This window comes from Macrosteles quadrilineatus, unplaced genomic scaffold, assembly GCF_028750875.1.
Source record: "Macrosteles quadrilineatus isolate MER2022 unplaced genomic scaffold, UCM_ALF_1.0 Scaffold_9__3_contigs__length_116548681, whole genome shotgun sequence".
In the NCBI taxonomy this organism is placed as follows: Eukaryota; Metazoa; Arthropoda; class Insecta; order Hemiptera; family Cicadellidae; genus Macrosteles; species Macrosteles quadrilineatus.
In genome coordinates this window covers 83458377-83579373 of record NW_026542602.1, presented here as the reverse complement: position 1 = coordinate 83579373, position 120997 = coordinate 83458377, and the positions used below count along the sequence as shown (strand labels likewise).

Here is a 120997-nt window from a genome sequence, read left to right as displayed (position 1 = left end):
AAAATTTCCAGTCACTTTAATCATTAAAATTGATCCAAAATTAAGGCGAGGGCGAGGTAACAAAATGTCGAGTTTTGGTGTTATTTTATTGGAAATATAAAAAAAAACCTTAAATCATCCCATTTTTAAACGCTCACCCTCGCTTTAATTTTTGACAAAATTTCATGATTAAAGTGTCAAATTACTGGAAATTTTGTCAAGATTTCCAGAATATCAGTTATATTTCCTTTGGGCGGATAGGATTCGCCCCATTTCGCATACTAATTTACATGTATTTCTTATGGAAGGAGTATTTTAATAAGATATCAATTAAATAAGTTATAACTCGTAATCTGTTGAACCAAAATAAACACATTATATACTTTTCTTGTAGAAAATTTAATCTTCTTCAATTTTATAATTTACTATAGTATACAAAAAGTTGATAGTTTTCGAGATATAATCAAAAAACCCAAAATGCGTACCTTTTTCCCCCCTTTTTCCCCCCTCCACCCCCTGGCTCAGGAGTCAGGACTTTTGGTATGTTAACACCCTAAGCCCCCTGAACAAGTTTCTGAAGGAATCGCTTAGTTACCTGCTCACGCACTCTACACCTACTTTTGGATCATACATTGACTGGACTATATCGGTGCGTGTGCTTCTGGGACAATAGACAGTATGTAGAAAGAATAAAATATCTAACTAAAACTTTGTCAAACATAAAAGTCATATAATTTGTCAATAACTAATTCTTTTATATTTTCAACTGATTTTCTTTTCTTGTAAATTTAACGTTGTAAATTAATTTATCTTATTATTGTTGGTTTTTGCCTTTTCAAAGTTTTCTTTTGCTGTTGTAACACTTTGTTGCTTTTGTTGTTTTTCTAAATTTAATTTTTGTTCATTACACGTTGAGTAACACCCTCAGGCAGTCTTATGTCTCTAACCTAACACCTCTTCACTAAGCTAAGCGAGTGTGAAACTTTTAGGAAACTTAAAGTTAAAGTGAGACATGGGACTCGCAACTGGTAAGCCAATAAGAAAAAACCTAAAACAGTGTTTATTATTTTTGATGGTCTTGTAATGAATATTATAACTCACTGTTTATATGGTGAGTCGGTGGATCAGTCTGTAGCGTCACGGACTTAAGGCCCAAGGCACCGATGTCGGCTCACCCCTTGCTTTGCTGTTTATGATCCACGCCACGGCCGCCTTTAACTCCAGGCCACGGCCTTCGAAGTGGCTTCGGTTTTGTTTGGAAGCAGCTAAAAAATGGTATTTGTATATTTACGAAAGATTGGTTACTGGACTATGACAATATTGACTCCACTTAAAATGTACAGATATAGATTTTTAATTCATATTGTTTCGGTTTTCAATTCTGTATGTTTTATTAAAATATGTTCATACCTTTAAATTTAAATCAATATAAAGTGCGAATTAATGAGCTGATGTCACCTGTCTGCCATGTTATCTTATGGGACTTCTGTCGCTAAACAACACCATCTGCGACGTTGCCAATTCTACTAGGCCGCGGCCTGTAGTTAAAGGTGGCCGTGTCCACGCACGGGCAGTTAGTATGTGGACGGGCAAATGCAAGAATAGGCCGCCAACCTCTGTGATGATGAGAGAGTCAAAATCATAAATAAGAGAAGCAAATGGTAAGTAAAGAATAAAGATATGGTAAGACTTAAATTGTGATTAACGTTCGCACGAGTGAGTACTATGACTATCCGCAGTACTATCCTGAAAATTAGACCAATTCATATATACAAAGGCGATAATATGGTTCGGATTCCAATATAAACTGTAGGTCCCTTAGTTGCCATTTGCTGTATGGGCTATTAATTAACAGCTGTGTTTACGGAATAAGTCGGCCTTAGTCGCTAACAAGACTAAAAGATCGCGCCACTCATCATACACTTATTATCTCCACTCTACATTCATACTCGGCTTAAAATACCTACTTTGTATGGTCACCATTTCATTGAAAAATATTAAAAGTATCAATTAGATATTTACTCATGTTTTTATGTTGTAATCTATTACCATATTTTTTTAATAAAAACTTATATTTGTTAATAAGGTTATTTGTTTATATCCATGCTCACTCCGCTCAATTGGCAGACGAGCCACCCTAGTAGATTTGTGAACGATGTTAATATTCGAAGTATCAGATTCGCCGCTTGTCTGTCCAAAAGGTGTTATTGTATTGGCTCCAATGGCCAAGCTGACAAGCAGACAAGACAATAATGTTTTTGAGATCATGATCATGTCATGTCGTCGCGTCGATGTTATGTTATGTCTCATTCTCAATTTTAATTTCATGTTTGTGCTTTCATTTTATTAGGGCTTAAAACATTGAACTCGTATAAAATTTGTATTATGTGACAAGATTTTAGTAGTCGTATCTTATAAACAAAGTGTTTGCTAATATTGTTAGTTTGAAAGTGCGTATATGATGGCGGAGCTAAACGAATATAAGATGAATTTTGCTGCACTTAAAAGAGTTGATCCCTATGCAAAAGGTTTGGTAGAAACTGCAGCTCATGTAGCGTTGTACACTTTTGAAAATGAATGGGAGAAAACTGACATAGAAGGTGCCCTTTTTGTTTACAGTCGTACAGGTGAACCTTTTCACAACATATTGATCATGAACAGACTTAACATGAAAAATTTAGTTGAACCTGTTACTGAAGGTTTAGATTTGCAGCTTCAAGATCCTTTTCTTCTGTATAGAAATTCACAGAAGAAAATATATGGGATTTGGTTTTATGACAGAGATGAGTGTATAAAAATTGCAGGAGTTCTCTCAAAAATTATTCAAGAAACCCTTGAAAGTAAACCAGGAAAGGTAGGCCGACAGCCAGCATCAGGTTCAGGAAGTAATGTTGACATATTTTCAATGTTAACAAAAGCCCAAGAAGAATTTAATTCTAAATCTCCAAGGAAGACGAACGCAGACTTTTTGGGCAACTCTCATGACATGAATTTTAATCCAAAAGAAACAGATTTAACACCTAAGAGTGTAATGGATTTTTTCGCAAAAGCAAGCAATGGGTCTAAGTTTGCTCAAGACACAAACATCAATCAGCCCCCAGTTGTTTTTATAAATAACTCAAGATCAGGCCCACCACCAGGATTATCACGTATGCCATCTCTCCCGATAGCCATTCCTCCTCCTCAAAATGATGTTAAACCGTTACTGCAGCGTTTGATGTCTAATCCAGTTCATAGTGTTGAACACATTGAAAAGCAACAAAGAGCAATCACTCCTCAACAAGGAGACTTTGCTGGTTTCTTGAAGAATGGTGGTAACCACATGATCCCAACCAGTAACAGTATTGAAATACGAAATAATTTTTCGTTCACCACAAAACAAGGCCTGCCAATAATTGAAAATGGCCCTGTCAATATTCCAGGAATAAATAAAGTGGAAAACAGTTTAGGTTTTTTAAGAATCTCTGACTCGCCCCCGAGTGTTGTGCACTCTCAGCAGTTTTTTAACTCTAAATTGACCCAAAATTCTTCCCCAGTTGTAACTGAAGGACTGACAGAGTCAACTTCAATTCTTACAGAAAACCGTCCTCTGTCTGCACCAATGGACTTAAAACCAGCTCTTATGCCTCCTGTAATGTTTACTTCATCTGCAAAAAAGGAAGGAAGTGTGGAGGCAATAACACCAGCTTCATCCAAGATTGGCAATTCTGCACAAGCTAATCCTCAGAATATCCCAGAACCTCTGACTAAGAAACAGTTTGTTCAAGCATTCAGTTACTTGATGAAAAATGATCAGGAATTCACAAATAAATTACATGAAGCATATTTGAAGTCATTTGCGGAACTACTGTCTTAATCATCTTCAGGCTATCTCCAGTTGCTGTTTAACGTTTACAGTATTTGGTAAGTGTTATACAGTTTTAGTAAGTTACCTGGTAGGCCTCAAAATTGTGAGACCTGTAGCCTAACCTACTAAAAATAAGCATCAATATAATTTGTTTGTCCAATGAAGTGAGACACAGCTGGGTGGTCTTAACTTATTTAGGCCTATTTGTTCTACACATAGATAGGGGCTGTTTTAACTTACATAAGCATATAAAACACCCTTTGACTTGCCAACTTAACTTAATAACCGAGTAGCCTACAGTTCCACACATCTTTTTGCCAGAGCTAAAATTTTACGATCAAGGCAAAAGTTATTAGGTATCGGATAAAATATTAGTTTAATAACGTGTCGAACGAAAAACACAATCGAAGTTGTGACTTATGATTTTTATGAAGTTTTTTTTTACACTGTTTTGTGGCGGTTAAGTTAGGTTAACTTATATTAGCTTAGTTCAGTTTGGCTTGGTTTAGTTTATAATAAAAAGGGTTAACTTATATTCATAAAAACAAAAGTTAGGCTGTAAACTTAAGTGTAATATTTAAAAGAGATACATGTACTAAGACGTGAATTTATATTGATACTAACTTATCCTCTTTTTCATGAGTTTCATAAACTTTTAACAAACATATCCTAACTTATATGCCGCAGCAGCATATTCTACTGTAAAAGAATGGCGGACAGTACCTTAAGAAAATCCCTTTTAAAGACCAATAGGCCTATCGTTACAGAAAATCAATATTTATATTCAATAGTTGGACTATTCAATTGAAATATTTAATTCAATAGGTAGGTAGGTACCTATATCGAACTAATAAGGTACCTACGGTAGGCTATTTGATCCAATCTTCTTGTAGGTTTTCTGTGAAACTGTACGTAAATAATCGTACATAGCCTACTGTAACTTAGGCCTAATTTTAAACGGTGCCAAATTGACCTATGCTTGTTGCTCCCAAATAAAAGTAGGCCTATTCTGTAGGCTATAAATTAAATTTCATGTTTGATAAAACAAAAATTTCAACTAAGAGAGAGAGAGAGGGGGAGAGAGGGAGAGAGAGAGGGGGAGAGAGAGAGAGAGAGAGAGAGAGGGGGAGAGAGAGAGAGAGAATAACTTTTAATCAAAATCGTTAAGATTTGACAGGCGTCAGATTAATGTTATTGTTATAGGCTAATAGGTGAGATTGTGTAGTGAGTGTACTTCAGGTAATAGGTTCTCTCCAGTTCATGAATTCTTTAACAGAATAGAAGGGACGTTGGGAAAGCCACTGCTTCAGGTGAGATTTTACTTGGTTGGGACACACAGACTTCAGTTCTTCTGGTAGAATATTGTAGAATCTGGCTCCGGCGTAGGAAGGTTTCATCTCGAAAAACTTCCTGAGATGAAAGGGCAGGTTGAAATCTCCAGCATGTCTGGTGTTGTAGGAGTGAAGATGGCCATTTCTTTTGAGGCTTCTGGAGCATGCGGAGTCCACAGCTTCTAAGATGTATATGGCTACAACAGTGAGTATTCCCCAATCCCTGAAAGTCGTCTGCAGCTATCTCGCCAACCCAACTTTGCCATTGTTCGTATGGCTCTCTTCTGGAGAAGTAGGACTCTTTCCAGATTGGCGCAGGATGATCCTCCCCAGAGGGATACTCCATAGTTCATGTTGCTCTCGAAGAGAGCGTGGTAAGCGACTCTTGCTGTTTCCAATGTACTGGAGGCCATGACTCTTCTGATTGCGAATAATGCGCTACTTAACTTCATGCAGAGGATATCTACATGGGGTATCCATGTAAAAGTGGAATCGATGGTCATCCCTAGATGTGTTGTAGAGCTCACAGTGTCAAGGTTCGGCAAGCCAGGAAAGGGTTTTTTACCGAAAGTCAGTTGCTTGGTCTTGTCTTCGTTAAACACATGGTTGTTATTTTGACAGTAGTCTAATGCAACATTCAGAGCAATGTAGGATTTGACTTCGAGATTTTCCAAGGACTTGCTGGAGGATACGATTACAGAATCATCTGCGTACATAAAGCACTGTCCATAAGCGTTGACACATTCTGGTAGGTCGTTGGTGAAGAGAATGAACATCACTGGCCCCAAGACAGAACCTTGAGGGACGCCTCTTGTGACAGGAAGTGGGCTGGATCTAATCATCTTCGATACTTTTCCGTCTGTCGGGTGGATTTCAACTACTTGCTGTCTGTCTGAAAGGTAGCTAGAAAACCACTTCAGGGCAATATTTTGAATTCCCAAGGCTTCTAGTTTTGACAGGATCAGATCATGGCCTAAGCAGTCAAATGCCTTGCTTAGGTCAATGAAAATTCCGGCGACGGTCTCCTCCTCTTCTAGGCAGTCTATCACATGTTCACAAAGGTCCACCAGAGCTGTCATAGTTGAGCGGCCTTTGATGAAGCCGTGTTGTCTTTTAGTCAGGAGATCATTTGCAATCATGTATTCAAGTAGCCTGGATAATACAACCTTCTCCACTATCTTAGATACTGTCGGCACCAGTGATATTGGCCTGAAATTGCCAACTTCATCCCTTTTCCCTCGTTTATGTAAAGGGTATATCTTTGATTGTTTCATTTTTAAGGGGAAGACGCCTTGGGCCAGGGATAGATTTGATATATGAAGAATGGGCTGAAGTAATTCGTTTTTACAATGCTTGACCATTCTTGATGATATGTCATCCAAGCCAGTTAAAGACTTAGACTTCAAGGAGTCTATGACAGTTTTAATTCCAGTTTGTGAGTTGGCATGAAGAACTCTAGTTTTGAATTAACAGCTTCTTCCTTGGGCAGTTGAAGTGATTGAGGCGCAGAGTTGTCCAAGCCTAGGGTTTTGTCTGCGATCGTTGCAAAATAATCGTTAAAGTGTTGAGCAATTTTTTGAGGGTCCTCCTGGCGGGTATCATCTATTAGAAGGGATGTAATTTCGGCCTTTGTAGGTTTTGTGGATTTCCGCTCTTCATTTATAACATCCCATACAGCTTTGCTCTTGTTGTCAGAGTTCCGAATGCGCTCCGCATTAAAATCTCGTCGAAGTGAATTCAACTTCAAGTCATATGATTTTTTCAAGTTATTGGCTATTAACTTGTCTTCTGCACGCCCAGTTAAAATATAACAGTTGTTTGCCGCCAAGAATCTTTGTCTAAGCTCTTTAGCACCTTCATCATTTATTATTTTTGTTTTTCTTGGCTCTTGATTTTCTGTATGGACAGGCAAGATTAAGGTTTGTGGTAACGATGTGCATGAACTCGTTGTAGGCCTCATCAACGTCGTGTTTGTTGAGTACACTTTCCCAAGTTTCTTGAGAGAGCTGAACCTTCAGCTGGTCAAGATTACGCGCGGTCACCATCCGTCTGGTGTGACTTGATTGCTTGGGGATAGTCGTAGATAGGCGTATGGAGCATAATTGTCCGGTATGATCGGAGATGCCGGTGTTGATCACTTCGACATTGATCAGGTCCAGATCAAGGTTTGTGCAGACCGCGTCAATGGATGTAGAAGAAAAAGTCGAGATGCGAGTTGCAGGTAAATCAATTCTCTTGCAGTCGTATGATGTCAAGATTTCTGTCAGCAGCCTCTTCTCGGTCGAAGGCTTGAGTCCGTCGATATTGAGGTCTCCAATGACCAGGGTGGATGAGTTGAATACAGGAAAGGTGTCAATAATTTCAGCAAGAAGGTTTAGGGCTTGTTTAGTTTGATCCAGAGTGTCTGCGGGTGGTCGGTAAACTCCCAGTATGTACAGATATTTTGAACCACAAAGGCGCATCTTTACGGCTGCTACTTCACAGATAAGTGGTATGCTGTGACCCTCTACTTCCAGGTCAAAAACTTCGTTAGATAGCTTGTCATTTTTGTAGATGGCTACCCCACCTTTGTTGAGGTTGTTTCTTCCAAAGGAGGCTATCAAAGTGTAGTTTAATAGTCTTGTGTTCATTATTTCCTCGGGTGAGTTACCATGTTCAGTAAATACTGCTATATCTGGATTTAGCATGTGAAGAAGATGGTTGATTCTATTTATTTTATTGTTGATCCTGTCTGTGTTTTGATGCAAAATCTTTAGAGGCTTCTGTGTGGAATCTCTGAAATTTGTTTTGGTTGGGATACTCCTAAAAAAGAACTGTCACTTTTTATTTCATCAGGTGGAGATACAATGGTCCCATCATAAGTCTGTCTATTGTTGTTTGATGAGGAAATTGAAGCAACATGTACAGCTTTAGCAAGTGGTGAATGTTTGTTAGTACATGTGGTAGTTTGCAGATCATTGGTATCGGACATTTTAAAAGTAGTGTAGAATTGAATGTATTTTGAGTAGAACTCTTCTATAGATTCATTGGGTGGTCGTATAATCGTGTTCAATGGTGGAAGCCTAGCTCGAGATTCTGATGTTGCGTCATCTTTGGATAAAGAAATGTTTAAATTTATTCTATCTGGTGCTACGTTTTCAGTATTGAAGGTGTCAGTTGCGATGGTATCTTGATGGGAAAGAAGGGATTCATGTGGTGTTCTGATGATGAGATCAAATTTGTCTTCGAGCTTCGCTAATGATTTGCAGTCTAACTTACTAGTAACAAACATAAACACACACAAACATATAAACAATAAACATATTGGGCTTTTTCTTAAGTTACCTTCCTAGACTTGTTACAGCCGTAACGGCTGTAGTTAACACAGATATCCCTATTCAGCATCTAGCGACCAACGATGTAAAGAACTACTAGATTGCGCTCTCAGTGGCGTAGCGGGCGCTGTTTTCAGTCTAGCTCCCCCCACTAGGCAGACCCCTCCGCAGCCCATACACTCACCATTATAAAACACTCCTTTTTAGTCGCTGGTCTGTTGAAATATATACCTAGAGATAAAATATTGCTAACACATGTCAAACTCTTTTTAAACTGTTCTAAACTTAAGTTCTGTTTAGTTTCTTGCAGAAAATAACACATGTGAACTCTTTTAAACTACACTATTTACATTTGATTTTAGATGTTTTTAGTCAACTGATATTGCTAGTTCCAAATTATGTATGGTAGATATGGTAAATTAATAATCAGTAATGTCAAATAAAGGATAGAAAATAGGCTACAATATTTGTAACTTCAAATCCATTACTAATCGAAAACATATTACACATGAACATTTCTGAATAGAATAAATCTGCTTAGTTTTGGCTGCATACCTATGTTTGTTGTGAACAAAATACATTTTTTCTTTAGCTTTTTTGTGATCTATTTTGTAAGATTACATTCTCATCACTCCGTGAAAGAAAAACGTACTGTAGGTATTGTGTTTAAGTCAAACATAGGTCTGCAGCACAAACCCAACAAAATCGTTTTATCCAGAAATGTTTTAATGTTTTTGTTTGATAAAATACGTTTGAAATTAAAAATATTGTATTTTTTATAAGTATATTGTAGGCATTCTTTGCAATTAGCCTACAGTTAGGGGGACTTATTAACTTATTACCTACCATGTAAAATTTGGAACTAGCAATAAGTTATCAGTTGCCTTTAAAAATTTCTAAAACCAAGATTAGTGAATGTTAGTTAGGCTATACAGAATTCAAAAGGGTTGTTTTCTGCAAGAAACAAAACCGACATAGGCTAAAGCTTTGAATAGTAAAAAAAAGTAAAATATGCATTAGCAATAATATTATCTCTATATAGCCTATTTCAACAGACTGGTGACTAAGAAGGTGCATTTAATAATGGTGAGTGTATAGGCTGCAGCGGTGTCTGCCAGTAGGGAGTGGGGGAAGCAGGACCGCGCGGCCACCACTGAGCCAGCGTTCCATATGTGTTGGTTATATCGTTGCTGGCAACTAGGGGAGTTCAGTAGTGGACAACATGGTAGATGGGTTTCCTATCTCAATTTTTAATAGCAACAAAATTATAATGATGCATTAGTGTTGCACTAAACCTATCTGCCTAGCTTAACACATTATTCAGAGATACACTACCTCCACAGGGGGACGGCCCGTCGGAAGAAAATCTTAAATGTAGGCCTAAGAGCATATGTTGATGTGCACATCAAATTAAAGGCCTTTACTAGTAGAATACAATGCCGCAAATTTAAACTCAAAATGGACAACGGAGCTCAAAGATGGCAGCTGTTCAAAGATTTCTTGAATCTGCCATTTTGAATCTTTGAACGGCTACCATTTTTTACTTAGTTCTCCTTTTGAGCTCAAATTTTTGCCATTGTATATTCTACTAGGCTACTAAAGCCCTTTAATTTTATTTGCATAATCGACCTATGCATACGCTTATGATTTTCTTCCGTTTTCTAGCGCACCTGAGGTGGTAGCGTATAATAATAGTAGCCTATTGCAAATTCAATGCATCTTTGAATAGTTGTCATTTTGGACTAGATTGTCCGTTTGAATTTGGGTTTGCGGCGTTGTATTTTACTAACAAAGACCTTTAATTTGATGTGCATACTAACCTACGCTTACATTTAAGATTTTCTTCTGACTCCTATCGAGTCGTCCGCATGAAGAGGTAGCGCACCACTGAATAATGTGTTAAAATGATTATAATGCTCAATAACTGTGTATCACGTTTTAAAGCTACTCTTAAAACGGCTACTTTTAAATTACTCTTTTAAAATATTTAAAACCGTCCTGTGACTATTTTCCACCCTATTCATTATGAATGCCTCCTGGACTGATGTTTTAAGAATAAGTACCAAGAGACCGAGCTTTGCTCGGATTGAATAAAGCATTTCTTAAATGTGAACCCATTGTGAACACAGTGATTCATCTACACTCCTGCTCAAGATGGCCGGCCTGTTGTTTATCATATTGCTCAGCCATCATATCTGAAATTATTTCCCTACTGTTCTTATTGGATGCAAGATTTGGTCGACGTTCTTAAACCTTGGTGAGATGTACTGTATGTGCTGGTTGGAACTGGCTCGGTTGTAGACAAAGTTGTAAAATTGTTTACCTGATGATCGATTATATAGCTCTTTTTCCCTTGCAGACTCTGTATATATTTTCGGTTTGGAGGTCTTCCGTGTTTCATTCTAAATATTGAAAATTTATCTTGAAAACATTTAACACTAATATGTATACTTAATAAACCATGAAGTAATTATAACTATTCTTTAAAACATCTAGTTTAAACTAACCAATCCAGTTATTTTTGTTTATACGTCAAATCAAATGATGACAAAAAATACCCCCACCGCAGCAAACCTGCAGACTAAACGAATTTCCATTTGCCTGTTTTCTCACTTAGCCCTAACTCTATTATTTAATATTAGGTTTAACGAGGACCTATGTTTGCAGCTACAGGAAGGGTAATAAAGTGTGTTTTTAGTAAAATCTTACTAGGTTAGTATAAAATAAATAAATTTGCTAAGTTTAATACATAAACAAGTAAAATACAAAAGTTTATTTATTCTCTTAAGACTCCAAAATGAGTACCGGTAGGCAATAGTCATCTATGAGTTACGATTGAACTGAGGAGACGGAAACATCAGTAATCTAGATTATATAGCCTAGTCATAATCATGAAAGAAATGGTTAGATCAGAAACATAACATTGTAAAGCAGACTTCCTTCCATACAGGAATACTGGCATTGGTGCATAGGCCTAAGTTATGGAATTTAATGAAACAATCCTAATTTATTTGTAACAATATAAAATTGGAAAACAAAACATTAAGATAAACCTAACAAAACAGTAGGTTTGCTAGTATTGTATGTTAAAGCAGGCTATTTAATTTAACACCAAGCTCCAGTTGTATTGGGTGTCGCATCTTAACTGCTCATGCTAGCAGTTTTGTCGTACAACTTGACTTGGGACTAGAACCACTTTTGTTGCACGGCACCAGTCGCGTCACAATAATGGGTTTAGTTTATTAACATGCGAAGCAGTATGACTCCTAATCTAGGTGCTACAGCCGTACGATTAGAGTCGCTACCTCAAGGCAAATCTGTGAAACTATAATGAGTCTGTTGTGTTCTAGGTTTCTTAGCATCAGTGCCGAGATCTGAATGGACCCTACCTGAACATAATCTTTCTAATGGAGAAGATAGCGTAGGCCTACACAAGTTGCTAGGATCTGCAAACACTTTTAACATAGAAATCAACAAAGTAAAGAAGTAAGTTACATCATCGTTAAATATCATGATGGACAAAAAATAGCATGACAGGGATATTTGTAAATCAATCTCGTATTATACTGCTAAAATGTGTAGGTAGCCAACTTAACAATTGAAAATTATTTGACATAAAAATTACTTTTTGAAATAATAAATTGAAATTATTATGGATCATTTTCTAGCTAACTAATTTTATTTACTGTTTAGCCTTTTAAAACTAAAAAAAAAAAAATACAGTAACCATTAGTATTTTTAATACCGACAAACTTCCTTTAAATTGATTGGAGAAGGCAAATTTTTGTCTTAAAGTAATACAGAACATACAATAATTTTAAGAGATTGATTTTTCTTTTACGTGATTGAATCGGTGCTTTATAATGTTGTAACCTGATTTATTTATATTCTGGACATTAGCCCAAATAGGCCCTAATTAAAATTTAGCATAAAATACGCTAACGTCAAGTTTTTAAATACATTGTTTTTTTCAAATAACTACATAACTTATATAGGCTACATTTTTATTTTGGTGGGCAAATCAAGGAGTTGTAAAAAATCGTCTGAATGTAATTTCCAGCGTCTTTTAAGTGCAAGTTATTTGTAGGACTAAGTTAATGGAAATTAAGAATATGAAAATGAACCTAAATGTGTATGTGAGGACATCATTTCATGTAACTGTTTATTTATAGTCCTCAATCAATGTTTACTTGCACATTGTTATAGACTTAGACCTCAGTTACATTTCCCATTTCTTAAGAGTAAGACTGATAATTAGGCCCACCATAAAATGACCCTGATTACCAACGAGATACGTAATTTTCTCTTTAAAACTCATTATTAAGAACCTATTTAGTATTTATATTATTTGATGGAGAAGATTTTTTTATTTTTAAAAGATATTTGATTTTTTGTTAAATTTAAAATGTTTGTCTTATGTGTTTTAAGTTGTTTTAAGCTAGACCATAACTCTATTTTTCATAGAAGGAGACATTTTTTTGTTACCGTACCTTTATTTTCAGTTTAATGTCATTAAGACCATATTGAGTTTTAAATAGGTAATCAGAGAAAAACAGGGCTTAACCAACAACAATTTAAAATCATTCTGGTCTTTAATAACCTATGCACATTGGATTTGTAAAAACTTCTAAACTAACTGAATAAGGTCTAATATTTCGCAGAATTGTAACTGAGGCCTTGTTATTGTTTTTATTTAAGTGTCATTTGAGATAGAATCACTCAAAAGCTTTTAAGATTTCTTTGATATTTTAAAAATTAAATAGTTTTTAAAAATGAGTAGAATGGGGCCTGTCAGACCGGCATAAGGATAAAGTTTGCAAGACTTTGTTTCCAAAGGCTGCTATCAGCATAACAAATTAATACAATTTAACGTATGGTGTTGCTTAAAAACTAAAAACATGATCAAAGTTGTACATTTCATCCCCTAATGTTCGACTCTTGTTAAGTTTATACATTGGTTTCAATTCTGCACTCTTTTCACTATTTCATAAAATTGAGTCTACTAAAAGAGACATTTTAATTTCAAGTTTGACTCTGTTTCAGCTTATTTTTCATAGTTACCGGTAGGCCTACCAGATTATGAAAATATGGTCTAGGGGGGAGAGGGGGGGGGGGGCTCGAGCTCCTGCCCTTATAAAACTCCAAGTTAACAATTTTTTTTTTACTATGCAGTAAAAACATAAAAGTATTCACACTTATGACCGATGAGTTATTCATAAGAAGTGCATAAAATAAAACTTTATATCTAAATTTGAAATATTTTCCTGATCCCCCTCTTTCCTGGGTGTTATTCTGTACCCTTTAGACCCTCTGACCCCCATTATGGAAAATTTAAATGGACGTCCATGTTAAAAGGAAATGCATATATATAATAAACATTAAATCGTAAAACAGTAGGCCTATAATTAACTGTTTAGTAAGTGCAGTAATAAATAGTTTAAATGAAATATTAAGATGAATTTTAAATAGAGGAGTTAAAGTCTTTTTGTTAACTCAGTTCAGACAAGCAGATTTAAAGCTAGCATAAACTATCAAAACTGTTGGAGCCTGTCTTTTGAAATTTAAAGAAAAACTGTTTACATTTATTTACAGATTTAATTTGGTTGTTTGCTTGGAGAAGATAACAATTTAGAAATTAATGTGCAGACTCAATGATTCTTGATTTGCTCAGCAATTGTTATCTTACATTAAATGTTTTTGTACAAAATTACTGTGAAACACTGTGAATGTGAATATTTGTAATCTATTTATTAAAAAGTTTGGATTAAGATGTCTTGCTAAGTTGTTATAGAATGTGAAGTAAAGATTATACTTGTTTATGAAAAATAATGAAGTCTATCTCTTACTACACTGAAAATTATGATTCAATTTTTAGAAGTTTTGGTACTGTACTAGAAAACGATGTATTAAACAAGTTTTGTAACATGGAGCTAACGGATATTTGTAGTTCTTGAGAAAACACCTCATTCAATATCTTAGAAAACAACCACCTTAGCCATTCTACACTCCATAATATACACCCTTACAGTACAAGGGCACAAGAGTCTGCAGTTGGCGGCAGCCAATACCATGACCGGGCTAGCGCGTCATTGCAACATCGCCCGTTGACTACCACTCGGCCCCCATTGCGGGCTGTGGTGACACTGATTAAAATATATTAACCAATATTTTTAAATCAGCTGGTATACATTTTCACGAAAATTGGTGAAACTATATATATATATTACAGAAATAAACAGAGCAAAGCTTGATGTAACTGAGTATGGTAACTAGCTGTTATCCACAGGCTTCACCCGTTTGACTTCATAAGTATCAATAAAATTATTGCTGAAATAAACAAAACAGAATACAGTAATACAAACAAATAATCACACCTGATTTTAAGTAAATAAGTAACATATAAATAAGTAAATAAGTACAGTTGAGGTATTTTTAACATTAGGTATATGGAAAGTTCCCTTTAGAAAGGAATTACGACCTTAACACGTTTACTGCTGAAATCCTTTACTATGGTGCTCCCTAAACTGCGGGCGGAGGCGCGCTACTGAATCAGCGATCGCTATTGGCATTGAAATATCTCAGTAAGACAAATCACAAAAGAGCAGTGATGATTGTTCTGCGTTACCCCGAAAGTGGACGTAGTTCACTGAAACACCCAAAGGGAGCAGCACTGCCTGGATCAATAACTAGAGTCTTTGTAATACGGCTCGAACAGAGGATTCCCCGATAACGGGACAAAATCATAGCCAGACGGGATTTTAGGACTAACCTACACCAAAATAAAGCTCGCATTCTAAGCTACAGCCTGGCAACAATCACAACGTTCCCGTCCGTGTGCTGGGTTCATACTGATACAATGTTTGGCAGGCGAGCACACTACTGATATAACAGTAGGCTGCAAGCAGTGCCAGTGCCGCGCTACTGCTATAGCAGTAGGCCGCTGTAAACGTGTAAACGGGCAATTTATGAAATAATGGATAGTTTTGCGCAATGTTTCTCGTCATGACAAACATTTTAAGCATATTGTTTATGGGGGTGTGACTTGTAGTTTTCCCAAAAGTTCATGGGTACTTTATTTATATATGGATTAACAGATATTATTCTTAAAATTTAACAATCAATTAATAGATTTGGCAACAACGCTTGGTCCTCGCCTTTTGAAGTCACATGGTAAATAGGCTCTTCCCTCAACTGCAGACTCTGGTGGTGCATATTGTAAAACATTTTATGCATTTAATGCTATTAATAATCATGACTGTAACATTGTCTAGTCCATAACAGTTTTAAGTACATGATAATTTGTGTCATTTCCAATTTCAATTTTGATAAAATGTCTCTTAGGCCTATTTTATGCTGTCATAGAAGTTGTGGCATTTAAAAGAATTATCTGTGATAAAACGTGGATATTTTGTTCTAAATCCAGATCAGTGACGTTAGGTTTTTATCATTAATTGACATTGTCACATTTAATTAATGACTCTCCTTGGTTATGTCTTATCCTCTAGTTGTAAATAAAGGGATATTATTGTTGCATTTTATTTATTGACGTTACAATAAATGGGTCTAACTGTATAGTAATCAGGCCTATTGCTATTCAGGATGTTTCTTAAAGGCCTTCACAACTATGATAGCTTGTAGAGAGATATTACCATTTTACTTACAGACATATTTTACTGCACATTTTTATTCTATGAAGGTGCAATATGGCATCCACAAACAATGTACAAATGTTTTATATAGCCTACCTTATGTGCATAAAAATTCTTTACCTTGCAGGGGTTTGTCAAAGAAACTTTTCTTTACCATTAATAATATATCTGCTAATAAGCTATAGCTAATAATATATAGCTCAACGATAAGCCTTACCTTGCCAATCAGTGATTGAAATAATTATGTAAAATATAAATACTAGTTTTTTACAAGCTCTCAGGGTAAAAAGTACTTTGAGAAACAACCTACAATTTTGAAATGCATGCAGAGTATTGTAAATAATGGTCTTGGTGTTGATGTAGATTATTGTCTGTTCAAAATCAGAGTTGTTTTTATGTGGTCTATATGTATCCAAATAAAAATAAGTGATCCAAGGCTTTGTAAGATATTTGCAACATTTTATCAGATAAAACTATACTTCCTCTTGTCATTTTAAGTTTCAACTAGATTAGATTGCTCCATAATATCATTGCAGTATTTGAAACAAAAATATATTATCTTGTATATAGTTAATAATTTACTGTAAATGGATCGTCTCCACTAGATGTACAGGGTATGGACTATATATATTGTTTTAGTTGGATATTTTAAAATGAAATCCAACTCATATCTCTTTCTAGATTGTACTTAATGGTTATGGATAAAGCTATACATATGGATCATTATTTTCTAAAGGAAAAATAAAATGCAATATTATTATGATGTGATAAAATGAGACAAAACATTCTGTTTAAAAAGTGTCATTTGAAATATGGTGATTCACCATCAAAAAAGCAGAGGAAAAATTGGTTAAAGTCTAGTTTGGCTGAAAGATTCACAGTAAATGGCATCTATATCTCTTGCTATTGCCGTAAAAAATGTAAAATATTGTTGACTTTCAATATTATTTTTAACGCTTTGTTGATACTTGACAATCGTATAAGAAAAAGATTCATACAAATTATAAGTAGGTAGTTCTGATGCACTATTCTGACTAAGAATTTTTGAAATAGCAAAAAAATCCCCATTTGTAAGTTGGGTTGGTTATTTCTTAGTCCTTAACGGCTTTACGGAATAATTTAAGAATATTTTTTTACAGTTAGTTTTGAATTAATTCTCAATATAACATTGTACAAAAAGCTTATGTGATAGTTATATGAACTTAATTTAGTTTGATTTGTTTTCAAGGTAGATTAGATCTATTGTACAAGACTGAGGCTTGGGATATTCCTCTATTTTTCTTGTGTGATAAAACTCCTGTAAAATGTTTAAATAAAACTTAATTGTTAGATATCCAAACTGAAGTTGTTCTTCTCCTGCCTATTATTTATCATAACAATAGTAAATATGTTTATAAAAGGTTATAGGGAATTTTTTGTGTACAAAAACTTGCTATTCTGAAAAAAATATTAAAATAAGTCCTGCAAAATATTAAAATGTTAACTACTTTAAAAATATATCACCAAGTTGCTGAGGTTTAACCTGTATAAAGTGGAACCTCGTGAACAAGACCCTTGATAACTTGTTTTAAATATAAGTTGCTGAACACATACAAGGGTTGTCCGTAAATTAGGGTCTCCATCGCAACCGCCATAGCAAGCTGTGTTAATTCAAACCTGAGTCCAACATCGTGTCCTCTACCGGTTCCCACCCCTATTGGAAGAATGGTCTCATCATAGTATTAAATAATGTTGAGTTGGAAAATGGACTCTTCTGCCATCTGTGATAATGTTTCCCATCATAGGAAGGGGTAAATTCCTGTTGGTCAGTTTTAGTTGTGTACGCATAAAAGTGTTTTTACGTAAAACTAGGGCTTGGGAGTTTAAAGACCGTACATATTTTCACAATGGGGTTGATTGTGGGAGTTCCATCAGTTTCCATTGAGACAGGATTAGATTTGAGGTAACTTTGCTACTTGGCGTGCTTCAGAATTCCAGGGCTGGCCGTAATCCTTGAAAAATGTATAGAGACGTTTCCCAACAGTTTTGCAATCTATTTTAAACAGACACGCACTATGATCCACATGAAAAATTCTCCTAACTTTGGAAACCGCCCAAACTTGACAAATGAACAGCATCAGTCGGTCTACATGAAAAACATTGTTCACATTTTTACAACCACCTTCAAACTCCCTCCACCCATTACGCACATTTTCTAGGTTTTTATTACATGTTAAACTACCCATTTTATTACATTCACGTCTGTCTGGCCATGGACTTCAATAGCAGTTGATGACTGAGACCACAGAGATCTAATCACAGAAGACGATTTACCATAGTTATAATTTTACCATAGAAAATTATGTTTTTCTACTGCAATTTTTAAACGGTAAGAGATAGAAAGAAAACTTAAATACGTAAAATGTTTGTTAAAAAAGGACCTTTCACGTGGTATGAAATTTGTTATACATTGCTATTTAAGAATTTTGAGTTTTCAGCTTTCTTTTATTCTTAAAATTTGAGATTTTTTTAAAATTAGAAAATAACATGGAAAATGCCCTTACTACAAGTTATCTTAAAGAGTAGCTCAAGAATAAGCTTGGAAAGAAATTTGGCGCTGTTCCGTTAAGTAGTTAGGGTAATACGGTACTTAACTTCAAAGTCCTTTTTTAACAATTTTTGACCCACCCTGTAAATACCTTAAAGATAATTAATCTTTTTTCGACCAAAATGATCGGGGTGATTAGACCTTTAAATTGATGTATCACACAACCCATATGTTTACATTTGAAAATTTCTCAAAAAGCACCCCTACCCCCCCCAAATTGGGCCCTTTTGGGGCATTTTTCAAAATTGAAAATAATTTATTGGATTTGGCATGTCCAAATTAGGGGGAAATGAGAACAAACAAGTGTTAAAAGCCTTACCTTTCCACACAACAGATATGGAAAGTTTTCAAATGAACATCCTGTTTATGTAGTGGTGGGAATCACCGAATGAAAATAACCGAATCAATCGGTTATTGATGCTGAATAGACTAATTCGGTTATTTTATCCTGGTTCGGTTAAATTAGTCTTACCGAGCGATTCGGTGATTTAGTTATTTAGTTGATTTAGTTTGTCACATCATCAGGAAACTAAAATTTATTCGGCTATTCATTCGACTAAAAATCGCCGATTGACGCTAAAAGACTAAAATGCCATTCAGTTTCCCATAAGATAAAAACTATAGTTAGGCCGCTTAGAAAACGACCTGCGCGCTAATGCTAAACCAATGCTGGAGGAGGTCGCTTTCTAAGCGGCCAAACTATAGTTGTGTTTTGTGACAGTGAATAATGACTAAAATTTATTCGGTGATTCATTCAACTAAAAATAACCGATTGACGCAAAAAATAACTGATTGATTATTCGGTCATGGAAACCATTCGGTTATCCCATCACTATGTATATGGGACACAAGAGTAACATAACCAAACATCCACTTACAAACTCCAAGAGTTTAGGTAACAAAATGACTGACAGCTATATCTGAAATAAACTGTGAACTGAACTGGGGGTCATGCCTAGATTTATTATGTTTGGGTTTCAGTTTACCAGGATTGATTGCGCAGGTCTGATCAATGGCTGAGTGGTCTAAGGCCACGTCTTGGTCAGGTCTGCTGTGCTCCAAATGGAATTCACCTGCCTGTGGCCAAGTTTAGTGGCAGAGGAGCAGAGCCAGCTAGAGGGTGGGGCAGGGGGGTGGACATAGAGCCCCAAGGCTCTGAAGGGGGGCCCAGCCTGGTCAAATGTAATATCTTTTCTGTACATCGTACATGTAATCTGCTAAAGTATAAAAGTAATAGTATATTACGTTACTAGTCCTGAAAATAAGTGTTTACCGGACGAGTGTGGTCGTTCCCGTGCGAGACGAAGTCGAGTACGGGATTACCATACGAGTCCGGTACACACATTTTGGACGAGTTACGTACGATAGTTTCCGCCATACTACTAAATCCGTACAAATCCTTATATATTTTCACCAACTAAAGGAATAAAAATCACTAGTCATAACCTCTAAGAGAGGTTATGTTTTTGTTTATAACCACTCACTGCCACCTAAATACAGTATAATCAGCTGATTGGTGTCCGGCAAAACTCATTGCAGCACAGTAGTACGCAATGAAACCCCATTTGAATAAGCTGGCGGCAAACAGCTGTTTTCTGGACTAAATCCTTGCGTGGGAAGTTCGTCAAAATAATGTAGTGTGGCGTAAAAAATTTAACCATGGTTTTCCAGTTCACTAAGTAATTTTTGACTTGAATAAAGTTACAACTGTGAGCTCAAGAATTAATAAAACTATCAAGCATTGTTATGTTATGTTGTTCTCAAGTTCAACTAGATATGTATTGTTATTATTTGAATAAAAAAACCGCACAGAGGCAGCTGGACGCAAAATCAGGAAAATAGGGTGCCCGGGGAACGTACACTCAGCCCAGGGGCCTGTGACGGATCTCCCTGGCCCTGTACAGGAGGCCCACCTAAATTTAACAATATGGCAGATCGTATGGATTCTAAGTTGCACCTCAAATAAGGTATTTTGCTGCTTTAATAGTTGAACCAATTTGGCCGGGTTTGACCCTATAATAAAACCTTATACCTTTTACCTTTTATGGGTTCTTTCTTATTGAGAATAAAGGATGGATGTTTTAGGATGGTTTGGGTATGGCAAAAAAATTAGACAAAACTCTTGTACTGTACTTCAAAGTATATTTTAACAGTTTATTATCAAGTATAGTATTTTAATACAATTAGATTTACTTACCAATAATTGTTTAAAAGACTGGCTGAAATGTTGAGAACAGTATTTGTTTACGACTAAAAATAATTATAATCCACAATATACAAGTTTAGTAACAGTTTACACATTACCGCTGTTAACATATATATGAAACATAAAAAAAGCAAGGTAAAAAGGTCTTGCATACAAAAGTTCCTTAGATTCTAAAGCTAAAAATTAAAAAAAGCAAGCAGTCTCAAAATATAGTTAATACTTATAGACATTTCATTTTAACACTAACATAGTTAGACTTCCATTAAGAAAATTGTACATTAGGACACATAAATATACCTTCTGTGACAGTCACAATTACACAGTCAAAATACTTCACAGTTGATGAAACTTAACTATGATCATGATTATCATGATGGTGGTTATGATTTGTCCGACACCAAACGCAATCGCACGTGCAGGCTGGCGCACAACGTAGATTGCGTACACAAACGTGTGTGCGAAGCGAGCTAGAGTGTAGAGACGGAAAAACATAAGAGCCACGACCACATCTGGGTCTGACATCACAAAGAGAAGTCCTGTCACCAGGAATATCGGGATGTTTTCCAAGTCATTCAGGTGAGCTCTGGAAGCAGAATAAGTAATTAGTTACCTATACTGAATTAGTCATTCCATATGCATTTATTGAAATAGCACAAATGTCAATTACATTAACACTATGATATTAGACATGACCATCATTACTGGACATCCTATCTATATGGACTACCTGTCTCAAATTGAAGGTATGCACGCACAGATTTGCCATCAAGCATCGGCATATAATTATCTATAGTATCACTCGGTTTATACGTAAACGAAATTTACTCCCCATGTATTTTTTATCTTATATATTAAAAAAACTTGGTTTTTATTTTCCAACTACGTTTGGCTCTTCTACCCGACCGATTTTCATGATTGAGGTCTCAAATTGAAGGTATGCACGCACAGATTAGCCATCAAGCATCAGCATGTATTTATCTATAATCCCACTCGGCTTACACGTAAACGATATTTGCTACCCATGTATTTCTTATGGAAGTTAAATTTGGATTTTTTTTGCCGAGTCCGTTTGGCTCTTCTACCCGACCGATTTTCATGTTTGAGGTCTCCAACTGAAGGTATGCACGTACAGATTTGCCATCAAGCATGGGCATATATTTATCTATAATCCCACTCAGTTTATACGTAAACGAAATTCGCTCCCCATGTATTTCTTATGGGAGTTAAATTTGATTTCTCTTTTCCGAGTTTGTTTGGCTCTTCTACCCGACCGATTTTCATGATTGAGGTCTCAAATTGAAGTTATGCACGCACAGATTTATCAACAAGCATCGGCATATATTTATCTATAATCCCACTCGGCTTACACGTAAACGAAATTTGCTACGACATTTTTTTTTGAGTTCGTTCTGCTCTTCTACCCGACCGATTTTTATGATTGAGGTCTCAAATTGAAGGTAAGTTTAAGAAGTCAAGTACCGTAAGGTTTTTGAAGTCAAGGTAAGGTAAGGTGAGGTCTCACGCCTAGTTTTCTCATAAAGCATCAGCAAATATTTACTTAGGTACTGTATTACTCGACCAAAACACATAATTTGATTTATTTTCTAATTCTTACTTCAATTTAAGATTTACCTACACCAGTTATAATTTTATAATCCTATATATTTTAGTCTATAAGAACCTTCAGTGAAATACTGGCTTTCATCTAAGCTATTGTTTATGCAAATCGTACGCGTTTCAAGCAAACGCAAGGTGAAAAACCAACATAAAAATTATTTTTCATAAGGTTTTTATATGATTAAAAATTAATAGCTCCAGTATTGGTAATGTTTTTCTATATGCTATTTTTTCTCATAAATTTGATTATTTCTCGGATATTATATTTATTTTAACGCTGAAGAGCAGCACGGGTCTTAGACTCAAAATAATCAGTAAATTATAGGCTTTAATTTGAGCTATTGATCGGTTGAATCAGTTAAGCTCAAGATACTGTATTACTCAATCAAAAATCATAAATTTAATTATGTCTCGGATATTATATTTATTTTAAAGCTGCAGAGCAGCATGGGTCCTCTAGTTGTTTATTAAAAATGAACATAGTTGAATGAGCCAGTCACAGATTGTGCTAAATATATTTGATATCTTTTTCTCTTACTGAGATAGTTGATGTGACATACAAGATGCTATATATCTTACAATAAGTCATTGTATTAGTTTTACTAGGTTAAAATACCTTAATACCTCCTGTGACGTCGATGATTATCAAAATTTCTCGATTTGCTGTTTCAAAAACTAAAGATACCATTTATACTATTTACAATGTTATTTGGGCAAGATGGCATTGAGACTATACGGTTCATGAAAAGAATCGTTGACCGAATAAAATGGTCCATTTATAAGCCAGAGGCTTTACAGATTCTTGAAAAATGGACGGTTCACACTCTTGAAACTTTGAGGGAGACCGTTGAGCATCTCCAGAGCCCTAATCTTAGTAATCTGGAAACGGTTTTGTGTTTTGGACAGCTTGCAGTAAAGTACGTAGAGCTGGTCCTTGTTAAGAAGGTTGCGGGTGTGGTGGGATTCTCTTATGTGGGACTAAACAGGATATACTGACTGACAATTGGCTAGCAGTGGTCTCTATATCCCGCTGATGCGATGATCCAAACCGCCTTTTTTTAAGGAGAAAAATATCTTCACAACTTGTAGCGTGTTCCCAAAGAAGGAGTCCATATGGGAGAGGTGGGAATGAAATAAGCCACGGTAAACGGTGATCAGGTAATGATTCCTTAACAGAAGTTTAAGTCCGCGGAGCAGATGGAGGACACTAGAGAGTTTTGTACATGTACAGGCAGTCTCCACATGGCCGTTCTAGGTAATCTTAGGGTATATGAAGAATCCCAGGAACTTCACATCGGTCAAGACGTCAGGATTCATGCAGCTGAGACTAGACACACCCTGAACCGGCAGCTGTGCTGTGATCATTAGTTGTATGACCATATAAACAGTATTTCTTCGTAAAAATGTTTGTTTATGTTTGTGTCTTATGTATGTCTTTAGAAAACCTTTTGAAAACCTCCTAGGAGCGACAACTACACTTCTAAGGCTTAACAAGTACTTCTTAAGAAAGTTGCCATTAAGATGACCAAGGATTATGTTGGCAACATAGCGTTTGACTTAGTACAAGTATAGTATAGTATAGTAATTGATTGTTATGTAATCCAGAAGGCAAAAACATCAAAAATAAAATTGCTGGGAGGTTTTTTGTTTTTGGTTTTGGTTGAGGATTAGCTGAAAAAAAGTCTTGGACAACTCAAAAACTTCAGCTGGCTAGGGCTGGGGAGTAGAACCTATGGCAACAGTTATTGTATTGTCAGCAACTACTAGGATCATCATTAATCAATTAATTCAGACAAAAACCAGAAGTACAGTTGGGACTTCTGGCTTAACATATTGTATTCCAGGTTAGAGCTATATGTTAACATACAAAGCGTAAAGCATAAAAAAATTATTAGTCTCGGGGAGTATATCTGTATGGTTATAGTTTCAAAGAATTACTGAGGCAAAGGTTACTGAGCATGTGAAGGTTTTAAGATTTATACATTATTGAATGACTCTTGAATTCATTATTAAGATACAGGGAGTCCATATCACAATCGATTGAAACTCTTACATGATTCATGTCTAAACTTTATCAATTATTGCTTATAGTGCACATCTGTCTGTCATGCAATGTTTAATTATTACGTGTTCTCATTCTATTGGGTAAGGTTGGTACCCTGGGTTGGTTTTCTGAGAAAAGTGAGTAGCTTTTTAATAGATCAAAACTGGACCTATAGCTGTCCTTGATCATTGAGCTTGTATGGTTCTGGCTAATAAACATCAGGTCTAATCAGTAACAAACTCATATTAGGGTCAAAATACACATCTAGATGGCATCCCCATCTCACTGGTAATAGTCATATAGATTTTCAAATTAGGAGTTATTTTTGCTTCATTCAAGTATGATTGGATTTCAAGTACCAGTACTATTAGCAATTGTTAGAAAGTTTAACTGATGATTACAGCAAAATCCTATCTTAATATAAAGCCTCTGAGTAAAAATAAATTATGTCTGATTGAAAGTTGTGTGCTAACTGAAACAAAAATGTTTCTTTGTCTTTGTAAACAAGTAGATATTCCATCTATAGTATAGACCAGCTATCTTCAATCAAATGTTCTGAACCTTACACATTCATTATCTTTCATTAGGTGAATGATCAGCTCTAAACATTAACAAAATCTCCATAACTGAAGGTAAAAAGCAAAAGTCACCTGTGCCTAGGAAAGGAAAGTAATGCTTTTTGGTGATTCGCTTCACTAGCATTGTTGGAACAGTTCCAGGTGGTAAGTAGGTTGGATTGGGTGGATTAGGTGGCTGAGCAGGTGGCTGGGTAATAGGGATGAGCTGAAACCGATGTTTTTCTAATGTTTGATGTTTTTTGCATCGTCGATGGTAGGTTACCAAAACTTTTGTTTCATCGATGTTTTTGTCGAACATCGATGTATTTGGCCAACCGTGGAGATCTCTATGTTTTTCCATAGCTTAATTGTATTTGTATTCGTTTATTTGATTGTAGCTTGAACAAGAAATTGCATTTTCGTATTTATCTCAAATTAAAAAACAACGCTATCTGGAATAGACTTAGACGAGAGAGAGTGCCAAAAAGCCAATTCATTTATAATGAATTTCAGCAGCAGCACTCCTACCCTTGCAAATACAAACAATATTTCAATTCTTGCAAGTGGACCAGCGACTGCCCATTTAGAACACAATCTCTTTGAATACACATATGTTTGTTTTTATTGATTGATAGTTCACAAGAATTTACTGTATTATTGTCATATACCTTTTGTAAATTACTGTGAAATAGTGCTGTGGGGATAATATTTAAAGAACTTATAGCTAAGTTGTTAGTTAGCTGAGGCTGATGCTGAAAGAAGACAAAAAAATGAAAAGGAAATCAATGCTCATTCGGAGTATACAGACTTCTCTACTAAGCAGCCATTACGCAAGGTTAGAACATTGTTATACAGTGGTGAGATGAGGCAAAATGTATGGGAGAAGGCCATTTTAGGACTTCGGAGGGAATAAAATCATGGGAACTCTATACTGTATATAGTCTAGAGCCATTAAGAAACTTGTGATACAAAAAACTATTCTGACCCGCTTTTAAGATTATAGATTTCAAATAGACACATGCTCTGAATGCAAGATTTCAGATTTCCATGAATTCAACATACCTTCTTACTCTCTCCACATCTGGATCCTCGGTTTTCACTTCTCCCTTAAATGCCGCAGCATCTTCTGGACTAATGAAAGCCTGCAACGATGAATTATTTTGTTAATTTAAAATGCAATATTTTATTTAATTAGGTACTACAGGCATGATAACACATAAAATATAACTGACTAAATACCAGGATATACATAGAGTATTCTCTGTAGTATAGCTCCAATCTTAATAACCCTTTTTGAGCGGTTTTTTTAGTGGGGCCTTGGCTCGGTCCCCACCACAATATGTAGCTTTCGGCATCCAATTTACATTTGTAAAACTGCTAAAACCATCGTAGTGTGGTGAAAAATAACAAAAGGAACAAATTTTGAAAAGAACTTTTTCATAATAAGATATACTTTGCTTGCACTTTGCTGTCATACATTTTGCAAGTATGAAGCCAAGCGCCAATTATATAGGTTTAAATAATGTATAAAATTTTCAGCAATAATTCTTCTAAAAAGTGGTAATCCCTTTTAAAAAATCCGTACACACCACCATTGAGTGAAAATTTAAAAACGTACGTTTTCATGTCCCTGGCCTTTTACTTCGTAGATACTGGATTTGTAGTTTATTATTATGTGTTTTAATATTTTTTGGGACGGGGGCAACATATTACACACATTTATTTGGTTTTAAATAGGTTTTAGGTATTTTTTTCGTATTTTTAAAGTCTCGAAATTCACGACCATGACGTGTCCCTAGGGCACATTTTCCAACTTTCACGCTGTTTTTAGATTAATTATTCATAGCGAAATATATAAAGCCATATTTTTATGTCATCAATGGTTATTAAACTTACAAAAAAGGAGCATATTATAATTTTATTGTCATTGTAGACTGACTACCATGACAAAATAAGTCTGTCCCTCGATTTGGCATCACGACCATTTGGGAAAAATTTTCAACTTTGGAGCACGACAGTGGCAAGCCTGGCGTCGATGGAGTCAGTTGGTTTTAGAGACTAGTTTGGGGTGTACGTCAGGATTGTAGTGCCGGTCTTTTTGAGTTGAAAGGAGGAGTTGCAAGATTAATAAAGGAAAGATTGTGTTTTTTGTAATTTTGGTGTGTCCATGACCGTACGTAGTCATTCGATGAAGTAGACATGGTGTTAATTTTTGTTTATAAGATATTTCAATTGCTAGATTAACCTAGAAGTCCACTTTGTATCCTCGAACATGAGGTGCAGGGCTACCGCCAGAACAGAGCCAAATAACACGCAATTTCACGACCAAAGTTTTACGACCATCGCGGTTTTTTCACGACCAATCCAGCCTTATGGATTATATTATAGTGTGTTTGGTCGTGACAATAACTTTAATATAATTGTAAATTGGACAGTTTATTTCAATTGAAACACATAGTTTTATTATAACTAACAGGATAATTGAAGGATTGTTTAAAAAGATTTAGATTATTCCAGACAATTCACGACCGTACCGCTTGTCCCTGACCATCACGTTTATGATTTCTATCATACAAATTTCAAAAATTAAAATATCGTCATATTTCAATGTTTTATACACAAAAGAAGCACACCTCTATACAAACATAACGATTTTTTGGGTCTCAGGTAAGTTTTTTCGGAGTTATACAAACTTAAAAAGATTTTTTTGGCTTTTTTTCAATTTTTTGAGTTTTTTATTTTTTTCTAGAAAGACCAAATATACCAAAAGCTCAGTGACCTTTTTATTGTCTAATGGTCATAAAAGTAAATTAGTTTATAGCAAAACATAGTTATAAAAATAATATTAACTATTTTTAATATTCATTTAAACCTCCGTTATGGTCGTGACAGGATTTTGTGTTTTTCTACTAAAGATGCTCTTTAAAAAGAAAACTACCAAAGATATTGCATTACCATGGACATTTTATGAAACTTCAAATGTTAATGAAATAAAAAATAATAAAAGTTTTGAAAAAGGGGGAAAAAAGTGCTTTTCCTGAAAACGTACGTTTTTAAATTTTCACTCCATTACTGATCAGAAGTATAATATATGTCAGATATAGATTAGTCAACGATAATATTATTGAAACAAAAGGAATAGCTGATACAAGCAACTAATGCTGGGAGCGAGCTGTAATGCTGGACATCGAGGTCCTGGGTTTAAATCCGGCAGAGGATACGCGTCCGGTAACCGGACGTGGATTAGACGTCCGGCAATTACTGTCATAACCTAACCTAACCAACCAAACTTGCTGATAGTGAAAAAATCGAATTAAGGTGAAATTCTTTCTCTATAAAAAAAATTATTAATGCCAAAAATTCTAATAAAAGATGTACAGTTAAGAATAAATGGTATTCAATGCAAAACTCTTCGACAAAAAGTTAAAGTCATCAATGGGATTCGAACCCTGGACCTCTTGCATATCAGCCGAGCACCTTATCCACTACACCACGAACACCGATGGCTGGTCATTGTATTGTTGTGGTAAAGGCGTTCCAGGCTCCCGCAACCCCATGACGTCATTGCCGTACGCCTTATCCACGTCCGGTTACCGGACGCGTATCCTCTATGTTAAATCCCACCAATCACCAATTTATTTTATTTCGTGATAGGTAATACGGTGATCCGCTCTAGGCCTACCTTGGTTCGGGGCTAGAACCCAAAAAATTTATAAAGGACCACAGTGCAAAAAAATCTTTAATAAATTAATCGGAAGATGAACTTGAAACGGAGAATGCTGGAGATGGAAGCGGCAATTGATGGGACGCCAAGGAATGTTAGTAATTACATAAAGACCGGTCTGGTCTAGGCCGCTAGTTCAAGGCCAAACAAGTTACTTCCTGTTGATTACTGGGACGGTACGGCGTTAAAAACAAGTGAGGATTACCTAGGTGCTCTATCTGTAAACAATAATAATTGGTCAAAAGTTAAACCGCATAATGAGCCAGCCTAATAACATTCATTACAAAAATAACAACTTTGTATTTTTTGAGATTTTAGTAGGCCTACATTTTTTTAAAGGGGTTGGTGACCTCTTTTAAACTTGCATTTGTCCGTCTACATGGGCCAAAGCTCTCTGCGTTTAGATCTTATAATTTGTAAGTCGGAGAGAATTACACAACTCAACGTTAGCGCGATAACCACCGGTACCTGTACCCCATGTACTATGTATGTAATGTATGTAATGTATGTAATGTATGTAATGTATGTAATGTATGTAATGTATGTAATGTATGTAATGTATGTAATGTATGTAATGTATGTAATGTATGTAATGTATGTAATGTATGTAATGTATGTAATGTATGTATGAAATGAAATGAAATTAAAAAAGTGCTTTATTGTACAAATTACATAATAGTCTACCTCCATATGTACAACATATACAACACTAACGTGAAAATAAAATAAAACACATACTGCTATAATAAAAAAAAACCTAACACTTACTAAACAATGGTTAATGTTGACCGTTTGTTTGGTTGGCAACATAAACCTTCTCCTTAACAAAAAACAATTCCAACTGTACAGTAATATGAAAGAACAAAAAGAAATCATTTACACTTCATTTACAAAAACATTTTTTTATAAGGAAAAAAACAATTAAGTACAGTAACGTCTAACTATACCGCAGAGAGTCCTATTAAAAATTAAATTCTTGGATTAAATTCCATCTATAATACCAAGCCTCCCTTAAAAACTTACAGAAAAAACTCCAATCTTCCCCATTTAAATATGAAATAAACTCAGCTTGAGCAAAAAAAATGTCTACCTAACCATTTAAATCTAATGTTTTTTTAAAATTGGACATTCTGAAACAAAATGAAATACTGTTTCATCTTTATTTGAATTATGAGGGAGCAAAGCCCACTACCATCGTTCCATGGTTTATAATTCAAATGAATCAGCTGAGCTCTAGCCCTAAGCCACGACAAAAGTCCAAAGTCAGCCATATCAGTCAGCAATGTCCTGCTGCCGCGGACAAGGTCAAGGAGTAAGTACGATAACGCGCTGTCATCGCTTGCCCTACACAAAGACCTCGCCATCGCTCTCTCTCGCACTCGACCACTGACGTAAGCTGCGCCCATCGATGTGTATGGGGAGGAAGGAGTATCGTTTACGTAAGTTACCCTTTTATGTTTACATATTTAATAGTGGAGAATTTAAACGTTGTTGACTGCACAGGTGTGCTGCGATTGGGGCTTAATAGTATCCAATAGTCAATGATGTTATTACTTATCCTAAAGTAAAATAGTTTTCTGTGCTGAATTCTGTGGAAACAGTGTGGCATTATTTAAATTCATATCACTAATACAGAATGTTGTGATTATTCAAACCTACAAACCAGTTGGGGAAAGTAAGCATCTACTTTTAAATGATATTTTATTTGTAAACATTGTAGCTCCAAACATCTGACATTGGACCCCATAAAACCCTCTGGGGAAGAGCCCTTTAGACGGATCTGTACCAAACTTCACAAAAACCATCCTTGAATAATGCTTAACAATGCCTGAAAGTTTCATTACAACCTGTCGAGTGGTTTCGGAGGCCATAAGGTACATACATATATACATAGTTCCTCATATACACTATGTTACTAGAATTTAATGGTATATTAAGTTACTAAAGTTTACCAGACGAGTGATACGTACGATATTTGATGCCATACTACCCTAAGCTAACTAACAATAGAAAATCTGTATAAATCCTTTTATTCCAACCGAATAAAGGACTATAACAATCACAACTCATAACCTCTCGATACGAGTAGGTACGGTTATGAGTAGGTTGAGAGGTTTTTGTTTATAACCACTCATGGCCAAATATAATCAGCTGGTTAGTGTCCGGTAAAAACTCATTACAGAACAGTAATACGTAATGAAACCCCATATGATTGCTGGCGGCAAACAGCTGTTTTCTGGACTAAATCCTTGCATGGGAATCTCGTAAAACAGTGTAGTGTGGCGTGAAAATTAAACTGTTCAAAACATACGATAGCTACTTATGAAAATGTGTTCAAACTCAGTCCAAAGAAGCAGGCAAAACTCATACAAATAAGTGAGAAACGTCTCGTCAGGAAAGCAGCGGTCGCGAGGTTAAAAGTAATAATTACCTCAATTGACAAGATTCCTCTCATGCTGAGTCAGTCACGACCAAGGCCCTCGATAACAAGCCAAGGAAGACATTTGAAGTTTGGCAAACATAAAATGTGGATGTAAACAAAACCGTTCTAAGACGCTTTTAACAAAACATTATACAGTAGTAAATTTTAATGTGTATTTCACTTTAAATAACTTCTTGATCAGCATTGTACGTGTTATTAAATTTACGGAAGGTAAACAAAAGAAACATTATAAGCGTAAATATATTTTTTAAGTGTTATAAGGTGTTTCTTTTATTTACTTTCCGTATTTTACTTTGTTAAATACAATAAAATACTAAATTAATTAATTTGTCAGATGAAATTCCACTTACGTACGTAGTTTCCAGAAGGTGTTTAGTACGCACTTTTAAGTAAATTTTCACCATACTACAAATTAACATCAATAGTGTCAAGGCTGTTCGATTTGAACATAATATGAATGCCAGCCTGTTTCAATCCCAATTTCAGTTTCAATAATTAGAATTTGTCTAATATTCTGTTTGTCTTAAACGTTGGAATAGCTTCCCTTTAACAATTTGACTCACTATTACCTATATACTATGACCATTGATTAATTTTAGTCAATGCTATGACTTCTCGTCAGCAATAAACTCAAGGACACGGCAGTAGTATAGATAATAGTGATGATAGTATATTTCTATTTTATTTAACTCAATTTCCAGTTGATTTGCAAATAATTTAAGAACAGAATTCTGTTACAATATAGATGGTTTTTTGTTCTAAAAAGTGGTTGAATGTTTTCGTACCTTAAGATTGAGAAGGTTTTGCAGAGAATATGAGAAAGTATATGAAACTTGTAGTGATAACGTTTTTGTAAAGAGAATGTTTTGTTTCTAGGACGTATAAACAAACAAAATATATAAACTCGAAAAGTAAAAAAAATGTTTACAAGAAGTTATTCAATGCAGTACGTAATTATTTAGCGATAAGAAGCACTGAAAGGGTTTTAAGAGTTTTTATTAGAAATGTTTGTAGAGAAATACAGCTTTATAATGAACACATTTTGAAGACATCACGCAAGCCTGGGGGTTGTGATTTGAGAGCGTTTTGGGTCCGTGGTATTTTAATGGGTCCATTTTTTACACGATTTTTTCTAATGGCGGCGCCCTCACTGGGTGCCCATCCTTAGCACAGCCGTTCAAATAGTCAATATTTGAACATTCGAATGATGCAGAGTGGTCGTACAACTTTCTCAACTCCAGCATTACTGAATAAAAAACTCACATTCACATAGTTATGAATGTAGATAAATTTGCTACAACACCAAGAAACCCAGAAATCGACCAGTGAAATGAGAACAACGGGTGTAGCCAATGTTATGTTGACAGTAGTTAATGTTTTGTTTGTTGGTGAAAGCACGCGACGACACGCACTCAGGTTGATAAACACTTTGTGAATGGACAAGATAATTTCACCATTTACCTCCAATGTACTACATCGATATTGCTGAAAAACGCAGTTGTACCACATAACACAACGTGGCCTGTGTGAGATTATTTGTAATGCAAATACATTTCAACGTAGATTTTTGTAAGGAATTTAAATCCAATAAGTGTTTTTTATCAGGTTAGCAGTAGTTCAGTGTGTAAAATGCATGTATTGTGGAGTTCAGATTATGTTTGTTTAGTCTTTGAAAATGAACTTAAGAAATAAGTTAAACGCAAGGGGGACTAATCCCTTAGGAATTTACATCTTTTTTACCTTTCGGTACTTCGCTGGATAATAAGCTTTATATGACACATCAATCGTGAAAATCGGTTATGTAGGACGACGGAAAAGGGGTGGAGAAACCCCTTACTGTTGTTAGTACAGGATAGATGGGTAATGTTGATTAATAAAGTTTAGCGTATCAAGTCTCCTTTTTCAAATAACTATTTAAAAATTGGACTGTTTAAACTGTCCAATTTATAGGTTTACTTTTTACGCTTTGCAATGAATAGGGGATTTTTTACGTGGTTGGACGATTCTTTGTAGCTTCTATTACAGAAAGTTACAAACATGGTTTTCATTAACATTTTGTCAAGCCTCTCTCCATTTCATAGTGGCGATTTCACTCTGAAATCAATGTAAAGAAGTCGCTAAACAATTATTTAAAACTTGACAAAAATAATTAAAATAATCCCTACGTGGGTAACGAAAAGCCAAAGTTTTTGCAGGTAGCGAAACCTCTCTCAACGAACCTCTGTGTATTATCTATGGTCTCTGAACCATTACATATTATTATTACCATTGATAATCATTATGTTAAAATAGTTATAATTGATTCCTAGGTAAGAAAATGATTGACTCCTAAGTAAAAACTTAAGAGAAATTTTTATAGATTTTAATAATGTAGTATATTAAAAACCCATTTCTCCGAATGAATTGAATGAACAGTAATTGCAAAAAACCCTTGGAAACTTACATCAAGAGTCTTCTAAAGAGTCGCAAATTTGAAAAGTGGCCCTTTCACCCTTAAAGAGTCAGGATCGATCTGCGTTTGGCCATAAAGTATTCAAAACGGGGTGAAAAGGTCATTGACTGGAAACACGCACGACATTCAGTGGAATAATAGTCATGATCCCAAACAAACTGGTGTTAAACGCCTTTGTTCGAACAATGCCCTCATGTCCCATGTGTAGAAGCTTCAGAGCTTGTTGCCTGAGAGTGGATGGAATGATCACCCTAGTTCCCCAAAGTTAATCCTCAATATCTTCAATTGGTTGTTCAAATTTTCTAGCTCAATGGATTATTCATTGATTTTTTTGCCGATTTTACAAATATTTTACTCCGTCTTTAAAATGAAAATCCAAATTCTTTTCAAAAAGTTTTCGGTGAACACGTCAGTAAGGATACGTGAAAAGTACCAACATTTTGATGAGAGATTCGTAAATAATCCTACAATATGAACTTCTATCCTTGCCAAACAACGGTGGGTATAGGTGAATTCGAAGTTATTATGTGCTTGAAATGCACTGTATTTAAGAAATCTATAAATTGTCAATTCCAGACATATAACGAATGAGGACGAAAGGAATCATTCATCAATGATAATGTGTTTATGGGAATTTCATCTTTATGACGACGTATTGGTTATTTTACTTACTTATTACGTGATAGTTAAAATAAAAATATAATATTAAAATTCATCGAAATACATCGATACTGGAATCGAAATAACAATTAAAGAGGCTGTTTGACAATAATGCAACAGATTAGTATGTATAGTTTAGATATCAACAGTAGTAAACCAACTCGCCAACTTAAAAGCAACGAGTAGATAATATCGTTAAGAACAATTGGATTTTTTAATCTACGTATTTGTAGATTAATACAAGAGTAAATTATACCATTGCAACTGTTACGAATATTTAGAGAAAATAACATATTGACATCGTTATGTGAGACGGAAAATTAAATCAGCATACCTAAAACTTGAAAGTAGAATATTATATTCTTATACAACTGTAGTATTTTCTTAATCACCATAGAACTATTCAAAATCTTGAGTTATGTTTTTAAATTTGATCAAACCAATAAATGACGGTGCTCAAAAGAGACGATACAGTAATTAAAGTAAAATTCAACATCTTATCTATTGTGGGTTATCAGTTATTCGTGCAACCAACACTCACGGCTAAGATCAGATTAAGACAGAAGGCTTTGTCAAAATAAGGTCTTTTACCTTTTAGCACTCATATTACTCGTGATACAAAGCATGTAGAATATTAACCAATTGAACAGCTTTACAATTTTCTATATGCACATTCACCTGACTATTATCAAGTGTAATTTTCTAATGCAACTCCAAGAGGACGTGCTTTTAACATGCATGATATATTGATTGTGCGTGGGACTTTTAAAACTAACAACACACCTAAGTGAAACATTGGAATATTAGGTGTACTAAACAAAATATTCAAGTGACTTAAGAGTAAATATATGTTTGAAGTTGTGTTTGAAGTGTTATAGACGCATTTTTATTTACTTTAAGTCATTTTATGAACTTTCCCACATTTCCCTACTGCGTTAAAAGTATAAACACTACGTTATTTTTAAATGCATTTGAGTTAGTACGAAAACGAAACCATACCTTAGTGCGATACCTCTGATAAAATGTGAGTAAAGACATCATCAGCATCTTAAACATGAGGATACAAGCATAAAAGCCAAACCCCTGTAGAACAGCATTGTCCATTCTCACTGTCGACATGTCCATGGTGAACTGACCACTGGATATTAAACACTAGGGGTGACTTAGACAATGGACGGGTGGTTATCGATAGGGAAAATCGATATATCGAGATTATCCGATAGTAGACTTGTGCCATCGAAACGTTGTGGACAGAACTGGACAATGGCTACTGTCGGATTGATGGTGGACAATTAGATAATATAATTAATTACGTGTCGATAAATCGGAAAAAGACCGACCCATTTCGTAAGTGATAATTAATAAAGGACAAATGTATCCATTAGAAAAAAAAATCTTTAATAAAACCTGGTTTGAACATTTAATAAAGATTTTGTGGTAGATTATACCATAGACAAAAAGAATTACTGAGGGTTAGGGTCGATATGAAACTTCGATATATCGCAAAAGTCATCCGATTATGCGGATATTGAAAACGTACGTTTAGCTATCACAAACACGCAATAGCTTCTGTCTCCATTATGAGGGAGGGCACTTTGAAAAATTAATAAATTCTGCCCTTGAATACAGTAGTTGACTTACTAAAATATAAATATGCTAAAATATTATTATTGGGTACAATTTTAAAACTATTGGTGAAGGAGAAATTTTTGAGATATTTTTATCAGCGGAAGTATTTATAAAAGTTCTATTGTATGATTGTAGAATCTGACCCAAAGATAAGATTAGAGACTCGTTGAAAGTCACCCTCTTAAAATAAAGAGGTAACAAAGTTTATCATATGCGCATGTTTAAATGTTTTGCTGGTTGTTTATCATTTAAGATAATATTTAAACCTGTGTCTAAGATTGTTTTTTCTATACCAGCGGAATTTTGATATTTTATCAAAGTTCTGGTTATTTTTACGCCTTTCACATAGGTATTTTTGAAAATATTCTGCTTTCTTACATATACGAAATTGATTGTTTTGGAATATGTAACGAAATAAGAAAAAATATTTTAAACTCTTAAAGCAAACCTTAGAAGAGAAAACTATAACATCTTCCTTCTCACATTAAGGTATAACATTAGTCAAAGTTAGTTGTTTGAATATAAGTTTCAATCGCTACCTTTAACATACTGTACTATACTCTGTTCCCACAATTTAGGGGGTTTAAGGGGAATAAATCTTTCCCCTCCACTTGATCGTACCTTTAAATAGCTCAACAGCTGAGGTTTGCCAAAACGTCAATCAGCTGCATCATGTATATTAAGCAAAAAAGTAGTGGAACCTTAAAACCACCTACATTTTGTGAACGGACTATTGTAGTAAATACTGCTTATACCACCTCACTGGTCTAATATAATTTTGCATAATGAATAATTTTGTTGTTGAAAATATTCCAATTTGTCGATGTTTTGAAAATTAATATTCAATCTGAAGTACTAGAGTAACAAAAGTCTGTCAATAAACCTCCTAGTATAAACAAGCAATATAATTACTAATAAAATTAAACAAGTACCTATACTTGTAGGTAGGTATTGAAAAAGCTTAAATCATTTACAACAACGATCATTAGCTTAGTAGCATAGGTTCAGTTTGACGTGCTACCTTAGCTAGGAAGTCCTGCGGACTCCAATCACGAATACCAATCACCACTCGTCGTTGATGGAGTTGACCTTATTATTATTATTGTTATTATATTCGAGGTCATATAACGTCAGTCCATATACTTACATCTAAATTTAATACTTAACATTAAATTTAAAATCGCAAGGAACGCCACAAAACCGTATGAATTGAACATCAAGTCAAACGAAAGAAGGGTTCGTTGGATTAGGTTTGACGTCAAAACTATGTATTTTGAGTGAAACCTTTGATTTGTTGTGGGAAATCGTGTTAACAATTAGAGTACCTTAATTGTAGGCCTATATTAAAAACAAGGTAATGTCAGCTTACGCATGGTGGTTTGTACAATTTGCTTCAAGTTCTGATTGTGAATAAATCCTTCGTACTGTAGTCGCTAGTAGGTAACATAGTTTTAGATACCCCCGATAAATATTAGTCATTTTTTTATTTGTCCACAATTTAAAATAGAACTTCCATTTTATTCATTAACCAGGTGCATATGAAAATGTAAAAAATGTAAAAAATGTACAGTAGAACCTTGATAAGAAGACCCTCGATAACAAGTCACCCTTGATAAAAAGTGTAATTTTCAAATCCTCTTGAATTTATATTACCCCTAATCACATGTTATTACAAACCTCAATGAGAAGTCAACCTTGATAACAAGTCTAATTTAATAATTCCCATGAGAGTCATGTTATCGAGGTTCTACTGTATATCTATCCCTGTAAATTGCGGTTAAATACTAACGTGGTGTGTAAGGCCGCGAGGGATTTATATTATTAGTGTATATATTAATAGATGTGTTACACGGAATATAGGATTCTAGTCGTAATGTTTCTCCTTGGAATGGAAAATGTAGTATCTTGTGTTGAATCCAGAATGAATACCGTACTCCTAAAGCAATATCACTGGCACACACACATTAATTTGTTGAATGAGACTTTACACACCTTGGTGACTTTATTTAAGATACCAATACGTTTTTAAATATTTAAATATACTACTGTAATATTGTAATCGAAGCATTCAAACAATCTTAAACGAAATCAGTTGAGTTATTCTAATCGCAAGTTAATAATTACTCTAGTTGATAGATGTAGCCTAAAGATGAGTTATAGAAATTTATAATCTAATACGAATCTTCAAATTGCTGTCATTCAACATTATAATTACATGTTAATATGTGACAATATAACATGTGACGTGTTGTGTGAAATTACGGAAAACAGCCAGAACCTTAGTTGAATGATTCTGTTAAAAGCTATAACTTGTCATGCATAAACCTATGTTATTAGACATGCATGTTAAGATTAGATTAGATTTGTTATGACTCTAACTCACAAGGGAGAAGCTGAAGGAGTGTAAAATACAGTTTTGGAGAATGTCAAATACAGTAATGCTCTCGGTAATCAAACAAAATGAAACGTTTTAGGAAAAAGGCATGTATTTAAGTTTTCAGAGATGAAGGACGGAGAAAAGAAAAACATAAATGGTGAATGAGTTTCAGAAGGACGGTCATTACACTTTTGTACCTAAGAAAACCTTGTTTTTAGCGCTCCCTCGAAAGAAACTCGAATTAACTTGTAGGAAAATATTGTATATCCTCGATAACATAAAGTCATCCTTGAAAACACCTGCACATTTTAAATACACCTGATTTTATATCACCCCTAATAACATACTATTGGTAACCTCTATAGAAATTCAATCTTGATAACAGGTCTAGTTTGATTATCCATATACTTTAGAACCATTTTTTGGACGCTTCTACAAAAAAAACTCCATTTACATACAACTAAAAACTAAATCGTACAAGAACAACAGTTCAAAATACAAGAATATACATTAAATTAGTGTAATATTATAATCAAAAACTTATCTTACCTTTTTTCTGAACCTCTGAAAAGCGGTAAGTGGGGCCATAAGTAATGTCTTTAGCATAAGGATCGCAGCGTAGAACGCATACCCTTGCAGAACCTGGTTGTCATAGCTGAAAATCGAGAGAGAGAAATTCATCTTGATAGAACACTACTGAACTGACTGACAAACACAACTGACCAAGACGCGACGAAGGAGACGGACCCGGGAAGGAGTGGTGGTATGGCGGGAAATTAAAAACAGGTGTTGTGTTAGTAAACAAACGCGGCACTGCAGCGCTCGGAGCGGCCGGACGTGGAACTACTGTAATTAGTCTGACAAGCCAACTACTGCTGTGTCACGTTCAGTTGGTGTTTGAAGTAGTTTATTTTTTTTAGAACTTCAAGGCCACAAAATGTAACTGTCGTTTCATGGTTTACAAGATCTATTCAGTCTTTACACAAATGGGCCTCTCTTCATATGTCTCTCTTTCTCATAAGAGAGACACATGTCTCTCAAACAAGACATCGAACCAACAAGAAAACTTTCATTACGTTCTGAATTCTTAACGTTCTGATTTCATTTTCTTCTGAATGGAGCTTCGCCATGCGAAGACATGGATGAAATAATGTGTTAATTGTTATTTCACATAATTAGCTATAGCATGGATAAATAAAATACAATATACAGGGTTAGGAAAAAGTCTGGAACCCCCCAGTTAACTTTTTAACGCGTTGCAATAGGAAAACCAAACTCTGTACATAATTATAACGCAAGAAATTGCACTTTTTCATCAAAGTTACAACTTTGCCCCAGCCCCCAAAATGGGATATTTTGTGGGCAGTCCCAAAATTTCAAATGTAAAAGCCTATCTTGTGGGGTTTATAAAATATAAAATTTTTAAAGTTAACTGGGGGTGTCCAGACTTAATCTTGCTTGCTCATCTAAAATTAAAATGGCTGCCATTTTGATTAGGGGTGCGATATTCACCACCTCTGGTTTGCGCCATTCAATTTCTCTTGATCAGCCCTTTAAAATGAGGGGTCACATGATAGGTGTTTACATTTGAAAATTTGTGGCTGCCCCCAAAATAGCCCATTTTGGGGGCTGGGGCAAAGTTGTAACTTTTATGAAAAAATGCAATTTCTTATGTTGTAAACATGTGCCGAGTTTGGTTTTCCTACTTGCAACGCATTAAAAAAGTTAACTGGGGGGTTCCAGACTTTTACCTAAACCTGTACAAACAATTGCACATTTATGCACATACTCGCTGTTGGCTTGACCTAGGTAATCAAGTAGTCGATTAAAATTGAATACAGGCCTAATTCAGAACAGCTAGTTTACACGCATGTCTCGAACTGTCTGTAGTAATAAGGTCTTAGCCTCTTGGACAGTTGCATGTTGACAGTACAGTGAATACATATTTCCATAGAAACCATTAATTTTATTCATTTTTCGGTTGAATAAATCAATGCAAGACAAAATTTATCCTTATGTCAACATTATGATGAGAAAGAGTCAAGAAAGTTAAGTGTCTTGACTCCATTCCAGAGGGTACTACAGTCAGTAAGTAGATCAGTTCTGGAAGATCAGTGAAAACTTGCAATGATTCGTCTATTCTTGTCATTACTGCTTCAAACGACCTAACTTGCAGGATCACTATCGGAAACAACTAAAATAGGGACTTCTGAGGAAAATGGAAGTTTATAAAGCAATAAGGATCTTCGTAGTTGAAGTGATTGCTCAGGATAAAGTGCCAAAGGATCTAAGAAAATGATTGAAGAACATGATGGAATATGGGAGATTAATGCAGATAGGATGAGGAGCTGCACTATGTGTGAAAACTTCAAGAGGAAGAAACCAAAACGTTCTGCAGCAACACTGTGAGCTGATTGAAGACAATTTGCGATAGAAAAGAAGGATAAAACCTGAAGAAGACGAAAATAATAGTTATAGGCTAACGAACTTGTTAGTATTAAGTATGGTATGTATCTAGTATTAAGTATCTTTTGTACACAGTATTGTATTTTATGTATCTTTTAATAAAGTATCCGTGCGCTTTCGTACTTCAGCGTATACGGAGCGTCCCCTGGGTGGCGGATAGGGGGAGGTCGGTGGATCTGCTTGTCAGTCCTCCCGGCTAGGTCCGATGGACCCGCTGACCAGAAGTAGGTGCGGTCCTCCATTCATATTGGGGGTTGTGGCGATGGGCTAACCATCCTCCCATGTAAAAAACTCTTTTAAGCATGTTGTGTATCTAAGGTTAAGTATGTCGTGTGTATCTAGCTGTATTATTTGTACGTAGCGTTAAGTATCTTATGGATCTAGTATTAAAGAATTTCATGAACTAATTATTATAGTGTTCCATAATGTTTTACCACTGCACATAAACAGTAGGAAAAAGTAAAGTTCTCATGGTGTATCAGAGGTTTTTGTTGCTGCTTGGTTAAAATTAGCTGTTGTCATCAATTCAAAAAAGTTAAAAGTGCTGCACTTGAATATCATCATAGACAAAAAGAATTAAATATTTAATAATATAACAAATATTATTTAATTCTTTTTGTCTATGATATCATAGAACCAACGTGTGTAGTAGAAACAGCTTCTAAATTATTTAATTCCTTTTAAATACAATAATTTTAAGGGAATTTGAAAATGACACTTGTTATCAAGGGCAACTTGTTATCGAGGGTCTTCTTATCAATGTTCCACTGAATACCCATAAAGTTAACATGGAAAACTTCAGAGCCCGAAAAGATTTTTGGGATAAGAATATGTCTATATGTTAATCGGCAACGTGAGCTATAATCATGCCAAATTTCAGCCCAATCTGACCAGTATTTAAAGCATGATTGAACTTCAAACAAATAAACAAACACAAACTTTCACATTTATAATATTAGTAGGATTACTACAGAATAAAGAGAGTCTATCTTGAAGAGTATACACACCTACTACTGTTTATTCTGTGGCTGATCTTAATTTTAGTTCAATACGAAATCAGCAGATATAGGCAAGAGCTGCATAGAGCAGCAGACATCTTAGCTAACCAAATATCAAGAATCAATTATCAATTATTGAGATGGGGACGCCACCTAGGTGTTTATTTAAACCGAAACATGAGTGTAGAATGACGTGGTCTTTGTACCTGTACTGACTAAAACCGGTTGTTTCATTAGTCAGGACCATTTATTAGTAACCCAAAGAATCAGGAACAGCTGGGTCCAGTTTCCAACCTTAAAAAAGCTACACACTTTTCTCAGGATCGAACCGGCGACTTTATATTACTAGGCAAGCACTATAACCAGTTCCCAGCCTAATTAATAGATTTATTTGAATTTAAAAAAGGAACTGTTTCTTTATTACCTGTCACAAGTTTGAGTGAAATGCCGGTGGCGAGGTGACTTTTGGTATGGTTCCTAATATATATAGGTATAAATAAGTGTAGGCCCAATATTAGATTATTAACCCAATACTATTCCAAAGTCGCTACATTCATCTAGTTCACATAAATGGGATGTCTACTTGCAGTATCCAAATTAGAAGGGGCATCTGTTCCTCGTAAAAGTCTACTTGCAGATATGCCAAGTCAAGTCAATAGTGCATCTGGTTTACATAAACGAAATGTCTGCCTGCGGTTTGTCCAAGAATTTAAAATTTTAAATTCCCATGTTATTCTTATGGAGAATAAGTAAACTTTTGTAGTTTGCATGTTTATGAGCATAATTTGATCAAATATGGAAAATATATTTATTTTATTATACTATTAAAGTTTAACTATAAAAACACTTTATTACCTTCCCTGAACCAACTTTAGTACTCATTTAACTAATGTTATTTAAATAGGGAATAAATAGGACATTTCAAAGGAGACGTTTTAGTGAAAATCCAACCAGCCAAATGGAAATTCGCTTAATCTGCAGGTTTGCTCATTAGGGGGTATTTTATTGTTATCTTCCAAATACAGTACTGTCATGATGGTGACCAATCAACCCATAAGGCCCATGTTACATTTCTAAAAGTTAAAATTCACATAGGGTGAAGCCCTGTTGTCCGATTTGTACCGGTTTGGATTTATACCTGACCTGCTCATAGTTATTTACTATGACTGCTAAATTTCATGCGGATCACCTCAGCCGTTCAGGAGTATTTCTAAAACAAAAGCAGGAGTGTAGTATAAGAGATTTGCTCGCTCCGCTCAACAAGTATGTAATACAACTAAAATATATGTTCCAAAAACTTTTTAACTAGAATATCAGTAGTTGGTATAAAGGATTTAATAGTTATATTTATAAATTCCACTGTTAACTAGTAAGCTGAACATGATAATGCTAAAACTGCGAGTGAAATGTTATGCAGAAAAATAAATAACAAACAACTTCATAGTATACCTCTTACATTTGTTTACACGCCAACATGGTTAACATTTTTACTAGAGAAAACACGAATAAAAATTGAAACTAAAGCCCCGTTGGGATTATAGGAGTGTACGTATATGAAGTTATGAACTCCTTGTCATCATTTAATAATAAACTGCACTTCAGTTAAGTACCAGAAAAATATAATAATTGACGCAATTATAAAGAAAAGTTGTTGGAATAGTGTGTTTCGTATGTTTAACTTCGTTCATTAAATGATTCTAAAAAATATCACAACATCAATGATAATGTAAGATGTGGTAGCGAAAAAATCTCTTCCTAATTAATACTAGTTTAACTGTTGGTTATTGATAATGATAAAATAAAATTTCCACTGCAAACCTGAAGCTAAAATAACTAAACAGTTAAAATTTGTATTTTAATGTTAATATAATACGTAATCGTAAAGGTAGAATAGCCTTTTTTATATTTGGTATAAACAACACCATGAAAAACCATATACTTTATTAAATATGAAGTTTATTATCTGAGTATATGAATAACTAATCAAATGTTAATTTAAATAGCTAAGTTGACACTATTCAGATGTACTAACATGCACTCGTCTTATATGAATAAAGATATTTTGATTTGATTTGATTTAATATTAGATTAGAAAGGTGTGAAATGTATTTCCAGTAAATGACTTGAGGGTGTTTGCTATATGTTTATTTCATTAAGTACTTAAAATTAATGATACAATACCATAAAAAAATGCCATTAGAACAAATGTATGGATAAATATATAGATGGATACAGATGATTATATCCATTTATTGATAAACTTAAATAATACAATTCTTAAAAAAAATATTTTCATCAAGATTTTTGATTTCTTAAAATTGGTTTACCTTCACGATCTCATAATTCCATATTTATAAGTAATAAACGTTCAAAGCTATGGGGTTCCAATCCCGCCAATGGAATTGGAGCGCCTATTGACAATATGTATGCAAACACCGAACCTGATGAGATTTAGTATTCAAATCAGATATTTAATAATTTCGTCGTCGAATATTTCGCTGGCTTTATTGAATAGTAAGATAGTGGAGCGAGGTTATGTTTTTCAATGAGTAGAAAACCTTAAAAATAATAAAAATATGTGTTTACTGTACCATCATATGTGACATTATAGACTGTATTTTGTGTGTGGTGACATTTAAAATATTTCTGTAAAACTGGTAGTTTTTTTTTATAAAGTGAGATAGAGAATTTTAGTAATTAAATCATTCAATGGGTATTATTTTCTGCTTAATGAATTAAAAATATTAGCACATACAAAGTAAATTGTATTTAGAATCTATAAATTCAATTTAATACGCATTTTAATATTACTTCTTGATTTAGGTTAGTTAAACAAACTTTATGCAAAATAATATCGTCCGCTTAACTTTTGTAGTTTATATTGTTTACTGTAATATTTTATATAATAAATGATGTGTGTAAACAACCAAATTACAATTTCACGTTGGACTGGTAACTTTTTTTGCTATGAAGTTTTTCATAGGAATTCAAACAAAATTGTAAACATATAACCAATAGAAAACTGATACCATTGGTCGAAACAATATAAATTAAAAATTAGCATCTGAGTTTGGCTCTTGAAAATTTTAGAACATCAAAAGTAATCATAAACAAAGATAATTATTTACGAGCACTAGTGTAAAAAAAAATTTTACTGCATTTTCAACTTGGGAGTGGCAACATATAAACATTAACTATTTACTGTTTGCATTTTGGGGCTATTTGGTAAAGTAATGCACAAAATGAGAAAACACGATCATCTACAGATAAATTGAGAATCGTTATTAAATCATGCGTATTATTATCTCACTTTTCACAAATAATAAGGACAATTTAAATAACTCCCAAGGCAACTCTACAAGTAAATAAGATTCACAAGGTGAGGGAACTGATAAGAAACCAGTGTCAGGCAAATGATAACACTATTCATTTATAAAACAAAGGAAGTCTTCTCTGATGAAAATGCATCTCTTCTCAACAATAGTTGGTGAGTTTAAATGTCTATTTGTGGTTAGATTTTGGTATGATTAATTAGAAATTAAATTTCAATCAAATTTCTATGTGTGATTAAATTATTTATGTTCCGAATATGAACTAACTTCAGAGAGAGAGAGAGAGAGAGTAAGTAGATTAACTGGGTGTCTGTCCTTGAGAATATTATTCTTCGTTTATATGAACACTTAGTATGTTTTACATTGGGGCCACTCACGATGTCCTAAACGTTAACAAAACACAGTTCCTTTTCCTCTTCAAAACTGTGTAAAAATGAGTTAAACAGGTCAAAATAATTACACTTGCCGAGACAACCAACTGACATGTTCGTTGGTATCCCTGATTCCTTTGCTTCATTGCCAATCAGTTTATATTCATTGTTACTTAGATAACTACAAGATTTAATGTTATTGAGAGATTATTGAAAATAAGACACATCATAATGTTTTTGCAAGTTCAAATAGAGTATGTATTCGTAGGCCAAAATATTTTTCTACAGATTCCATTTCTAAGGATTTTTGAGAATTCTGTGAATGATTGATGTTTTAGGCCCTAGAATCACACATTGCAACTTAACTTCAAACATATATTGGCATTTAACCTAATATTTACTTTTAATATACAATACACATTTTTTGAGCTTGCGAAAACACAATTTTGAGTCTAATTTACAATAAATTCCTCATAGACATGACTCATAACTAAAACTCGTAGATATCTATGCAAAAATGCATATTAGCTGATTGGAAATAAAGTAGAAAAAACAGGGATACCAACATAAGGACTTGTTTTGTCGTTAAAAAGTGCCTTACGGTACTTGTAATTTGGGTTGCGTAAAACACCCTGTATTATACATTTACTATGTGGTTAAATACTTTAGGGAGGAAAAAGTTAGCGCAAAGTTAGTTACGTTGCAATGACATGAATAACTGTCATGAATATTTTCCTGCATCCTGTAATTTTTAAAGTCTCATTATGTGTTAAGAATAAACACATTTCACATTGCAGCAGCTGTGGTGGCCGCTACTCTGAGTAGTGTGTATGCTTGGCCCATGGCCGGGGCCACCCCTTACGCATACCCCATCCCCGGACCTTCATGCAACGGACCTGGATCAGGGGTAAGTGGGACCAAATACATTTCTTTGGAAACTCTAAAAGATTTAGTTTGTAGTGTAAACGATTGTGTGTTTAGCTACTTACAGAGAGATTATGATAGCATTGACATGTTCATGCATAGAAACGATGCACTTGAAATTATTCAAGAGAGAGATTTCATTTCTTGAGAGAAAATATTTTGATGCACAATTTGGCTATAAGTAATGTTAAATTATTGTTAATTCTACTATCTATTGAGTTGGGCTTGTTTGATTAATCTAGAAACATTGTGATGGTTTCAAACAGTTTTAGCTGTGATCTTTCGATGCAGTATACTCTCAGACAGAGAAATAACATTCAGCTGTGTAACTACAGGACAGAGTTCTTTGAAAGACCTCTATTGTAAAACAGCATTAGGTTCTTCAACTTGTTCCTGACTCCTTTAAAGTGGAGCAAAGTCACTAAAGGATTTGGAGGAGCAGTAAAATTCCTACTAATAGAACAATGCCCCTATGGTATAACGGATTGTTAAGTTGCAGAGCAAATTGAGACAGACTGATCTGTTGGAATTTAATAACTATTGTTGAGTGTTATTTCCATTTTTAATAACTATTGTGATGTTATTAATTATACAGATTTATTCCGTGCAAACATAAAGATGATTTTACTTGATGTATCATTTCACTACAACACTATTTTTTTAGCTCACTACAAGGTATTGTTTTTTGCACACTTTATTTTCACTTTTTTTACTTTTCAGTGCGGTGACTACTACGGCGGTGAGTGCTGTGGCGGGTACGGCTGTGAGAATGGAGCCTGTTATCCTATCGGTGAGTAATCCTACTTATCTTAAAACCAATTCGTCAAAGTAGTAATGGCCGTGAAGATATTTTTTTTGAAGAAAACAAACTTTAAACTTACATACTAATAAATATTACCTAAAACTAGCTGTTACCCATGGGATTCACCCCGTTTCACTTCATATTAATAAAACTATTGATTGTTAATTTATGCTGAAATAAACAAAACAGAATACAGTAATACAAACAAATAATCACACCTGATTTTAGGTAGTAAATTGAAAGAATAAAATTTCATTTTGTAGCCCCTGAACTGCGTAGTAAGACTAAACTTATTACATAAACTCAGTCAGTGCCGTTGGTGGGGTTATGTGTTGTAGGCCTACATGTTTAAATGTTTTTTTTATTTGTTTATTTATTTTGGTGTCATATGTAAATATTTTTGTATTTGAAGTAACATGTTGACGAGTCCAAATCGGATAAAATGTTTCTGTAACCACTTGAGAATGCCATATATGGTGAAACATATGTAGTAGACTACAAACACTATATTTTGAACTGCAAGACTATAGTTCAGCCACTAGAAAGCGACCTCCTCCAGCATTGGTTTAGCATTAGCGCGCAGGTTGTTTTCTAAGTGGCTGAACTATAGGTATGTAATAAGTTTAGTGAAAGAATAACAAACAAATAAGTACATATGAGGTATTTTTAACATTAGGTATATGGAAAGTTCCCTTTAGAAAGGAATTACGACCTTAAAGGACAATTTATGAAATAATAGATAGTTTTGCACAAGGGTTCTCGTCATGAAGAACATTTTAAGTATATGGTTTATGGGGGGGGGGGGGGTGTGACTTGTAGTTTTCTCAGAAGTTCATGGGTACTTTGTGATTTATATATGGATTGTTGTCCAATATACAATAATTATATAATTAATACGTCATTATTATTTTTATTAGTAAATGAATTAACATACATTTGGAAAATCACGATTTGTGTAAGATATATTCTTTATAGAAATGTTATTAAGAACTAAAATCTAAAATGCTACACTAGGACGTTAAATGCCTCAAATAAAGAGTAGTTATAACGAGATTTTAACTTCATGAATAACAATATTAAGATCTATACTAAATAATGTTATGAGGGATTTAATTTCTGCAAAACAACTACAACTGACCTTGACACAGTTTTCCTGTCTTTACAGGAAATTGTGCGAAGATGCATCTCTATGACAATATTAAACAATCATAACATTTATAGCAATCCCACTGAAGGCATTTATTTAATCTCTAAGTGTAACATGTAAACAAAAGTTTTATATTTAATTTTAACCAACGATTTTGTGTTTATATTTTAAAGCATTTTATGTTGGATTTTCCTAAATTCAAGGTATGGCTGCAATTCAATCAACTGTGTCATATTTGGATGAAATAGTACTGACGGAAATACTCAACTCAATTTTCTAAACAATATCTTAGCGCTGGCAAGTTACAAAAGCATCAGTGTTTCTTTGTTTGCAATATAAGACCGATAGCTTTTCTGTCGTAAGGAATGTTTTTAATATCGATAAAGATATTACATAGCGACGAAGGTTTGTCATTTAATAAGCAGCATTGATTTAATAATATTGTATCGTTATTGAATAACTCAATCTTAAAATTATGTTTTATGTCTTTAGGACAGAAATTTTGCAATCTTCAATATTATTAGAGTTCTGAGATTATATTTCCTAAAGTGACTCAAGAGCTGAAAAGTACTGCACGAGGTACCTTACATAAAGACAGGTCTTTATTCTATTACATGTTATTCGTACGACGGAAAATTACGTTGTTTATGATTGTCTGAACATAAATATTTTAAAGATATTTAAAGACAACATATTTTTACTGGAGAACCGAAATTGTTTTATTTGCAAATGTTAACTCATGAATTATAATTTCTTCGTATAGAGTTATGAAATTGTGTAATAACATAAATTAATTGAGATTGCAACACATTTTTGAAAAATCAGTTTTAATCTTGGGTTTTAGACTAGCTTTCGCTGTTGTGTAATTAAAGTATATCACTACCTACCATAAGCAATTTTATTTCAATTTGTATTGAAAACAGTTTATTGTATTCTTTATATAAATGCAATACTGCAATGTGCAATACTGTTATTATAGTCTATCCCACCCCTGCAATTATATTAGTAATGCCTGTTCATTGGGTAATTTTTCTGTAAACGTCCTTAATAATATACTACTTATGTATTGAGAGTTAAAAGAAGTTACACTAAATAAGGACGAGTTAAGACTCCATGATACTTTTATAGGGCCTTCTACGTAGCTATCCAGTTATAGAATATAATTCGATAAGGTGTTAAAGAATTTATTCATTTAGGAACTACTAAGTATAATTGTTTGAACAAATCCACCTCCATTTCCCATTAAATTTAAATCACTCGTACTTTACAGAGCAAGTTTACCCATAATACGAGTATTATTATACCCCAAAACAAATGGTATATTAAAAATATGTAATATAATATTATGAAAGCAATTTAAATACGATAGATTCTTTTTATATTAGTTGAATAACCTTTACCGCAAACAAGACTCAAGCGCAGAGTGAACCATTGATCGAATTAAATGAAAATGTGGAATTTTACCTGGAGACCTCTCATGTATTGACAAAAACAAACTATAATACCCAAAAACGGTAAAAAACCATACTATAAAAATATTCAATAACTCAATTTAATTACACTCTTAAAACACTGTATACAGGTTTTGCTTGAATGTTTTGGTTGTGTATGGTCGAATTCTTTGTGTAACATCATGATATAAAAATAGCACACGTTAGGTACCAGTTATGACTGTCCCTTGCAGTAATTTTTTAATAAGGTAATCCAAAGAGAAAAAGGATGGTCTCATTGTTTAATTATAATAGTTAATAAAAACACCTACAGCAGGTACAAAGTACTTTTACTCTTTAATAATACTAAGACATTTTAAAAATAAATTGGATGTATTATTTATAATTGGACGATGTGGAAAATGTTACTAATCATTCAATGAGTATTTCGATAATCCTTTCTAGAATTGTATACTTATTGAAGCCATTCTTATTGATATGAAGTAAATATTGAATAAAGTGTTCCTGATTCAGATTTTGAGTATCCAAAACATATCTAGTAAATGTAAATTTTGGAATTAGCTGCACACGACGTAGACGTGTTTTGGCCTTACACTTATACGAGTACTATTTCCTACACCAAATCACATTTTATACCTTTTACACAACAATAGTATTCAGAGGATGTTAATACCTGTATTGTTTACAGTTGAGTACGGTCTGGACTTCTACGGACCTCCTCGCGTTAAAGGAGGCTATGGCAACACATTCGCCTTTGGAAGATGACCTACACCCACGTGAAATTTGTCATTCATTTAGGACTCTCAATAAAAATGTATATATTGTATATGGGTAATCTTATCTTATTTGTTAAAAAGTAAAACGTACTGTTGTTAAAAACGATTAATTTTTCCATTGTAGTTACTAAATAATAAGGTAATTATGAATTTCCGAATTCGTAAAAATTACAGTTTTAAACACATTTCTTATAGAATAAGGTAGGAATATCTTAACTAATTTATCACTAGAGTCAGTTATTTGATACAACTAATTGTTTTAGCAGGCAAAGCTTGGGCCACAAAACAATTTCTTACACTTAACCCTTTAAACATATTTTTCAGACACAGTATTCACTCTTATAATTCAAAACTTAAGATAATAAGTATATTTGTATTTTTTTTTAAACAACACAAATACAATCTTTGAGCAAGATTGTGCCAACCGTATTTATAACCCGTACACAATAATTTTTCTGCTGAATATTTCTATTCATCTATTACACTTGCCTGAAATTGTGATTTAATCTAATCTCTCTTTAGAAAAGTATTAAAAAAAGTAATTTTTGATTAATATAATTAAGAATGGCACACATGTTCATCCATCTGTATAATATAAATTAAAACACTATTCTGTATTTTGTTTCTATTGCGTTGCTATTAAATTACAATAACTTATTAATCTATAACTACAATGTGCTAATTGTTTAACTATAGGCCTACACTGGCTTAATCAATTGCTATCGAATCAATAGCTAAAGCTAAATTAGTACTAGAAGGTACTAGTACACAGAAGCTGTTAGTATACATGACATTTCTCCATAACCATAGTGTAAAAATAATATAGATTTATGAATTAAAGTATAAACACGGTCTCTATGTTTGAATACAACTTGAGAAGAGAAAGATAGAATAGATGGAATGTATCGTGTTTCCATTCTTTGTTGAATGTTTGGCCAAAGAAAGGATTTGAAAGCCTTTTCATACTTTTAAGATAAAGTCTCTTTCTATACAAACGTTAATACACTTTAAAGGAAACTTGGGGAGAAATCCTGTATGTTGCTTATAGATGGTATTAACATAATTTATAAAAAAAATTTGGCAGATTGAATTGGTAAAGTGGACACGTTGAAAATACTAATGGTTGCATAGATTATGATAGAACCATAACTTAACTTAATTCCTCTATGAGGAAGGGGAATGATTTACACAGGGTTTCATAGCACAGAATAACACCATAGGATATTATCACATTTATTAAACAGTTGCTATTATTGCGTTTTTACTTTCACAGTTACTTGTCTTGCAAGCAACTGTGGATTTTCAACACTTATTGACTTGACAAGTAAATCAAGCCAAAATAGGGTAGATAAATATTTTTAAATTATTTAATTTTCAATTATAAATAAAAAAATATTCATAGCTTTGACGAAGATTGAAAAGAATAAAAAAGTACAAGAGGATATTTTTAAGATTGTTCATAGGTCCTCAATATATATTTTATGTAATTTTCGTTTAGTATCAAATATTCAAAGGTCAATGGCGAAGAATCGCTGCCAATTTGAAAATTCGTTTTTAATTTTGCTACAATGTCAATATCCCAAACTTATATAGCACTAGCACGAATCCTGTAAAAAATATTATACACTCTGTGATTCGTGAAAGATCCTGAGACTAATAAAAAACTACTTAATACTCTTTGGAAATCAAGAAACCCCAAAATTGTATCTTTGCTCTCTCGATTGTGTATTGAAAGTAACAATTCCAAATGGAGACTGTTCTACTTCTTGTACTTTATTGACTTATTATTTACGATCAAGGAAGGTGTTGAATAGATAAAACAACAGCGCAGAGCACAAAACAAATACATTCAGGTCTGAAGAAGCACACATTCAGGTGATAAGGAAAGCTCGTATAAAAGTGAATAAACAACTATAAAACTATTTGTGAGCTTTTCAGTTCGAGTTCTCCAGTCCTCAGCTACAGTCATGAAGGTCTTGTTGTCCGTCGGTGAGTAATAGTAATAATAATCTTAAATAATTATAATAACTTTTAGGATATAATTATTAAGATTATCCCATTGAATAATCCACCTTGAAATCTCAAGATTATCACATATTAAAAATAATTATAATCTCATCTATAATAACAAGGTTGAAATTAATCGTGGGATGAAGATAAAATGGATAATACAGAAAATAAAAATAAAAACTGAAACATAATAAGACATACACATTTCCCTTGGCATAAAAAGTATTTGGTTACCTTTAGCTTATGCTCTAAATTAACTGTTTCACAATGATTTTTAATTTTCTGTCACAGTTGATAACTATGTTTTTGATTTTTTTTCTAAGATAATTAAAATTATGTGTAATAACCAAATATTGTCTTCATATTAAGAATACAAATATATCATTCTTCCATCCGCAAAATAAAATGAATATAATTGTGAAGTATAAAATGAATATAAAATATCATGCCCGAGGGATAAAGACTTGACTAAATTATTCGTAGTACGTATCTGAAACCTGATAGGAAGCTATGTATAAAATTGAAATACAATCCGTAGTTCGGAATCTGGAAATATGTTTGCATAAATGTTTTGATAGTATTTAATTTATTAGTATACGTGATATAAAACAAAATTTAATACAAAATAATAATAATATTATGAATATTTTGTACTATTTAAATAATATAATATTTAAGTGGTATCTCTTTTGACGTATTAGAAAAGGAGAATTGTATAGCCCAAAATGGTTAAGTAGGATCTTGTACTTTATTAAATGCAATGAAGTCAAAATTTCAAGAAAGCTCAGTAAATAAAATAATGGGCCGTAAATTGGAAAGCATTTCTTAAACATTTTTCCTCATCATGTTATATAAAATGTAGTAGGAAATGTGAATGAAGTGTCTTCATAAATAATCCAATAAACTACATGTATCAAACATTACACGCATTGCATTAAATCATATTTTTGTTCGAGAACCAGAAAAGTACAGTTTTATAAGTTTATTAGTTTTGCAGTCTGAAAAGATCCTTAGCTATATATTATGACTGCAGTTGTTGCCGTTTATAAATGATAAAATATGGCGAAAGCAGCCTAAAAGTAACCAGAAATATAATGAGAGCATAACTATATAATAAAATAGTGATATACCGTCGAAAATCAAAATTTTAAAATTTGTTCTAATACAGAATCCCTAATACCGGCCAGATGAAGCAGCCAGCTTTAAAAAAGAAAGAAATATTTGATGACTGCTTAACGTAATGAATAGTAAAAAAGTTATATTAAATGTGGATGCATTTTTAAATATGTTGATCAACTTTGTTGTGCCCAAGAAATCGATTGAAGTTAATAATAAAACAGGATAGTACAAAAACCAGTACATACAAAATCTGTGTGTATGATAAATTATTATTTGATATTTATAATGAAAACAAAAGATACATATTTCTTGATCCATGAAAGTCCTACAAGTAAAATTTAACTGTGCAATAAAGTATGACTTTAATTTATTTAATTTTGTAATGACACTCAAAAAAATTTCCATACAAACCTTTCACAGAAAAATAAATTTCGTGGAAAGTACAAGGTATTTTGGTAAGAAAAAGTTGAACTTGCTCAACATTTGAAATGTAAAGTTTTCATTAGATTGATTAGCAAGATTAATACATTATACACCTAAAGACATTACTAACCACTTGGTTTAATCCAACTGAGCAAAAATATCAAATTTTGGAGAAATTTTTCAACAAACTTTGGGCTCTATGACCATATTTAGGTAACTAAGAACATTTTTAGTTGGTAAGATTTATTCATTTTTTATTTGAGTAGAATATAGAGAGAATTTGCCAAAACAGTCTGTTAGAAGGATTGGTCCCAGCGACCACAGTTCGCTGGATTGGTCCATCCTAAGATATAGAAATACGTATCATCACATTAAAATGGCTTAAAAATACAGGTGTGCACCTAGATGTTAATGTTATGTAAAGTAAAATGTAGTTAAAACTTGGTTTGAGTGACATTTTCTATGTTTAGGTCTGGTCTCCGCCATCCTGCTGGTTGCGCAGGCTGTGCCTTACCCATCAGCTGGCCCAGGACCCTACCCCGCGCCTTACCCCGCCCCTGCCCCAGCACCCGCCCCCATGCCATACGCTGGTCCCATGCCATACGCCTTCCCTGAGCCCAGCTGCTGTGCTGTCGGACAGGTAAGCTAACCAACACGTAATGCGAAAATATCTTTTAATATTTGAATAATTTTCTTCAATCTTTAACTTTATTCTTCCTTCCCTAACCTCGTAAAATATTTCGTGTATTCTCTTTAAGCTCTTCCAACTTCAACGTCTTTCCTTCCTTTCTCTCGTAAGAATATTTACATACATTTTCTTCTCTTCGGTTTTATACCTTTAACTTAACACTTCCACCCTTAAAATTGACAGATAATTTCCTCTTTTTATTTTTTGATTCATCTTCCTATCAAAGATTCATTCCTCATTCTTGTAAGATTATCCACATAATTGTTTACTTCCTGTCAGTAATTCCATCCTACTATTCGTTTTCTTCTTCATATCATATTCTCTATCTTATTTTACCCCTCGTTTCGAGGTACAAATTGTACCCTCCACACCACGTTTCCTCTTTACAGCTCTATTTTGTATTTACCTCCTGATGTCAACAGACCTCTTCCCGTTTCCTGTACAAAGCTTCTTGCATTTAAAACTATTTCCTACCACATATCTTTTACTTTTACTCCTTGATTTTTATATAACCAATTTTTCTCTTAACGCGCTCATTTCAAAGGTTCATCTTTGATTCTTATGTTCCCTAGTTAATACCACTACTACAAAATAAACGTATAATTATAATAGTGATTTATTCTAACTAAACAGTTATAAAAGTTAATACGAATAAGCTTAAGGAGAAAAAGGGGCCTCATTAACATAGCTTGATTATTGAGATAGTGTAGACATTTCAAGTTTTTTCGTCATCCGAAGGCGAAAGCTGGGTGGCATTACGGAATGATCTCCCTTCTGTTCAAGTGAGATAAAAGAAGATATCTAATACCTTAATCCCTCGATTAGTAAACAATGTTACAAGTAACAGTATTATCTACCAAATACCTTAGTACTGACGAAATAAATAACAGTGTTTAAAATGTACATCTTTATAAAATACCATGTTTCTTAAAAAGTTTTAACTTTTCCAATTAATGATTTTTAACCTCAACAGAGATGCTCTCAGGAGTCCAAAAATATGGCCACTAACAAGTCAACTTTGGAAATCTAGAATTTTAATGAGGGCTTCCCCAATCTTTCAATTTAAAACTTATGAATAAGGGGATGTTGTTAATAAAAGCTTTAGGAAAATACCCAGATATTGTGAATATCCCATTACATATTTTGTCTGATTTTCAGCCTTGCGGGCTTGGTCTCTGCGGCTGCTGTGGAGATTCTCAGTGCGAGAATGGTGCTTGCAACCCCATCAGTGAGTACAATAAAAATATGTTAAATAAAAATATAAAAAAAATAATCCCACATAGGACCCAAATAACTTTTAATAATTAGTTGGACAATTATTTGAAGTTATTTTCAAATTCCATTAAGCCCTTCTTGAAAAAATATGTACTCAGAAAAACGAAATATTTATCTTACGTTGCAATCTTACAATCCTTAAAATCACATACGTATGTGAAATGTAAATTATTAAAAATACGAATAAGAGATGAAAATAGTAAGATCATTATTTAATTCGGCAATAGAAATAGTTTGGCTTCTTGTTTTTACGTACGTTTTTGAATGCAACAAATACACACAATGTGTTGTTTAACATGACAGAAGAAAGGCAAGACTGCTTATTTGGTCCTAAATAATACATGTAAGATATGGAGATTATCTAGACACTTCTAAAAGCCTTTTATTTTTAAAATATAAATATTAAAATATTATTTGTTTATGAAAGTCATAGCGTTATTTTTGTGCAGATATAAATTTAGAAAAAAATAAAAATATTAGAATTACAAATATTCATATATATAAAGTTGTTTCGAAAATTATTACACAGCTTAAAACAAAATGAACGAATAGTTAGCTATCGTTACTTATTGACTGTTCTCAATTTAAATGTTGTATGCATTAATTGTTGATTAATGAATAGCTCAATTATTGTTATAAATAACACACAAAATACTAAATTTATATTTCTTTAAATTTATGTAACACTTATGTAACTTGTGAAAAGGGTGATTTTCTCTTGTCGAGTAAAAATTTCACTAAAATATACATTTTTGAATTTTCGTAACAAAATGAACTGAAATTTATATGGCTTGTGAATTTTAAAAGATTTAAATTTATAAGGTAACCCAATTTCTTGCTGAACGCCTACTACATTGTTGAGTTAAGTATATTAATTGTGGTTAAAATGCGTTCTATTTTCTACCTACAGTCTACTAAATGTTTGAATATTAATATTTTGTTACAATTTTCAGTTCCCTACGCCGGCGGATTCTACGGTGCCCCCAGGGTCCAGGGAGGATATGGCAACACTTTCCCATACGGACGTTAAGAACCACCTTTCTCTTCTCACAACATTCATCTTTTATACAACTATTAAGTGGAATTAAATTTTTATTTATTTATAGTGAATATTCTTCATGAAACATCTGTTCCTTGACTACTTGCCAGTAAGAAGCTTTAAAATACTCAAGAAAAGTGATACAATATAAGTTAGTTTATGCTATGAAAATAAGACAATCAACAAAAGGAAATAAAACATGTAAAAACTATATGAATATTTGTCATTTCCTTTAATTATTCTTCGTGTTTACAGATGAGAATACATTTTTAAATACGAATTGATGGATTTCTCATTCTTTTGATTAGTCTTGGCTACGTCAGTACTTAAATAAACTGGATTTAGTTTTTAAATGAAGCATTTTCTTTTCATGTTGTACGACGGGAATATATTATAATAGTATAGGCTCAAAATAATCGATTAAATACTGTAGGCTACTATATAATTAAAAGAAAGCTTTAAACCCTAAGAAATAAGGAAGAAGGTTAAATGACTATTTAAAGTTATGTATTTGCAAAGTTATGAAAAATAAAACACAATTTTGGAGGAAAACCCCCTTAATATACCGAACCTTGTAAGAAAACTAAGTATATATCTTAGGTTTTTTGACTTTGATACAAATTTTAGACAAAAAAATGAAGGTTTCAAAATATTTTCTAAGATTTTATATCTAAACCTCAAACTTTAGTCAAACATACATTTTATTCGTCAGAAATTATTAAAATGATAAATAAATAAAACCTTAAAGTAAAGAACTTTTAATTGAAGTGGAAAAATGTAGTTTGAATCAAACATTATTTCAATCACCAACTGATTAAATTTAGAAGTAAAATTCATCTAGTTACGCATTGAATACGATTTTAAGGAAGGAACAAGGAAAATACTTACCACTGTAAAACAGGGTTACTCTATACAATAATCTGTAAAGCTTATTTGCATTAAATCTTTTCTCTTCATTAATTTATTCACCATCTTCAATTGTATTCGAAAAAATATAACGGCATATTATACTACTACTATATCACTGATACAGCAAGCAAAGTTCTATCCCAAAGTTAATTAGAAATGTTTAGCCAACATCTAAGCATTTTGGCTTTACCTAACACTAAATAACAACGATGGAAGAGATGTCTACTTGTGGTATTTGCAGTCAATCATTACATTTTGTGAGTGGCAAGTTGGCTATGCAGTTAAAATATATATTATATAATACGAAATCAGTTTTACATAAACGTTACATGAATAATTAGGAAATAACAATGTAAATGGACCAGAAGTTCTAAAAGGGCTTAACGGATTTTCTAATTTGTGTATGTTATTTTGTGCATAATGATTTTGGATATGCCGATGTTTTGGATACTCCACCACTAATAATTATATTCTTAATTAATCTCTACGCTGCTTCACACCACAAGAACAATTAGGGGATGTTTGATTTTAAAAGAACGTAAAAAAGAACAGTTTGTTTCAAGAAAGGAAATGATTTATTGTTTTACTGAAGAAAACATCTAAAAGTATTTGAATTTGTTCTACGGCATTTATTAGTAGATTATTATGAAAAAAAAAATTGTTTTGTGCTTTGACATATAGTAGTCATTCTTCCCACAACCCCCAGTTGTGTGGTTTAAAATATAAATTTACACACATGATAAGTTAAAACCAACATTTTGAAAAAAAGAAGCAATAACAATGATAAAATTTAACAGCTGATTATTAAAGTAATACGATACATGCAAATTCACTTTCCATTATTATTTTACTGGCAGTTATAATTTAACATATTTAATAGTAAACATTAGCGATACCTAATTAGTTAAACTAATTAGTTTCAAATATAGTCCGTTGAAAAGATTTTGACGGTTTGAGGGGAAGTTTTTCTGGGTCCCCCACAACCTTTTTCTTAATGTATGTTACAGCTGATTGACCTAATTGACAGCTGTCCAACTGTTGTTTGAAAGGTAGGGATAAATCAAGGGGACGTAATTGCTTCTAATACAACCACTAACATGTTGTGAACCGAGTATAGTGTTACAAAAACCTGTACCATTGCCAACATTGTGTAGCGTAATTTTTCTTGTGGACGCTTTCTAGATTTTCCAAGTCATTGCATTTTTGTTAATTCTGTGACTTTTTCTGTTTTTTCAATGTGTTTTGATATGTTTAAAAATTGTGTATTATTAATTACAAAACTCCTTTTGATTATACATTTATGTTTGAATTTGATGGATGTAGGAGTCGAATAGGCTCTTTTCCCCGCATAGATTTGTCGGTCATACGGAAGAAAAATACGTGTTTTACATGTTATATGTTTGTTTGTACTCCACTATACATTTTATTTATTGTATAAAGATATTTTAGAATTTAATAATTTGTAAAATCTACTGAACAGAACTAAAAACACTTTGTTTACCATACCTATCACCCTTTTCTGGTAGTTTTTTCAACCACTCAATTTCAAACCCAGTATTGGCGCGGAACGCTACGTTGATAACGTAACAAACACTGATATCAACATGGAAGTCAGGTTCACGATCCCGCGCCCACGACCAGGCGCACCCATGGAGACAGAGCGAGAAAACATCTGGACGGTCCCCAACCTCTTCAGCACCATCAGACTCCTGTTGTCGCCCTGCATAGCCTACCTCGTCATACAAGAAGAGTTCCCAGCTGCTCTGGTCATCCTGTGCATCGCAGGAGTCACTGACTTCCTGGACGGCTGCATAGCAAGAGCATTCCCTAGTCAGGCGTCGCGACTAGGAAGTATACTAGACCCTGTGGCTGATAAGGTACTGATAACGACTTTGTTCGTGACCTTGAGTATTGTCGGACTCATCCCAGTGGCCTTGACCGCTCTAGTGGTCACCAGAGATGTTCTACTGGTAGTAACCTGCGTTGTTGTGAGAATAACTTCTCTACCGCCACCCAGAACATTCGAGCGACTTCTGGACTTCTCACAGACGGTGCAGCTCTCTCCCACTGTTATCAGCAAGGTCAACACCGCCGTGCAACTGATAACAGCCGTGCTGACCTTGACTGATGCCGTGCTGGAGACTGGATGGGATAAGGACTTCTTGATCGTCATGTGGGCGTTGACGGCAGCAACTACTATAGTGTCCGGAGTGTATTATATTTTCGCCAAGAACACTTTCATGATTGAAAGCAGTACAGGGTGATTTGTTTTCAAGAGTGGTTACTGTTGTGTAGATTTTAATTTTATATATTTTTTTAAAATAAAAGAGAATTGTTTAGCTGGAAAGTATTATTTCCTTATACACTGCCCAATAAGCTATTTGTAGATGATAAAAACAATTATTGCATATGTTCTAAATAATTAAAATATTCATTTACTTTGAATTCGTAAACTTGTATAGCTCTACCCTTGTTTTTATAGATTAGTTGATAGTAAATTTATACACCTTATATAAAACAATATTGAGATTTTTAAATATAATGCATGGCCTTATGCAACTTACCAAAACACAAGTACAAATATTTAGAAACAAAATTATGATATATATTTTGCACATACAACTATTTTTTACCCATATTAATTTATTAAATTACAATCTATATTCCTCTTAAAAAATACATATTCAAGACCATTTCAAAAACATTCAAACATCCATACGTATAAAAGCTCATACATATGTATAATTAGTATGCATAAGATGAGCATTGTGTTGGCTTATCCTTCCATATAAAGTAGACCATACCTTTTGTTTGAACTCATAGTTTTAGAGAATATATTCGGAGTATGTTTGAGATACAATTACACTCATATTCTGTGTATTATAATTTATGTTAAAGCTAAAAAACATGTACAAAATTTATAAACGTATAAAACATAAAATGGAGTTACGTTGGTTCTGTGTTACTCATGATCAAATTCGTTATCTCAAAACAACCTTGTATTAATATAATCCATTAAAAACAAAACTTAAATGTAGAGTTTAATTACTCTTTTTTATCATAAATATGTTGATAATTCACTATACTATGAAATTTCAGAAATGATTAAACCCTGACAACAATTCTCTGCGAATCGAGTTCAATAATGGAGAAAGAGCAAACAGCAAGCCATACAAATGTCATGTCGAAGTTTCTTTTATAAACACATTTTACGATACCCCTCTATATCCTTCAGTGATAAGAGATATCGAACAAAAGAAGAAGGGGAAGGTAGTAAATCTATACTCCTTGTACAACATTGGTGCCGGGAATATCAAAAGAAAATGATCGCCAAGTCGATAGGTATGTCCTTTGTTTTTTATTAATTGTTTTTGGCACATTTCATGCAGTCTTATCAAGATCGATAAGAAATTATGTGATTTAAATAGTGTAAACAGTAATTATAATTAGAATGTTAGAAAAATCAATTTCAATAATGTTAAATAAAACTGAACAGTTAAGTAATTAAACCAAATCATGAGTAAAGATAATTTATGAAGAAAAAATTATATTTGATTGATATTTATAAAAACAATATTTTAGTTCAAATGAATATGTATATAACCTTAACGCCTCAAGGAGTCATAAATGATTATAATGTTAGTTTTTATTTCGTAATGTAGTAATGTAAAACCAAAGTTTGGTTTAAGCTATTGATTTTAAAGCTAAGATTCAATGAACTCATCACTTTTTGTACATTTAATTAAAAAAAAAAACTCGTTTTAGGTAATATATACAGTACTAAGTAACTGAGGCTAGATGAAATTCAAAACGTTTTATCACGCACATTTCTTAAACTGCAATTCTCAAAGCTTAGCAAATTTATGAAAAATTAATACACGAGTTCGTTGATTTTTATGAAAAAGAGAGGAAAATTAAAATTACTATTCTATTTTAGGTATATAAATAACACATAAACTAGGGAACCATTTAGTTAGATAAATTATGTGTGATTTCGTTTGAATATTGAAAAGAATTTTGCAAAAATTGGTTTCCCAATTGTCTTACTTTATTTTTTACAAGCAAGCTATCTTTGTTAGTTGGTGTATACTCTATTTACATGACAATTCTTCTATTAAATTATGTTCTCTCCTAAAAGTTGACGTTCCAACTAATAACAAACAAATTGATGGCAATTTGGAACGGTATTTAAAAAAATCCCCTTTTATAGCCTAAACATGATTATAGCTTAAAACTATTCTTATTTTTTATACAGTATAGGCCTTCTATATGTTCAAATTCAAAATACATTCAGTACACATCATCTGACAGTCGACTCGTACACACAGAAAAATAATTAAAATAAACTTTGTTCAAGATATTTTATTGTAAGATAATACAAATGGATGGATAACATAAATTTGAAAACTAGAACAACAGAAAAACATGTTAATTTCACTGTTTAGTATAATGTTTACGGAACCAAACTTTCAACAAAAAAGTGAATGTAGAAAAAATTTAAATAAACAAAAACTTAAAAAAAGTATTTATTATGAAGTGATTAAATTTATAGCCAATCACTCTTATTTATATTAATACTTGAGTTGTGGTTGCCATTAATTCCCATCCATATCAAAAATTTACTAAATGTCATCATAATTATGACGCTTGGTTGAGCTTAGTGTTAAAAACTGTCTGAATTTCAACAAACAATAATCAACTGTAAATATTTTATTCACAAAGTCCAACATATGTTATCGTTTGATCCGCCAATCAGGCCTACATAAATTCTTTTAATTGTAACTATTTCTGTATATCATTTAAGAACCTTTGTTTCTTTAGGGAATTAAGTTTTTTTCTCCATGCGGGTGTTTTCTTAACATTTACCTACAGCACAACTATAAACCTGTAGTAGCTTTATAAGTTTTATGTTATGCCTTGGTAAGACGAGTCTTTTAAATTATAATTGCTACAGCTGATCATAGTTGATGTTGAAAAAGATGGCACGGAGATCAGCTTGGATTAATATTGAAAATAACGTGAGATTATAAGTAGAATTCAACATTAAAACAATTAATTTACCGAGATCAGAAAATGTTGTGTAAGAAAACAATAATGATTCCTTAAAGCACAAACACTCGTTGACAAATCCTTTAGAAATGTACACGCTACACTTCTGAGAATGATCTTAATAATCTACAAATTAGTTATACCCAAATTTAAATCCCCTGTAAGAATGGGGTTTAAAAAGAATTAAGAATTAAGAATTAGGGAATTAATCACAGTGTAGTAGCTGTAGTATTGCAGCAGCAACGACTTTAATCATAGTTAACTCATAGGTAATTACTATAATATTAATTTCAAGCTATGATTAGTAAAATATATTTTACTCAGATTTAAATGAATTTTGAGCTGATTTTTTAAGTTCAATTATATCATAACCCGAGAATGATATAATTACATTACACTGTTTAATCTATAATAACAAGTAAATAAATAAATAAATAATAAATAAAAAGGCCTTTATTTACGAGCGAGTTTCATAATACATGGTTTTCAAACTAACTCAAGTCACTAAATCTAAACTATCCTAATATATTTACATAAGTATATACAAACAAATTACAACAGAATAATTACAATATACATTTTACATTTGTTTTTTTCATTGTAAAAGTAGTGTGTATTTAGCCAGGACAGAATTTCTTGGCTTATGAGTTATAAATGGTTAAACATTTTTTAATCAAAGAAACAGTGAGAAATGTAAAATAATAGTTATTTGTGCAACTAGTGAGAAAAGTGAGCAATTGACTCACTCGAGAGAAACCCTTACTCACGAGCCGTAGGCGAGTGAGGAATGGTTTCTCGAGTGAGGCAATTGTACTTTGCACTCGAGTTGCACATTATACTTTTCCTACAGTTACCATAAAACAAATAAATTTGTGAAGAAACATAACCTTATTTTTCACAGAAGTGAACTTTTAATATAACATTTAATGTGAAGTTACAAATACAACAGTACAACAGCTGACCAGCTGATTTACAGCCAGTGCTGCCAACGTATTACGCGCGCATACGACGTTGCCTGCATGTTACGCGCTCACTATTCCGTGCCTTCACGTTGCAAATCTGGAGTGAGACAAAGTAATTAGAGTGAGACAATGTTAACATTGTCTCACTGATGAGCGAATTGGCCACTTTGCTTTCTCAAATCAGTGAGAGAACATGTACATTGTTAGGTAACTGTAGGAAAAATAGTTTGGCGTAAGTTGTTTGATACCGAAGGTTTTTATATCAAAATTTATGCAACTGAATTGGGGGGTAACCAAACCAGGATTGATCCAAAAAACCTAATCTTGCTTGGATGTAACTTGTTCTTTGATTATCTTGTCTAACTTAACTCCTATGATCTTAATTCAGCCTACGTTAACGTAACTATGCTATCCTAAATAAGCCTAAGCTTATGATAACTTCCCTAACCTAACTAGCATTCACCTTGGACGACCTAACAATAGGGAACATATATTTCATTATATATTAATATTATTATTCAATATACAGGGTGGCTGAAAAGTAACTTGCACCCCCTCTAAACTTTTCAACCATTTGAGATATTTGAAATCTGTTTGTGGCAACCTTCTTCGATATGAGGGGCTACAATAATTATGGTCAATTTTGAAAATTTTGCCCTTAGGGGTAGTGGGGGTAGGGGGTAGCTCAAAATGTTCAAATGACAAGTATAGTCGAGTTTGGTATCATTTTACAGGTCTTGACAAAACATAACAATTAACATAAAGAAAATAGAAAACGGACCATTAATAACAAAATGGCAGCTAAAAATGTTTAAGACAATGGTTATTAAAAGTAATTTTGAACTGCCATTTTGTTAATTAATGGTCCGATTTCTATTTTCTTTATGTTAATTGTTATGTTTCGTTAAGACCTACAAAATGATACCAAACTCGACTACAGTTGCTATTTGAAAATTTTGAGTTACCCCCTACCCCCGCTACCCCTAAGGGCAAAATTTTCAAAATTGACCATAACTATTGTGGCCTTTTATATCCAAACAAGTTGCAGAAAACCGATTACAAATATCTCAAATAGTTAAAAAGTTGAAGGGGGTGGAAGTAATTTTTTTGCCATCCTCATGGTTATTAGGATTTGAAACGCTTTAGGGCGCCATTTTGTTATTAGTGGCTCGATTTTGGTTTTCTTTATGTCAATTTTTATGTTTTGTCAAGACCTGTAAAATGATAGCCAACTCGACTATACTGTTTATTTGAAAATTTTGAGATACCTACCCCCACTACCCCTAAGGGCAAAATTTACAAAATTGACCATAATTATTGTAGCCCCTCATATCTAAGAAGGTTGCCGCAAACAGATTTCAAATATCTCAAATGGTTGAAAAGTTAAGGGGGGTGCAAGTTACTTTTCAGCCCTAGAATGTATATTTAAATATACATTCTAGTATACGTTTTCAAGTATACTGGCAAACTTTCAAGTATAAATCAGGTAGTAAAATACACTCCTCTTCATTCCTATGCTGCTTAGAGTCGTGATGAGCACATTAACACACGGACACGGGCACATTTAATTTTAATTAAATCATAATATTTTAGAATAATTTTATTTTATAATAATAGTAATTTATAATTTATAAATTATTTTAATTTATAATAATTTTGCCAAACTAAGTTAACAATGATACGAAGACGTGGTGTACCAGGCAGACGCTGTGTTATGACACACTCACAAATGGTACATATTTTCGGGTCCGTGTGTTTGTGTGTGTTCATAACGACTATTTGCAGCTCAAAAATGAATAGGTATATTTTAATTGAAAATGAGCCATTTGGCTCGAAACCTTGATCCCATAATTCACAATCAGGATCAATCAACATTGCTTAACCTTAAATTTACTGACACGTGATCTATAAGCTAAATCGTTAAACTACGACAAAAGATAAAGTAAATCATTGGATGATAAACTGTGAAAACTTTACAAGGACATGTATTTACAGGAGTTCTGCTTCTCTGTGGGGTCGCTCTGGGCTTCCCCTACCCAGGCCCCAAGCCAGGCCCGGCCCCGGGACCCGCTCCCGGTCCTAACCCCGCTCCATTCCACGGCGGCGGCGGCTATGGAGGTTATGGAGGATATGGAGGCTATGGAGGATATGGCATTGGTCTGGTCGAGGAAGTGATCACTCCCCCTGTCATCCCTCCCGTTCTCAACACTGTTGATGTGTACGACATCGCTACCCTGGGAGTCATCCCCGCACCCCCAGTAGAGTACGTCTACCCCGCCGTCGGCTACGAGGCTTTCGGTCTGGGTGGATACCCAGAGTACTTCGGTGGAATCCTGGGAGGTTACGGATACGGTGGCCCTGGATACGGATACGGAGGATACGGAGGATGGTAAATGTTAGTTTAATAAAAAAAATAAAAAACCATATAGTTTTTTTATTTCCCATACAATTTTCTTTCTTGATAATATGTTTGCATACACGAGTGGGTTGGTCAGCAAGTTTCACATTAAAAATTCTATTTTAAGGCGAATCGAAAAATGCAATACCCCTTTACCTTGCAAGATTACTTTACACCTGAAAAATGTGCAATCAAGAAAACACCACCTTATGAAAATACAATAATATATTTTTTTCAGATAATTATTAGATGAATAAAAACTCTGACTTTAAATATGTCAGATCTAAGACATGTGAGATGTGTAGATCCAATCCATAAAGAGTGATTTACTCACCTCAATCAAGTTACGAGTAAAAATAAAAGTAACCAAACTAAATCAATTTTTTCATATGTGGTTTCGTATCATGTTTGCGATCTGACTGTGGTAAAAATTGAACTGAAGGATCAGCTGGCCAATCATAGTTTACATTTTAAAACTTATAAGGTAAAATTTAAAATGAAAACTGCAAAATATATTTTAGAAATTTTTATTTTTGGAGGCCTTTTGCTAGCTAAGCCTTTTGTTCATTTTGAAAATATCAAACATATGGGTATTTAAGTATGAAACATTATTGTCAAGTACATTTAGGTAAATTTAAAAAAATGAAATTATACATGTATATAAATAAAATCTGAAGTAGGTTTAGGTTATAGCTTTGTAAATTTTTGAATTTAGTAACATTAAATATTTACTAAAATTAACTTAAAAATACAAAATTACCGAAAAATGTAACCAAACCCAACGAGCTCAAAGCATGGAAATAATTATTCATAAATAAAATTGGCATATATTAAATGATGATAATGGTCCAATTCAAAATGCAACATTACAAAACTCAATAATTATAAAGTTATAAGTTAAACTTCAGATTTTATTTTCCAACATGTATAATGTTATTGTTTAGTATTTTACCAAATGTCCGTGACAAAATATTTTTTTTATATTTAACTACCGATGTTTGATATTTTTAAAATATATTATTGTAAACATAACCTTCAGTTTTTCTGATGTGTCTGACGATGCATAGCTGGACAAAATAAAAATAAACATTTAAATATTGGTACAGTTTCCATTTTAAATTTTATTGAAACCAATGTTAACAGTTCTTATTGAAGATTCGCATTAAGAGAGTTGGTTGGCAACAAGGAGCCTTTGAAAGTACCATCTAGAAATAAGTTAAAAACTAGTTTGTCAAAGCCTTAAAGAAAAATACCTATTACACTCATACCTGATTTAGAACGTAATCTTTAAAATGAAATCCTGTTCATAAAAAGAGGGTATGTAGATTGTAGGATGTTACAGAGAGTTGTATTAAGTATGTTACTTACCCTCTTACTTTCCGTTTCCGGAAATCAGACTTCGCTTTTCCGTAAATTAGCCACCGATATGGCTTTGTCATTCGCTTGTAAAAGATCATCTAATGTGCAAGACTGGTCTAGGCGTGGACAGATCAGCAGATGGCCAGGATCCTGAACAGCACCACACGCACACAAGATGTTTTACTGGTAAGAGACCCCATTTCTGCATGTTTGTCTTGCATTTTGGTACTTCAACACTGTTTCGATTTAGGGTCTTCCACACCGTGTAATGCACGACACCACTAGGAGCCACATCCTCCCTGGCTGGTATGGGAGGGTTAGTGGCCTCCCACCTTGCCACCCGATTGATTGAGAGTGATCCATCCAGGACTCGTGTCCGTGATAAAAAGCTCTTTCTGGACCGAAGCCGTCGCTCTGCAGGTTGGTGGCCGTGTAATGGGTGACGAGGGTCTGTCTCTTGCTTAGTCCTTTCTGCGTCGGCAGCGACATCACGTCGGATTGATGGAGGGGTGATCCCTATGATAGGATAGGTTTGTGTACTGGGGTTGGTTTCAAACACCCAGTTACAATCCGAGCCATGTCATTGACTGCAGTGTCAACCTTTTTTGCATGTGACGATGCATTCCATACTGGTGCAACGTACTCCGCAGCCGTCACACTGAGCGCTAAAGCTGAGGTTCTGAGGACATTAGGGTTAGCACATGTTGTTGGCAAGTATGTTGATAGAATATAGATGTTTGCGTACAAATTGTTTAAACAATTAAACATTAGATTTTTAGTTGACATTTTATCAACGCAGACAAGAAGGATGGATGTTGCGTGAATAAATTGGAGCCCATGGTTTATCTAGAATCTATAATTTATGATGCCCAAAGATCAAGTTGGGTCTTGTATCAAACTTTAGAAAATCAAACACAAACCTTATAACTGCACAGTTATGTCATACTTGGTGACTGTCATCTCTTATACATTTTCCAAAATAAAAAGAACAACGCTGAGCTTACGCTATACAATGAAAAAAAGTAAAATATATTACCAATATACATTGCAGTAGGATACATTTTTTAAAATTTGTTTGATAAATAACGCAATAGTAGGCTACAGTAGAAAGAATGAAACCATTTGACCTGTATGGCCGGGTTCTAATAATTCTGCCATTTATACAAGGTATTTAGGTTAAATTGATCATAGTGCTGCATTGTTACTTGGAGCTCCCAAAAAAATACAGATTTATAAATATCTTTAAACTTATCTGATTTTAGAACAAGAATTTTAAACTTCGAGGCTTAGAAAGGGAGAGCTTCAACAGTTTTGTATAAAATAAGTGTATTTGTATAATCTAAATCATCTGAGTCAAGCTTTACTTAATTATCTAGTTTATTGTTGTATATCCAAATTACATCCATTTTACAGCACTTTGAATCTTATTTGAAGCAGTTGTTCCTTCCCACGGTATTTCTTCTCGACGTTATATTTTTTCCATAAGATTTATGAAAAAGTGCATAAAAAACTGTATCGATTTACTTGAGCATCAAATTATAAAATTTCGTTCACAATCACTTAAGACAGAGTTAAACACAATAAAAAAAATAAGGAGCGTGTTAAGATAGAGTCTGATCCGGAAGAACAACAAACAGACGCTGTCAAGCTGCACGTTTACTGTTTACAACAATACACTGTCCACAAATATTATTTTTCTTCGTAAAAAATTTTCTGTCTTCTGAAATTAAAATTTAATCACAGAAATGTTTAACTCATATTGCGTTAAAGAAGGCAAAACACAGGGTTTCATTTGTTTCATTTGTTGTACAAAGAAATAAATTGGTTACAGCTTATAAAAAACTCCAAAGGTTTTGACACAGATATACAGAACTGTAAATGTTCGTTATGGGAACCCCTTGTGATACGACAGATGTCAATCATGTAGTCAAGCTCTTGCCATACTTTGAAAAGACTGTCTTGAGCTATTGTTTTGATAGCATTGGTAATCCGTTGCTGGATCTCAGGTATGATATCATTTCTGGTAATGGTGGTGTGTAAACCTTATCTTAGAAAAAAATCACAGGAGGTGATATCCGGAGATCTTGTAGGCCAGTTCATAAGTGTGTCAATATTCGGACCAACGCGCTCGATTTATTTCACAGGCAGCACATTGTTAAGTTCAGCCCTACTACAAGTAACATTCAAATGCAGTCATTTCTCTTAAAATACAAGCACCACTTTCCAATTGAGTGGCTACTAGGAGGATCATTATTAAACGTAGTTCTAAAGTGTAGTTGACCACTAATAACAGATTGGATAATGTGATAATTTAACAGACAAACTTTCCATAAAGCAACGCGTTTTATCAATTGTATTATTTATTTTTATCTATTCTAGGTTAGTCTTATACGCCTAGTCTTATATGTTATGTACATATTTTCTAGACTTAAACTATAATGTATTGATTTATTCAATTATATCTTTATATTATTCATTTCTCTTAGCTCTGTAATTGTCCAAGTATTTGCATGTACTATACTTTATTGTGTTGTTTGTTATTTTAGCTGTGTTTAGTTAGTATTTATTCTTGGTTTTATCATATATTAGGCCACTTAGTCTCGATGAGCGACTCACAATATGTAATTCAACTGTTAAATTGGTGTACATCCTTTGGCAATAAATAAATACATAAGTTGATTCTTTTGATTGCAGCTGATTTTTTTTTTGCCCAGGAATACAAAGAACAACATTGTTACTGCAACTCATGTTTTGTAAAGAACCGTTTTTGCTGAAGTTTAAAGAATAGATAATTTTTTGTGTACATAAGTCTCGTCAACTCCGAGCATCGACTAAAAGTTAGTCAACCCAGTCAAAGAGTAGGGAAAATCAAATATAAAGTAATTTGTATTCAGAATGACTGCCGTAAAAAAACATATAGATATTTCATAGACAGTGTATGGCTAAGATTAGTTTTAAATATATAACTTTAAGTGTTTGCTTTCCTTTTGTAGCTTACTTTAACCGTGTCAAGGCCAAGCATAGTAACATCCTTTTGAAAATAAAATAGTCAACTACTCAAATTTTTTAAATAATGGGTATAGACCACAGAGCAAACCCACTCAAGTCAATGGTTATAGCAAAATAGTGAAAAGGAGGGGCCCCGTGTGCCAATTGCGCATTTTAAGAGGGTTCAAAATTAGTTTTCGATGCACAATGTAGTACCCTTTAACCTTTTATAAACTACATTGTATACGAAAAATAAACAATTAAAAACCTAAATCATTATATAAATAAAATATTTGAGACAGTTATTGTATGAATTATGATTTTCAATACCTAAAATATTTTGATTGTAGATCTATACCATTAAAAGTGATATACTTGATTAATCCAAGTCTAGAGAGTTATCAATACGAGTACCCTGATTTCCCCTGAAGTATTCCGTTTTCATCTGTTTGTCTCTTGTTTACAATCTGCCATCATTTAACAAATAAACAAAAGGTAATCCGCTGTTAAATTTTCACCCATGTTCCAAATAATTTTGAAGAAAGTTCACCAACAGCACCTGGACCTTTGGACGCACACTTTAGAAACAAATGTTAGGGTACGAAGGCATAGAGGATATCACCTTTTTACTCACCATTTGCCCCTCCTGCTACATAAGTTTGAAAAGGGATTCTACTGATAAAACGCTTACAAATTAAGAATACGGTCAATTAGTTTAAAAAAATATTTATTTACATAACTTACAAAACAATTAACTACCATCCACCGTAGCCTCCACCGTAGACACCACCGTAACCGTAGGGTGCGATTCCGTATACCTCAAGAGGGTAGCCGAGACCACCGTAGGCGGGTCCGTAGGTGCCGAAACCCTCGTAGCTGCTGCCGGGGAAGTAGCTGTCGACGTATCCGCGGACATCCACGACTCCGCCGCCCAGGGGGATAACAGGCTCGGCGATCACTTCAGCAACTCCATATCCTCCGTATCCGTAGCCTCCATAGCCTCCCCAGCCTCCTCCATAGTTAGGGCCAGGGTTGGCGGTGGGACCAGCCAAAGCCGCCTGGCAGGCGAGGAGAACTCCTGAAATAAGGGATGAAGAAATTCCAAATCAAATCAAATATATTTTTATCAGAAATATATGTATGTTAAAATGTATGCATATGGTAGTAGTAGTATGCAAACCTAAACCTAATAAAAATTTTACTGTGAAACAACAAATACGCTCTTGTTTATACTAATGCTACTAAACTTAGAAATAACGTTTACAAAAGTTTTCCACATTCATCATAGTTTAAATTTGCATATTTACAATGTATAGATGTAAACAAATGCCTGACGCAGTAGTAGGTTTTTCATAACAAAAAAATTTATACGGGTCTCCAGGTAAGTCCTGGTAGCGCATTGTAGAATTGACCCCGTTGTATCATAATTGACTTTCAAACAAACTATTCTTATGAAAGGGGGTTGGACAAATTTTTTCTACGAAGGATACCAAGGATTTTATTTGTGATTTTTGAGGCATGTTTTTTCAAAATTTTCTTATCTCTGTTTTAAAACTAGAATTTTTTTATATTATCAAAATAGTTTTGATAAAAAACTAGTAGTCAGACTGAAAGTCTCAACTAAGTTTCAATCACATTGAACGTATACAACTAGGCCTACTGGTTTTTACTACACACAGGGACAGTAGAACAAAGGAGAGGGCTTGGGGGGGGGCTTAGCCCTCTAGATATGAGGATTTACATTATTTTTGGTTAAGTTAAAAAATTTTAAGAAATTAATAGGAACCTCAAAGTTTGATTTTTTAAAACAAAACTTATTATTTTTATAGGGTGTCTAGTAGTCGGGAAAAACGGGAGAGTCGGGAATTAGTATTGAATTTCAAATTGGTCTTGAAAAGTCGGGATTTAGTCTTTATTTTGATATGAAAGTCGGGAATTTTTATGATTTTGCCGCGATCATCACAGACGACGCCGATGACGTTTCTTTGGCTGCGGGTGTCAATGGTGATTCTTACGGCCGCTGAAAATGATCATAATTTTGCCGCGATCGCGAACGGCGACGATGACGTCCGAGGCAGTTAATCATGATGTCTACTTGGCCATGATGGAAGATTTTCATTATGCAAAAAATCCAAATTGGCTAGCTAGAATTTTGTATTGCTGCATTTGTTTCTTTACTTGAAAAACACCCCTTTACATATTAATACTTTATGACATAAAGACAGAGTTTGGTGTGGAATTCAAAACTTGGTTAAACTATGAACAATTGGCATTGGTATCAAGAATTGAGAATCGCTACATATTGGTATCAACACATCACTAATTGTTGAAAAATGCAGTCTTGAAAAATTTGGCATTAGTCTTAAAAAGTCTGGAATTAGTCTTGAATTTTTAAATAGAAATAAACTAGAAGCTAAAATTTAGGGTGCACCCTAAATTTTAGCTTTTGATGTGATGAAAAATAACGTCTTACCATTGCCTTTACAGGCCTGCTTTTATAAACAGGCAGACTGGGCATATGCCCAGGGGCGCTGGTGGTCGAGGGGCGCCTGGCGGGCACTGTACGTCCATCAATCGCCCGCACTAGGAAAAAGGGGGGAGCTGCATTTGAGGTTGCCTAGGGCTCTATTGAACCTTAACCCCCCACCCCCCAAAAAAGCCCCCAATAAAAAAAAAATAAAAGCCCCAATGGGGGGGTTAGGTGGCCCTTTTGCCAAAAAGGTTTTGGAGCTCTCAATAGACAAAGTCAAGTTCTTGACTTCGTCTGTGAGAAGATCTGAGTTATATGCTACAAACTAGCAATTCATTTAGGATCCTAGGTCTGTTCCTTTCTTTTACCTTATGTCAGCTTTCCATAATGTGTGTATTTTCCATAATGTGTAAGGGTGAAATTCTTACATGGAATTAGTAAATTAGCGAATACAAGGTGCTTCAAGTATGTTCACCGTGTTCACTGAATCATGTAATTCCTTTTATGTTGATTTCCAAATAGCCTAAAATACGTCTTATTAGCTTATATGTTAACCCCCGGCCCCCCTCCACACTGAGGGGTATTCCATACCCCCAGACCCCCTGGCAGCCTGGCTTAACCCCCCACATTTTAGAGCCTAGATCTGCCTATAGTAGAAGATGTCTTATGAGTGTGCAAATGAATAATTAATATATAACATATGTTATATACAGGGTGTCACAAAAAAGTGTGATGGGCTGTACAGGACTTAATTCTACATGCAAAAATAAGTCAAAAATGAAGAATAATTTTTTTGGATTTCGGCTTAGTTTAGCCGTAATCCGCCATTTTGTTTTTTGGGGAAAATATTTATTATTTCAAAATCCCGTTGAGATATTTTTACGAAACTTGGCAAAATTGTTTACACTATAGTAACATTTATAAAAAAAATATTATTTTAACTTTCCAAATTTCAAAATGGCGGCCGTTTGAATTTTTTAATGCCACATTTCAACCGGTACCTAAATCAAAATTTTGTAAGACACAAAAGTTTTAGTATTTATTATGACAAATCCAACAAAACAAAATGAATAAAATCGGTTCATAAATAAAGAAGCTGTGTTTATTTTAGTAATTTAGACTGAAATTATTAATATTAAAATGTATTAAATGTAATGTAATAGTTTATGTAACGTATTAAGTAATTTCAGTCTAAATTACTAAAATAAACACAGCTTCTTTTTATGAACCGATTTTATTCATTTTTGTTTTGTTGGATTTGTCATAATAAATACTAAAACTTTTGTGTCTTACAAAATTTTGGTTTAGGTACCGGTTTTCATGAAATTTGGCATTAAAAAATTCAAACGGCCGCAATTTTGAAATTTGGAAAGTTAAAATAATAATTTTTTTTATAAATGTTACTATAGTGTAAACAATTTTGCCAAGTTTCGTAAAAATATCTCAACGGGATTTTGAAATAATAAATATTTTCCCCAAAAAACAAAATGGCGGATTACGGCTAAACTAAGCCGAAATCAAAAAAAAATTATTCTTCATTTTTGACTTATTTTTGCATGTAGAATTAGGTCCTGTACAGCCCATCACACTTTTTTGTGACACCCTGTATTGCAACATAAGGTGTCATCTTGCACTGTGAACGTGGCTTTGAATTTCCTACACACAACTGCTGCTGAGATTGTTGCCAAACTGGAAAACTAATGCTGTACGGTATTTAGATTTATGTTTATCTTCTTAAAAACTTTAATTTTTAGATTTAAGATTTTTTTGTTTTGTCCGACGTCATTGCTCTCTGAGGCTTCGTCGATGGGCGACGAATCCAATGTTTCTCCAGTTTTCGTGCACCAGCTTAGTATAGTCACTGATTAGCTACGTGTGTGATATGAATTTAGACGAACTTTTGATTGAAGCAGCTCCCTGCACCCCCCTTCTTTACAAGCATATCCCTTTCTTTACAAAGTAAGTGATAACATTTATCATAGTACCAAGAAGAAGAACAACGCCTGGCAGAAAATAAGTGAAGAATTAGATAATATGACAGGTAAGTTTATTGTCAAAACTAGGCAAAATAACCAGCGAGCACTTAATTTGTATGCTCGCGGTACAACGTACAATAATTAGGAGTCTGGTTAAACACAATAGTTGTTTCGACGTTTTTTTACCACAAAATCAAATACACATATGCAAAAAATAGTTTTTGTGTGTAAGGAAAGTGTGTCCTTACTTACTTCAAAGTTAAGCGCGCCATCTGTGCGTTAGTAAAGTGTATCTTATTAGGAAAGAGTTGTTTGAGAAGGTATAATAAAAAACTTGGTCTTGCAAATTTCGGCATTGGTAACGAGGCAATGACTTAAGTTAAACAATTAAAATTGTAAACATTTTTAACAAAGGGGTATCCACCGTAGCCATTCAGAGTTTTACGGTGCAGTTAAATTAATGTTCATATTTTCTTAATGAAATTGAGCTTTCTAATGCAAGAAACTTACTTAAGAGTGTTGTTGAAATTTTAAATAGTATATGACAAAAATATTTACAAACACCCTTACACATTCACCTTAAGATCATGTTTTTTGAACTATTGCTTTCTAGCGAATATTTTACTTGAAATATTTCATGATGAGTTTGTGTTTCATTACAATCTAGAATTAGGGTTGGAAAAAATACGAATTTTAAATAGCGAATTTCAAAAGTTTAATAAAATCCCCTACAATACTCGATGAAATTTACAATTTTAATATATTTTTCTCCTAAGATGTGATCAAAGGTTCATCGCTCCCTAGAGTCCGCTAAAGGCCACTCAAGGAGAACTGCAATTAACTAACTTTTGAATAAGTTTAGCTTTGATAAATAACGTTAATTTTGTTAAAAATACATTCGTAATATTACTAAAAGACTTGTAGAAAAGTGAGGCTATTATTAATTTTGAACCACGTAATCATATTGTTCAATGCAACAGTTAAAGAACGAATCTATGGCAATCTCCACCGGTTGCCATTAAAAATGTAAGTATTAAAGGTCTACAAAATAAACAGATTGCCAAGAAGATTACTTGACAAATACCTGTTATAAGAAATATTTCGTAAAATTTTCGATTTTCGATATCAACTTAAAGGTAGGCATAAATTAATAATCTAAAAATTGAGTTATTGCAATAGATTCATAAACAGGCATTTCAGTAAATAACTGGCTACGTCCCAGTATCATAATATTTTAAGATGATGGTTCCTAGTCAATCTGTTTAGGATCCTGAAGAATCTTTAAATTCGTTTACTAGGTTTTTAAATGGAAAGTCATCGAATTTTTTTAAAGTCAATCTTACTGTTTTGAAGTTATTTGACCAATCAATGTAAAAAAATAGTAATTTTTAACAGTTTGCAACAACTGTATAGTATGCTCCACGAAGCTATAGCCAGATAAGGACAATAAAACAAATATAGATCTAATGACAACCTGCCAATGGAAAAAATAAGAAAAACAAAGCTAGCTGAAAATTATAGAGTGAAAATAGATAGATTCTGACAAAATGTTGTAGCATTTGAATTGACTTATGTCATACTTTACAAATTGAAGAACTCCCCCCAGTTGACTACATGGTTCCTCAAAATAATAAAAGTCTTATGTGATTCCGCAGCTTCGAATACACAATTATAAAATTTTAGTTACATTTACTTTTACGTCTAAAATTCACTTAGACCACAGTTCAGAAATTTATTTTTCGGCACAGAGCTTAACAAAATATTCAAAACATTGTATGTTCGTTTGATGTTTCAAATTAGTTTTATAAAACCTTTGTATTGTTCAGTGCTAACTATAAAGAACGTTTGATGTTACTGCAGAAAAATTAGGCAGGTAAATTAACTAGTTAGAATCATCAACATGGTTGTATGAATGTGTAATTTCAATCTCTATCATTGTCATGGTTTATTTTACACGAGAAATATTTTTCTTAATAGTAAGAAGTAGATAAGTAAAATATACCTAATGTGTATTTCAAGGATTTAAATAGTATAGATTTGTATGATTTTTAAATGTAATGTTATTACATATTTCATAAAATAATTTACAGTTCGACAAACGTTTAGAAAATACTTTTTGAGAATACATTTTTAAGCTCTTGAAATAACTATGTATACTGAACTCATACGTCCTAAACGTTTACAAATATACTGAAGTTCGTTATGCATTTAGGATTTTATATATTTAGGCTATAAATATTCATAAATGTTGTATTTTGTAGAAAATTAATTCCAAGACATCTATATATAAAGCCAAAAGTACCCATGAACTTTTGAGAAAACTACAAGTCACACCCCTATAAACCATATACTTAAAATGTTCGTCATGATGAGAAACCTTGCGCAAAATTCATACAAATTGGGCAATTTCATAAATTGCCCTATAAGGTCGTAATTGCTTTCCAAAGGGAACTTTCCATTTACCTAATGTTAAAAATACCTCAGCTGTTATTATTTGTTTGTATTACCATTACTGTATTCTGCTTTGTTTATTTCAGCTTAACTTAACCAATCAATAGTTTTATTAATAATTATGTAGTAAACGGGGTGGAGCCCGTGGGTAACAGCTAGTTGCTGTAATTATATTTTAGACTTAAGTTTGATTTAAGTAATTTAAAGTTTTTATCCTTCTTTAGAGGTATTTACGATTATTTGGGTGATATTTATAAGCAATCAAATTCACAATAAAACTTAACTATAGCGTACTAAATAATTCTGTATTTATCTATTTCTAACTATACCAAAATATATTACTTTATCTAAATAGCAAGTAATCAACCACATAAAAACTTTAAACATTTTAATATAATGTTAGAATATTATACAAGTTTATTTACATATACATGTTGAATACATTTCATCTTGATTTTAATTGTCAAGGAAATATTTTAAATGGTAAATACAAAAAATAACATACCGAATAAAGCAACAAAGGTCCTCATCTTGCACTCCTTTCTAAGTTCAGAAGAAAACTGTCAAACTATTTTATTGTTTTATCACCTACACCAGTCTGGGATGGTTTATGATATGATAAGATTCTATGTTTGTTTTAAACGTTTCTCCTGGTTCGAGAGCTATATTAAAAACAAACACTTTCCCATGAAAGTCTCTAAGACACCTTTGGCCAGTGTTTGGTCAATAGCAAAAGAAAATGTTATCAAACTCATAGGATAGAAAACTTTTGCCTTTGTTTACACAGCATTAAACAACATACAAGACAGATGTTGACCTTTTGCACAAGTTAAGCAGACAAATAATATATCGCTAATAATTAACATTTTTGTTGCCTGCGTTCATGAGCTAGTAGTTTATAACCGCCCAAAAAAGAAAATAATAATTTAATTCAAATTTTGTAACTAGGAAAACACAAAGAAAAGGCCACTTTATATTATTGTCTGTATAGTAAATTAAACTGAAAGACGTGTCTCAGGACCAACAAATGCAGACAATTTCATCTTGCGACATTACACAAACCGGAATTAAATGAGTGAATTACAAGATTAACAAAACAATAGGAATTGACCCCCTCCCTATTTGGTTATTGATGCCTATTGATTCTATACGGGAATTGATATGACTATAATCTCCATTGTGTGATCTAGGTCCAGGCCTACTGTGTGGTTTTTCTATTTTTTGGGCACCCAGGATAAAATATAAATATGTGTATAAGGTATAACATAATCAATGTAATTTCTTCAATGCCTATTGCTTAACGTGATTTAAAAAGGATGAATCCAGGACGTTGTCTCCAATTTTATACTTACGAATTTAAAAGCTTTTAGCTTACGAATACACATACACGCACATAAAAATCGTTTCCGACGTTTTGTGGGACCAAAATAACGACCCGCTTCCTCAGGGCATTCCCTGAGGATAATAATAAACCTCGCCTAAAAAAATGCCATTCAAATTTAAAGCTAGTTATGGCAGATTGCTTGTTCATGGACAAATCTAAAAATAATCAAATATTGTTATTAAGTGATTAATTTATTGTAGTATACGATTTTTTCTTATCCCCCCCCCAATCTACATAGTATGTGGAGAAAGTATTTTTTTGTCAAAATTTTTGAATTTTAGTTTTGGGTGGAAATATCCAATTTGGGTCCCCCTGAACCCAAAAAAAGGTATATGAATTGATGTCTGTGAATTTGTATTTGAGTTACAGACTACATCTGTGGCCAATTTCGATAAAATGTGGGTTATGTGGGCCCTGTAATAATAGAGATAATAGTGATCGATGGTGGGCCTAATCCATATTATCTTTAGGAGTTTTTTTATAATTATTTTCTTTTTGAAATTTGGATTTTACATGGTGAACTCATTAAGACCCATAAAATAACAGAAAAATCTGATTTTAACAAAAACGGCTTAAAATTTGGCATTTTTGGTCTTTTTGAATCCAAACAATGGTACAATCCCAACGTTGTAAAAGTTACAGTGCAAAAGTGAATGGAATCTTTGTGTTTTCCCCCATAAAATACAGATTTACCCCCACCACTTGTGCATAATAAGATTGTTGATAAGCTAATGGGATAAAATATGGGTCAGATTGCTGATACTGTGTATTTAAAAAATGAAGCTCCAAATGGTACTGCTCAAAATAGGCCAATAATCAACAAATTGAGAGAAAGTTAAAAGTTTAAATTGTCCTTAAACAAAAATCTGTTTAAATATAAAAAAAACATTAAAAATTAATTTTAAAAATCCATAGCTTGTAGGTTTGCTGTCGCAGGGGTTTTAACACACTCGCTTCTGGGTGGTGCTAAACCATAAGGAGTGTACGTTTTAAGGGAGTGTATGGCTGGGAGGAACAGTATTAAGAAAATGTTTAAATATCAAAACACTCATGAAATGAATATCAGAAAACAGAAGTTTAATAAGTGATGCATCTTTTATTATGTACTATGTAATGTAATTATGTATGACTTTAATTTGCCCACTTTTTATTCCAGCCCAGGAAAAATCGCAAAGCTTTAAAAAGGTTAACTACTTTGATTTCTTGCTCTCCAATCATTGGTCCTTTGAAGCTGTTCTTGAAACTTCTTTAATTAGTGATTTTCATCAAAGGATACGCACACGCACAGGCAATTTACCTTTTCCCTCTGCAGTTTTATTTGGTTTTTTTTTGGGGGGGGGGGATTCTTAATTCAAAATGATATTTGGTCCTCCAATCTTCTTGTTCTGTTATGGGGTTAAACATTTGAGTTTGTAATAGTGAAAAACAAATTATTCTGTTCATGGGCTAATAAAAACTTACATTTACTAGTTTTAATACACATATTGTTTAGTCTTTAATGGCCTGCTTTAAAAAGTCCAGGAAATGTAGTTAGTAGGCTTATACCGTAACGGTTTTGTGAAAAAATTTTATAAAAGAAGAAAGATATATGCAATTGTTTATATATTTCTCTTTTGTATTGGCTAGTTTGAATTCAGAACGATTTTACACTTTGCATGCTGTCCTCTACCACTTTATTTGCTTCATTCCATCTGTAATATGTTGACACATTGATTTGATTACTTAATTGTCTTACCAGATGTCTATTAAAATCCTAACATTGATATTTGTTTAATTAATCACAGAATTGAGATGTTTATTCGTATTGCGTAATTCTTCTATTTGAAAGTAATTGTACATACGAGTTATTCCATTTATTTTACATGAAATGAAAAAGTTCTTATATTTTCAAAATAAATGTACAGCAATAGATTTTTCAGGACTAACAACAATGGACATAAATAAACGAAAATTCATCATTACATTACTTACTAAGAAAAAAAATCATTATCTCTTGGATTTTCCGACATAAACAAACAAACATTTGTTATGGTTTCAACAACTGTTTCAATTTTAAGAACCAAAACTCTGCAATCAATGTTAATTCAAAAAATAGAAGGAATAATCTGAAAATGCTATTAGTTTTTAAATGTGCCTAACAAAAAACAAGTATTCCAGTCTAATTTTTAACTAAAAAATCATTAGTCTTTGTAGTATAGCGAAAAGTAACGTCCAAAACACGACTTAAAGTGGGCCATTAATTAATTATTTCCAACCTTTTAAAATTGTTCAATAAATATCTTTTAAACATATGGTCTCAAATATGTAATGACTCACTCTAATCTTGTTATAAAATGTCAATTTCATCTAATTAAAAGCTCAATTTCATATTTCATATCCTAAACTATTATATGAGCATTGTTTGCTTGTATGCATGTTTGCTATAGATCTCGTAAACAGCTTGGTCGATTTCCTTAGAATGTTATAGATAATTTATTTCTGGCCTAAAAACGTGTTTACCGTTGTTAAAACTGTCACCAAAATCTTATTACGTAAAAACATTTTTAACATCGACCTTATTAATTGCCAAGTAACCATGTTGGTTGAACAAAATATCAAGGAAAAAGGAGACAAAAGATTTGTAACACGTGTTTATAACAAGCCATCCACAGCCTAGCTAATTACACAATACAGTACAAAGGGAAAACATCAGTTGTTACTATTGAGCATAGATTACGCTGAAGATAACTCGATATAGGCGAAAATAGTTCCGATCTAATACTGATTATTTTCATTGGCTTATCATCTAGAAAAACGAATCCCCGAAGTACTGAGGCAATTTTAAGCAAACTTTGGTTAAAACAGAGAAAATATATGCAATAATATTACATTTATTTGATATAAATTAGAATCCAAACAAAGATTTTTAAATCGGTTGTTTTAATCCAAACAAACTGTCAGAATAATTTTCATGCAATATTAGGTTATTAATGCTATTATAAACGAGTGATTTTTACCAGAAACTGTAAAATAAATTAATGTGTCGCCAGGTTAAAATTCCCATCATAATAAAATTATTAAAATTATTGAAATTCTACTGAATCTCAAATAATAAAAGCTAAAATTAGTTGTAAATAAGATATGAGTTTCCTTTATATTGCTTTTAACATGAAAATAAACTACACCGAGCCATGGCTCAGTCCCCAGGTATTAAAAAATTAAGTTATATGTATTACAGATTCAAAGATGGGAGCTTTCCTTACTATTCCTGGTAAAAGAAAATATTAATTGGTATTATTACTTATACGTGATAAATTAATAATTTACAGTTTTAAAAAGTTTTATAGATATTCTTTTTTATTATTTCGAAACACTATTGATAAGACACAAACATATTATTGAAGTTTGTAACAGCTGATGTGTGTATTGAAAGATTTTTTGTAAGAACAATAGAAAAAGGAATTGAAAATATAAAAATAAATAAAAAAGGTAAGTAAATAAGGGAGACGAAGGTGAATTAAGTATATAAAAATGTTATTCGTAAATTTTGTAAGATTTTCATATTAGCTGGCTCAATGCTCGTGTCGCCACTCGCATACCCCGTATACATGTATTGTTTAAAAATATATAAGTATTATTAACATGATTTATTATTTGTTATAAACAATGAAAGTAGTCCTTAGGAAAAGAAACTTACTTTTCATTTCCACTGCATGGTAAAAAGTTTTGAATTGTGTAATAATTAAAAAAGTTCTACAAAGCATAACCTGACCAACTTACCATTATTCTAAAACCAGTATATGACTTATGTTGAACCTTTTGCTCTATTTGACAATGGTGCTTACCATCTAAACACCTTAATTCATTTTACTAAAGTTTTAAGAATTACAGGAATAATCAAACTACTGAATACGAACGAGAGACTTGATTTAATAAAATATGAAATTAAATAACTATCTAGTGAAGTGAGTAGTGGAGCTTGTGAATTAGCATCCGTAGCACTCATTGCAGCCACAGCCGCAACCAATGCAAGCGGGGCCAGAGTATCCGTAGCCACCGTAGTATCCGTAGTAGGGGTATCCGTACGGTCCGTAGGCGGGGAAGGGGTACTCAGCTGGAACAAGAAGTTAGGTTTGGTAACGTGGCTCAAAACTATAAATAACATTTTATTTTATATCTGATCTTGACTTCCAAGGACGTAGGCTCGAGCGTGGAACTGTTTTACACATGACTTTAGGCCGGTTATCACTTGCATATTCATTGGTAATTGGCGGGGTTTGAGCCTGAAACCTTGGAGACCGAAGTCCCATGCTGTATCACTAATTGCACTATACAAATAAATGTTGGACCAATGCGAGCAAATGTAACCAAGAGGCTCTCTTGGTTACATTTGCTCGCATTGGTCCAACATTTATTTGTATAGTGCAATTAGTGATACAGCATTAGACTTCGGTCTCCAAGGTTTCAGGCTCAAACCCCGCCAATTACCAATGAATATCTGCTGTTTCAAACGAAGAATAACGGAAGCTACAAGAGAATGTATGTTACTTTGATTGAATTGATTTGAATTGATTCCTGTAAAAGGCATTAAGTATTTTCTGTGGAACTAGGTAATATTTGTATCTATCACTTTACACATCAGTATGAGTGTAACCAAAGAGGTCCCTATAAAACAATTGAGAGTTTGAGAAAAAAATTCGAGTATACAAGTTTTGTTTTGTGTATGAGCAAAGCCCAAGTGGAGATTCAACATACTTTCTGAACCTTAATCGTTTCAGATAACTTGTTTTTATACATTAAAGCGAGAAAGTGGGTTAATTAAGAATTGGAAAAACTCTTTACGAGAAGCACCAATAATTGTTTGTTTTTAAAGTTGGGGAAAATATATGTTCTAAGAGGACAGTGCATAGACAAAACTTACATCTATAACTGTTGTGCCTGGGCAACGTTTCTTGTCATATAGCACGGAAATATTTAGTGAAATTGTAGTAAAAGTGTTGTGATTAAGCAGAAGATAGGGTAGATAAGAAGATGTTATTTGGAAATGTAATTTTTTGAACTTCCGCAATGGTCTGAGACATACTATTAACATAGTGGTGAATTTTAATTCTCAAAGCTTTTTCAGATGGCGGTTAGTCCACCATGTAAAGTTATTAATACATAATTATTAGATCATAAAATTGGAAAAAATTAAAGTACTTTAAGCTATAATAGAAATATTTAGGTAATTAAAATATCTGGATCACTAATAATACAAAATACAAACACAGAAAAACTAAAAAAAAACTAAAATTTAAAAATTACTTACTTTACTACTCGTTTGTCCAAAGTAAAAAAAATGTTATTCTTATCAAGCAGTAACTATCAACCAAATAGGATCAAAATATTACTTTACTATTTTTTTACTTTAGTAGCCATAGTATGGGTAAAGCCCTGAGTTGTACATTGGATACGATCCTGGAAGGAAAGGAGTTAATTAAAATCCATGTTTCTGATTGTGTTGTACGTTACAGGGCTACCAAACAAACAGACCTTGCATACAAAGTTAGAGTCCCTTACTGTTTAAAATCATCCAGGGTAAATGAAAGATCCAGATAGGTGTTTTTTGATATTGAAAAAATAATAATTTCACATAGACCATATGTATGCTATTTAAGTAAAAGTGTTTTTTCTAATTTGTTAATCAATATTAAATAGGTACATACACAGAGTTTTACGTTATAATTACGTTAATAATAAATCAAATTGCCCACAAAGATTTATAAGCACGGAATTAGGGTGGTGTGCTTTGTCTTTTAGAATTTGTTCGTGTTATAATAAAAACTCTTGTTGTGTGTAGAATGTTTTTATTGAATCCAAAAGTTTAATAGAACTCCACAGTTAAACGTTTGCTGTCCCTGGTTCGCCAGCAAAGTAGTTCGATCAAAACCCGTAGTATGGATATTGGTATCCGTAATAGGGGAAGGGGAGGGTCGCTAAACAAAGAAATGTTATAGTCAAAATTGTATCATAATCATTTAGAAAACTGGAAAATAAAATATACATATTTTCGAGTTAATTCATGTTGCTAAAGTTTAAATTGTGTATTAGAATTACAGTGTAATATTTGACATGACTCGCCTTTTTTGAACAAATTAAAAGTAAAGGGAAAACTTAGTGTTAAGAATAAACCGTTGTATAATGAGAGGTTACCAATCTAATGCAATTTACCTTAAATATATATATTTTTAAAGTTTCCACTTGAAAGTTTCTTTTTGCATTTTGTTATTGTTATAGTAAATCCATACACTCGACTAATTTTCTATAATATTACAGTAATTTTTTACGCAGACCTATAAAAAGTGGTTTTTTGCGCACACTCTGTACCAATTTATGTTTGTTCCACATCCGATGTTTTGGCTAATAAAATAATCCATACAATTTTTGTTAATACACGTGATGAAACACCAAAATGGTTTTAAAAATCGACATATAGATGATACATGTTTAAAACTAATAAAATCTGTTCCACTAACAATATTTAAAATTCTTAGTTCAAGTAGCTCTTAATATGCTAAGCATTTATTATAAGTTACTGTAACAGCCTATTACTGTATTGCCATTTAATGAACATTGACCCATTATGAAGTGGTAGTATGTAAGTATAAACAAACAAGTTATTTCATTCTATTTATATAAATTGTAGAACATTAAATAGAAAATAAAAATTTGAGTAACACTAAAAATAATTTCTTGGATTATATTTTTGTTACAAATGTTGGTCAGTTAATAATTCCACAAAGAACAATGTTTTAAAGTGTATTACAAACCATGTTTTTATGCTCAGATAGATACGGATTTGTGTCTCGTCATAACGTCTTGTTCAAACTAGTAACCGTAGTAAGGTAAATATTCGGCCCCACCTGCTCCATACCCGTAATGGGGAAATGGATACTGAGCTAGAAAACGATCATGTTCCTAATATTGTGTAATAGTGTGAGTAAAATGACAAAAAAGTATTATACGTGTAAATAGTATAGATAAGAAATAGTTCTCAGAAAGCATGCAGATCACATTTAACAATGAATTATTTTTGCCAGTTGCTTTTATTTTTAAGATAGGCGTTTGTGTAATTTTGTTTTGAAATTAACTTTCAATTCAGGATGAAATATGTAAATACCTATCAAAACTCCAATTGAATAAATAGGGAAATGGAAACACTTTTAAGAGTTAAAATATAATTGAACATAAAATATTTTTATCCTTTAATTCATTAGGTAAAGATCAGAAGAAAGTAATGGGTTGGGGGAATATGTAAAATAGTATGCCAATTGAATATTTAACTACAGTTTAAATGGAAAAGTAGTAGCACTTACAATATTGTCATGCACGCCAAGGAAAAGGGGATAATTCATATACGTAAGGATTAAGTTGACCACAAAAACATTGAAGTAGTTTTGCTAATAAAGGAAACAAAGGTGCAAAGACTGAAATGACAGAAACGATCAAACTATTATGAAAAAACGAAAACGTAAAAAATCGAAATAAATTAATTTTAAGTCAGTACCCTACATAATGACGAAACTGAAACCATATATGATTGAGAGGAATTTTAAGGAATGCTGAAATTCGTACACATCCATTTTGTAAAATGCCCCAAAATGTGTTTAATCATACACATAAAATTTTGTTTAGTGTATTTGTTGTGTGTTTGTTAGTGTAATGTGTTTGTTTAGTCTAAATTTTCTTTGAATTGTAATCAATCTATAAATAGTGATTTACCTGCTATACATGTGGAGGCTGGGCCACAGGCGAGTCCACCGCAGCACTCACCACTGTAGTAGGTTCCGCACTGAGGAAAAAATATTATGTTAAATAATATTTACCAACAGTATTAACGAATGAAAGGATTTATTACCATTAAAGATTAACATGGTAAAAAACAATCTTGTCGTTGGAAAAACTAACTGACCACTTAAGCAAGTTGAGTGGTCAGCAAAGAAAATTATTAACACACTAAAAATAAACACCTAGCTCATAACACTTGCTCTCCGTGGCGTTTGTTTGAATAATAATTTGAATAAAAGAACAATCCTTTCCTTAAATACGCTTTTTACGAAGACTTAAAAACATTGGACACATACAAAACAATTAAATATAAACTCGTAACTCTATCAATTTCAAGTTTCCATCTATAAGAGATAGTTTCATTGAACAACATCATACTAATTGACACATGTTTTTCAATTCTTAATATCTTTATGTAAATACTGAAGAAGCTGAGCTCGACAAAGATGAGGCCAACTGATAACAGTGTAATAGTCTCTTTACTATCGATACATGGTAGTTTTGAATTAACAAGCAAAATAGCCAAGGGATTAGGCGTAGGTAATTTATGATCTTTTTATTTGGAGCAGAGTTGTGTCAGTAAATAAAACGTGTTGACGACATTTTATACAATGATAATTGTTATTTGAGGAACTTCCTATTCACAAATAGCATACTAATAGTGTATATTTTACTTTAACCTTAGTACGAGTTGTCTACAAAAATGTGGACATGTGTTTCTCAATATATTTGTTTCAGAGTGTACCAATTAAACACTTTAATTTGTACCCATTTATGTATTATTTGTGTATTCTATTTATGTATTTACTCCAGAATTCTGATTTAATTTTGCTATAATCAACCATAATTTTCGATGAAAAATATTTTAAAATTAAATGTTTGACACATTTTATTTTTTTACTTTAAGATTTACCAATATGTATAGCTGATACAACGTCGGGATACTTCATATGTTGTACTGAATAATGAAAGTGAAACCAGTTAACATGATATATAAACATATTGGTCTATAAAAATCTACAAATCTTAAAATATATAAAATAAACCTATAGATATACTGACGGGAGAGCCGAGCCCACAGCAGCTAGGGGCGGGGATGGCGTCCGAGTAGGAGATGAGGACGGCGCAAGCCAGACCTACAACACAAGTATATACAATGTAAGCAAGTATGCTATATATTAAATAGTATATGAAATGTACATGTGATTATGATGTAATAATATTATCCTGCAAGAGACTTTTAGTACTATGGTTCTTTCACTGGTGTACACCTGAAATATTTCAATATTGAACTAGAAATCACAACATCAATACTATTGCGTATGATAAAGTGATGTGCCAAAACTGAATATCAAATATCAAAACCACCTAATTCAAATATAGGCCTACAATTTCGAAAATATATCAATCAGCAAGTTTCGAGATTCAACACTTCAAAAATGAGTTTAATAATTTATAAAATTGTTTTACATTTTAAAATAAATATGATGTTATTATAGGATTACAATAATTATACATGTCAGGATTATGATTTATTTGAGTGATTGTTGTATTAAAATCTTGATGTTTATTTAAGTTTAAAGTATACTAGTGTACCTGTTGCTCGAATTCGAGCAATTGCGAAGCATTACAGGCGTTTTTTTAAAAATAATTTCCGATGACTTTATAAGAGTCAACTCAAAGATTATGGAAATACTGAAGATGTACACAACAGTTAGATATAATTAAAACTTTTTGTAAATATCTTATCTTTTTTCAAAAGCTGACCTTGTTTTTTTGTGTTTTCTAAAAAGGCTTCCCACTCATAGCCGCATTAGGTTGTCTATAATAACGATTAAATGAAAAAAAAAAAAACAACAATATTTCTATTTCTTCTACTGTACTTGGTTGTGTTCTATGACTTTCCTGTTTCCATTGTTTGCAAATCGGCTCTTTCAATTATTGCTCAAGAAATGTAGCACAGTGTTAATTCAGTTTTATTTTTAGTATATCAAATTGTTCATAATTTCTCGTTTTTTCCATTGTAATTTAAAAAATGACACCAACCAAGTATCGTCTACTACAGATGCAATACGCCAAAGAATATCGTCTACGTGCAATCTCCAAGAAGTGGTAAAAAAGACAGAAACCAACCCATAAAATAGATATAAGTTAACTTCATAAGAAATAGTTTTAAGAGTTACTGTGATATTAGGATTTTCCACTGATTTGGTGAAAGAACATTATTTTGCAAAACATAGCACGATTCAGAAGAAAATCGATTTTAAAATCAGCAAAAACCATTTCAAATACTTCATTTTGACAAATTGAGTAAATCACTATTTAAATATTAACAGCTGTTTCATTAAAAAGTAGTGTAAATGTATGCATATGGTCGTGATGTAAACAAATCTGCTGAGGGAACTTTAAAGGCCTCTGGGGCAGAGCCCCAAGGGAATTTACCACGTTTCTCTTTTGATGGCTCATCTACAGACCAAGCCCTTTCTTTAGACACCTCTAGAGTTTTCGTAGGATAGTTTTATTTTTAGAGGAATAATTACATCCTAATATCAATAATCGAATAGGCTTTACAGTACTTCAAAGACTATAGTGGGAAATGGTAAGATAAATGATTGAAAATAAGAATAATCCACGACATACTTAAATGAAGTTTAGTAGTATCATAATGCATTCCATTAAAAGTCTTTTAGTTGTTTGGAAGTAAAACTAACTATAAAGTAACATATTGAAAACATGCACACGTTTAATGTTAACTAAAATCTCATTAAAGTAAACGCTATTTTAGATTTTGGTAAACAATTTCCCGAAAATACATTCACACTTCACTCTGCCTCCAGATAAACATCCAGGGTTTCTGGTTTCCCCTTTTTAAATCAAATTCACAAGGACATAATAACGTTCCTTAAAGGTGCAGTTAAAAAGATTAAATATGTCACTCGTTTATTTATCCACTTTTGTATAGACTTTCTCACAAAATCATTTAATTTGTACTGTAAAAATCAAAGTGATATTTTCACAAAAGATTTGTTTAACTCTACTGTCGCAAAATAATGTATTCATGAAAATGACAGGCTGACATGGTTTGCTCTCTCTTTGATATCGTATAGATTGTTATTTATAGACAAATGAAATCATTCATATTCTAGTGATGATTAGGTGTAACATATATAAGAATTTAAGCTAACTACATACTCTGGATTTGACTCTTTGAAGATCCAGATATTAAAGATATATATCATTCCGTCAAAGAGTTGCCCTTTGGAAATGTTTTCCCAGGTAACATATCAAACTAATGGGAAGATCGTATATCAAAGCTATACAAACAGGTTTTATGTGATATAATATATACTTTGCAATAAAAATAAAAATAAAGTGAAACGCTTGGCAACTTACATTCTGTGGCAATATGAAAATCTCTGAAATTTGAACAAAACTCTTCACCTTAAGATTGTATTTATTTTCATGTAACATTGTATGCAGCCTTGAAATATTTTTATGTATTTTTAGCTCTCACACAGAACGTGCAACAATTATACCCAGTATTATTATTAGATCCATAAAAATATTAAAATTAAGATACTTTAAAATTTTTCAAAAAAATAAATCTATTTACGAATATTTCTTAAAATTAGTTTAATGATTATATGTGAAGTAACGTTTAAACTTTAAAAGAAATAACGTTATATCTTTTGTTTGGAAATAAAAATTATAAAGCTTAATACAGTAATAACACAAAGACCTAAATAAATTGCTTGAATTCTTTTTTAATTTATAACTAAGTCAGGAAAAGGCCTTTGACTTAGAATTGATAAATGTAACTTTTTTCAAGAAATATTTCACCAAATATCTAATTAATTATTATATCGATTAAGCTAAAATAGTTTCAGGTAAATATGTTAAAGCCAAAAAATAAAAATATGTTAAATATAATATATAATATAATATATATAATATATATAATATATAATATATATGTATAATATGGTAAATATGTTATAGTATGTGTTTATATGACGTTACATTTATTTATTCAATGGATAAAAAACTAACACAAACCAATGCAATTCCAAAACTAAGTAAATGTGATTCAAGTCACTATTTTAAAAATCTGTTTATTAAACAGTATTAGGTAAATAATCAATAAAAAATATTGAAGTACAGTGCCTCGGTGATAGTATTAACAGATGGTTAAGTTGTAACGTAATTACAATGATTTTAATTTCTTGCAATTTGTTATACTTTGTTGTGAATTACGAGTGAATCTTTGACCTAGTAATTAAAAGTAATTATCTTTATCTTGTTTGATCCTTGAAGGAAACTCACCGAAAAGAGCCGCTACTGCCTTCATTTTGTGTTGTGTCGATAAAATCTACGGACGTAATGGCTGTGACAGCAACTAGGCCTTTTATCACTTCGCATTTATAACCCCCTTATCATTATTTATATTCATACTTATTTGCTCATATTTTACACCGATACCTGAAGGTTGTTGAAATAGGAGCATACTTACCAGCCGGAACAACGGAGAAACATTTAGAAACTAAATTGTAACTTACATTGTTACATTAAACTCGATTGTGCGTCAATTTATTTGGTTTGTAGATATGAAGTGAATCAATGAATCCGACACTTCATAAAAAGTACGGAATTCATACATGCTTTTATTAAATGTGATAAAAGAAATTAAGTGATGACATATAATAAATAGGTTACATACCTTATAAATCCGACAAACAGCTCATTTTAAATTGAAGTCCGTTTACATGTTTCGGCTTGTATCGGCCATTGTCAAAACATCGCAGTTGGATGGTGAAATCCTTGTCATTGTTTCCTACTAAAAGTACATACACAAACACACACACACGGACGGGACGAAAACAATACGAAAACGAATAATACTTTTAACATTAAATTACATAAAATACAGGGGCAGGACGCACGCACACCGTTGTCGCAGACTGAACTAGTTGTGCATTGTCGTCCTTGTCTTATCAGCTGATGTGGACTGCTGACCAATGGGCGTCGAACTCTGCCTTTGTTTTAAGATGTTATTGAAATTGTGATGGGATTTGAATTTAAGTTATTCATTCAGAATTACGCTCTCAATATTTTTGTTCTCATTAACCTGTGCCTTATAAATTTCGAATTCTTCGAGAGGGTTAAGTCTGCTTCCCTTTTTGCAAACATGTAGGATTTCAAGGCCTTTATTAATATCGTTCATGTTATGGTTTTTATCGACCAAATGCTGAGCAAACGATGATTTTTGTTTTGTATTAAGAGGATATGGTCTATGCTCCTTGTATCCAGTATTGAAATCTCTATCTGTCTGTCCGGTATACGTGCTAGGACAACTGGCACAAGCTAATTTATATACCCTACATTTGTCAAATTTGTCACCACATCTGGTTGAATCGTTTAAAATATTTACTGAACGATTAGTTGTTCTGAAGGATAGATTTATACGAGGAGCTAGAATAGAAATTAAATGTTAATAAGTGATGACATTGTAAAGGAGTTCGTAAACAGTATTATTCATTGATGGACGATCATGATCATTGTTGTTGAACAAAATCAAATTTTAATCTGATGTAGTATTGAATACTACTGTGATAAATACATTTATAGATAAATAATACTCTACCAAAAATGTTCCCATTCCCGAAATATCAAACGATGAAGTAGGGTTAAGAATATAAAGCTTAGTGGTACCTAATTGGATTATTACCTATTTTATTTTAATTATTTACTCGATTTACGAGATGGGTTTTTAGTTATTAAAACGCAATAAATTGATGCTCTTATTGTCATCAATATCATATTGCTTGTATTAGATTCTCCCAAAGTAGGTCAAACGTCCGGTTTTGTCTAATCTCAATCTGTAATTGTAGAAGTAAAGTAAATTGGTATGAATGATCAATTGAAAAACAATGGGCTCGTTATAATCATACACTGAATAAGGACGTGTTATTAAACATGGTTTCCTTGACCTCAGCAACAACAAAAAGATATTATTCAAGTTATTTAGATTTAGGATATTACTACGTCACCGTACAACTAACTTTGAAACCAGCTTTTTTGTAGTTTAAAAGGCAATTTGTTTCGTTGCATTGCGACTTCTCCTGTTAAATACTAACGTTATCATTTTGGCAGTAACTGCATTTATTGGGCTCAACTCAAAGTCCGCTGCCGTGTACATTTGAATGATTTTATACATGAGGTAATTAAAAACGTTTTAAATGGATATATTTTAACGAATAAAATGTGATAGTAAAAATATTAGTTTCATTGACTAGTATCAAATAAAAACAGAAAGACTCAATTTCTATTTTGTATATTTTTGTTTTGATCAATTTGGTGAAAAAATGTAGTTTTGTGCTCATCAAAAAAACCTACCATTAGTATTGTAACGGTCTCAACGAATACCATTAAAGTCTCTACTACCTAGAACGTGGTGACTTACAGAAACGGTTTGCGATAGGCATAAATGAAAACTGTTAAGTCTTATGAAGGTTTTTATCTTGTTATAAAACCAATTATTGTTTTGGTATGTGTTTCACGACTCGTAACGAAGGGGTGAGCTGAATTTGACTAAATAAGTCCTTCTATACAAGACCCACACTTATGTTTTAGTAGACCTTACAAACCACACAATATTTTTTTGGCAATAACACACGAGGTCAAACAGTAAAAAAGAAAGTACGGTATATCTATTGTAGTTGTGATAGTTATAATAGTAATAAAATTAAACTTACATAAATAGAAAAAAATCTAAACACTAACCTGTTTAGGAAATAACAGGTTAGCTGATCGATGTGGAAAATTAATCTATTACGATATATTCGATCTATGGAAAACTTATCAAAAGAATTTGGCAAAATACTCTTACTAACACGGTAGCTCTTGATAAAAGACCTAAAACCAAGATATAAACGAAGGAAATATTATATGTTTTGTCTAAATTTTAGATTCTATCTCAGATTCATTTATATTTACTTCAAGTACAACTGCATTTAATTTAACTGAAGTACAAGGCATTTGAGTAAAAAAAAAAATGTCTAGTTAATTAAGAATACGAAGAATAACTTGTTTAAATTTTGCTGGGATGAAAACGAATTATTTCCCAAAGAAATATTAGACTGGAGGGCTTTAACGTTCAAAAACCCGAACGGAAAGTGAGAGTCTGTCACCCAATTAATCTTTGAAATCTTAGAATCATAAAAAAATCATTAATTACTCCAATATTTTTTACTGTTTTGCTTGTCGTCGCAGAAATGTAGTCAGATTATATTTTTAAAAGCAAAGCAATCAAATGCACCATGTATTGTGTTTTGTTGTCCACAGACTACAAATGTCAGGTTATATTTCATATAATGCATAAATTACAGTTTAAGTTTTTGGTAAAAAAAGTTTAAAACAAAACAAAACGTATAAAAAACTGTAGAAATTACATTTTAATGAATATACCTATCTTTATAGAAAGAAAGAATATGTCTTTATACTCTGTCTTTAAAATGAACATTGATTATTTGAAACATAAATTGTATACCACTGTTTAGTGTTTATATGCCACTCAAAGATCCAGTAATAGTAATTATTATAATCTAATTAAGTTAATTGTAAATTAGATTGTCAAATTCTCTAGTCTAGTATTTTATTGTTCTATAAACTGATGCACAGTTACAACGTCAATTGACTTAATGCTAATCATTTAGGATATTGTACTTTTCACGTGTATTAACATCATGTTTGGTTTCCATATAACATAGTTAGTATATAACTTAATAAAAATAAAATTTATTTAGTTGTGCTTACTTAACAATTTACCACAATCAATATACAACGTTATATCATTTGCAATGAATCAGCATGTATTCTCAATCAAGCAGATGGATCCACTAAAAGCTCAAACCTCATAACCTAGTCAGTTTAACTTAATCTGCATATTATTTGCAGGAATCTATTGATTAAATTTATAAATGTTCTGAACTTTCTGCATTATTGTCAAACATTTTTGCGTTTATTATTTTGTTAAATTGTATGAATAAAATAGTATCGAATTCCCTTTTGAATTTCCACCTCAGAATTCTAAAAATATTTTGAATTAATATTTATTATTGTGTCGAAACGTAATATGTGTTGCTTTTAAAATAGCGGTAGTATTAGTTCGTATGCATCAGCCATAAAGAAGTAAATAATTTTTGGTAATAATTAGGCCTATATAAGTTCTAATTATGTTAACGAGCTACAAAAAATTGTATCACAAAAATCTGAAGCTTGCTGGTAAGAATATAACGGAAGATGAGGAGCTTCTTGATTGTTTTAATAATTTCCCAGTTGCCCTTGATAATTTCTTAGGCTTATAATACGTTACCCTAACTGGAGTTACTAGTCTTTGAGCAACGATACGAATTTATGCAAACCCACCTTAGTCACCGTCTCAAATAACTATTGATAATTATATAAAATGGAAAAGTGCAATATTAAATATAGACAAATAATTGCCTGTGTAATTACTAAAGATTTCCTACCAATAATTATCCAGGTTGTCTTGGGTTTAAATAATATTCCTAAAAGGAACAAGCCAAAAATGGCTGGTATGAATAATGGTCCTCCATGTTCATCAAGCCCATGAAACTGGAGTTTGAGAAGGTAACCGACAATTATTTTAGAATTAAGTATTTTATTTTGGAAAGGAATAGAGTTGGCATCTTACATTTTGATGTGGTTTGGTAGTTTCTTAATAGTTGGCTGTCAGTTTATATAAATACTGTTCTACATATTTACGCTACCTAAAAATTTGTATATATATCATAATAATGATTGAAAGAACACACTATTAGACATAATTAAATAGATGAACCAAATGAAGAGACAGCTTCTTTTAAATAATTGGATTTAGATTTAGATTGCATCAATAAAGGAGTCCCAAAAATAAACGTTCAAGGTATATTTGGTATATTTTGAATAATATACTGAATACCAAAATGATAATAAGTATTAGGTTTAATATTATATGATTTATAAAAAAATCGGCCTTGGTTTTACAAATACTCCTCCTGAACGGCTGAAGCAATCAGTACGCAGTTTAGCACAGTCAGAGTAACCAAACTTGAAAAGGTATAAATCTGAAATGGTACAAATCGGACTTTGATCATGACTTTGATCATGGCTTTGATCTACGTAAATTCAGACTCTAGGAAATTTAAGATGGGCCCAATGGCTTGTTAAGTCGCCATGATGGGTCTTTACGATAGCAAAAAATCTGTAAACAAAAGATTCGTAACATAAAACCAAAACATTTATACAAATTTACACATCACAAATGCGGAGCAAAAGGGAAGAACGGTCACATTAATACCATTAAGCATAATTTAATACAAAATTAATAACCAATTAGGACTATGTGCCATTGACTTTGGATACTACAAATAGACATTCCATTATTTAGAATCAACTATAACATAGACTTTGAATACTGAAAGTAGACATCTCATTTATGTGAAACAGATGTACCATTGACTTTGGAAGACTCATTCATGTGAACCCATTTCTCAGAAGTATTAGATTATTATGCTTGCTCCGCTCAATGTTGCAAGCAGACGACTGCATTGGACACCTAGTAATGAACATTATTTGCTAGTACAAAGGTAATATCTTATCTTAGACGATTAACTAAAATAACAACTATATAAAGACAATATTGTGATCCAGACTGAGCTTAGTAGGCCAAGTTACTTTGCTCGAACACAAACATTCCTCCATCTTTGTGTCAGTAAGTGATAATAGCAAATATGGGTTGCATAATGAATATTTACAAACAATGCTGGTGAGACCTTAGGCAGCATATCTTAAAGGTCATCTTGTGCGCTTGCTTGTGGCAAACACTGTCAACAATCTAAACTTCACTATGAAATAGTTTAGAGTTTTCAGCCATATCGTCGACAAATTGTTTTGTGTGATGGGAAACAGTAGTTTCGTTCGCTGTAATTCCAGAGTGAGTCGCAGAAGCATTTACACATTCTTCTATTTTATAAATGAATACTTAAGGTGTATCAGGTTGGACTTTGCTATTCACTTCTTATTGACTTTCGTGTTAAAAGGATAACGCGAGTACATCACTCAAAAGTGTGTTAAGATTTCCTAGAGGCTCAAGATTTCCTCTGTTCTTTGCAATGAAGTGGTCAGTGAAGGTTTGGTGATCAGATTGACGTTACGTTCTACAGCAATTAGTGAAGTGTGGTGTTTGAAGTGATTACGCGTATGCAGTTAATCCTTATGGAATATAAGTGAGATGACTCGACAAAACAGTACTGCTATAAATTTGTTTTACTTAAAAATATGATTCTTGACCTTTTAACTCTGAGTTATATAAAATGTAAATATATGTTATTTTTAATAGATATTGGCATTTTCTTGTTAACCTTGTAGTTAGAGTAAATAACATTATTAGATGGAGTGATACAATTTCTCTGTATAACTTAAATGATCATTTAAAACAAAATAACTAGGGTTTGCCTGATTGCAAGAAAAGACTCAAGGGTTTTCGATGGTGTACAATTAAGGGAAAACGTTTACTTGATAATGCTTTAATTTATGAAAATATAGTGGGTGATATATTGCCTAAACTTTATTTAATGTAATGAAAAAAGAGGTAAAATTTTTATACATTAAATTAACTACCTTAAATATTATTGATAATGCCCTTTAAAAGCAAACGACAGAAAATAAGTTGCTGAAAAATTAATGTTGTTTAGACATTTTCCCTTTACTTTTCTTCAAGAATCTTAGAAGTCAGTTAAAATGTTATACGACATATTAAAGAAGTTTTAGAAAAATCCTCTATAATGTTTAAAAAAATCTGTTCAAAATATTAACTTTTAGCTACATGATGGTGTATTTTTAATGGGTTTTAGCCAATACAAAAATAAAAATCACACCTAAATACGAGACGAGCTACTTGCTCAAATGGATAAAAAACACCCAGTTGTTTCTGAATTTTGAAATCAACAACCAAGTCTTTTATCCTAAATGATTCTATTAAAAGCTTTCAGATATTAAAGCCACAAATGTCTTATAATTAATTTGATTTTTATTATTTTAACGTAATAATATTAACCATCTCATAGGCGTGCAATGTCAGTATAACTAAAGTGAATATGTTGAACAGTTATTCAATACACAAAATAAAAATTACCTCTTTGTGACAATGTTTATTACAACGGAATAAAATTATTTAACAAACTACCAACTGATATTCAAAATTTTTAATTAAAAGAATACAAAAGAAAATTAAAATAAATCCTTACTGAAAATCCAATCTACTCTATTGAAGACTTCAATAAAAAATGCATCAAAATTTAAAGAGTTTGATTTAATAGCATACCTAATTGTACTGTCGATACAATTTATATTGTCAAGACAATAAAGTATTTATTTATTTATTTAAAGCTAAGCTCATTTGATAAATACACGGTTATCTGTGTAAATCATTTGCATTTAGTCATTCTTTAACTATTTGTTGACAGTGTCTAATTTGACAAGTTTAAAGGATCATCTATAGAGTAGGGTACTCGCAACAACAAGTTACACGAGAAATAGTTTTACGAAGTGTATGTGTCATGAGGACAGTAACAAGCACCTTATTTTGATACGAAGTTAATTAAGAACTTAAAATAACCATACCTAGCGATGTCCCTTGCAGAATGGCAGTTTTGATTTAAGTTTGTCCAAAGGTTTAATTGGATTTAACTGGAGCTTGATAACCACCTATTAAGTCTTAGCATAGTATATGCATACATACTAATCCAGGAAAAAGCTTTGTTTGAAAAATATCAACTCACCAAAATATACACATATTCTTTGTAAAAAGAAAACTTTACTAAACATCTTTAAAAGATTATACAAGTTGTGGAGGAAACCATTATTCAATCATTAAATTCTAATAAGATATCAAAGTATGTGTTTCCTATTTTAAGGAGCTTAGATATTACTTTTAACACTATCCAGATACAGGGTGATTGATATAAGTGTGCCAGCCGTTTTATTCGAAAACCATAAGAAAAATCAAAAAAAGTTAAACGGTAAGTGCCTTGGATTTTTTATTTTAAAGATTGTAGTCGAGTCGAGAAAATTATTTTAGCCGCTATTTTTACAATATGGCCGCCAACTTTGATTTTTCTTAAGGTATTTTATGATGTATTCCGGTAGAAAATGTAATTTAAAGACGATTTTATTCTTGTGATTTTTTTATAAACCTAACCGTTTCAAAGATAATAATGGTTAAAGTTTTGAAATTTCGGCATGAGAAAGAGTTTCGATAAAGGCCTAAAAGCAAGCATGCCAGCTGTTTTATTGGAAAAGTATTCAAAATCTCACAACTTAAACCATTTTTATTGAAACTGTTAGGTTTATGAAAAAAACTACACGAATAAAATCGTCTTAAAATTACATTTTCTACCATTATACATAATAAAATACAGGGTGTTCTATTAATTAAAATCAAAGTTGGCGGCCATATTTGAAAAAAGGTGGCTTAAATATTTTTTCTACTCGATTAAAATTTTTAAAATAAAAATCCAAGGCTTTTACCATTTATTTTTTTTATATCTCTTATGGTTTTCGAATAAAACGGCCGGCACACTTATATTAATCACCCTGTATTTACATCTTCCCTTCAACGTGTTACTTTTGAATAAAGGTTTACTATAGAGTAAACTTTTATTCAAAAGAAAATTAGAAAGGCTATACAGCCTATTAAATCCTGATCCAATAATCAATAGTATCAAAGAAAGTAAAAACACACCCGTTACCCAACATAGGACGTTTAACTAGTAGGCCTACCGTAGCTAACGAAAACCAGTCATAACCCTACTTATTTCCCTTGCTTACAAACAAGGGTAGAAAAGACAACAAATATTAGCAAGGCAGAGTGGTAACCATTACAAAAAATAAATATTTAATCATTTTCCAACAGCTACATTCTGATTTAAGTAACTTGCAGCGAATCTACTACATGCATAAAAGACTTGATAAAAAGCGTCTATAAAAAGGTAATGAAATACAAAATGAGGTTTAAAGTTTTATACAAAGTAACAAAGTCACATGCGTAACACATATAAAATATCATGGTTGTTCCTTACATGTTTTCCTGTTTTGTAATAGGAGGGTTGTTCTGGTGGAATTAGAGAGTGATTAGGGAACAACAATTGAGTTTTTAGTGGATCAACAATTGCAGTTTTTAGCAGATCGCCAATTGCAGTTTTTAGAAGAGGATCAACAATTGTAGTTTTTAACAGATCAACAATTGTAGTTTTTAGCAGATCAGCAATTGTAGTTTTTAGCAGATCAGCAATTGCATCCGTACTTCCCGTAGCCGTCACAGCCGCAGCCGTCGTGGCCAAAGACTCCTCCAGGGACCCTCGTCTCGAAGCCGTAGCTGCGGCCTTCACCGTATCCTCCGTAGCCCAGAGGGTAGTAAGGGAAGCCCTGGCCCACTCCGTAGCCACCGTAAGCTGCGGCGGGACCTCCACCGACGTTACCGTAGTAGTCTGTGAACGGCAAGGCGCCCGCGAACAGGTATCCAGGGTGGGTGTAGTCGTACAGAACCTGGGCCTCGCATACTGCGGAGAGGTAGGCGGCTAGGGCGACTAGAACAGAAAATTATATTTATACGTTTTGAAGATAATTGTGGATGATTGAAAATAAAGCTTACTCCGAAGATATATTTGAAGTTTCCTATGTGAATCTCTTGTTGAAGTGTACAATAAACAATGATATTTAGGTACAAAACCTTTTATCGTAGGGATAAAAATCCACAACAGGGCTCCATAGATGTACGCTTTAAAAAAATTTAATGTACGTTGTTATAATGAAACAGAAATGTGTTAAAGGGAGTCCAACATAAAAAGGGTTGTCTTTTAATTAATTTTCAAACTTTTGTATAATTTGTAAATTTAAAACTTTCTGAACGTTTGATACCAAGATTATCAAGGTTAAAAATGAAATTATTAACAATTTATTTAAATTTAAATATATCATTTATAGTATAACCTACTAAGTATTTTTAAATTTTTTATGTTATCTTTGACTATTGATACAACAACTGTATTAAATTCTGTATCCAATAGTCAATGATATTATGTAGTGTTTTGGCTTTTAACATATATTTATAAAACACGATATTCCTATTTTCACCAACATAAAAACAAAAGTCTGTGTCCTCCTCAACAGTAGGGATTGCAATTGGCAATAGGGCTCCATAGATTTAGTCTTTGCTTAATAAATTGTACGTTGCTAATGAAACAGAAGAAATGAGGTCAATCAACCTATCAACGGTTACTTCTTTCGTTTATTTTAGTCTGAAATTCTTGAATTTGTATACATTTGAAATATGTTTTGTCTTAGCAATTAAATTGTAAAGATTAAAAGCAAATATGAAATGAATGATCCTGACTTAGGTGATGTTGCCTGGGAAGAAATACACTCCGTAGAAAACCATTTTATATGACCAAACCCTCCTTGTATGAGGTCACCCCAAAATTAAATTAAAAGAAAATAGACAGGGGAAGCTAGAGGCTGCATTTCTACCCACGAAAATAAAGTTGAAATGTAACATACTTTGAAATGTTCAAGCCGTATACCTTCCGTAACTTTTATTTTAGGTCACTTGTATAACTTGTTGAGGCAATTCAAAAGGAGTCACTTGAGTAGAATTATCTTTACAATATGTGAGAAAATGCACAAAACTCTGTTTTTGTCTAGAAATCTAGTTTCATTATGTTTAACGTCGTGATTGAAATGTAAATTCCAAGACCAAAAGTAGGAAAACTACTCGGCTCTTCTGTCAACCCGCCCGTACGACCAAAATTCTATTATATTAAGTATATGTGCTAATTTGTAATAGCTATATTAATAAATCTAATTCATACCTTTCTTATATGACATGTATTTTTTTATTTGTGCTGTTAGAGTTTTACAATTCTAATTTATAATATTTTTCTTTTGTTTGAATTAAGAATTCTAAAAGACAACTGATCCTCGCAACATAAAAATATTTATGAACCATAATGACATCACACAATAATAACTACTAACAAAACTATTTAAATTGTGTTGTTTGATCATATAAATATATTTGAACCTTTATATTCATGGTAAAGTAAACCTTGATAGATCAAGGTTAAGATCTAGAGATCTTAACAAACATAACAAATGTTGATCTTCATATAGTAATTTATTGGAAATACTCAAAATATATCTTAAATGTAGTCTAGTAATGAAGGTTTAAGTTCAAGCTAACCTAGTGTTTTACAAATATAAGTAATTCAACTAAGTAGCCTATTTCAATTTGACAAGATACCAAGTTTGAGGTACGTTATTAACGGTAGAAAGTGACTTTGGTTTTGAGATATGTAGACCATTAATACAAATTATTATATTTAGTTATATATTACGTGTGTTAAAAAAGGAATAATTTAGTAGACTAAATGTTTGCTTTTCATTTATACAATTTAATAACTCTTCGGGAACGAAATACTAGTAAATATGTGGAAGTTTAAACTATGATAATTAATGTATTTAAGATCTCGTATACCTTACCTCTTACATCAAAGTCAAATTAAATTGCATAAGAAATTTAGGCACTCTTGTTAAACTAATGTTATTTAAATACGGAATTTAGGGGGGCATTTTTTAAATACCATAGCCAAGCAAAGTGGAAGTAGAGTATGCAGCCAAAAAGAAGGTTAGTTTTATTTGAAAGCACTCATTTATTGTAGATAGGATATTAAACATTACACTTTATAGTTTTATAAAATGTGTATTAGGTTATATAGCTTACGAAAATATTAATATTTCAGCTTCTTAATCAAAGTCATTTTTTTTAACTTACAAAATAAAATATTTGATCAAAGCATATTTGTGTAACACAAGATATGCTCGGATATATATCGCTTTATATAAATCTGAAACAAACGTAGAAAACACCTAAAACTTTCAAAATCCATTATAAATTAAGAAAACAGACATATGTTCCAGATAATCTATGTATCGTTGAAATGTCGGTAATTCACTTACCAGTAAGAGCTAACGTGAACCTCATGTTTCTATCCCAACCAACCTTCTCAATAAAACATTCGCTATCTCATGTTTACAATATTGTCAACCTTTGTTATCACAGAGTTCTCCTGTGTAACAAGCACAACTTAATGTCAAACCCAACTGGTTTTCACAAGAAAAAAGAAAAAAAAACTCGTTTGACCTATATTTGTGCAATTATTCCTTAGGACAAGACAAACACATTTCACCATAGGAACATGGGTCTGTGGTGTCTTGTTTACCGTCGGCATTTATGTGTTTTTTACATAAACATTAATAACTCCTAAACGGTTTGAGATACAGCTTTGATATTTTGCAAAAATGTTGTTTAGCATTTGATTTGAACAAAGACGAGTATAATTAATTAAGACAATGTGTACAAATTCATAAATTCACTACAATACTTAGAGGCAAAAATTACTTACTAGAATTACATTTAAAACTGTTCAAGGTCAACTATTAAGTTATTATATATCTCTTATGATATTTGTAAAACATACATCGGATTAATTAATTAAACATACAACTGATTAATTAATTAAACATACAATAATTGATTAATGATGAAAGGGTTTTGGTGACATACTTATATCACATACAATATCTTCAAACAGATTTATGAGCACGTTATTTGGTGGTCAAAGCATATCACGTTAAAAATAGAATAAGTCACAAAATTTCCAATCACATCCATAAAAATAATAGCATACATTAATAAAATGTAAAATTAGTCAAATAAGTTAGTCGTAGGTAAGTCGTAACTTAACTTAGATTTTTTAAACCTTTTAATCAATTGTTGAAAACCCCTACCTTTCAGTTGTGTCTAAAACCCCACTTATCTTCTGGTAAGGAATTCACAATAAGTTGCTTGGAAAGACTTTTAATTTGGAGTCTTCCGCAGTGACGTAGGTTCTATTGTATTCTCTGTAATTTAATCAGCTTTTGGTTTCATTCCCGATTAAACGATTTCTATTTGGGGACTTTTGTGGTTTATAGTTCGAAGCAGAGAAATACAATACACCAAATTCGCCTATTGGGTCTGGTGATGATTGGATTGTCCAATCGATCACCACTTACCATCTTTTATGGATTTAGAAACTTGTGCGTCAACATTATAAGTGTAAATACATTATTACAAGTGTTATTTGAAGTGTTTTTGTACTTTCAAATAAAATTGAGTTAGAATGAAGGATTGGGAATGTTCTTATTGAACCGAATTGAACAATATTGCGATGTATAATGATATTATAATTAATTTTAATAATATAATAATAATAATTATATAATAATAGTAATAATATAATATAAAATAATATAATTAATTTGTATTTATATTATTTTTTAAGTACGTTGAAAGAAGGTAGCTTAAACTATCAGATTTGCTGTTGATTTGGAAAATAAATTGAATTTTTTAATTGTTAATGCAATAAAACTGTATTCCCAAATAAATGTAAAAAGTTATTACACGAATTGTGTAGCTTGAAAATAGTAAATGTAAATATTTTAGGTTTGAGGATAAGTTTGTGATCCTGGCAAAGTAATACATCCAAGATAAAACACATTTCTTTGTCTTCCAGTGAAAGAGGATTCCGAAATATATACCGTGTTGGGGCCTTCATAAGACTTTCTTATTGTATTCCCCGAGGAGGTCCGGCCTGTGGGACTGCTGTGGCTTCAATATTACTTTGTCAGCTTTCTCAAAACAAACTTTAAATATGTTATTTTAGAAATTTGTATCTCACAAAAACAAACTTTTTACCGCATTAGTTGATTAAAATCTTGTATAAATAACATCTAATTGAAGGGATAAATTATTTTTAGTTTTTTGTTGAATATTAGGAGAGTTTTAGCATGTTGGTTAGGGAAGTTTTAATGATATATTAAAAATTAACAAGAAATGTGAAACTTGAATTGGACCTGAAAATGTCTTCTGATGGGGGAATAGGAGACTGAGTAGTTTTAGGCCTACCGTTGGGTGTGATTTAGGTTGAAATTAATTATTGCACATGCAAAAGAAGTTTTTATATAAGTTTGCGATTTTTTCCCTATACAAGATAACAGCTTAATTATAATGTACAGTTTACAATTTATTTTCTTAAAAATTTGTCTAAATATTGAGCATATATAGTAATTGTAAATAGATTGTAGTTGTAATTTTGTTATTAATTGATTGTATATATTGTTCATTATTTAATTTATTTGAAATCTAGCTGTCTTGATTGTTATTATTAACTAACATTGTAAAAATGGTGGAACCGTTGATAATAAATAAATAAATAAATACAATGCCGTCAATATATTTTGCTTATTAATTGCATTGGCAATATTTCATAAGCAGTATGGCAGTACTCTAATTAAGATCATGTTTACATGTCAGTACTATTTCAGAATAAAGGTATTAACAGTATAAAGTAAAGTATGATTAAGATAATTTGGTAGTGCAAGGTTAGTTGAGTAAATTTCCACTAATCCAAAAAAATGATCAAAAGAATAGATTGTAAATAAATACTTGTAAAAAGTAAATAGCCTGGAATTTTGTATATATAAAAAGTTATTCGTGATGATCAAGCCTAATTACAAAATATTTTATGGCTTCGTATATTACAGAAGAAAATAAGATAAATAGTGTTGCCTGCATTATAACTAGTTTTTAAACATAGTGTAGTTACATAAAAAATCTTCATGGATAGGCTTCCACGGTCGGCACTTATATATACTGTATACAGTCTTGGTCTTCGGGGTTCTGTACATAGTGTACATAACCTAAGGACGCGGTCGAACCCCGAAGACCAAGACTGTATAATAATAAATTATAACTTCTATTTGATTCTATTGGTTCTTGAAGGGGAATTTCATAGTTTGTTTTGTAATCTGTACCTAATGTTTATTAGTAAAATTAATAAACATAGCGCCATCATGTGTAATGTCTGAGCTTCATAAATTCATATTTATTTCAATTGTCAAACGAATCGCTTAAACAATCACATGTATTTGAAGAGTAATCGAAGTGTATATTTGAATAATATAATTTAAGTAATCAAACTAGCAAAAGTTGTAACAGAATTAATCACTTGTATGCTTATGGTTAAGGAGTAGATTGTTAGCGTAGAAGAGGAGAATATTTAAATCAACTGTTTGTAAAAAAATAAACTATTCCTTGATCCTTTACATGTATTGACGTACTTTTAATCAGGTAATAGCACATGCGTGCACTACCTCATTTTACTTACCATACATAATTTTATCACTATAGATCATGAACAGAAAAATAATAAATATTGGGGAAAAACCAATACCATAGAAAATAAAAAAGAGGCAAATGTTTATTTAATAAATAAAGTCATCGAATAGTTATTTAGAAGCCAGCAAAGAAGAACGGAGAGTAGGGTACTCTTCCAACACCGTACTCGGTACCGACGAAGTTGTTGCCAAAGGCTGTGGAGCCACCGACGTAGCCAGAGATGGGGTCATAACGAGCCTCATAGCCAGGAACTCCAGACTCCGTGTAGCCGTAGTTGTTGAAGTCGTAGGGGTACGGGTACACAAACTCATCTCTGATGGGAACTGGAACAAAACATAGGTTAGACAATATTTTTAAACCCCACTTTTCCATCGTACGATGCTAAGTTCCAGCCCATAACAGTTTTAACGCTAGGAGATGGTAGTGGTATTATCACTTGGATAAATTCTATTGGTGATTGGTGGGGATTGTGCCCGGGACCTGGCGGACTGAAGTCCCATGCTCTGCCACTAGATCAACCTGCCCTCCCATTATACACTAATTGAAACTACCCCTCTTCAGATCCATTGAAGTACAGTTATGGAAGTAAATATCTAAGTACGTACATTGTTTTACATGAGTTTTTTTATTAGGATAAAGCCATAATATATTTATTACCAAAATGCACCTTACCGAAAAGCTTATTTTAGTAAATGTTTGTTCTACAAACCATGCATCCACTAACTAGAGGTATAACACGTATATAGAAATATACTGAGCACTGTTTAAAGATCCTACCTTCTCCTATCCAAATGTTGCAGAGAACCCAAGCCCAAAATAGTGAGCCACCTACTGAAGTGTCAAGATCTAATCGTCACATTTATTAGTCGGACCAGATATTCAAATGATGTATCTTGATTTAAGAAAAGCCGTTAAAATTATGGTTAAGTACTTTAAGTATGTTGTCAGATTATTTTGGCACTAATAAAATGTTCTTTGGTTTTTCAAATATGCCTACACTTGTATGGTCATGATTACAAAGTAAAGTCTTAAAGTTAAACCATCTAACCGTCTAACTTCATAAGAAGAAATACATATATCTTTACTTTCTTCTTGTAGGTAAAATAATCTTTCTAATGTGCTTAACCCTCGAAAAAGTCTAAATTTAAGCCGTTCGATGCTTGTACCTAGTTTCATTTAATAGAACTTTATACATTTTTAACAAAAGATAGGAAGCTTGCTTAGCTGTTTGAGAAAAAAAAACTATAAAATTATTTGATACATTTACAAATAGTTAACTCTAAAAACTTCTTCAAACAACTTGTTGCTCACGATGGAGAAATAATTAAACAGTAGTGGAGGATTTAATCTATCGAAAACCTCGGTAAAAAATAAATTAATTACTAATTTTGACGTAATATCGTCTTAATATACGGTTGGATTTCAGAAAGGTCAACATACGAAACTACAGCAGGGGCAGGCCTATTAATTATAAATTTGTACATCTGTTAGGACTAGACCAAAAGAAGTTAATAAAAACATGTATTGTATTCCACAGATGAATGAGGATAAAAGTGACAAGATGTATTTATTTATGTTTTATTTGTTTTAAGATGAATTTTAAATCACAAAATATCTGTTAGATGATTTTCTTAATCGTTCAAAAATTACCAACGTGAACATAGTATTCTCGTTTATCATTTGCATACCGAAAATATTTTGATTGGTGCTTTTTAAGATAAATTAAACATTTAGTTACATTAAACGTTATAGCAAGTAAATTTATATTTTAAATAGTAAAAAAATTTCTATTGTTTGAGGTATTTATCAAGTTTTAAACCTCTTTAAAAGTTTAGTTGATGAGTATTAAAGTTAATTTATAAATAAACTCACCGATTTCCACACATCTGCTCTCTCGACCGCATGTGTAACCAGGACAACATGTGCCCTCGGGCTCAGCGCTGCACTGAAACATGGTGTTAAGATCATAATACATTTAACAACTTTATAATTCGTAATAAAACTAACGGAAGAAAACTCATCATCTTAATACTAGACCCTTAAAAAAATGTTGGTTGAAGTGATATTATTCTGGCGAAAAAATAAAACTTAAAATGTATGTTTTATAAAAAGTACATTAAACTATTAACTGTTGTTTTTTTAATAAAATATGTTTCTTAAACGAAATCATTGAAAAAATATCAACAGATAAGCAACTTACCTTACATCCTCCCAGACCACAGTGAGCTTCAGCTACTTTGACAGTGTAACGTGCGGAGAAGGCAACTGGAAAAATATCATAATCAATAATAAAAAAAAAATATATACATATATATATATATATTGATCCAATTTATCAATACATTAGTTATACATAGAATCGATTTTGTTTTTAATTTATTCATTATTAAGAGATACAATATTAAATAAATATTATCATTTATCATCATGAAGTAATTTTCAGCATCAAAACATATGTATTTCATAGTTAATGAAACACGCTCTACATACACACTGTTACTCGATTTTACAGTATAAACACATAACCCTCAAGAAACCGGTTAAGCCAAGTCTGGACTGATCGATTTGACGAATTTGGTATAAGCCCTATGGAAAATGGTTGAATAATTTTAAAGCAAACTTATATACAATATTCAAGTTTGATAGCTAATGCTCAAAGCTAATGGACCAATAAAATAACTCTTGGAAAAATGAGAAAACACTTTTAAGACTATTTATTCACTGAGAAATGTTTGACCACATCTGCTGTCTATACTTACTTATTAGGAAATAAAACTAGTAAATTTACTGTTATTAGAATATTGTATACTTTGTTCTACGAGCTTTTTACTTTTAAAAACTAAGTTAATTAGATACAATGTTGGAGTAAGGTCTTTTTAGAATCCATCACGGAAAAATACCACTTTACAGTTTTCATGGTGTTTCACGCCACTACTGAAAAAATAATTGTTTAGCATGTGACCTATATTATTTGGTTAAATGGTTTTTGTTTCCCCAAAAAATAGCACCAATTCCAATAATGGCCATTTATTTAGACTTTTCATAAAAGTACAATACAAGCAATAAGAACAGAGCACGTATTGGACTCGCTATAACAACTCAGAGAAATATTGCAGAAACAGTTGTTTCTAACGAACTTGTGTTTTGTTCTTTGAAATATCCTATATTCATCCAAAGATAAACGAGGAAATATATTTTATTGATATAGGACATTAGTGTAATACATTATTGTTTGTCCAAATTGAAGTATAAACTTTAGTTAATGTATTCAAATTATAACGTAAAATTACGTTCATTTAATGTATTTTTATTTTAACTATAGTGGAAACCAACCTGGCTTAAATTTTTTATTGGTAAAGTTATGCTGTTGGATATCATTTCTTTTTAGGATCAAGTAAAATGGTAACTAAATCTTATCCTGAGCAAATGCAGCTTTATTTTGACAACTAATTGATTAACATAATAACCAAGTTAACATACAGCAACGATGTTTAATGTTACTTTATATCTAATAACTAAGTTGTATATTGTACTATTTTAAGGCATTTTGTTGTCAATATTTAAATATTTTATCGCTCAAAAGTTTTGCAAATATTTAAATGATACTAAAAATATGACAAAACCCCGTTAAGTTTACTAGGATATGAACAATATGCATTAAACATTACTTTATGTATCGGTAAATGCTTTAATATTTACTTTGAACTGCTTACAAACATTATTTATATTTTACTTCTTAAATTTCTAATAAAAGTAAGATCTATTATAGTAAAATTATCCCTTTAAAACTCTCAACTAGTTTTCTTGTAAGTCTGTGGGGAAAAAATTATTGAATAAAGACAGTTAAATACAAAAACAAACTACAATACGCTTCCAAATAACATGTTCAGCTTGATGCTGAACTTCAGCTTATGTGAAATTTATAGTCAGACTAATTTAAAATAACACTGTCCAGTAAAGATTTTATAAAAGAGGGATTTTTAATGTAACGAAGAATGAAGTAAACAAAAAGATAAACAATAGTGTACTAGTCAATTCAATCATTAGTTGCTACTATACCTAGCAAATCATTTTAAACAAAATTATCCAATTCAAGAAGTTAAAGGCGTCAATCGCATCTTTAATAGTTGTATTCACATCAAAACTACCTCCATCTAAGATTTTGTTACTTACTGTCCCGTTATAATTTTCATTGTCATACTGGGTACCACTTGCTCACTCATACCATATTAGTATACCACTTGCTCTGACCATTATACCACCCAAACCAGCAGTAATCCAAATCACAGTAACAACTCACCAATTAACAATAACACGGAGGTCTTCATGATGGAAGTTCTACCGTAATAAACCACTAGTAAACACTACTATCAGACCGAGAGAATGTTTGCTCGCGATATATACGTACGGTAGGTACACTGGTTATTGTAACCATCAACTCATGCTGTACATAGCTAATGTAAAACACTTCAGTAGAAAATGCAAGGTTCATTTGTGCAACGGAATCCGTACAAAAATACAAGGCGTTTTTTTTTTAACGCACCCAAATTACAAATACTGCAAGCCACTGCTTAGCGAAAACATGCTCATATGTTGCTATCCCTGTTTTTTTTTCTACCTCATTGTTGATCAATTCCATTGCTGCATAGTTATCTATGAGGCTTAGTGTTATTGTATAAAAAATGTATAATCTTATTTAATAAGATTTGACATGGTGTTTTCGAAGGCTTTAATAGTGGTTAACCAGTGGGCGAAAACTCGACCAAAAATATGTAATGTACAAACTTCTCTATTTTTACCCTACACTGTAAATAAACCATGTGATTGGAATTCCTTCATTTGTTTAGATTTTCTATTTATATTCCGTTGTTATTTAATAACCAGCTTGGCAACCCATAGGACTCATGTTAAATGTTTAAAATTAAAATTAATTTTAGTGTTTATTTTTGGGCCTATCTATCTATCTAAATTCCGCTTGTGTAACTGACTCACTGGGGGATACAAATTCTAGACCACTTCTAGAAGTGCTAGGGAGTTGAAATTTGGCACGATTGTCAGTCTTGGTACCAAAACCCCGGGAAAATTCTCAAAAGTTGCATTTTTTTATTTTAACCCCCCCCTCATTTAAGAATTCCCCCCCCCCCCAATGTTATTCTTATAGGAAATAACATTGAAAAATGCCGACTTTGGTATGCTCATCTGAACAACTTAGAAACGTGCTAGAGACTTCAATTTTGCGTAGTATTGTAGTAAAAGATCTTACATTACCGGTGGAATAAGCAAAAGTCCCATTTTAAAATTTTAACCCACCCAAAAATCCAAAATGGTGGACCTCTGAAAACGAAAAAACACGTTTTTTTTCAACCGGATGTAGCTCGAAAACGGTAAGAGCTAGAAAAGATTTGAAAGGATTTTAGCGAAAGTAAATTAAATTTTCTACAAAACTCTTTTGGCGTTTTCCGAAAATCGCACTCCTTCAGCTCCAAAAAACGCCCTACTTTCAAAATTTAGTAAATTTCTTTCAAATTTTTACCGGTTTTCGCTATTTTTTCATATTTAAATAATTCTTTTTTGCAGATATTATTAGTGCTCTGTATTCTCCTTAATTTACTTTAAATTCTACTCATTTAATGTTTTATTGTATCTTTACTCCTTAACCCCCAAAACTTAGGTTTAATGTGAAAATTTAAGGTTTTTTACCACTTTTACAAGCCCCATCTTATTCTTATGGAGAATAACATTGAAAGTGGTCGACTTTGGTGTGCTCATCTGAACCGTTTAGAAACGTGGTAGAGACTTGAAACTTGGTATTATTGTAGTAGGGGATCTTACATTAACGGTGAAATTTGCAAAAGTCCCATTTTCAAATTTTAACCCCGCCAAAAATCCAAAATGGCGGACCTCTGAAAACGATAAAACACGTTTTTTTTCAAACGGATATAGCTCGAAAACAGTAAGAGCTAGAAACGATTTGAAAGGATATTCATGAACAGGAATTAGATTTTCTACAAAACCCTCTATGGTGTTTTCCGAAAATCGCACTCCTTCGGGTTCAAAAAACGCCCTACTTTCAAAATTTGGTAAATTTCTTTAAACTTTTTACCGGTTTTCGCTATTTCTTTATATCTTAATCATTCCTTTTTGCAAATATTATTATTTTCCGTAACTTTACTCATTGACCCCAAAAACTTAATTTTAATGTCGAAAATTGAAAGTTTTTATGAGCCCCATGTTATTCTTATGGAGAATAACATTGAAATTCAATGACTTTGTTATGGTCATCCGCATCGTTTATAAACATGCTTTAGACTTGTAATTTGGGAGTATTGTAGTGTGGGATCCTAAATTAAGGGTAAAATTTGCAAAAGTTCCTCAAAAAAACCAAAATGGCGGACCTCTGAAAACGACTAAACACGCTTTTTTTAAATGACTATAACTAAAAAGCAATATGAGCTAGCCAAGATTTGAATGAACTTTCATGGTCAGGAATTAAATTTTCTACAAAACCCTTACAGGTATTTTCCGAAAATGTCACCACTTCACCCCTAAAAAAACGTTCTACTTTCAAAAATTGGTAATTTTTTTCAAATTAATAATGGTTTTCACTACTTTCCCAACCTAAGTAAATAATTTTTGCTAACATTATTAATGCTTTGAATTTTTCTTCGTTTACTTTCGGTTTTACTCATACATGTTTCTTTCATAACTTGACTCATTGAACCCCAAAACTTAAGTTAAATGTCGAAATTTAAAAGTTTTCACCACTTTTACGAGGTAATAATAGACTCTTTACCTATTCCATATGTATAAGATTATTAAAACTATACAAAATTTACTGTATTATAACTGTTATTAATAAAGTACAATGTTACATGAAATTAACAAGAAAATTTCCAAACGTCCCATTCTGTATTATGAACCCCCCCCCCCCTTAAAAAAATGGCGGACTTCTGAAAACGACATAACAAGTGTTTTTAAACTTCTATAACTCAAACCCTCCTATTTAATAAACTCCTATATCAAAGGAATTAAGAATTTTTTAATACGTACCCCACTCCCCTCAACAAATAATAACCTCCCCACCCTCACAGTTCTTGAACCACTGTCTTTCGTCGGGACAATGGACTTCAAATCTTTCACAGTTCCTAGTATTTGTTTTGAAACCAATGAATAATTTGGAAAAGGGTTTTCTAGATTAGGTGAAAACTAAAATTTGGCACGATTTTAGGTATTGTGCCCATTAAGAAAAGTTAAATTTTACAAATAGACTACAACCCCCCCCCAAAATATTAAACCTTCCCCCCCGAAATATTAAACCTTCCCCCCCCCAATGTTATTATTACAGGTGCATAAGTCTATATCACGTTTACCCATTTCTAGATTAACTGGACATCTGAAATTTGGCACGATTGTAGCTCTTGCGCCGTATCACCCATGGCTCATTTACCCCCAAGCAAAAAATTCTCAACTTATCAATCTACTCGAATATATTCGTGAAATGGTTATTACTTCAATATCGATTTTCGCTATTACAACCCCACAAAAGAATTTAGAAATGCGGAGAGTGCTTTCTAGACCACTTCTAGGTGTGCTTCGGGCTTGAAATTTCCCCGGCTTCTTGGTAATGGCGTCTAATTCCTTCCTAAATTTCTACAACCCCACAAAAGAATTTTGAAATGCGGAGAGTGCTTTCTAGACCACTTCTAGGTGTGCTTCGGGCTTGAAATTTCCCCGGCTTCTTGGTGATGGCCTCTCACCCCTTCCTAAATGACTACTAACAGCTAGGGGGCCTGGGCGGAGCCCCCAGCGAGCCAAAGGCGAGTTTTAATTTATAAAGGGATTCTGCACACCTACGGTTAAATCTCTTTCCAACAATATGCGTAGATTTTCCCTGCGATGCACACGAGCTGAGATAAAAGGTTTTAAAGAAACATGATTGCCTATTAATATATAGAAGATGTATTGTAGGTCTAAGTTTTTTTTCAGGTTTGGCTCTCCAACTATTTGTAAAATCTATAAATAGTTAATTATTTAGTATTTACTGGGACTTAGTTTCAAACCTTCCTTGGTATGAAAACAATATTTATTTTTAATGAACTCTTTTACAATACATACACTCTGACCTTTTGTAAATACCACACTGAGGCTTATTCACAATAAATTCCCAATAACACTAAACCACACAGATAACTATGAAGTTGTGTTGTCTGTAAAAAGTGTAACGGTACTTGTAATTTCCGCTGCGTTTTACTATAGAAAAACAACCTGTAAATTATATTTTGTCCTAGTTAGGTCAGGTAAAACCATAAAGAAGGAAATATAAAATGACATTGTACTAACATTTTGTCCAGGAAATAATTTACACAACATTAAATTTTAAAGATGTGTTTTTCTACTACAGGTATGACTGAAATTAAGTTCGTATCAAATCCCTAACTTTAAAAAGGTGAAGTAAAACAGTTCGTTAATGACTTAATAGCTTTATTTTTTTGTTACATATGTGTCTGTTTAGTATGTATTTGATGACTAGTGGTAACTATATTGTTTTACTATTGGTTACAACTGTTCTCTAATAAAAGAAATTATGTGTATTCGTGGTTCGTGTTTTAGGACGGTTTATGGTATCAATCCAATCTTACCCTTCTGTCAAACATGCTCTAGCTATAAAGAGTCAGAGTGAAACCACATATTCTACTTAAATTTATATTCGTAATTCAATAGAGGTACAGGATAGTCAAGTTGATGTATCAACAGTAAGTACCACAAATAAGTAAATGTACAAATAAATTCATCACACTGCACATGCTCATTAACAATACCATTGCCTATGCAACTTTAGTTAAGAAAATAATAATGTAAAGAGTCCTGCCTTATCAACAAATAAGAGAGAATATAAGAAAACCTTTCTTTTGATTCTGCAAGATAACTAAACATATTGCAGACAATGGATATTATTTTACATGTTTTAATACGATTACGTTGCTAATAAAACTACACTTCTTTGAGAAATTCATATTCAATTAACCTACAATGGCAACCCTCATATTTAAGCCAAACGATAAAGAATTCAATAATCCCGTTATAGGATCAATACAAACCAAACAGCCTCAAAGTGATATATACCATAGTAATCTTCATGAGGAACTGAAAATATTGGGTTGGATAAAAATAAAATCCTACCAATATTTTTGTAATGTTAATTTCCTTAGGCCTATCGCCAGCTATGCATTATTAGATACATCACAAAAACTGAAGGTTCTGTTTTTTGTTACTCTGAAATGGATTCACTACAACAAAACAATGCATTTTGTCCTATGGTGTACAATGTATATTGCAACTGCTATATTTGCAGATGCCAGCATTGCAGCAAATACAAAATAAAATAAATAAATACAAAAAGCTTCATGAAAAAAATAATAAAAAAATATTTGTATTTCTTTTTTTGTTTTTGCAAGGATAAAAACAAACCCATTGCCTGAACATAAATAGATTTGTCTTATCTTCTTAGTGCATTATTTACATAAACATAGAAACTAGCTTTTCCTTAATAATAATATAATAATAATATATTTTTGGTACCTAAGCATTTTAAGATTGCTATAAAATAGGAAATATAAACTATGTAAAATGTTAACTATATCAAGACTTCAATAAGTTTCGGAGTTTGTTAAAGTTACCATTAATTGATTTTGAACAAAATATCAACTTTGTTTTCCAGGTTCGCTCTCAAAAAAGATTATATAAGCGAATACTTTTCAACTCCTTTTGAGACTATTGATTACACAATCGAGTACTCTCACTTTCTATCAATACAGCAAAGGAACACAATGATATCAAAAGGTAAACATCAAGCGCTGTTAAAAGGGAAGCAGAAACGGAGAAGAATAAACTACCTTACCCACTGTACTCTGGGACCTTATAAAAACTTAATGGTGTTCTACGTCTAATTTAAGTAGGCAACAGTAGAAAACATCCAGTAAACAATTGAATATTTAGCTTAAATTTATGATGACACCACACAATAAGTGGATAAATGTTCGAAAACTACACATATATATGCAGTTGGTTAACTTCAGAGAATCATTCACTATAGAGATAGTTTAATGCATAAAAATTGATGTTTAGAAAACAAAGTTTTAGTCGTAGGTTTTGTGACTCGTAATGTTATATTATTTGAGGAAAGCTGAGTTGCTGATGTAACTTTGTTTGAATTGCTTTGATTAGGTAACGATAAAATGCGTTTAATATAGTATTGATAACACTGAATGACATTTCAAAACTTTAGTCTAGTATTCCTCATCTTATTGAAATTTCAATAAAAAGCTATTAGATAGCAGTTTTTTTTAAACAATTAAGACTTGCAGATTGTACCACGTAGTTTTACTAATTGACAAATTTTTTCTCTGTTTTCCAGACACTTAAAGTTAAATTCTCTCTAAATATATGTTATATGTTCCTGTGTATGATATTTTAACACATATTTCTTGATTGCATGTACTAATGCAAATGTCCATACTTTCTATCATGTTCTTCTTTTAACGTATACGCCAGTCGATTCTAGCATCATTTTAACATGCCTGAAGTAGAACGGCATAGTTATTGAAGGTTATGGGGAAGTGTTACGTGCAAAAGTAAACAAAATACAACTCGATAAAGTTTACAGCCCAATAAATAAATGAATGAGAGCCATAAAGTATAAAAGGAAGTAGAGAGCGCTCTTATCATAGTCGGCGAGTCTCCCTCTAACACCATGCTTTCTTACGCAGTTGGTAAGTAATTAAACAGTTTATTGAATAAATCATAGTTAGAAAGATATTAAAATCAAGGCCGTTAAAATAAATAAGGTGTAAACACCAAGGCAAAAATAACATCTTTGTCAAATCATTTATTTGCACTAATTCATAGCTAATACAAGAACTCCATGTGTTTGTAAATTATTAAGAATATCATCTTCAAAAATATATTTTCTACGTAAATACTAGAGTATTAAATGCATATCTAGCATGAACAGGCTTTAGAATTAAGATAATTTGTGATCATAAGATTTAAAAACTTTATGAATGTTGGCTCGTTTTAAAATAATATCAGTCGTACAAGTATAGGTTATAGTCTTAATAACCATTATTAATAAAACTAAATGTTTTATGGGTTTAGTGTGAATTAAAACATTGCTAACGTAAAAACACAATAGGATTGATTTAAAGGATTATTGAGTTTATCTAGAAAGAAATTCTCAATTGTTATTTACCTTATGAATGGACTAAAATTTATTTGAGCACTAACCAAAGATCAAATTAATAGTTTGTAAACACTCTATGGTAAATGATACTTTTCGTGCTAATAGGTTATGCTACAAAAATATTTTATGACCTCTATAAATAAGTGAAAATCCAATAACGTCTTCAAAAGTGCTTAAAATGTACTTAGGGAAATATTCTACAACATTAAATATTTTATACTACACCTACTCACTAATAATTATTCGCATATATTTACATATCAAAACGAAAAGGTTGAAAGTCAATTAATAAAGGAAACAATATATACATTCAGATTATTTTACGGATGAAGTAGTTATGTTTGACACAAATTGCGAAATTAAATGATAGCTTTAAGTTTTAGTAATTGGGGAATATTCATTATAAATTAAAATCCATAAGGGTTCTTTGTGATCAGGTCATCGTTATATTAGTTTAAGTTTTTGAATTCTGGTCTTCGGATGAAGACCGCGTGGTTGCAGACGTTTCGCAGAGATGTAGCAGTCCATTCTCAATGCACTCTTTCACTGAAAATGGGGGTCCGCATAGCATCCATGTGGTCGTCACCCCAAGAACAGCATTCAACCACCGCTATGATCATTCTGTAATCTTGTTATTTTTACTTTAAAGTTGTATAATCTTTTAAATATAAATGGAAATGTTTCAGGACTCCTGATCGCGGTTTCCGCCGTGTCCGCTTTCCCCCGCCCAGGTCCGGCTCCAGGTCCCAAGCCTGGCCCCGCTCCCTACGCCATGCCCGGGCCAGCCCCAGGACCTCTCCCAGCACCCCAGCCAATGCCAATGCCCCAGCCTGGCCCAGCTCCTGGCCCTGACGCTTACTACGGTGGATACGGATTAGGTGGACTTTACGAAGGTTACGGATACGGAGGTTATGGTTATGGAGGTTACGGATGCGAATTCCCTCCCATAGTAGAGACCGCTTATGTCGCCCCCATTGCCACCATTGCTGAGCCCGTCATCGAGGAGGTCTTCTTCGAGCCTTACGGATACGGTGGTTACGGATACGGTGGTGGCTACTACGGAGGAGGCTACGGTGGGTGGTAAACTGAAGAGGCCACTACTTCTACTAAAAAACACAACCACTGACCGACCTATTTAATACATTAGTATTAGTTTTTTATACTGAAATAAAATTAAAAATCGCATGGTTACATTCTGTATTGGATAATTATATCCCCTATCTGTTGAATTAGTTTACTAGTTTTCTCGTCCCAAAAGTAGGCTGAAGTTTTAAATTTCGGCTATGATCATGTCTGCAAATTACATTATAACAATTTAAAACTATTTGATAATATTTGTAATACATAATTGTATTGATTGAAAAAAGTTATTTTTAGCCAACCTTTTCAGTTTTAAACTGTTTAATATATGTCGTATCCTAAATATTTTATTTGGCTAGCTTTGTTGAACATATAATCTTTATGGCCGTGTATCAGAACGGTATACAGTAATGAAGTGAATCTATCACAAAATTTGAAATCATTCATGACTCCCACGATTTGAACAATTAGTTTTTGGAAAAAATTTAAATATTAACCACAAAACTATGAATGCAGTTTAATAGAAATAAATCTTTGTGGAAATAACTGATTTGATTTAAATTGATTTAATGGCTCTTACCAATATATAACGAACCTTTAGAGTTTATGTAAATGTTTTATTCGTAAATAAATACAATTTCCACAAAGTTATTACTATATTTTACTTTTACGCATTACAGTTAAAACTCACAAAAACTCTTTATTACGAAATTGTTTAATACTTTTAAAATCTAAATGCTGTAAAATAGATAATATTTAAATTTATATGATGTTATCACTCTTATCTAATTTTAGAGAAGTTCCAACATTTAAACAAACAAGCCACTCTTTGATAGTGTTTAATAAGTGTGTTGCGTATCGTGTCACTTTAAGGTTTTTTAATTGAGTTTTAATGAAAAATATCAAGAGAGCATGGTTAAACGGATAGGTTTGAAATAACCTTCCATGGGTTATTTAGTGCAAAACATTTTAAATTAATAACAATTGGCTAGTAACAAAAGATTTTAAAACTATATTGAACTATGCATTTAACACCTTTTATTACTTTTTAAAGCATTTACTGTAGAATAATTATCTATATTTTATCTATTATCTTAGGGCAGCCTAAAAAATAAAATACTAACATTGAAAAACATAACTCTTAATATAGGTTTAGAAAATTATGATTTGTGTAACTAGCCACAGATAATCAATAATTCATAAAATAAAAAAAAACACTTAATATTATTGAAGAAATGATCATTTACGCAAGCATGTGCGTAATGATAACGTCTAACACTTGTTGATAAGTAAATATAATGAAAGTGCAGTATATTATCAGGTGAGTATTGCAATGGCTTCATTTGTGAACTGCATTTCTACCATGAAGTATCTAGTTGTCTTTGGTAAGTTAAAAACTATATAGCTTAATCACTAGCTTATGCTTTAAACAAATCCGAATATATATTTCCATTTACAGTTATAAGCAAGCATGATGCTTCTCATTAACTGCAAAGTATCAGAATTATATTTAAAATAATGAGGATTGCAAAATACCCCCACCACACCAATCCTGCAGCCTAAGTGAATTTCCATTTACCTAGCTGGATTTCTCCTAAGATATTCCCGTATGTTGTCTGTTTTTAAATAACATTAACCTTAGTACTTAGGTTTGTTGCTACAGGGAAGGTTATAAGCGTTTTTATCAAAATGTCGATGCATTAGTATGAAATAAACACATTTACCAAATTAGATTAAATATAGCCACAAAAAAGCAAAGTTTTTCAGTTTATTTATTCCACATATCAATAACATAAGAATTTTCAGATTAGAGTTTTTTGTAAAAATATTCTCCGTAATTATCAGGCATACAACAACGCTTCAAGCTCTACAAAATAGTTAACCAAGAAACTGCAACATTTTTTTGTAATTGCCTATTCCTTATATAATTCGTTAAAAGTGGCAATAACAAAATATCAGTATCAAGAAACAACTTTATATCGCATATCCAAGTATTATGTAATGTTAAATGAATATATACAATGAAATATTCAGTATATTCAATTATAAAATATAAACTTGTGACCGAGAAAAGTTTATATTCATTTGAATACAGCTTACTATTTACAATGTAACTAATAAAAGAATAAAAAAAAACAATTATACTAATGATGTTAGAAAACTAAAAGTTTGTGTAAAAGCTGAAAGTTAGTTTTTTGGACTCAATCACGCATTAAGAACTGGTTGGACTGGGCTCGAAGTTAGTGTGATAATAGTTTATATTCTCCATTAAACTATGCCTAGTCTTATCTCGAACATGATTTCAGGCTCCATCCCGTGGCTCTGGAATTTTCCATGCTTACCTTATGGGTAT

General features: G+C 32.5%; 10 protein-coding genes and 1 long non-coding RNA gene across 12 annotated transcripts in view; 6 read left to right on the top strand and 5 right to left on the bottom strand.

Moving 5' to 3' along the window:
- Positions 1-2259: 2259 nt before the first annotated feature.
- Positions 2260-13550, top strand: LOC129004113 (mRNA-decapping enzyme 1A). Its single transcript, XM_054432540.1, has 2 exons — positions 2260-3882; positions 11822-13550. The coding sequence occupies exon 1, from the start codon at positions 2438-2440 to the stop codon at positions 3833-3835; it is 1398 nt and encodes a 465-aa protein (XP_054288515.1). The 5' UTR covers positions 2260-2437; the 3' UTR covers positions 3836-3882; positions 11822-13550.
- A 7285-nt stretch (positions 13551-20835) lies between these two features.
- On the bottom strand, positions 20836-39161 carry LOC129002457 (microsomal glutathione S-transferase 1-like). 2 transcript variants are annotated; one of them, XM_054430279.1, is made up of 3 exons: positions 38966-39161; positions 26194-26273; positions 20836-21496 (listed from the first exon to the last, which is right to left on the bottom strand). In XM_054430279.1, exons 1-3 carry the CDS (start codon positions 39095-39097, stop codon positions 21247-21249), a joined length of 462 nt encoding a protein of 153 aa, XP_054286254.1. In that variant the 5' UTR covers positions 39098-39161; the 3' UTR covers positions 20836-21246. The 2 variants fall into 2 exon arrangements, with proteins under 2 accessions (XP_054286254.1, XP_054286255.1); XM_054430280.1 differs by lacking the exon at positions 38966-39161 and adding an exon at positions 35410-35530.
- Positions 39162-52539: 13378 nt separating this feature from the next.
- Positions 52540-57308, top strand: LOC129004164 (anthrax toxin receptor-like). Its single transcript, XM_054432614.1, has 4 exons — positions 52540-52672; positions 54706-54875; positions 56082-56151; positions 57152-57308. The coding sequence occupies exons 1-4, from the start codon at positions 52651-52653 to the stop codon at positions 57226-57228; spliced, it is 339 nt and encodes a 112-aa protein (XP_054288589.1). The 5' UTR covers positions 52540-52650; the 3' UTR covers positions 57229-57308.
- Positions 57309-59750: 2442 nt separating this feature from the next.
- On the top strand, positions 59751-60410 carry LOC129003602 (cardiolipin synthase (CMP-forming)-like). Its single transcript, XM_054431899.1, has one exon. It carries the CDS (start codon positions 59751-59753, stop codon positions 60408-60410), a length of 660 nt encoding a protein of 219 aa, XP_054287874.1.
- A 968-nt stretch (positions 60411-61378) lies between these two features.
- On the top strand, positions 61379-66581 carry LOC129004108 (uncharacterized). Its single transcript, XM_054432535.1, has 2 exons — positions 61379-61488; positions 66153-66581. Exons 1-2 carry the CDS (start codon positions 61470-61472, stop codon positions 66548-66550), a joined length of 417 nt encoding a protein of 138 aa, XP_054288510.1. The 5' UTR covers positions 61379-61469; the 3' UTR covers positions 66551-66581.
- Positions 66582-71612: 5031 nt separating this feature from the next.
- LOC129004219 (keratin-associated protein 19-2-like) lies at positions 71613-78413 on the bottom strand. The gene is made up of 2 exons (XM_054432705.1): positions 78305-78413; positions 71613-71980 (listed from the first exon to the last, which is right to left on the bottom strand). Exons 1-2 carry the CDS (start codon positions 78327-78329, stop codon positions 71658-71660), a joined length of 348 nt encoding a protein of 115 aa, XP_054288680.1. The 5' UTR covers positions 78330-78413; the 3' UTR covers positions 71613-71657.
- A 4659-nt stretch (positions 78414-83072) lies between these two features.
- On the bottom strand, positions 83073-91419 carry LOC129004293 (male-specific sperm protein Mst84Dc). The gene is made up of 4 exons (XM_054432820.1): positions 91313-91419; positions 88052-88125; positions 86924-86993; positions 83073-83276 (listed from the first exon to the last, which is right to left on the bottom strand). The coding sequence occupies exons 1-4, from the start codon at positions 91335-91337 to the stop codon at positions 83149-83151; spliced, it is 297 nt and encodes a 98-aa protein (XP_054288795.1). The 5' UTR covers positions 91338-91419; the 3' UTR covers positions 83073-83148.
- An 8635-nt stretch (positions 91420-100054) lies between these two features.
- LOC129003894 (keratin-associated protein 19-3-like) lies at positions 100055-103171 on the bottom strand. Its single transcript, XM_054432231.1, has 2 exons — positions 103064-103171; positions 100055-100635 (listed from the first exon to the last, which is right to left on the bottom strand). The coding sequence occupies exons 1-2, from the start codon at positions 103086-103088 to the stop codon at positions 100334-100336; spliced, it is 327 nt and encodes a 108-aa protein (XP_054288206.1). The 5' UTR covers positions 103089-103171; the 3' UTR covers positions 100055-100333.
- Positions 103172-106389: 3218 nt separating this feature from the next.
- LOC129004404 (uncharacterized) lies at positions 106390-110676 on the bottom strand. The gene is made up of 4 exons (XM_054432975.1): positions 110626-110676; positions 108526-108590; positions 108198-108270; positions 106390-106648 (listed from the first exon to the last, which is right to left on the bottom strand). Exons 1-4 carry the CDS (start codon positions 110651-110653, stop codon positions 106440-106442), a joined length of 375 nt encoding a protein of 124 aa, XP_054288950.1. The 5' UTR covers positions 110654-110676; the 3' UTR covers positions 106390-106439.
- A 6316-nt stretch (positions 110677-116992) lies between these two features.
- LOC129003765 (shematrin-like protein 1) lies at positions 116993-118755 on the top strand. The gene is made up of 2 exons (XM_054432059.1): positions 116993-117094; positions 118251-118755. The coding sequence occupies exons 1-2, from the start codon at positions 117076-117078 to the stop codon at positions 118646-118648; spliced, it is 417 nt and encodes a 138-aa protein (XP_054288034.1). The 5' UTR covers positions 116993-117075; the 3' UTR covers positions 118649-118755.
- A 1186-nt stretch (positions 118756-119941) lies between these two features.
- LOC129001945 (uncharacterized) overlaps positions 119942-120997 on the top strand; it is a 2152-nt gene continuing 1096 nt past the window's right edge. Inside the window, exon 1 of the long non-coding RNA XR_008491513.1 lies at positions 119942-120029. This is a non-coding gene — a long non-coding RNA (uncharacterized LOC129001945). The remainder of the gene's footprint in view (positions 120030-120997) is intronic.

Bases quoted from the DNA above. Each gene is read 5' to 3' on its own strand.
- LOC129004219 (XM_054432705.1), bottom strand. From the start codon at position 78,329: ATGAGGACCTTTGTTGCTTTATTCG. The intron at 71,981-78,304 runs GTATGTTATTTT...CCCTTATTTCAG, and splicing joins GACCTTTGTTGCTTTATTCG to GAGTTCTCCTCGCCTGCCAG.
- LOC129004113 (XM_054432540.1), top strand. From the start codon at position 2,438: ATGATGGCGGAGCTAAACGAATATAAGATGAATTTTGCTGCACTTAAA.
- LOC129002457 (XM_054430279.1), bottom strand. From the start codon at position 39,097: ATGAATTTCTCTCTCTCGATTTTCAGCTATGACAACCAGGTTCTGCAA. The intron at 26,274-38,965 runs GTAAGATAAGTT...TCATCGTTGCAG, and splicing joins TTCAGAGGTTCAGAAAAAAG to GCTTTCATTAGTCCAGAAGA. The intron at 21,497-26,193 runs GTATGTTGAATT...TTCTGCTTCCAG, and splicing joins GATGTGGAGAGAGTAAGAAG to AGCTCACCTGAATGACTTGG.
- LOC129003894 (XM_054432231.1), bottom strand. From the start codon at position 103,088: ATGAGGTTCACGTTAGCTCTTACTG. The intron at 100,636-103,063 runs GTAAGTGAATTA...TTTCTGTTCTAG, and splicing joins GTTCACGTTAGCTCTTACTG to TCGCCCTAGCCGCCTACCTC.
- LOC129004293 (XM_054432820.1), bottom strand. From the start codon at position 91,337: ATGAAGGCAGTAGCGGCTCTTTTCG. The intron at 88,126-91,312 runs GTGAGTTTCCTT...CTTGTGTTGTAG, and splicing joins GGCAGTAGCGGCTCTTTTCG to GTCTGGCTTGCGCCGTCCTC. The intron at 86,994-88,051 runs GTCAGTATATCT...TTTTTTCCTCAG, and splicing joins GCTGTGGGCTCGGCTCTCCC to TGCGGAACCTACTACAGTGG.
- LOC129004404 (XM_054432975.1), bottom strand. From the start codon at position 110,653: ATGAAGACCTCCGTGTTATTGTTAATTG. The intron at 108,271-108,525 runs GTAAGTTGCTTA...ACCATGTTTCAG, and splicing joins GTGGTCTGGGAGGATGTAAG to TGCAGCGCTGAGCCCGAGGG. The intron at 106,649-108,197 runs GTGAGTTTATTT...GTTTTGTTCCAG, and splicing joins GAGCAGATGTGTGGAAATCG to TTCCCATCAGAGATGAGTTT.
- LOC129003602 (XM_054431899.1), top strand. From the start codon at position 59,751: ATGGAAGTCAGGTTCACGATCCCGCGCCCACGACCAGGCGCACCCATG.
- LOC129004164 (XM_054432614.1), top strand. From the start codon at position 52,651: ATGAAGGTCTTGTTGTCCGTCG. The intron at 52,673-54,705 runs GTGAGTAATAGT...TTCTATGTTTAG, and splicing joins GAAGGTCTTGTTGTCCGTCG to GTCTGGTCTCCGCCATCCTG. The intron at 56,152-57,151 runs GTGAGTACAATA...TACAATTTTCAG, and splicing joins TGGTGCTTGCAACCCCATCA to TTCCCTACGCCGGCGGATTC.